Source organism: Lithobates pipiens, unplaced genomic scaffold (assembly GCF_037356315.1).
Source record: "Lithobates pipiens isolate NorthernLeopardFrog02 unplaced genomic scaffold, aLitPip1_a1.2 Scaffold_22, whole genome shotgun sequence".
Classification (NCBI taxonomy): Eukaryota; Metazoa; Chordata; class Amphibia; order Anura; family Ranidae; genus Lithobates; species Lithobates pipiens.
In genome coordinates, this window is record NW_027507784.1 from 19,507,027 (window position 1) to 19,628,357 (window position 121,331).

General features: G+C 47.6%; 1 protein-coding gene across 1 annotated transcript; it reads right to left on the reverse strand.

Annotated features, from left to right (window-relative positions):
- Positions 1-32,122: 32,122 nt before the first annotated feature.
- Positions 32,123-111,579, reverse strand: LOC143923374 (uncharacterized). The gene is made up of 4 exons (XM_077447001.1): positions 111,184-111,579; positions 63,388-63,517; positions 53,826-53,899; positions 32,123-32,584 (listed from the first exon to the last, which is right to left on the reverse strand). Exons 1-4 carry the CDS (start codon positions 111,506-111,508, stop codon positions 32,187-32,189), a joined length of 927 nt encoding a protein of 308 aa, XP_077303127.1. The 5' UTR covers positions 111,509-111,579; the 3' UTR covers positions 32,123-32,186.
- Between the last annotated feature and the right edge of the window lie 9,752 nt (positions 111,580-121,331).

Sequence of the window (121,331 nt, forward strand, 5' to 3'; positions counted from 1 at the left end):
AGGGATGGGGCTGATTTAGTCTTCCCCTAAACCCCTCCCTCCCCCCCCACATCCCCTTCTCTTTCCTTTTTTTTATTCCTCCATTTCTCCCCCCCCCCCAAAAAAAAAATGTTCAAAAACACGGGGTGCAGAGATTCCTGGTATATTTATCTCCTTGGGTAACATTTTTATTTTTATTTTTTGGAAACTCATGAAGATGTTTAGGCCACCTGTATTTTTTACTGTTGGTTCTGATGCCTCAATCCTGCCCACTATCTGCGATACCTCCGATTGTACATATTGGTACTACCGTAGTGCTCTATGGATCCTCTGTACTGATGCCTTGTAATATTGCATGAATTGAATGTCTTTTTCTGTCCCCCTCCCCCATCCCACTCATCAATATAATATCAGAGAAATTCCTTAGATAGGGAGTTGCGAGGACAATTTATTTCCATTAAAGCTGAGCTCCAAGCAAGCAGCTCAACACACAGATGGAATACATATATATTACAGCAATTTTACCTGCCAAAGAATTAGCATTTCTGTCCACCCAGCCCTGATATTTGCACAGCTCTGCCACACAGCACAGCACTGACTGTACACGGCAGGAGATTTGATTTTTCTCTTTTTCAGTTAAAGCCCAAATCTGGGCTCTGTAATCCACACCCCCTCCCCCCCCCCCACCCCCCCAGAGCAGTATGTTATGCTTTTTTTTTATTTTAAATTCAACTGTTTTTTTTTTTTATTATTGGTACATAAAGCAAAATATACACTAGAAACATTATCACAGTAAATGTCAAGAAAGGGTGACAATAAGTTCAGTATGAGGCAAGTGAAGGCATCTCATGTACAAGGGAGATTGCAGTTATGCCGCGTACACACAAGCGAATTGTCCGGCGTACTTAGTCCGGCAAACAATCCGGCGGATAGTCCGGCGGACTTTCTACCAAACTGACTTGGCCACACACGGACACGCAGAAAGTCCAGTGTTTGCTAGTGCGATGACGTACAGCACGTACGATGGGACTAGAAAAAGGAAGTTCAATAGCCAGTAGCCAATAGCTTCCTTTTTTCGTACTTGCTTCTGAGAATGCGTCATTCTTAGTCCGCCGGACTAGCATACTCACAAACGTATTGTCCGCTGAAACCCAAGTCCGGCGGAAAGATTGGAGTGCAAAAATACTTTCTAAGTCCACCGGACTTTACGCTGGAAAAGTCCGCTGAAGCCCACACACGATCGAATTGTCCGGTGAAATGCGTTTCGGCGAACTAAGTACGCTGGACAATTCGGTCGCGTGTACGCAGCATTAGAAACAACAAGGAGTGCACAGTAATGCCGCGTACACATGAGCGGATTTTCTGTCAGAAAACCCATCCAAGTTTTTTCTGACGGAAAATTCACTAGAAAATTCCGCTCAAGCTTGGCTTGCATACACACAGGTCACACAAAAGTTCTCTGAACTTTTGACCGTTGAGAACGCGATGACGTACAATACAAGGACGAGTCGAGAAAATTAAGTTCAATGCTTCTGAGCAAGCGTCGAATTGTTTCCGAGACTGCGTAGGAATTTTGTGCGTCGGAATTGCTACAGACGGAACTTTTTCCGACTGAAAAATAGAGAACCAATCTTTTGCTGGCGGGAATTCGTCCAGCAAAAGTCCAATGGAGCGTACACACGGTCGCATTTTCCGAATAAAAGTTCACATCGGACATTTGCTGGCCGAATTTCCGATCGTGTGTACTCGGCATAAGGGGTAATACAGTAAAGAGCAAAAGAAAAAAAACATTTCACGCGTGGTACAGCAAATATTCATCATCCTCATGATTCCTACTCTGCTGAGAGTTGCCCCGTACACACGATCAGAAATTCTGCCAGCAAAAGTCGGATGTTAGCTTTTGGTCAGAAATTGTGACCGTGTGTACGCTCCATCTGAGTTTTGCTGCCAGAATTCCAGCCAGCAAAATATTGAGAGCAGGTTCTCTATTTTTCGGTCGGTAAAAGTTCCTATCCAAAAAATGCGTTCGTCTGTATGCAATTTGGAAGCGCAAAAAATCACGCATGCTCAGAAACAATTCAACGCATTCTCAGAAGCATTGAGCTTAATTTTCTCGGCTCTTCGTAATGTTGTACGTCACCGGCGTTCTTGATGGTCAAAAGTTCAGAGAGAACTTTTGTGTGACCCGTGTGTATGCAAGCCAAGCTTGAGCGGAATTCCGTCAGCAAAACCATCCAAGTTTTTTTCTGATGGAATTTCTGATCGTGTGTATGGGAGCATTATTGGATAACTGGCGACCGGAATGCATAGACGTGTAGAAAAGTGGCAAATCATCTTAAAGTCTCCGGAGTTTGTAGCCACTTATCCCAGATTTTACCATATTTTGAAGGGCAACCTCTATGTGAGTAGATGAGTTTTTTGTATTTTAAACTATTATTTACTTCCATTAGCCACATCTTGAAATATCTTAATGAATTTGTTGATGTCTGGCTCTGGGTATATGCCAAGTAGGAAAGGTTTAGGGTTTAGTGTAATAGGAGAGCCCATGTTGTCGCGGAGAAACTGAGCGATTTGTTCCCAGAAGCCCTGAATCTTAGGACAGTCATAGATCAGATGATAGAATGTTCCTAATGCCTGATTGCACATGGGACAGTTGGCGGTTTGGTCATGTTGGTACCTTGACACCCTAGTTGGAGTGAGGTATGCCCGGTGGGTGATATATATCTGAGTGAGGAGATCTGAAAGTTTGGGGGATACCAGTTTGCAATGGTCTAGGGCTTCGCTCCATTCCTCATCCTCGATTGCCCCAACATTTTCCTTCCATTTAGCCTTCAGTGGATAAGCCCACCTACTCGCTAAAGTTGTAACATGCTGTAGAATGTGAATATCAATTTCTTGGGGTCTGGGTTACATTACGGCCACAAAGAGGTTCACTTCCAGTGAGTTGGGAATTGTGTTCTAAAAGCATGACGGAGCTGAAGATATCTGAAGAACATTTGGACTGGAAGTCTGTAATCAGCTCTCAGCATATCAAATACCTTCAGGTCGCCATTGGAGATTAGGTGGGATAAGTAGTCTATGCCCCTGGATCTCCACAATTTCCAGAGTCCGGCAAGGAGCAAAACTCCGGCAGGTCAAGATTGTACCAAATAGGAGTATGTTTGTGCAGTGATGGCAATTGTATTTTGGCATTCGTGCAGTTATGGGAATTGCATTTTGGCTGTCGCTATGGTCCATATACGTCGGTAGTGGTGTAGCAGAGATGTCCTATCTTTGGTCAAGTTGAGATTTTGCTTTCGAACTATAATGGTTATGAGGGGGTCTCCAGTTGAGTGGGACCACTTGGGGCATAGGACGGTCAAAAATCGTGCCCTATGCTCTTTTATTTTATACCTGGAGAGATAAAAACAAAGAGGAGAAGTGCCACTAAGTGTAGTAGGACTGATAGTATTTAATAGAACCCCACTAAGGGGCTACTCACAGGATAAGAGTAAAAACAAGTTAATCAGTAGGAGGTCTGGAATGCACGGTGGAGGAAAAGTCAGTGCAACCACCAGGTGAATCGTGATGTGCCCCCCCGAGATGACGAGGAGGAAGCCGGCCAGTGTCTCTCACAGCCTCGGTGGACAGCAGCGTGAAGAACGGTGTGACTTCAGCAGGACTAGGATTCAGTGCAATGCATTTCGGAGCATGCACCGTGCTGTACTGGAGCATACTGGAAAGCCCCCCAGCTTGAGAAAGGAGTGCACATGCTCCAGTACAGCACGATGCATGCTCTGAAATAGGTTACATTGCATTTTGGTCCTGCTGGCGTCACTCCACCTCCACACCATTCGCCAAGCTGTGCTCCATGCTGCTGTCCACAGTGGCTGTGAGAGACACCTCCTCCTCCCCATCCTGGGGACACACACACTATGATTCACCTGGCGGCTACTGCGCCTTTTCCTCCACTTGATGTCCCGGACCTCCTACTTTGATAAGCTTGTTTTTATTCATATCCTTTGAGTAGCACCTTAAATAGGAGTTTATCTAATGCTTTTCCCCGTCTCTGGTAGGTTACAGTGTCATGGAAAACATAGTTGTGAGACTTTTGTTGGTCAAAAGTGGAGCGGTGGAGAAGGTGGCCACCAAAATGATGCATTTTACAATTTTTTTGGTATAGGTTCCATGTTTATGGTATAGGTTCCATGTTTGTGGTATAGGTTCCATGTTTGTGGTATAGGTTCCATGTTTGTGGTATAGATTCCATGGGCACAACTAGCACCCAAAGATCAATTTTTACACACCCCTTTGACAGCTGCATATCATTGCAATTTTTTTCTTGCTTTCATCAAGATTACCTCTATAGGGTTATGGTGTGATGACGCCACCGACATCCAAAGATCAATTTTTCCATACCTGTTACTTCTATCCAAAGTCTGTGGAAGAAACACCAGAATATATAAAAAAAAATCTCTAACCTTGTTCCCAGTGCCCTACATTGTGGTCTCATCATACAGACTGGCTCCACAAGCCATTGCTTACAAAATAAAGAAAGCTTGCAGGGATTTTTTTTTGGCTTTATAAATGCAATTATTGCTGCAGCAGCTTCTATACACAGTATAGATGTGCCACTTTACAGGTAGACTAAGGGGACCCCCAAGGCACTATATTAAAAGGAATCTTTCATTTTTATGCTTTCATTTTAACCACTTCCCACCCGGCCATTGTACATATACGGCCCGGTGGGAGCCGCCTCCTTCTGACTGGATGTTCCGGAACGTCCTTTAGAAGGAGGGGGATCGCGCGCGTGCGTGCTCGCACAGCGGCGCGATCCCGATGCGCTTGTGTCACCCAGACACGCCTCATCTCGGATCGGCAGGAGGGCTCTGTGATTGGCCCTCCTGATCACATGATAGCCGTGTCCAATCATGGCCATCATGTGATGTAAACAAACAGCCGGTTGCTAGGCAATCGGCTCTCCTCTCCTCACACGGAAGTCGTTGCTGAGGAGAGGAGAGCAGATCGCTGCAGCCGGCTGGTGATCAGTGCGTATGAGCTGTTTTTACAGCTTTTTACTCACTGATCACTAGTCTAGTATAAACCTACAGTGTAAACACACATGTCACTACAATACACATGTCACCACACATGTCCTCAAAACACACGTCCCCAAATAAAAAAACACATGTCCCCCACATATGTCCCACTAAAATCACATGTTCCAATGATTATCTGCACACATATGTACATGATCATTTGCGTACATATGTCCGTGATCACACAAACCAATTATTATACACTTAACTGATTTTTTTTTTTAACAAAAACATGTAGCAGAATACATTTTGGCTTAAATTTATGACAAAATTAGATTTTATTGGATTTCTTTTAAAATAGAAAAAAGAAAATATTGTTTTTTTTTCCAAATTTCTGCTATTTTTGCGCTTATATCGCAAAAAATAAAAAAACGGAGTCGTGAATAAATACCACCAAAATAAAGCTCTATTTGTGTGAACAAAATGATAAAAATTTCATTTGGGTACAGTGTAGCATGACCGCGCAATTGTCATTGAAATCGCGTGAGCGATGAAAGCTGAAAATTGGGCTGGGAAGGAAGGGGCCTGTATTGTAGTGGTTAAGCATCAATAAATCACTGCTCATTTAAAAATGTCCCCAGGGCAGTACCCGGACCCCCATAACCATTGTATGCCCAATTATTTGCAAATAAGCCTTAAAAATGGGCACTTTTGATTTTTACAGTTCGGGTTCCATAGACTTCACTGGGGTTCGTTATTCGGTTCAGAACTTTTGCGATGTGCGACAGTCCTGGTGCGAACCGAGCAGGGGGTCGTTAGGCCCATCCCTATTAATGACATGGTTTTTCTGCAGATATCTTATTGGACATTAATACTCCTGAAGGAGTGAACGTTTATTTTTTTTATTTTTTTTCATGAAACGCATTTTTTACTCTCTGTTTTTGGATATACTCTATGTAATTTTAATGCTATTTTAGCTATGTACGTGAATAAACTTGGATGTTTTAAGAATGTATTGCTTTGTTTTTGTTTGGTGCAGCTCTTGTAATGACCCATGGGCAATTTCTGTATATGAGAGTCCTCGCATTTCAAATTCAAATTCACCATCATACTACTAATATAAGAAAAGGCTTTGTAGGACATAGTGGGGGTCATTTACTATAGCGCCAGGAAGTAATGGGGACTATAGCAAACAATAGCACCCATTTTAGCCAAGTAAAAGTTCAACAGGCGAATATATACGCATGAAAAAGAGCGCTATTAGCCGCGAGCAAACGTTATTAAATTTCGAAATCAGAGCTAATTAGCGATTCTGCGTATATGCAAATTTCTATTCTATTTATTATATAGAACTGCACTGTATCCATGATCCATGTATGTGAAAGAAACATTTCTATGTTTGATGTGCTCTACCTCATGTGTATCTATTGATGTATATTGCAATTAGTATTCCTAGTTTTTTTTCCTAACGAATGCAGTTATGAATGATTATTATATAGTAATGTCTGCTATTCTGTAAAGTTACATGTATTAAACATTTAGGTTACCTATTTGTTGTATGTTGTTTTTTATTTTTTTTATTTAGGTGACTATAAAGCGGTAATTATTTATGTTCATTCTTTAATCATACTAGCCTATTATACAGGTACTTAGCGCAATGGCTTAGTGGTCTCCACAGCACTCACGGTACAAGTTCAAATACCAGCCAACCTACCATCCACAAGCAAATTAAAATACAAAGGAGCAAACAAAGAAATGTATACTGCCCGTTAGCTAGTGTGAGGTGTTTGGAATTTCACAGCATAATATTATTGAATACTTACATCCCATTGCATGCGTTTGAAGAGTTAATATAATAGAATCAGCCAAACTAAAGTGCATTGGCCTAATTTGCATTCACCTAAATTCATTCTTTTAGTATCTTTCTGTGGGATTTGAACCCATGAGCCCTTCAGAGAGTTTTTCAAGGTAGAAGTGCTGACCACTAGCCTATTGGGCGTAGCACAATCATACATAAAAAATACATTTACTAGTGTTTGATGTTTCTTCTCCCTGAGCTGTCTTTCCTGCTGACGCCGCCTTCTCCTGCTGATGTTTTTCCGTTCAGCCGGTTATCCACTAATAAAAAAAAAGCCACTCTTCTTCTTTAGCAGTCTTCTATGGCCATCCGATAATGTCACCCGGAGAGTCTGCTCCATGGCTATGTAAGAGACGTCACACAGCAGGTGGCAACACAACGGAGGAAGACCACCACAGAAGAAGAGCGGCTTTTTTTTATTAGCGGGTAACCGGTGGTGCGGAAGAACACAGCAGATGGAGAAGATGGCAGCGGCAGGAGAGATGGCTCTGGGAGAATACAGCTCAGGGAGAAGATGGAGGAGGGAGAGACAGCGTCTGGAGAAGACGGCTCAGGGAAGAAGACAGCTCAGAGCTATTTTACAATAAAGAACTTGTCAAAAACCAGCTATTGATTTTTTTACACAAATTTTTTTTTTTGGTGAACAGGTAGGGGTACGATGTACCCCATACCTATTCACATCGGGGGGCAGGATCTGGGAGCCAGAGAGTGCAGATTCAGACCGACAACCACTGACCAGGGTTGTCGGAAAGAGGCCCTTGAAGAGGCCCTCCTCAACATGGGGACAAGGTGCTTTGGGGCATGTGGCCAGGTACAGTTCAGAAGGGGAGTGTGCTCGCTCATCCCCCCTATCCTGACCTCCAGGCTGCATGCGTGGATAAAGGTCTTGTATGGATTTTGGGGGGCCCCACGTTAATTTTACATTTTGGTGTGGGGTTCCCCTTAAAGTCCATACCAGACACGAAGAGCCTGGTATGTACTGGGGGGACCCTACAACTTTTTTTCCTTGATTTTTGGAATTCCACACCATAATATTATTGAATAAGTACATACCATTGCATGCATTTAAAGAGTTAAAATATGGAATAAACCAAACTGATGTGCATCAGCTAATTATGCTGCTGAGTACAATGCACATTTCCAGGAGGTGATGCTGGTAGTGGGATTTGAACTCATGACTTGAACCCTTGAGAGCAGCAAGGCATACCACTATGCTACAGAGCTGAGCACATACCTGCAGAGTAAATACCTGCAGAGTAAATACATTTACTAATGTTTGATTCTATACAATATTGTTTTGCATGTCAGGCATTAATATTATAGTAACAACCATGCTCATGCTGATGTGGCATTGGCTAATAGGCATTCGCCTCTTTTCAGCATATGCTGCTGAGTCTAATGCAAGCTTTCAATAGGTGATACCATCTGTGTGATTTTCAGCCATTTGAGCACAATTATATTGAGAACATACGTTTACTAGTGTTTAATGGTGGGACTACTTTATATTCTAGGTATAATAGTACTCAGCACTAGTGATGGCCTGAACCTCCGACGGGACGTTTCGCGAACGCGGACCGCGAACGAGGCCGACCGTTCACGAAACCGAACGTTCGCGGCGGGCCCCATTGACTTCAATGGGAGGCGAACGTTTCAAACCTATAGGTCGAATTTGCAGCCACGAGGTAATTATTAGCAGGGAAAACATAGTCCCACCACATGGCCAATGACATAATACATGTATGAGGTGAATTTGGGATTGATAACTACAAGCATTCTTTTTTTATATGGGAAATTGTTCTGACAATTCAGGACTGTGGAGCGCATGAAGGCAATGGAGGAGAGGGAAGGTCAGGGACCAGGGTAGGCAAAGATGAAGGTGCAGGAGATGATCACCAGCAGCGTGACATACAGCAATGACACCTGCACTGTGATAGAGTCATCTGACAGCAGCACCGTGATAGAGGGCACTGACATCAGAAGCGTGACATAAAGCATTAACACCAGCACCGTGACATACAGCATTGACAGCAACACCATGATAGAGAGCACTGACATCAGCACAGTGATATACAGCACTGACAGCAGCACCGTGATAGAGAGTACTGACATCAGAAGCGTGACATTAAGCACTGACATCAGCACCGTGATATACAGCACTGACAGCAGCACCATGATAGAGGGCACTGACATCAGAAGCGTGACATACAGCACTGACAGCAACACCGTGATAGAGAGTACTGACATCAGAAGCGTGACATTAAGCACTGACATCAGCACCGTGATATACAGCACTGACAGCAGCACCGTGATAGAGAGTACTGACATCAGAAGCGTGACATAAAGCATTAACACCAGCACCGTGACATACAGCACTGACAGCAGCACTGTGATAGAGAGTACTGACATCAGAAGCGTGACATTAAGCACTGACATCAGCACCGTGATATACAGCACTGACATCAGAAGCGTGACATACAGCACAGTGATATACAGCACTGACAGCAGCACCGTGATAGAGAGTACTGACATCAGAAGCGTGACATTAAGCACTGACATCAGCACCGTGATATACAGCACTGACAGCAGCACCGTGATAGAGGGCACTGACATCAGAAGCGTGACATACAGCACTGACATCAGCACAGTGATATACAGCACTGACAGCAGCACCGTGATAGAGAGTACTGACATCAGAAGCGTGACATTAAGCACTGACATCAGCACCGTGACATTAAGCACTCACACCAGCACCGTGATATACAGCACTGACAGCAGCACCGTAAGCAGCCCCAGGAGTAAGTCAGCACAGCACAGGGATGGTGTGATCCCCTCATAATAAGAACCCCCAGGAGGAAGTCAGCACAGCACAGGGATGGTGTGATCCCCTCATAATAAGAACCCCCAGGAGGAAGTCAGCACAGCACAGGGATGGTGTGATCCCCTCATAGAAAGCAGGCCCAGGAGAAACTCAGCACAGCACAGGGATGGTGTGATCCCCTCATAATAAGAACCCCCAGGAGGAAGTCAGCACAGGGATATCATAAGCAGCCCCAGTAGAAATATGACACCGCTCAACCTCTTCAAAGAGGAGGGTAGGGGCATATAGTACGGTGTGCTTTTTTGGGACAAGGAAGTGAGCCAAATGAAGAAAGAAGGTCTGTGTGCTTGATTAAAAAAATAGTTTATAGACATATACACGGTCTACTGGTCACATGTGTTGAATTCCTCCGAGATCCATGCCTCATTCATTTTTAGAAATGTGAGGTAGTTAACACTGTCGTGAGCTAGGCGAGTACGCTTATCGGTCACAATCCCCCCTGCTGCGCTGAACGTCCTTTCGGACAGGACACTGGATGAGGGGCAAGCCAATAGTTCGATTGCAAATTGGGCAAGCTCTGGCCAGAGGTCAAGCCTGCCCACCCAGTAGTCCAGGGGTTCATCACTCCTCAGAGCTTCCACATCGGCCGTTAACCCCATGTAGTCGGACACCTGACGGTCTAGGCGTTCCCTGATGCTGGATCCGGATGACACCTGTCGATGGGTCAGCTGAAAGAATGACCTCATATCCGAAGTCACCAACACATCTTCAAACCGGCCTCTTCTTGCAGGCGCTGTTGGATTGGTACCCGCAAATCCTTCTCTGGGAGTGGGAATTGCTCCTCTGCCAGCGCACGCAAAAGCAGAATGCAGCATTTCTCGAAGCAAGGCCTGGAAGTGCTGCATTCTGACAGCCCTCTGCGACGGCGGTAACATTTCTGCCATTTTGTGTTTGTACCGGAGGTCTAAGTACGTTGCCACCCAGTACTGGTCCTTGACCCTTATGCTTTTTATACGGGGTCCCTATTAAAACACTGGAGCATGAAGGCCCCCATTTGCACTAAAGTGGAAGCGGTGTGGTGGCCTGGCTCCTGCTCATCATCCAGGATAATGTCGTCCTCTTCATTCTCCTCTCCCCATCCACGCACAACAGGGATCCCAGAAAGGTTTAAAGCACGCTCTTCTTGCTCCTCCTCATCCGCCCCGGCACCATCCTCCTCTGACTCCTCTTCAGACTCCTGTTGTTGACTTGTCTCAGATAGAGTAGCCTCCCCTGGAAATTCATCCAGCATTGCGACTTCCTCATCTTCCCGCTCCTGCTCCTCCACAGCCTGATCAATGACACGACGCAATGCACGCTCCATAAAGAAGGCATAAGGTACCATGTCACTGATGGCGCCATGGCTGCGACTGACCAGTTTGGTGATCTCCTCAAATGGCCGCAGAAGTCTGCATGCGTCGCGCATGAGCAGCCACTGGCGCGGTGAAAAAAACCCCAGCTCCCCAGAACCGTTTCTTTCGCAGAGTTCATACAGGTAGTCGTTAACTGCACGTTTCTGCTGGAGCAGCCTATCAAGCATATAGAAGGTTGAGTTCCATCGCGTCAGGCAATCGCAAATAAGACGTCTGACAGGCAGATGGTGTCGCCGCTGAATGTCAGCAAGGCGAGCCATGGCCGTGTAAGATCTTCTGAAATGGGCTGAGATTTTCCTTGCCTGCCGCAAGATGTCCTGGACCCCAGGGTATTTGACAAGGAATCGCTGCACGACCAAGTTTAAGACGTGTGCCATGCATGGCACGTGTGTGATTTTGCCCTGTTTCAATGCGCTAAGCAGATTGGCACCGTTGTCACACACCACTTTACCAACTGTCAAATTGAGCGGTGTTAGCCACTGATCTGCCTGTGAACGCAAAGCTGAAAGGAGTGCCGGGCCAGTGTGGCTCTTGGCTTCCAGGCACAACAGACGCAGCACGGAATGGCAACGTCTCACCTGGCATGTGGAATAGGTTCTGGGGAGCTTGGGCGGTGCAGCGGAAGAGACGCTAGCAGCGGAAAAGGAGGAGGCAGCTGAGGAAGAGAGGGAGGAGGATGGAGTAGGAGGAGGAGGAGAAGAAGAGTCAGGCCTGCATGCAATCCGTGGCGGTAAAATCAAATCTACACGGGTGCCACGGGTTACATGCTTGACGGCCGTCAGAAGGTTCACCCAGTGGGCAGTAAAAGTGATATACCTTCCCTGCCCGTGTTTGCTAGACCACGTGTCTGTGGTCAGATGTACCTTGGCACCGACACTGTGTGCCAGAGATACATTCACTTGCCGCTGAACATGGCCATATAGCTCTGGGATGCCCTTCTCTGAGAAATACTTCCTTCCTGGGACCTTCCATTGTGGTGTTCCAATGGCCACAAATTTGCGAAAGGCCCCCGAGTTCACCAGTTTATATGCCAGTAGTTGGCGGGCTATCAGTTCTGACAAGCCAGCTGTCAACCGTTGGGCAAGAGGGTTATCCGGCATCATAATTTTTTTACGCTCGAACATTAGGCCCACGGAAGCCTGCCTTTTTGCAGAAAAACGTGAGCTTGGCGTGATGGAAGGTGGAGTGGAGGACAATTGTGAGGAGAGAGGAGAAGTAGAAGACGAGGCTGGACGGTGAGAGCCTGCAGTGTGGCTTTGTGTGTTCAGTTGCTCCCACTGGGCTCGGTGATGGCTGCTCATGTGCCTTCTTAAGGCGGTCATCCCTAGGTGAGTGTTGGGCTTACCGCGACTAATGCGTTGACTGCAAAGATTGCAGATGGCAACGCTATTGTCAGCAGCGGACATGTTAAAAAAAGCCCACACTGCGGAGCCATGTGGCGGTGTCCTGGGAGCGCCAGATGTGACCGTACATGGTCGATGACTCGCTCCTGATACATTTGCAGTCTGCTTTGTCCCTCCTGTGCAATGTAAGTTATTCCTGCTTCTCCTCCCTATCTGCTGGTCCATATCTCCCTCTGAACTCCCCTCCTCTTCCTCTCTTGTGGGCACCCACGTGACATCACTAGACATGTCATCATCAATGTCACCTTCCCCACCCCTATAAGTAGAGATCTCGGAGTAGGCAGCAACACCGGGGACCAACCTCCTCCTTGGGCTGATCTGGGTACTGTCGTCAGACTGCTGAGCAGCGGTTGTTGCTACCTCCTCTTCCTGATCCAATACCAAGAGTGGCTGCGCATCAGAAATGTCCTCTTGATATGGATCGGAAAATAATTCCTGTGACTCAAGCGGAAGGTATGTGGTGGTGGTGGTGTTGTTGGTGGTAGTGTCTTTGGGGGTGCACATAGCAGAGAGTGAAGAAGAGGGTGCAGATCGAGAGGATGAGGAGGGTGCAGAAGAGTAAGGCTGAGTGAGCCACTCAACCAAGTCTGGTGTGTCCTTTAAAGTAATTGAACGCATCTTCTGCAACTTCCCACTTTGGCTCAAGGCTGTTGCTCCTGCCCTACACCTACCACCCCTGCGGAAGGGCCTGCCTCTTCCTCTGCCTGTCATTTTTTAAATCACCCTGTGACAAAACTCTTAGTCCCTATACCGCTGAAGGACTGCTGCAGTATAGGGCAGCGGTCAGCAGTGGTGCACCTCAACCCTATCTATTGTGGACCGATAGCGGTCCTTACAGAACAGCAGACTGTACCGCACTCAACCCTATGTACTGTAGCACCCTAGACCAAGTTACCAGTCCTTATAAGAACTTTTGTGGACCAAGCAGGTTGTGTGTTAGTGTTTAGCAGACTGTACGTCAGTCCCTATACCAATGAAGGACTGCTGCAGTATAGGGCAGCGGTCAGCAGTAGTGCACCTCAACCCTATCTATTGTGGACCAATAGCGGTCCTTACAGAACAGCAGACTGTACCGCACTCAACCCTATGTACTGTAGCACCCTAGACCAAGTTACCAGTCCTTATAGGAACCTTTGTGGACCAAGCAGGTTGTGTGTTAGTGATTAGCAGACTGTACGTCAGTCCCTATACCAATGAAGGACTGCTGCAGTATAGGGCAGCAGTCAGCAGTAGTGCACCTCAACCCTATCTATTGTGGACCGATAGCGGTCCTTACAGAACAGCAGACTGTACCGCACTCAACCCTATGTACTGTAGCACCCTAGACCAAGTTACCAGTCCTTATAGGAACTTTTGTGGACCAAGCAGGTTGTGTGTTAGTGATTAGCAGACTGTACGTCAGTCCCTATACCAATGAAGGACTGCTGCAGTATAGGGCAGAGGTCAGCAGTGGTGCACCTCAACCCTATCTATTGTGGACCGATAGCGGTCCTTACAGAACAGCAGACTGTACCGCACTCAACCCTATGTACTGTAGCACCCTACACAGACCAAGTTACCAGTCCTGATAAAGAGCTTTGTGGAACAAGTGAGTTGTGAATGATTAGCAGACTGCAGCAGAAGGGCAGCAGTCAAGTATAATATTCTTTCTATATTTGGAAGAAAGAATATTATACGTGTATAAGCCTATTACCATACCACTGATACCAGTCCTGAAAAGAACCTTTGTGGAACTAATAGTAACAGCAAGTCTTTAAACTGACCCTCACTGCCTGACAACACTGCTTCCTTCCTGTCCCTATACAAAGTGGCAAAAAAGAGTAGACTGGATCGATTAGTGGTTACTGGAATAGCTCTTTTGTGGACCTGATAGTAACAGCTAATGATGATGATGATGATGATGATGACGACTAATCTGGCTGTCCCTGTAGCACACACCGTCCTTTCCCTTTCTCTAAACTGACAAAAGACACTCAGGCTGCTGCAAGAATCAGTAGCACAGCAAATCTATACACACCTAACACCTATACCAGTCCTGAAAAGAACTTTTGTGTACCAAATAGCTAGCGATTTATCTCTCCCTGCTTCACACAGCAACCTTTCCCTATAGTGACAGAAGAAAGAATGTAAAATGGCCACCGGATCGGGTGTATTTATAGGTTAGGGGGAATGTCCAAGTGTCCATGTGCTGTCATGTCTCAATTGGCTGTCCTGTACCCCATGATAGACGTGTCATCATAGGTCAAAGTTCTTTTACACATTAAACACGTAAGTCCGCCAGGGCGAATGACGGCAAAAGGCGAGCGAACGAGCGGACCGCGAACGACCGAAATTCGCCGCGAAACGACCGCCGGGCAAACCGTTCGGCCATCACTACTCAGCACAGTGACTTAGGCTCCTTTCACACTTGTGCGACCTGAAAGTTGCGAGATTTTGATGCAACATTAAGCAATGCCTGTGTAATCTTGAGGTCTATGGACGCAGGAGTCGCAGGGAAAGGTTCCAGGGAATGCCTGTGTAAACATGAGGTCTATGGACCTCAACTCGCATCAAAGTCGGACCAAAGTAGTACAGAGACTATGTTGAAGCCGGTGTGACTTGAAGTCACACAGATATGAATGGTACACATTGAAAATCATGGGGTATGACTTGTCATACGACTCTGATGTCCAAAGTTGTCCTAGTGTGAAAGGGGCCTCAGCCCGACATTGTGAGCGATTTCAGAGACATCAGTGCACTTTCCTGCACCAATGTCTAGTGAAATCACATAGGTCCCAACTGTCCCTGATTTGGAAAAAAGTCCCTCTGTCCCTCTTTGCTCCTCATTCGTCCCTCATTTTGTTCTGATCTGTATAGTTGTATATAAAATGCACTTTTTATCTTTCAAAAAGGGTTTTCCAGCGCTAAACCTTTCATCTAATCCTAAATTGCTTTGTTTGTAAATTTCCAAAGCCAAGCTAAAGGAATATTATTGATAAAAAAAAGTTTAGCTAATATTTTTATTTTTATTTGAATAATTCTCCTTTAGGGCCCTTTCACACGGACGTGTACGTGCTCCGCAGGCAGACGACAGGTCCGTCTCTGCACACTGTGCATGGACCGACCTGTCCTAGCGCCACTCTCCTCTATGGGGGATCGAATGAAGGCGGATCGTAGAGTCTGTTTTCATCCGATCTCATACGCAGACGGATGGAAAAATAAGGTTTTTCTCCATCACTTTTTAGCGGATCGGAGCGGGTCAAAAGTCAGCAGGTCGGATGTCAGCAGACATAGAGCTGTGTGGAGCATCCGTTCAGGTACGCCTAAAAAACTGAACGGTCCGCCTGTGTAAAAGGGGCCTTAAGAAGGTGTTTTAGGAGGTGTGTCCTATGCCTACATACGTTTGCTAATAGGTGTCCCTTATACACATCTCAAAAAGTTGGGACTCCCCCTGGAGTCGCCCAAAGTAGTGCAGGAACTTTTGGGAATCGTTGTGGCGTTGCACCAATTCGGACAGTTCCATTGCCATCAATAGGCGCCGATTTGGCCTGCAATTTGACATGTCTATTCAGAGCTATGTGAAGATGGGTGAAGTTGCATAGATATGAATGGGAATCGTGGGGGACAACTTTTCATGTGACTCTGGGGTCCAAAGATGCATGAAAATTCACCCAAGTGTGAAACTGACCTAATGAGATTAAGTGTAGGATATGTACTTACTCAATGTGGGGGGTGGATGTGGTAGTTAGATTTGGTGGTGGTTGGGTTAATTGATTTGTTTGGCATCACCACACATTTGCTCCGTCCCATGTGCCTACATCACTTACCTGCATTTATTCTGCGGATGTAAATCAGTAAGAACTATGCAAATATAAATGAGAGCTCCTTTCTATTAAAATATATATGACTTGTTTCACAGCTGGGTGACTTTTCTAGCAAAGTTGGATCTCCTGAGTTGCATTACAAGTTGTACCCCATGATTCTCAATGATAACCATTCATATCTGTGCTACTTTAAGTCGCACCAACTTCATAGTAGTCCCTACAGTATTTTGGTGTGACTTGAGGCACATCGGGCGCAAAATTACACAGGCATTCCCAGAAGTTGGGGCCAAGTTGCAGCGGCAAAGTGGCAGCAAAATAGTGTGACTTTCAGGTTGTAGAAGTGTAAATGAGATTCAAGGATAACACATTTGAATTTGGCCCTATTGTCACTTGTGCATCCTGAAAGTGAGTCAAATTTGTCCCTGCACTACCTTGGTTTGACTTTGATGCGATTTGAGGTCCACACACCACAAGATTACACAGACATTGCTTCAAGCCATGGCAAAGCTGTGCAATTTTAAGGTGGCAAAAGTGCAAATGGGGCCTCATTCAAAGGTGTTATCAATTAATCTCATTAGGTTACTTTCACACTTGAGTGACTTTTCGTGCAGCTTTGGAACTCAGAGTCACATGAAAAGTTGTCCCCCATGATTTCCATTCATATCTATGCAATTTCACCCATCTTCACACTGCTCTGAATTGACATGTCAAATTGCAGGCCAAATCGGCGCCTATTGACGGCAATGGAACTGTCCGAATTGGTGCGACGCCACAACGATTCCCAAAAGTAGTTCCTGCACTACTTTTGGTGACTTCAGGGGGCAATTTCTTACCTCCCAACTTTTTGAGATGGGTATAAGGGACACCTATTACCAAACGTATGTAGGCATAGGACACACCCCCTAAAAGCCCTTGTACACACGGTTGGAGAATCCGTTGGAATGTGTCCTATCGGACCGTGTCGTCGGATAATCCGACTGTGTGTGGTCTGCATCGGACTGATTACGTCCGAATATCCGTCGGACCCAATTTTCCCACATGTTGGAAATATTTCCCGACCAACTGGGCCGGTCGGATATACTCCGATCATGTGTAGAGAATTTTGATCGGACCAAGTGCCACGCATGCTCAGATCAAATTCCTACATCAAAGCTATTGGCTACTAGCCTGAATGTAGTCCCATCGTAACGAAATTACGTCATCACGTTCTGAAAGATCGGATTTTTGTATGCAACAGTTTCGGACAAGATCCGACTGACAAAATCCGACGGGCAAAATCCGAAGGATTTGGTTGCGGAAATCTCCGACCGTGTGTACAGGGGCAAACACCTTCTTAAAAGAGAATTATTCAAAAAAAATAAAAAATATTAGTTAAACCTCTAAGTGCTTTTTTTTTTTTACCAATAATATTCCTTCAGATTGGCTTTGAAAATTTACAAACAACGCAATTTAGGATTAGATGAAAGGTTTAGCGCTGAGAAACCCTTTTTGAAAGATAAAAAAATTGCATTTTATATACAACTGTCCACAGATCAGAACAAAATGAGGGACAAATGAGGAGGACAGAGGGACAGGGGGACTTTGTTCCAAATCAGGGACAGTTGGGACCTATGTGATGTCACTAGACTACACCAGAAAGTGCACTGATGTCTCTGAAATCGCTCACAAAGTCGGGCTGAGGCCCCTTTCACACTTGTGCGACTTTGGACATCAGAGTCGCATGATAAGTCATACCCCATGATTTTCAATGTGTACCATTCATATCTGTGTGACTTCAAGTCACATCGACTTCAAAGTAGTCCCTGTACTACTTTGGTCCGACTTTGATGCGAGTCAAAAATGAACAGACTTTCAAAATGAACGGGCTTTCCTTAGTGTGTGGGAAAGTCCGTTCATTTCAAAAGTCCGTCCGTAGTCCGGCAGGTTTGTCCGCCGCACCTAGTCCGCCGGAGTATCCGACGGACCAAGTTTTCCAACTTGTTGGTAAAATTTTCAGACAAAATGTTCCGATCGGACATTCTCCGATCATGTGTAGAGGATTCCGATCGGACAAAGTGCCACACAGGCTCAGGTCAAATTCCTACATCAAAGCTATTGGCTACTAGCCTGATGGTAGTCCCATTGTAACGAAATAACGTCATCACGTTCTGAACAATCGGATTTTCTGACAACTTTGTCCGACCGTGTGTATGCAACAGTTTCTGACAAAATCCGACGGATTTGGTTGTCGGAATCTCCGACCGTGTGTACAAGGGCTTACACAATAGTTTAGGCCATGTGAGGTTTATTTCGATGTGAAAGTAGTCCAACAACCTTTTGTCTTCATGGTTGTATATGTGGTTTTTGTTTATCCACTAAAACCAGGTAAATATCGCCTTGTTTTGTGACGGGATACACCATTGTTCCAGCAAGGTCTCTGTCTCAACACAGGTTTGTAAAAGTTTTCAATAGTTGACATAGTAAAAACTTGGAATACATGAGATCATCTATTTTGCTTTAAAGGTCTCCAAGAGGCTAACAGGTCAATGATAGCAAAATAGTGGTTCATCCGTTCTTGAGGCCTAAACAAACCTCACCTCTCTGCCAGTAAATATTAAATGCATTATTATTATTATTTTTTTTCTTAATTCACAACAGTGGGGAGCAGAGCAGACAGCAGTGACTGTCTTTCCACAGCTCTCTTCTCTGCGAGCTCTGAGAACCGATTGATCTGTTGTGTTTGATTGCTCGTTCTCAGCCTTAGAGCTGGCGGGGGACAGATGCAGCATTGGACAGATGCAGCATCCATCTAGATAACTATGAATCTAAAATAAAAAAAAATCCCATACTTCTCTTTTAAATGGTGAAAGAAGGGCCCTATGGCGATGCCCCCTTTAGAAGTTGGGGCCATGACATCCTGCATTCACTGTCTTTTTTCAGATATTTGGGTTTTGTGATGCTGGCAGTCCTTCAATATAAAGACATCCTGGAGGACAACCTTTGGAGAAGAAGAAATCATGTGTGGGGCAGCTCTTGGTTGAAGATGTGTATTGTAACTAGGGTTGCCACCTGTCCAGGATTCACCTGGACAGTTTGGGTTTGGAATCCTGTGTCCGGGTTTCAGTCTGCCTGAAACCCGGACACATTATTTAGGCTGGGCTGTGGCTCCCCAAGTAGCTTAGATAGTAACACAAAAATCTGTTGCCATTCGGGATCTGTGACCCGCTCTCTGAGGGTAGGTTTGGCATCACTGGGGGGCATGATGTTAGTAAGAGCAGTTTGGCCACACCCACTGTTTGCCACAGCGCACTGCATTACCACTCTCCTTGGGGCACCCAAAGGTGTCCCAGGTCTTTTATAATCCTATAGTGTATACTACGAAAAAATGTTGCCCTGTGCTGCTAAAGTGTTCGGGTTTGGCTTGAAGAAAAGGTGGCAACCCTAATTGTAACCTGGGAACTGTTTTTTTTTTTATTTTTTGCACCAAATTTTGCATAAAATTGCATAACATTTTTGCATAAAATACTGATTTTATTTATTTTTTTAAAGTGGTTGTAAAGGGTTTTTTTTTTAACTGCTTAAGCCCCGGACCATTTGGCTGGCCAAAGACCAGACCACTTTTTGCAATTCAACCAGTGACGGCTGGTGAAGTTTTTGGATGGGGGGGCGCTAGACCCCGCCCATCATGACCACGCCCATAATTTTGGCCCCTCCCACTTCTCATAAACCACGCCGCTTATGTAATCCGAAAAAAAAATTGGCGTGGGTTCCCCCTCTGAGAGCATACCAGGCCCTTACGTCTGGTATGGATTAAAAAGGGGAACCCCCTACGCTGAAAACACGGCGTGGGGGTCCCCCCCAGATCCACACCAGACCCTTATCCGAGCACGCTACCCGGCCGGCCAGGAAAGGGGGTGGGGACGAGCGGGCGCCCCCCCTTCTGAGCCGTACCAGGCCGCGTGCCCTCAACATGGGGGGGTGCCTTGGGGGAGGGGGGGCGGGCGGCCCCCCACCCCAAAGCACCTTGTCCCCATGTTGATGAGGACAAGGGCCTCTTCCCGACAACCCTGGCCATTGGTTGTCGGGGTCTGCGGGCGGGGGGCTTATCGGAATCCGGGAGCCCCCTTTAATAAGAGGGCCCCAGATACCGGCCCCCCACCCTATGTGAATGAGTATGGGGTACAATGTACCCCTACCCATTCACCTGTGAAAAAAAGTACAAAAAAAAACACAACACAGGGTTAAAATATTTTATTGCACAGCTCCGGGGGTCTTCCGTCTTCGGGGGTCTTCTCGCCGGACTCCTCCGCTATCTTCTTGTAGCTCTTTTACTAGCGGAGGAGCCCGGCTTTCTTCCTCGCCGCCAGCCTCTTCTTCCGACTTTGGGGGTCTTGTCCCCCTCTTCGGTTCTTCTGCCGGGCCACCGCACCTTCTTATAGCTCTTTTACAGGCGGTGGCCCGGTCTTCTGTCGCCGCCACCCGTTCTTCTTCTTCTTCTCCAGGAGATGTTGACTTGACGATCTCTCCGGCCGGAATGCCAGGGACATGCTGCGCTGCCACTTATATAGGGACAATGGGGCGGTGTCACATGGGTTGGTCACACCATCAGAGAATCTGCCACAAAACTGCTCCATAGGTGGTATCTTACCCCTGCCAAACTCAACTCATTCTACCCATCAACATCCCCACTCTGTTTCAGGGGCTGCCCTACACATGGGACACTACTACATATATTTTGGGATTGCCCCAATCTAAAAAACATCTGGCACAATGCAAGTCTCATGATTAGGGTTGAGCGGACACCTGGATGTTCGGGTTCGACGGGTTCGGCCGAACTTTGAAAAAAAGTTCTGGTTCGGGACCGAACTTGACCCCGAACCCCATTGATGTCAATGGGGACCAGAACTTTTGAGGACTAAAATGGCTCTAAAAAAGTAATGAAAATGGCTAGAGGGCTGCAAATGGTAATAAAATGTTGTTAAAATCATGGCAAGTGCTCTGCAAACAAATGTGGATAGGGAAATAACTTAAAATAACATAAATATATATATATATATATATATATATATATATATATATATATATGCTGGAGGCCCCCTTTCTCAGAAGAAGAAGTACAAGAAGTGATTAAGAACCTCAGATACTCAACGGCACGATGCCACACATATGGTGGGAATGTGCCAGAATACACCCTTTCTGGAAAAAAATTATTCAACTTAATGGATAAGCTAGTGGGAAAATAAAATACTTTAAAATTAAAAAAATAAAAATTATAATCTTGACGTAGGAGGACGAGGTCCATATGGAGTAGAAGGTTGAGGTAGCGGTGGATGTGGCGGTGTAGGTGGAAGCGGCGGTGGAGGAGGACGAGGTAGCCAACTCTGGTTCAAAAATACAACAATGGCTGGGTAAGGCCGGTGATGTGTCGTATTCTGTCCCCCGTCAGATAGTGTCCGCCCTGTACTGCGTTTGCTCAGTATGTAGGACAAGGGGATTTCAAAAATCTCCGAAGACAAATGGCGCTGCGCGGTGAGTCCAGGTTCAAGCCACACCATCCGAGGTTCAAGCCAAGCGAAGCGAGGCTGTGCCCGAAGCGTGGCGAGCGAAGTGTGGTGAGCGAAGCGAGCCTGTGAGAGGCCCTGTTACTATGTACTACCGTATGTCCACTTGGATGGTGGGGCTTGAACCTGCACTCACGGGGCAGGCGCCGTTCATCTTCCGAGATTTTCGGAATCTCCTTGTCCTCGGGCCGGACACTATCCGATGGCCAGACAGTTTTTGTCAGAAGACCGGTATACATGTCTATTCTGCACATGGTACGGACAAGTCCTGTGGGCTGCGCTTGTCTGTGATAACGCTCCCTGCCATGCTAAACACATATTCAGATAATACACTGGCTGCAGGGCAGGCCAGCACCTCCAAGGAGTAAAGGGCAAGCTCAGGCCATGTGCCCAATTTGGAGACCCGGAAGTTGAAGGGGGCAGACCCATCATTCAGTATGTGTAAGCGTGTGCACACATACTGCTCCACCATGCTGGTGAAATGCTGCCTCCTGCTAAGACGTTCCATCTCAGCTGGTGGTGCTGGTTCTTGTGGCATGCTGACAAAGCTTTTCCACATTTCGGCCATGCTAACCCTGCCTTCTGAGGTGCTGGCGGTGCCCCGGCTGCATTGGCGACCTCTTCCTCCTCCTCTGCCTTCGCCTTGTGCTTCCACCGTACCCCCGCTGTCAGGTGGGAATGCCACCAGCAGCACGTCTACCAGCGTGCGCTTGCACTCGCGCATCTTACGATCACGCTCCAGTGAGGGAATTAAGGACGGTACGTTGTCCTTGTAACAGGGATCCAGCAGGGTGGCCACCCAGTAATCAGCACCTGTTAGAATGTGGGCATCTCGGCGGTCATTTCGGAGACACTGTAGCATGTAATCGTTCATGTGTGCCAGGCTGCCCAGAGACAACGAAAAGATGTCCTCTGTGGGAGGTGTATCGCCTGTGTCCTCTGTATCCCCCCAGCCACACACTAGTGATGGCCATGAGCTGGTCTGGGTGCCACCCTGCTGTGAACATGGATCCTCCTCCTCCATCTCCTCCTCCTCATCCTCCACCTCGTCATCCTCCAGAACTGTTTCCTTGCTGCCGGACAATTGTGTACCTGGCGTTTGTTGGTGCAGGAACCCACCCTCATAGCCACTTGTGAATGACTGCCCTGAAAGCCTTGCAAATGATCCCTCTTCCTCCTCCTCCTCCTGTGCCACATCCTCTTCCATCATCACCCAAATCGTTTTTTCAAGGAGGCATAGAACTGGGATAGTAACGCTGAGACCGGCGTCATCGGCACTGACCATGTTGGTGGAGTACTCAAAACAGCGCAGCAAGGCACACAGGTCTCGCATGGAGGCCCAGTTATTGGTGGTGAGACTGGGTGAGAGACAATGTTAAGGAACCGGAGGCACTGTCAGCAACCCAATCTCCTATCGCCTGTACTTGTCCTGGTCTCAACATTCGTACAGCCGCATTAGGCCCGACCAAATAGGCTCTGTCGTCTACTCGCACCTGAGGAAGGTGTTTGACTTGTGCATGTAGCTGGCACAGATCGACCACGACCTCTCCCTGCAACAGGAGCTCCACCAGCAGCACCATGACCGGAGCCACATCCCTTCTTTGACGTTCTCCTCATATTTTCCAAATTTAGGATCTTGCCCTAAATGGGTGTTTTTTCAATAGCAGAATACACCCAGAGTATGTATACGTGTAGCACAATAGAACAAAAATATATAAATTGTGTAACACACACCTCCACATATGCCGAACACTGCAAAGTTTTATTTTTTTGCACTAAATGGGTGTTTTTGCAATAGCAGAATACACCCAGAGTATGTAAACGTGTATCTTAGAGCTGCAGAAATGGCGAAAATGCTATTAAAAAAAATGTTTTTGCCCTAAAACTTTTTTTTAGAATAGCACAATAGAAGAAAAATATATAAATTGTGCAAACCACACCTCCACATATGCAGAAAACACTGCAAGTTTTTTTGTTTTTTTTGCACTAAATGTGTGTTTTTGGGGGGTGTGGCCTGATGGCACATGGAGTAGGACGCATCCCGGTGAGGTCGTGCATTGATCCTGTCTCTAGTGTCATCCTGAGACCCACAGCGGTGATTTATACCCCCAAACCGGCTTGGCAGATACCCCGGACGCTGGCCGACATGTCCCCGCCAAAATCTGGAAAAAACGCTGCTGCGAAACTGGCACAGTACCGCCAACAGGAAGGAGAGGAGCACAGGGAAGATGGCGGCGCTCATAATGCAGGGGTGAGAGATCGGCGAAAGACACAGACAAGCTTCTGGAGGCTATTACTTTCTGCCGCACGTCGCTCACTTCTCAGATAGAGGAAGTGAAGGTAGACATCTCCTTAATTAGGCAGGATCTGCACAAGCTTCGTGATTGGGTCAAATCTACAGAGATCCGCATCAGCGGAGTAGAAGATGCCATTCCACCGCTGCAGACAGGGGCAGACCGCATGCAACAACAAATTCAACAGCTGTTCTCCAAGCAAGATGAAATGGAGAACAGGCTTAGGAGATGCAACCTGTGCCTGATCGGCCTCCCAGAGGGAGCGGAGGGTAAGGACCCTACCACTTTTCTTGAGCAATTGCTGGTTAATACCTACGGTAGGGAGGCCTTCTCTCCCATGCTGGCGGTGGAAAGAGCGCACCGAATGCCGGCTAGACCGCCCCCCCCCAGGGGGCTCCCCCCCGCACGTTTATAGCCAAGATGCTTAATTACAAAGATAGAGACACCGCGCTGAGATTGGCCAGAGAACGGCGTAATATCCCTGTCAGCGACGTTAAAGTCACACTATTTCCCGAATTCTCTACGGAGGTTCAGCGTTGATGCCAGGGATTTATGGAGGCCAAGCGTAAACTTAGAGACAATAACTTAAAGTACGCCATGCTCTTCCCAGCCAGATGATGGAAAAGTGTCATTCTTTGAGGACCCTGCAGAGTTGATTGCCTGGATCGAGCGGAGAACAACCCCTGCCAGAGAGGATTGACTGTGCTGTGAGTACTCTGTGCTTGAACTCCCTAGTGCATGCAATGGCTTGTAGCCCACGTATTTGCTCTGGTGGCCATTTTACTTAAAGACATCTATAATCTTTTTTTCTTTTTTTCTTATTATGGAGGATATCTTTTTCCCTGTTATTTTTAATTTTTTCTGTTTTCCTGTTTTATTGTGGACCTAGTGGTCTGCCTACTCCCCTGCTGTTCTTATTGTGGCTCCAGACAGTCCTCCCACTCCAGATGGCCATTATATTCTGTTGCATACTCTAACTGAACTTGGGACATGTCCACACCTGCCTAGGTGGGTCACTAACTTTGATTTATTACTTATGACTGTGATGCTGGTTGACAGCCATTTGGGGGATGTCGCGATTCCCTTGAGTCACCTCCGTGACCGGAGCCTCCGGACGATAGAAGTCCTACTGAATTCATGTAAGGTGCAGCAAGACTTTGCCCCGAGCACCTCCAAGAACAGTAGTCCTCTTGCATGGAACCGTATAAGGAAAGTACACGTGCTTCATCGTTCTCATGCGTGGGGTGATATTACTGTGATGACTGAGCTCCGGTTAATCCATTGGGTATCCGGCCAGATACCAATACCCAAAAGGTTCCATGTAGCGTTTCTACTGCATATGATTCAGATAACTATTTTTTCTTGGACATTAGGTTATTTTATGTTTGGGGATTGTGCCCGCACCAGTTGGGGTCAGTGCAGGGCAGGGAGGGGGGTGGGTTTCCAGGGTTGTTTGTAACAGTGGTTACTATGATATGGGCACAGACATTCACATACTGCATTTATTTGAACCGGCTGGGCAGGGCTCTGTTACCCGTGTGCGTGGTCGCACTCTCTGTGATTGGCATCCGGGGATTGGCCATTGGCCGTCTTGGACTGGTGTGCAACTGAGTACCACTACGACGCAATTAACCTACTATGGCGTCTATAAAATTCCTTACTTGGAACGTGAGGGTCCTGCGTGAGCCTATCAAAAGGACAGCAGCCTTCGCGTTCCTTAAGAAACAAAGGGCTGACATAATTGCACTGGTGGAAACACATGTGGAGGGTAGGCTTCAGATGGCCCTCCACCGCCCTTGGATTGGCTGGGCCTTCCACTCTTTACACACGTCCCACTCTAGAGGGGTATCATTATTAATAGCAAAATCAGTCCACTTTGAATTAGACGAGGTGTGCTCAGATTCACAGGGCAGATATGTATTCCTGTCCACTAAATTATATGGTGAACCGTTTCTTATTATGGCCTTCTATGTACCCCCCCATTCACCACGACCCTAATTGTGGAAGGTATATAGTTTATGGCCAGATACCCAGAGGCACAGGTGGTATGGATGGGGGACTTCAACACCACACTAAACACAACCATGGATAGACTTAAGCCGCCGCCACTGGCTGAGGGGCAAAATGGGGATACCAAGCGATACAAACTTATCTCCTCTGTTCACCTAGTAGATACCTGGAGGCACCAGTTCCCTTACAAGCGAGCATATTCATGCTTTTCCTCCACTCACAACTCTTTGTCCCGAATTGACTTTATTTTTATTTTCCAACGCCTCACACCGAGACTGCTGGCGGTGTCCTATGGCCCCAGATTGATGTCAGACCATAGCTCTTATTCCATGACAATTAGCATACCCCTAGACAGACTACCTTGGGCCTGGCATCTGAAACCCTTCTGGCTGTCCCTGCTGCCAGAGGACGATATGCTTCCGAAAGAGTGGAGCCAGTTCTTTAATGATAATGACCACACCGCCTCAGTTGCGGCGGTGTGGGACTCATTCAAACTCCATGCCTGAGCGACACTGACATCCCATATAAACAGAATCAAGGCGGACTCTGCAGAAGCCCTGGACAGGGCGGTGACAGAGCTTTCTCATTCAGAATGCACATATGAGACAGACCCCTCTCTGGCGAACGCAAATACACTTAAACTGCAGACGAGAGTGGTAGCTCAACTACAATATACAAAAGCCAAGCAGAAACTGTTTTTAAACAGAAGAGATTTGAACACTGGGAGAAGGCAGGTAAACTTCTTAGTCCATAGTGAGGACAGGCCTCCAATAATTATTACCCTACAGGGTCAGGGCGGCACGCCAGTCTCTGACCCCTGTACGGTGATAGCCAGGCTTAGAGAGTTCTTTAAAGAGCTATACACATCCACGACAACAGATGACATGGCACCTATGGACCAATTCCTTGAAAATATTTCACTCCCCCAACTCTCAGAAGCTCAGAAAGACCTTCTTGAGGCTCCTCTTACCAAGGAGGAAATAGTTACTGCCATTGAGGAATTTGCTAAATCCAAGTCCCCGGGTTCGGACGGTCTTCCCATAGAATTCTATTCCCATTTTTCTGAGACACTAACACCCAGACTACTTGCTCTTTATAATAATCTATTCGACACCCTAACACTACCACCTTCAATGAGGGAGGCCGTCATAGTCCTCATACCCAAGCCAGGTAAAGACCCGGGATACCCTGAGTCATACCGCCCCATCTCCTTATTACAAGTGGATGTTAAAATATTAGCCAAGATTTTATCCATACCAAGTAATACTCTCCTTAATACATGCTGACCAGGTAGGGTTTATGCCAGGCCGCAACACCTCCTTTAATCTCCGGAAACTTTTTATCAATTTACAGGCCACACATGCAAACGTTGGAACTAGAGTTGTGGTAGCTTTAGACACCGCCAAGGCGTTCAACTCAGTAGAGTGTAGGTACCTCTGGAGATGTCTGGAGGGGTACGGCTTCGGACCTAAATATATTAGATGGGTTAGGCTGCTTTACCAGCATCCAATGGCCAGGGTGGTGGCGAATGGGTGGTCCTTGCAACCCTTTGACCACGGTAGAGGCACAAGACAGGGCTGCCCACTCTCCCCACTTCTATATGCACTTGCCGCGGAACCTCTTGCCGTGGCTATCCGCTCAGACCCAGAGATTAAAGGGCTCACACTCGGACCCTTAACTGAAAAGATTAGCCTTTACGCTGACGATACCTTGCTCTATCTGGCGGACTCTGGCGCCTCTCTACACAAAGCGCTTAAGGTGATCGAGATGTTTGGGACTTTCTCCCGCCTGAAAATTAACTGGGGCAAGTCCCAGATATCACCGATCGATAGCTTCCCAAATCCCAAATCTCAGACTGCCATGACACTCCAAAGGGTCGATACTGTTAAATATCTTGGCATAAACATATCCAGGACTCCGGCAGATTACATTGCTCTAAATATCGAACCGATCTTTTCCCTGGTCAGAAAAAAAGATAAACAGGTGGGCTCGGCTGCCCCTTGGGGTGTGGGGATGTATAAATCTGATAAAGATGGTGTTGCTCCCCAAAATACTCTATATTCTCTGGCACACTCCGGTTTATCTACCTTTAAGATATTTTAAGTCCCTTGAAGCCCTTCTCAAACCATTTGTGTGGGGGAATAACAGACATAAGCTTGCCTGGCAGACACTTAAAAACCCGACTGACATGGGCGGAACAGCCCTCCCGGACTTTAATTATTATTATATTGCTTCGCAACTGTCCCAAATCTTTCACGTTGATAAGACGGACAGAGAGCGTTTCCTTACTTTCATATGCCCTCGCTGGGCACAATGCACGGGAGACCCGATTAGTGCCATCTCGAAGGGGCGTGGGGAACACGGGGACAAGGGAACATCGGATGTCGCTACTATATCACTATAGGCGCATATGGGACTTGGCATCCACTAAACTGGGCATTCCATCGCACAATGAATACACACCACTCTGGCACAATAACCATCTACGGTAATATCTCTGTATCCAAAACCCAGAAATATGGGCTTCACGCGGCATATGCTATTTGCATCATCTAATCGCTGATGGGACTCTTAAGACCTTTATTAACCTTAAGGAGGAGTTAACATTACCCAACTAAATGTTCTTCCACTATCTCCAGGTCCGCCACGTGACTCAAGCGCAATTTTCGCAGCCCCTCCCGCAACCCGCTTCTAATCCTCTCATAGCTATAATTAAGGGCACAGACCCCCAGAAACTTACTTCGTGTTTCTACAATATGCTCTCCACCCATCCATTGGCAAAACTGGCATATGCTCTGAAGCCACGATGGGAGAGAGAGGTAGGGGCAATGGAGGATGAGGAGTGGGAGGAGGCTCTGGAAACTTGCAAGACGGTCTCCCCCAGGCTCTCTGATAGACTCACCCAAATTTATATACTCCACGAGCCTATCTTACCCCTCTTAGGGTGGCCAGATTCAAAAGGAACCAGTCTGCTGTGTGTATAGGGTGTGGTCTCGTAACGGGCACATTTTTCCATCTATTATGGGCCTGCCCCAACCTTCAAGGGTTCTGGAAACAGGTAGTGTCCTTTCTACATGATGTCATGGGATCTCCTCTGGGGCTTGACCCAAAGCAGTGTCTGCTTGGAATATTCCTAGATAGGTTATATGCACACATTCCTACTGGAAACTTTGTTTGCTGCTAGGAAAACCATTGCTAGAAAATGGATGAGGCCAGAGCCCCCGCATGTATTAGACTGAAGAGGGAAGTAAACGCGACTCTACCACTACAAGAAATTCCTCTACATTAATAGAGGCTGCCCAGCCAAATACAATAGAATATGGGACCGCTGGCTGCAGGAAGTAGACACCTGCACATAAGGGATGTTTGCCAAAAAGTCAACGGTGCCCCTGTGGGTACACATAGTGTCCTTACCACATGTATCATTACTGAACAATGTTCCCCAATAAGTCCTTACCGACGGAGAAGCTCTGAATATACCATGTAGCTGTATTTTCTATATTGCCTGATTTGAAATGTGAATGAGTGTATTGACACTGTTAAGTTATGTATACTTTTGCCCAATAAAAACCTTTTTTGAAGAAAAAAAAAAAAAATGTGTGTTTTTTCAATAGCAGAATACACCCAGAGTATGTACAGGGTGTATGTCACAGTAACATGTGCACTGAGCTTGCAGATAAAAGTTATATTTTCTCTGGCACTGGGCACTGGGCTCATTTACCCAACCAGGTAAATCTATGTAGATCGCTGAGTTATTAGAATAGATTTCTGAATCTGGACTCCTAGATAATTCTCTCTCCCTCAAAGCACCAACAGGAACCTTACCCTACAATGTCTATCTTTTCTCTCAGTGCAGTGTAAAATCGCTGACTAATTAGAATAGATTTCATAGTTGCCAACTGTCCCGAATTTCCCGGGACATTCCCGGTATTAGGACCCTTGTCCCGATTTAATTTTGTCCTGGGACATGTCCCGGGAAATTCGGTTTGTCCCGGTTTTTCGCCGCTGGCTGCTAGAGGTCCCTTTTAAAGAAGACCAGAAGCTGGTCTACAATAGAGATGCTGCGGCACCGCCCACCCCCACTGCCAGTGTTTGTGAAGTGTATAGAAGGTGGGCGGTGCCGCAGTTCAAACTCTTTCCGCGTGGCAACGACGGCGTCTGAAGGATGTCGGGGGGCCAGTCTGGATGTCAGAGGGGGCCAGTCTGGGTGTCAGAGGGGGCCAGTCTGGGTGTCAGAGGGGGCCAGTCTGGGTGTCAGAGGGGGCCAGTCTGGGTGTCAGAGGGGGCCAGTCTGGGTGTCAGAGGGGGCCAGTCTGGATGTCAGAGGGGGCCAGTCTGGATGTCAGAGGGGGCCAGTCTGGATGTCAGAGGGGGCCAGTCTGGATGTCAGAGGGGGCCAGTCTGGATGTCAGAGGGGGCCAGTCTGGATGTCAGAGGGGGCCAGTCTGGATGTCAGAGGGGGCCAGTCTGGATGTCAGAGGGGGCCAGTCTAGATGTCAGAGGGGGCCAGTCTGGATGTCAGGGGGGGCCAGTCTGGATGTCAGGGGGGGCCAGTCTGGATGCCAGGGTGGGCCAGTCTGGATGCCAGGGTGGGCCAGTCTGGGTGTCAGAGGGGGCCAGTCTGGGTGTCAGAGGGGGACAGTCTGGGTGTCAGAGGGGGCCAGTCTGGGTGTCAGAGGGGGCCAGTCTGGATGTCAGAGGGGCCAGTCTGGTTGGCTGGGGCCTGTCTGGATTTTGGGGGCCTGTCTGGATGTCAGAGGGGCACCAGATGTTAGGAGGACTGATGGGGACACCAGATGTAGGGAGGACTGATGGGGACACCAGATGTAGGGAGGGGCTCTGCTGATGGAGGCACAGATGTGAGGAAGGCTGCTCTGATGGGGTACCTGATGTAAGGAGAAACTCTGCTGGGGGCAGCTGATGGCATCTGGTGGCAGGCAACGTGGCTAGTGACGCGCTCAGGGCTCCCACTGATTCTGCGTTATGGTGAGTTGAATGATTTCATTTATTATTACAATGTAATAATAGAAATAATACCCTTCAATCATCCTGATACCATAACAATCATGGCCCCAGGATGATTGAAGCGCCAACACCAGGTATTTGGAGTATCTTTATTTGCTGATTGTCAAACTCTGGAAAACACACATTGCTATTGTGGTGTAGGATCAGGGGCTGCTGTCCCTCCATCCCCCCTTTCCCTCTCCACCCACCCTTTCCCTCTCCATCCCGCCCTTTCCCTCTCCATCCCGCATTCATCTCAGATTGTAGCCACACCCCTTTGAGCCATGCCCATGTATGCCAAACCCACTATTTTACTTAAACCACGCCCATATTTTGCAGCGCTGCACGTGCCGCATTTTCACCTTTTCCTATGCCACGTTTATAACCATATACCCCGCCCCCTAATTATAATACAACTCCGCCTACTGCCAAAAAAGTGTCCCGATTTTTTTTTATTTATTTTTTTTATGATTTTGGCAACTATACATTGTCTATCTGGGGAAAGCTAGCTAACACAGGCTACCGACCTGTACATGCTCAGTTGTGTCTTTTATGCTGGAGAGAACAGTTACTTGTTCTGAGAGCTAGCCAGGTCACATGATATTGACATCACACATGTGGACGTGTATACAGGCTGAAGTGAAAATCTCCTCCTTCCTGATCTCTCAGCACTGGAGAAACTGTGCAATTTATGATGCAATCGTGGTATACAGATCATCCAAAAGGTATATGATGGTAATATTTTAATTGTAAAATGTAGATTTATAAGCTGTGGGCACTGTTGGGGGGGGGGGGGGGATGAACTATTTTCATATTACTGGGTTTAGGAACACTTTTATACAGAGAATGCATTGAGGTAAGTAAAAAAAAAAAAAAAAAAAAACCCTTTAGTCTTTGCAACCACTTTAATTACAAAAAGTTAACTTTTTCAGGTTGGGCTGTAAAAGCCCAGCAGTCATAACATAAAAAAAAAAAAAAAGGGCTAACTTTACTGTTGTCTTATTTATTTTTTAATTACATTTTTATTTTATTTTTTTTATTTCAAATTCAAAACCATGAAAATATAGACCGTATAAAACTTCGAGGAGGAGAGGGAGGAGGGGAAGGAGGGGAAGGAGGTTTTGCAGATTCCCTTGCTCTACGTTCAGCTTCCATCACTGCTTTCTCCTTTTCTCTATCATGAAAAAATTTGAATAAAATGTTTTTTCTGTCAATCTTCTCAGCAATAGGATCCCTTTTCTCTCCCATTCTGAACTCCACATCTTTAATGAGCTCATAAAAACACTTCAGGATGGTCTCGTGTTTACCGCGAGTTTTCAGGTGATCTTCCGTGGTGTAATTCTCCAGTGAAAACATATTCTCTACCCCCATCTGCCTGAATTTTTCCTTCACGTCTGGCAGATTTCCGTGGAGCTCACGAGTGATGACCACGATGGGCATAAGTCCTTAAAACAGAAAAAAAAAACAAAAACAAAGTGTGAGTTTCTTTTTTGGTATGGGACTAAAGTCAATCTACATTGAGACACCCCCTTCTCTGTGTCATGGAACAAGCATACCCATGGTTGTTTCTTGATCTGTGCACCTGTTATATCAAAAATTTCTTCTAATATTCCGTCCCGGTACGTTTGTATTTTAATACACTCCCACCAGAGATGCAAAAAGGTTCCCAGTGCGGTTCATCCCCTCCAACAAGTTGGGGGGTTGTCCCGCCCATAACCATGCATTCTCTGGGGGTGGGGGGGGTGGGGTCACGTACCACCTGGTGAGCAACTTATTGGACATTTCCGTTGTTTGTGTATCCTTTGCTACTGAGTGCGCCAACCTAATTATCTTGTTCCCATGTTCATCGTTTCTTAAAGTGGTTGTAAACCCTTACAAACCGCTTTGACTTACAGGTAAGCCTAGATTAAGGCTTACCTGTAGGTCCAAGAAATATCTCCTAAACCTATACGGTTTAGAAGATATTTGCCCAAAGACAGGCACCGCCGTCTACGGCGCATGCGATGTAGACAGTGGCGCACTGAGCGTGGCATTTCCAACAACGGAGCTGCCGCGCGTGTCGGCTCCCGTGCGCATGCGCGGGAATGACGTCACCGCGGCTTCGCCGAATGACAGCGGCGGAGCTGCGAGACCTCACCGAAAAGATGGATGCGCTGGACTACAGGGGACAGCGGTGACTTCGCTGGCTCCTGTGTCAGGTAAGTGACACATAATGGGCTACTATGCGATGCGATGCGATGCGATGCGATGCGATGCATAGTAGTCCATTATGCTTTGCCTTTGCAGGGAATGAAAGAGGAAGTAAACTCATCAGGGTTTACTTCCTCTTTAAGGGGCCTATCTCCCTTTCCCAGTTTTCTAGGTAAGAAGGATATTCGTGGTCCGCTTCCCGCATCAATATTTTGTATATTTTCGATATCCTTCTTACTAAACTTAGAGGGGACTTCAATAGCTTCTCTAGGGGTCTCAGTTGGCTTCTTCACAGTGGTTGTGGTAAGGTTTGGGCAAAGTGTTGTATTTGATCTCCATTTATCTAGTGATTTATGTCCCCATTCCCGAGTGATTTCCTCATAAGTGAGTATTCTATTCCCTTCCATCACATCCTGCAGTAATATCTCCTCCTTTTTAGCCCAACTTGTAAAATATAAGTGTTCCTCCTTCCCAGGTAAAAAATAAATAAAAATGTGTGTCTAAAAGTGACATTAATGGTGAATTATGATCCCAGTTGTGTCTTCTACCTACTCTATCCCAAATCTTTAATGTGTTTTTTTGTCAAAATATTTGTGATGGATCCCAAATCTTGGTGTTGTGATGGTATCCATATCATTTTTCCCTATGTCCGTTCTACTTAACCACTTCCCGATCGGCGCACGCCGATGTACGTCGGCAGAATGGCACGGGCAGGCAAATGGGCGTACCTGTACGTCCCTTTAAATTTGCCGCCCTGCCATCGCAGGACCCCTGTAAGTCCGGTCACGGGTCCCGTGGACTCGATCGGCACGGGCATACCCACAATCGTCTCACGGAGCGGCTGAACAGGGAGATGACGTTGTAAACAGCATCTCCCTGTTCTGCCTAGCAACAAGTGACACTGATCTCTGCTCCCTGCGATTGGAGCAGAGATCAGTGTTCACTAAAAGAAAGCCCAACCCCCCCACAGTTAGTAACACACCCCTAGGAACACTTAACCCCTACACTGCCACCCCACTGGTTAACCCCTTCACTGCCAGTGTCATTTACACAGGAATCACTGCATTTGTATAGCAGCGATTGCTGTATAAATGACAATGGTCCCAAAAAAGTGTCAAAATGTCCGATGTGTCCGCCATAATGTCGCAGTCACAATAAAAAAAAAAAAAAAAAAAAAAAAAAAAAAAAAAAAATCGCTGATCGCCGCCATTACTAGTAAAAAAAAAATAATAAATAAATAATATTAATAAAAATGCCATAAAACTATCCCCTATTTTGTAAACGCTATAACTTTTGCGCAAACCAATCAATAATCGCTTATTGCGATTTTTTTACCAAAAATATGTAAACGAATACGTATCGGCCTAAACTGAGGGGAAAATTTTTTTTTATATATTTTTGGGGGATATTTATTATAACAAAAAGTAAAAAAAAATATATTTTTTCTTCAAAATTGTCGCTCTATTTTTGTTTATAGCGCAAAAAATAAAAACCGCAGGGGTGATCAAATACCACCAAAAGAAAGCTCTATTTGTGGGACAAAAAGGACGTCAATTTTGTTTGGGAGCCACGTCGCACGACCGCGCAATTGTCAGTTAAAACAACGCAGTGCCGAATCGTAAAAAGTGGTCTGGTCTTAAGCCAGGGAAATGGTCAGGGGCTTAAGTGGTTAAAGTGGTTGTAAACCCTTACAAACCACTTTGACCTACAGGTAAGCCTAGATTAAGGCACCATAGACAGCGGCACGCAGGCGCACTAAAGCCGTTAGCAGCATATGCCGTTAGTGGCGGCTCCCGTGCGCATTGTACGGGAGTGACATCATCGCTGCATCGGCGCTGTGAGTGGCCGGAGCAGCGATACCTGGAAGAAGATGGACGCGCCGGACTACAGGGGACAGCGGTGATATCGCTGGCTCCTGTGTCAGGTAAGTGACACATAATGGACTACTATGCGATGCGATGCGATGCATAGTAGTCCATTATGCTTTACCTTTGCAGGGAGACAAAGAGGAAGTAAACTCATCAGTGTGCTTTTTACATGGCTTGGTCAGCTCATTCTAATTTTATTCAGTTATTAAATTATATCATTTTATTACCTACTTTGGCATTACTGTGGCAGTAACTCTGTACAGCATTACAGCAGTCGGGGGAGCTGCAGAATATAACTCAGAAATAATAGAAAATAGCGGAATACACAGTCCTTTGTATAGAGCTTCCAGGATTGTGTGTGTAAGTAATATTGTAATAAAAAAAGTTGGGCTGATTTAGAAAACACGGGTACGTTACTTTGTCCAGCTGTGCCCTTCTGCCGACGTATAAGTACAGGAGACGGTCGGTAGGCTTGTGCAATTTGTTTCGTAACGAATTGAAATTCGGATGAATTTTGCATCTTTCAGACATTCGGATGCATCCGAATGTCCGAATAAAAAATAAATGAATAACAACGAATACGAAAGAAATATAACGAATGAATTAGACATGATTCGGTAAGGCTTCATGCACACGAGACGCAGATGCAAACTCTGCTGGACACATGTTTTTAAAAGCTGAAACCGGCGTTTAGAAACGCGCGTTTTGCCGCGATTTTTACCGCGATTTAGCGGCGTTTTACCGCGTTTGCGTCTAGAAGCGTTTAGTTAAGCTAACATCATAGACCCGCCCCAGCTCAAAAAACAGTATTATTAACTATTTCAGCAATTTTGTGAGACCAGAGTGAGTAGAAGCAGCTGTGAGAGCTGCAGTGTACTTGTATTTAGCGTGTCACTTGCCACGGCACCTGCCACAAGTTGGGGATTGTCCACTTGCCACATCACCTGCCACGTCACTTGCCACATCACCTGCCACAAGTTGTGGATTGTCCACTTGCCACGTCACTTGCCACATCACCTGCCACAAGATGTGGATTGTCCACTTGCCACATCACTTGCCATGTCACTTGCCACATCACCTGCCACAAGATGTGGATTGTCCACTTTCCATGTCACCTGCCATGCCACCTGCCACAAGTTGTGAATTGTCCACTTGCCACGTCACCAGCCACATCACCTGCCACAAGTTGTGGATTTCCACTTGCCACATCACCTGCCACGTCACTTGCCACGTCACCTGCCACAAGTTGTGGATTGTCCACCTGCCACAAGTTGTGGATTGTCCACTTGCCACGTCACCTGCCACGTCACTTGCCACAAGTTGTGGATTGTCCACTTGCCACGTCACCTGCCATGTCACTTGCCACAAGTTGTGGATTGTCCACTTGCCACGTCACTTGCCACGTCCCCTGCCACAAGTGGATTGTCCACTTGCCACGTCACTTGCCACGTCCCCTGCCACAAGTGGATTGTCCACTTGCCACATCACTTGCCACGTCACCTGCCACAAGTTATGGATTGTCCACTTGCCACGTCACATGCCAGTCACCTGCCACAAGTTGTGGATTTTCCACTTGCCACGTCACCTGCCAGGTCACTTGCCACGTCACCTGCCAGGTCACTTGCCACAAGCTGGGGATTGTCCACTTGCCACATCACCTGCCACAAGTTGTGGATTTTCCACTTGCCACGTCACTTGCCACATCACCTGCCACGTCACTTGCCACGACATGTGGATTGTCCAATTTCCACGTCACCTGCCATGCCACCTGCCACAAGTTGTGGATTGTCCACTTGCCACGTCACCAGCCACAAGTTGTGGATTGTCCACTTGCCACGCGACTTGCCACATCACCTTCCACGTCACTTGCCACAAGTTGTGGATTGTCTACTTGCCACATCACCTGCCACGTCACCTGCCACAAGTTGTGGATTGTCTACTTGCCACATCACCTGCCACGTCACCTGCCACAAGTTGTGGATTGTCCACTTGCCACGTCACCTGCCACAAGTTGTGGATTGTCCACTTGCCACGTCACCTGCCACAAGTTGTGGATTGTCCACTTGCCACGTCACTTGCCACGTCCCCTGCCACAAGTGGATTGTCCACTTGCCACGTCACTTGCCACGTCCCCTGCCACAAGTGGATTGTCCACTTGCCACATCACTTGCCACGTCACCTGCCACAAGTTATGGATTGTCCACTTGCCACGTCACATGCCAGTCACCTGCCACAAGTTGTGGATTTTCCACTTGCCATGTCACCTGCCAGGTCACTTGCCACGTCACCTGCCAGGTCACTTGCCACAAGTTGTGGATTGTCCACTTGCCACATCACTTGCCACCTGCCACGTCACTTGCTACAAGTTGTGGATTGTCCACTTGCCACATCACTTGCCACCTGCCATGTCACTTGCTACAAGTTGTGTATTGTCCACTTGCCACGTCACTTGCCACAAGTTGTGGATTGTCCACTTGCAATTGCAATTGTTTAAAATATTTTTCCAATGGTTTTTCTTCATTTGCAATCATTTTTGAGATTTTTAATGTAAAAAAAAGGGTCACCTTTAAAAACGCTTATAAACGAAAACGCGGCAAAACGCTGAAACGTGGAAACTTTCGCATCTGAACCCATTTTTTTGCTTCTGGAAAAACGAGGTTAAACGCAACTGCATAAAAATGGCAAAAAACGAGACTGTGTGCATGGATACATAGGATAACATTGAATGAGTTCAGGAGCAGTTGAAAAAAAGTGTCCAACTGCCTCTGAACACACGTTTAACTGCGTCTCGTGTGTAGTGATGGCCGAACGGTTCGCCCGGCGGTCGTTTTGCGGCGAATTTCGGACGTTCGCGGTCCGCTCGTTCGGCGGACTATTGGCGCTGTTCGCCCAGCGGACCTTCATGTTTAATGTGTAAAAGAACTTTGACCTATGATGACACATCCATCATGGGGTACAGGACAGCCAATTGAGACATTACAGCACATGGACACTTGGACATTCCCCCTAACTTATAAATACACCCGATCCGGTGGCCATTTTACATTCTTTCTTCTGTCACTATAGGGAAAGGTTGCTGTGTGGAGTAGGGAGAGATATATCGCTAGCTATTTGGTACACAAAAGTTCTTTTCAGGACTGGTATAGGTGTTAGGTGTATATAGGTTTGCTGTGCTACTGATTGTTGCAGCAGCCCGAGTGTCTTTTGTCAGTTTAGAGAAAGGGACAGGACGGTGCTGCAGGGAGAGTCAGTTTAGTCATCATCATCATCATCATCATCATCATCATTAGCTGTTACTATCAGGTCCACAAAAGAGCTATTCCAGTAACCAGTAATCGTTCCAGTCTCCTCTGTTTTGCCAGTTTGTATAGGGACAGGCAGGAAGCAGTGTGTCAGGCAGTGAGGGTCAGTTTAAAGAGTTGCTGTTACTATTAGTTCCACAAAGGTTCTTTTCAGGACTGGTATCAGTGGTACGGTAATAGGCTTGTACACGTATAATATTCTTTCTTCCAAATATAGAAAGAATATTATACTTGACTTCTGCCCTTCTGCTGCAGTCTGCTAATCATTCACAACTCACTTTTTCCACAAAGCTCTTTATCAGGACTGGTAACTTGGTCTGTGTAGGGTGCTACAGTACATAGGGTTGAGTGAGGTACAGTCTGCTGTTCTGTAAGGACCGCTATCGGTCCACAATAGATAGGGTTGAGGTGCACCACTGCTGACCGCTGCCCTATACTGCAGCAGTCCTTCAGCAGTATAGGGACTGACGTACAGTCTGCTAAACACTAACACACAACCTGCTTGGTCCACAAAAGTCCTTATAAGGACTGGTAACTTGGTCTAGGGTGCTACAGTACATAGGGTTGAGTGAGGTACAGTCTGCTATTCTATAAGGACTGTTATCGGTCCACAATACATAGGGTTGAGGTGCACTACTGCTGACCGCTGCCCTACACTGCAGCAGTCCTTCATTGGTATAGGGACTGAAGTACAGTCTGCTAATCACTTAGGCCGCGTACACACGAGAGGATTGTCCATCCAACTTAGTCCGCTGAACCGTGTTTCAGCGGACAATCCGATCGTGTGTGGGCTTCAGCGGACTTTTTCAGCGGACAGTCTGACGGACTAAGTGTTTCGGAATTTCCGTAATTTTGTCCGTCCAAACTTGGTTTCAGCGGACAGTCTGCTCGTGAGTAGGCAAGTTGGACGGACTAAGTATGGCGCATGCTCAGAAAGGATTTACACGGCCGAAGGTTGCATTGCAGTGTATTGGACGTCGTATTTCTAGTCCCGTCGTACGTGCTGTACACGTCATCGCGCAAGCTTTCAGCGGACTGTCTGTTCGTCGTGTGTGGTCAAGTCCGTTCATTCAAAAGTTGGACGGACTGTCTGTCGGATTGTCTGACGAACTTAGTTGGGCAGACAATCCGCCCGTGTGTATGCGGCCTAATACACAACCTGCTTGGTCCACAAAAGTTCTTATAAGGACTGGTAACTTGGTCTAGGGTGCTACAGTACATAGGGTTGAGTGAGGTACAGTCTGCTATTCTATAAGGACTGTCATCGGTCCACAATACATAGGGTTGAGGTGCACCACTGCTGACCGCTGCCCTATACTGCAGCAGTCCTTCAGCGGTATAGAGACTAAGAGTTTTGTCACAGGGTGATTTAAAAAAATGACAGGCAGAGGAAGAGGCAGGCCCTTCCGCAGGGGTGGTAGGGGTAGGGCAGGAGCAACAGCCTTGAGCCAAAGTGGGAAGTTGCAGAAGGTGCGTTCAATTACTTTAAAGGACGCACCAGACTTGGTTGAGTGGCTCACTCAGCCTTACTCTTCTGCACCCTCCTCATCCTCTCGATCTGCACCCTCTTCTTCACTCTCTGCTATGTGCACCCCCAAAGACACTACCACCAACAACACCACCACATACCTTCCGCTTGAGTCACAGGAATTATTTTCCGATCCATATCAAGAGGACATTTCTGATGCGCAGCCACTCTTGGTATTGGATCAGGAAGAGGAGGTAGCAACAACCGCTACTCAGCAGTCTGTCGACAGTACCCAGATCAGCCCAAGGAGGAGGTTGGTCCCCGGTGTTGCTGCCTACTCCGAGATCTCTACTTATAGCGGTGGGGAAGGTGACGTTGATGACGTGTCTAGTGATGTCACGTGGGTGCCCACAAGAGAGGAAGAAGAGGGGAGTTCAGAGGGAGATATGGACCAGCAGATAGGGAGGAGAAGCAGGACTAACTTACATTGCACAGGAGGGACAAAGCAGACTGCAAATGTATCAGGAGCGAGTCATCGACCATGTACGGTCACATCTGGCGCTCCCAGGACACCGGCACATGGCTCCGCAGTGTGGGCTTTTTTTAACGTGTCCGCTGCTGACAATAGCGTTGCCATCTGCAATCTTTACAGTCAACGCATTAGTCGCGGTAAGCCCAACACTCACCTAGGGACGTCCGCCTTAAGAAGGCACATGAGCAGCCATCACCGAGCCCAGTGGGAGCAACGGAACACACAAAGCCACACTGCAGGCTCTCAGCGTCAAGCCTCGTCTTCTACTTCTCTCTCCCCTCTCTCCCCTCTCTCCTCACAATTGTCCTCCACTCCACCTTCCATCACGCCAAGCTCACGTTTTTCTGCAAAAAGGCTGGCTTCCGTGGGCCTAATGTTCGAGCGTAAAAAAATGATGAAGCCAGATAACCCTCTTGCCCAACGGTTGACGGCTGGCTTGTCAGAACTCATAGCCCGCCAACTACTGCCATATAAACTGGTGGACTCGGAGGCCTTTCGCAAATTTGTGGCCATTGGAACACCACAATGGAAGGTCCCAGGAAGGAAGTATTTCTCGGAGAAGGGCATCCCAGAGCTATATGGCCATGTTCAGCGGCAAGTGAATGTATCTCTGGCACACAGTGTTGGTGCCAAGATACATCTGACCACAGACACGTGGTCTAGCAAACACGGGCAGGGAAGGTATATCACTTTTACTGCCCACTGGGTGAACCTTCTGACGGCCGTCAAGCATGTAAACTGTGGCACCCGCGTAGATTTGGTTTTACCGCCACGGATTGCATGCAGGCCTGACTCTTCTTCTCCTCCTCCTCCACCCCATCCTCCTCCCTCTCCTCCTCAGCTGCCTCCTCCTTTTCTGCTGCTAGCTTCTCTTCCGCTGCACCGCCCAAGCTCCCCAGAACCTATTCCACATGCCAGGTGAGACATTGCCATGCCGTGCTGCGTCTGTTGTGCCTGGAAGCCAAGAGCCACACTGGCCCGGCACTCCTTTTAGCTTTGCGTTCACAGGCAGATCAGTGGCTAACACCGCTCAATTTGACAGTTGGTAAAGTGGTGTGTGACAACGGTGCCAATCTGCTTAGCGCATTGAAACAGGGCAAAATCACACACGTGCCATGCATGGCACACGTCTTAAACTTGGTCGTGCAGCGATTCCTTGTCAAATACCCTGGGGTCCAGGACATCTTGCGGCAGGCAAGGAAAATTTCGGCCCATTTCAGAAGATCTTACACGGCCATGGCTCGCCTTGCTGACATTCAGCGGCGACACAATCTGCCAGTCAGACGTCTTATTTGCGATTGCCCGTCGCAATGGAACTCAACCTTCTATATGCTTGATAGGCTGCTCCAGCAGAAACGTGCAGTTAACGTCTACCTGTATGAATTCTGCGAAAGAAACGATTCTGGGGAGCTGGGTTTTTTTTCACCGCGCCAGTGGCTGCTCATGCGCAACGCATGCAGACTTCTGCGGCCATTTGAGGAGATCACCAAACTGGTCAGTCGCAGCCATGGCGCCATCAGTGACATGGTACCTTATGCCTTCTTTATGGAGCGTGCATTGCGTCGTGTCATTGATCAGGCTGTGGAGGAGCAGGAGCGGGAAGATGAGGAAGTCGCAATGCTGGATGAATTCCCAGGGGGGGCTACTCTATCTGAGACAAGTCAACAACAGGAGTCTGAAGAGGAGTCAGAGGAGGATGGTGCCGGGGCGGATGAGGAGGATCAAGAAGAGCATGCTTTAAACCTTTCTGGGATCCCTGTTGTGCGTGGATGGGGAGAGGAGAATGAAGAGGACGACATTATCCTGGATGATGAGCAGGAGCCAGGCCACCACACCGCTTCCACTTTAGTGCAAATGGGGGCTTTTATGCTCCAGTGTTTTAATAGGGACCCCCGTATAAAAAGCATAAGGGTCAAGGACCAGTACTGGGTGGCAACGTACTTAGACCCCCGGTACAAACACAAAATGGCGGAAATGTTACCACCATTGCAGAGGGCTGTCAGAATGCAGCACTTCCAGGCCTTGCTTCGAGAAATGCTGCATTCTGCTTTTGCGTGCGCTGGCAGAGGAGCAATTCCCACTCCCAGAGAAGGATTTGCGGGTACCAATCCAACAGCGCCTGCAAAAAGAGGCCGGTTTGAAGATGTGTTGGTGACTTCGGATATGAGGTCATTCTTTCAGCTGACCCATCGACAGGTGTCATCCGGATCCAGCATCAGGGAACGCCTAGACCGTCAGGTGTCCGACTACATCGGGTTAACGGCCGATGTGGACGCTCTGAGGAGTGATGAACCCCTGGACTACTGGGTGGGCAAAATCAAAAAAAAAAATCTGCGCTTGGTAAAAAATATTATGATAAAAAAATTACTTAAAAAAACAGCGGCTGAACACAATAACCCAGATACTAGGCACAACAACAAAAATGTGAACAACAGTGCAGCGCTTACTACTAAGTGAATTTACATATAACTAAATATGACTGAATAAATTCTCATGAAAGACCTAGGTATTAGTGAATCCAAAAAATGGACATCAGTGATGAATAATATTTTACAAAAAATGAATTAGTCATATGCCAGAAAAAACATTGCCAAAAAAAATATGTAGAAAAAGTGTATTTACCAAAAAATATTGCTAAAAAAACAACCAACAAAAAATTCCAAAAAGTCCCCTGCATTAAATATGTGAAAGTGACTTTTCAAGGTCCCATACAATTGAACATGTGAAGATGATTATTTGGGGTATAAAATATAAGTGAACAGAAGTAAAGTTGATCCCGTGTAACTCAGGTGAAGGTGCTTGACCACGTAAACTTTTTCACAGCTACAACTCAAGTAAGTAATGCAGGCTTACCAGAACATCTATTAATGTGCACAGATATGAATTCCCAAACAATTCGAACCGGTGGGACCACGAGCCGGTCCCTCAAACGCTCCATAGTCACCAGGGCGACTCGAATCCTCTTTCCGGGCGGGAAGGCAAAAGTCAACCCACACCTTCGGGTGTTTCGTAATCCAAGTCCGTTCCGGTCTGCTCGGAAGGCTCAAGATATCGTATCACCAAATGGATAAAAAGAGAAAGTGCGCCCAATCGTGTGATAAAGTTTCAAACACGTGGAGTTTATTATTCAACCGAATAAATGTTAAAAACTACAAATGACTCGATAGAGTTGCATAAAAGTAGTCGTAACATAAAAAATGAACAATTTTGCTAGCAAAAGTATAAAACGAGCGAGTGTTAATAGCACAACAGGTGAGCGTATCTACCCGACGATCGTTTCGTCACAATCTGACGTCATCAGGGGTACGCCCACACCCTCGTGCTAAAACCTTTTATAGCCTATGGGTAAGGTAGGGAGCCCCGCCATAGGTGCAGACAAAAAACATCCGTTCATGGATCCGATCAATTTAACCACCGAATGACCAGTTTATTCAAACAAGGTCAGAACCCAGATTCCTACCCCTTGGATAGGGTGGAAAGAGTGCTGAAATTAATCGGGTATCTCCCAACCAACATACATATTCCAACAAAGTCTAGGACCAATTTGTTCGAATAAGGTCGGGGCCCAGATTCCCTCCTGTTATTAGCAATAAAAAAAAATAGCAAAAATTTACAAAATGCCTACTAAATGGTACAGACATTCGATCTAGATCGAATCCCCCCATTTCATCCAATGGCCACATACACTAGTAGTAACATTTATCACACAATGTATCCACACAATAATGTCTCAGATATTGGAGACAAATTCAAAAATGAACAAAACTAGTGAATGCGTATAGATTTAAAAAACAACCATCCACAAAATCATAAAAATGTACAGATATAATGTTATGGTAAAGGGCCCAAACAGCATTGACTACCCATCATTACCCATAGTCCACTGGGTGGGCAGGCTTGACCTCTGGCCAGAGCTTGCCCAATTTGCAATCGAACTGTTGGCTTGCCCCTCATCCAGTGTCCTGTCCGAAAGGACGTTCAGCGCAGCAGGGGGGATCGTGACCGATAAGCGTACTCGCCTAGCTCACGACAGTGTTAACTACCTCACATTTCTAAAAATGAATGAGGCATGGATCTCGGAGGAATTCAACACATGTGACCAGTAGACCACGTATATGTCTATAAACAATATTTTTTAATTAAGCACACAGACCTTCTTTCTTCATTTGGCTCACTTCCTTGTCCCAAAAAAGCACACGTACTATTATGCCCCTACCCTCCTCTTTGAAGAGGTTGAGCGGTGTCATATTTCTACTGGGGCTGCTTATGAGGGGATCACACCATCCCTGTGCTGTGCTGACTTCCTCCTGGGGATTCTTATTATGAGGGGATCACACCATCCCTGTGCTGTGCTGAGTTTCTCCTGGGTCTGCTTATTATGAGGGGATCACACCATCCCTGTGCTGTGCTGAGTTTCTCCTGGGCCTGCTTATTATGAGGGGATCACACCATCCCTGTGCTGTGCTGACTTCCTCCTGGGGCTGCTTACGGTGCTGCAGTCAGTGCTGTATATCATGGTGCTGATGTCAGTGCTTAATGTCACGCTTCTGATGTCAGTACTCTCTATCACGGTGCTGCTGTCAGTGCTGTATATCACGGTGCTGCTGTCAGTGCTGTATGTCACGCTTCTGATGTCAGTACTCTCTATCACGGTGCTGATGTCAGTACTCTCTATCACGGTGCTGATGTCAGTGCTGTATATCACGGTGCTGATGTCAGTGCTTAAAGCGGAGGTCCACCCTAAAGTGGACCTTCCGCTCATTGGAACCCTCCCCCCTCCGGTGCCACAATCGGCACCTTTCAGGGGGGAGGGGGGTGCAGTTACCTGGATAATCCAGGTAACTGCACCCACTTCCGGGATAGCTCTCTGCGGAAAGGGGCGTAACTTACGCCCCTTTCCGCAAGTGCCCGCCCCTTCCCCAAGTGCCCCGCTGTCTGCTGGGAAACACACAGATCCCAGAGGCAGCGGGGAGCGTTCTTATTGCGCAGCGCAATTCGCGCATGCGCATTAGGGAACCGGGAAATGAAGCCGAAAGGCTCCATTTCCTGATTCCCATACCCAAGATGGCGGCGGCAGGACCCGACAGACGACCTAGAGATCGGCTTCGGGTGCCGACATCGTGGGCGCGCTGGACAGGTAAGTGTCACTATTTTAAAAGTCAACAGCTGCAGTATTTGTAGCTGCTGGCTTTTAAAAAAAAAAAAAAGCTGAGTCCCGGTGGACTCCCGCTTTAATGTCACGCTTCTGAGGTCAGTACTCTCTATCACGGTGCTGCTGTCAGATGACTCTATCACGGTGCAGGTGTCATTGCTGTATGTCACGCTGCTGGTGATCATCTCCTGCACCCTCTTTGCCTACCCTGGTCCCTGACCTTCCCTCTCCTCCATTGCCTTCATGCGCTCCACAGTCCTGAATTGTCAGAACAATTTCCCATATAAAAAAAGAATGCTTGTAGTTGTCAATCCCAAATTCACCTCATACATGTATTATGTCATTGGCCATGTGGTGGGACTATGTTTGCCCAGCTAATAATTATTTGGTGGCTGCAAATTTGACCTAAAGGTTTGCGAAGTTCGCCTCCCATTGAAGTCAATGGGGCCCGCCGCGAACGTTCGGTTTCGCGAACGGTTGGCCTCGTTCGCGAAACGTCCCGTCGGAAGTTCGTCCATCACTACTCGTGTGCATGAGGCTTAATTCTTTAAAGATCTAATGAAACAAAAGGTCAACTCAAAGTAAATCTTATAGTCCAATCAGCTAATTAATTTTGTGCCGGAGGATGGATTACTGGCAAAGGGCATTCCTGAGAACTGAGTTAGAAGGGTGTTGTATTGTATTTGAGCCGAGGAGAAGAGACGTTGTCATTGTGTGTGTTAAAAGATTCAATAAACAAAACGATTTTCCAAACTACGAATCATTATCACGAATGTCTATACATACATAAATAGCGAATTACAACGAATACGAACGAATGAATTCGACACTCTACGAATAATAACGAATTATCCAAAAACGTATTAACGGAACATAACGAATATAACATTATGTATTTTACAAATGACAACGAACCGAAACAAAATTTTCAGTTGTGTACAAGTCTACCGGTCGGGAATCGGTTAAAAGTTAAATTAAATGTTATAACATTGGTAACCCCCCCCCCCAAAAAAAACACTGTAAAACCAAAACTCCATATTACCCGAACACACACATTTCCTCACATGTACAATTTTTCCAAATATTTACAGTTTTAAAATATAGACTTCAGATATGTGTTTGGAAGAAAATTGTTTTTGTCTTGCAATCCATGTAGGCAAGATTCCATCTTTATATTGAATACATCTATATGGCGAATTCATATTCTACTTAAAGCGGTGGTCCACCCTAAAGTGGCCCTTCCGCTCATTGGAACCCTCCGGCGCCACAATTGGAACCTTTCAGGGGGGGGGGGGGTGCAGGTACCTGTACAGTACAGTTATCTGCACCCACTTCGGCGTAGATTATGCAGAAGCTACGCCCCTTTCCACAGAATCTACGCCCCTTTCCGAAGGTCCCCCGCTGCCTGCTGGGAAACACATGGATCCCAGAGACAGCGGGGACCATCCTTATTGCGCAGCGCGACTCGCGCATGCGCAGTAGGGAACCGGGAAATGAAGCCGAAAGGCTCCACTTCCTGATTCCCATACCCAAGATGGCGGCGGCAGCACCTGAGAGACGATCGAGAGATCGGCTTCGGGTGCCGACATTGCGGACGCGCTGGGCGGGTAAGTGTCATTATTTTAAAAGGCAGCAGCTGCAGTATTTGTAGCTGCTGGCTTTAAAAAAAAAAAAAAAAGCGAACTCCCAGCGGACTCCCGCTTTAATGATATGTTTCTATCATAGAACATTGTTATTCTGCCTCTATATACCCCTGAGAAAGAACATAAAGTTTCTGTTCGAAATGCGTTTGTTTCTCTGTCCTCAAGATCTATTCTGTTGACAGTTTCTGCAGGAAGTTTATATTGACTTATATGGATACATGTGTACATGAAATTTTATGTAGTGCCATGTTTTAATCTTGTATATTTTTTATGTATTTAAGATAGTTGGTTTTTGATATATAGTGTATAGTGTTCAGTGCCTATTATAGGCCCATCATAGAAGGGTTTAGCAAGTACCTGAAATAAAAAAAGCCTAGCAACAGAAAATACTATACCTCCCCAAAAGAAAATAGACCCCGATACGTTAAACCCCAACCAATGTTTTGATGTTGCAGACAGTAAAATAACAAAAGAATTATGCTGACAAAGTTTGAACTTGAAGGATTTTCCTTGAACCCATGGGCAGTGAACCTGAATCTCATCACTAGTTACCAGATTCCAACAAGAAAACTTAGATTATACACTCTTAGCCCTTGTACACACGGTCGGACATTCCGACGGAAAATGTCCGATAGGACCGTGTTGTCGGATAATCCGACCGTGTGTGGGCTCCATCGGACTGTTTCCAACGGAATATCCGACCGACAAACTTTTAGAGCTGGGCTATAAAATTTTCCGACAACATGATCCGATCGGACTTTGTCCGATCGTGTGTAGAGAATTCCGATTGGACAAAGTGCCACGCATGCTCAGATCAAATAATTCCTAGACCAAAGCTATTGGCTACTAGCCTGAACGTAGTCCCGCCATAATAAAATAACGTCACCACGTTTGAACGATCGGATTTTCTTTGTCCGACCGTGTGTATGCAACACCAGTTTCGGACAAATCCGTCAGACAAAATCCATCGGATTTTGTTGTCGGAATGTTCGGTCGTGTGTACAAGGGCTTACGGTAACAGCTAAATGAGGAAAAATAAGCAGGAAATTGTAATTGCTTAAGTACAAACTCTGGCAGATATTTCAAAGATGGCAAGGAATATAGTTAGGTATTTATTATTGTCATTTCAAATGCAACTTGTATAAATATCTGAAGGCGACCTGATTTTAATCTCTGATACTCCTCTGTACAGCAGCAGTCAGACTGAAAGAGGGGGAGGGGCAAAACTTGGGGTAGGTCAGATGTCCAGCACTCACATGTACTGACAAGTAACAAGGTGACTGGAGGAAAGAATAAAAGGACGAATTAATCATTATAGTCAAACAGGCATGTACTGGCCATCGGGACTACAGGGAGTTTCCCGGTGGGCTGATGGCTTAGTGGGCTGGTCAGGTGCAGTCCTGGAGCCGCTCCTCTGACAGTGAGTGATCGCGATTTCACTCCTGCCAGGTGGAGCAGCTGCCGTCACTTGCTGGAGAGAGGATTAGGCTTTCTGCTCCCTCCAGCCTGCAGGGGGAGCTAGACAGCCGACAGACTTTCTTTCCTTCCTCTCTTCCCTTATCACTTATCACATGACTTGAGAGAGGAATGAGATGCTGCCTTTAGAACTGTGAGTACATGTGAGGGGGGGGGGGGGGGGAGCATGGGGACACTCTGATGTAAGGGGGCTGCTGGTGATGAGGACACTCAGATGTAAGGGGACTGCTGATGGGTACACTCAAAATTAAAGTGGGCTGGTCTGGATGAAGTCCAGGGCCAAAATTTTTGTCCCAGTCCAGCCCGGTAGTCAAAGCATAGCAAGTGGTAGATGGTGCAAAGATAGAGTGATCAGAAGATCGAAGGTGACAGCCTGATGGTAATGAGAGCAAAGGACTCACAAAAGCAAGGACAGCAATGGCAGGCTGGCAGGCAGAGGCAATCAGAAGGAAGCACCCGGGAGATGGAGAGTTCTCTGTACAAATCCAAGAACTCAAAAACAAGGAGCGCCACTCTAAGTGCAGTAGCAGAGCTTTGAGAAAGGAGCCATGGGCAGCTCTGAAATGCATTAGCCACGCCCCCAACCCTGTCACCAGCACTGACGTCAGGCCCAGTCACCGATGTGCGGTGTCTCGTGGACACCTGTTCTCTTTAGCGTCCACACAAGATGTATACCACCCGGCCAGACACGCTGTATGCTACCCGGCCAGACCCTACATGGGGCGGATGTCCTTGCCTCCACACGCTTTTGATGTTTTCTACACTGTAAGTTGCCAATTATACTAATAAACAATGGTGTTCTTGAATTAAAGGAGTTGTAAAGTCTCAAGGTTTTTCACTTTAATACATTCTTTGCATTAAAGTGAAAAACCTTCTGGGAGGGCGAGGTTTCCGCATGGCGCTGGTCAGACGTGTTTGAGCAGAGCTCCGTCCCAGCTAAAGCCTGAACACCTCTGGCAATGCCTACCAAAGCCATCAGATCCCACACCAACCCGAGCAAATGATCGGAGAGAGGACCAGCAATCTTGATCACCTCTTCGGGCTCCATAAAGCGGTTCCTGCTCTGGAGAAGTACAGTCCCAGCGCACGGCCTTCACAGGCCAGAACCTTGAGGTCCTGTAGATCCCGCTCCGAGCATGCTACGTCACCTCCCCTGCTTCCTCATATGGATCGGAGCACATGGAGGACCCTGGCTCTCCCACTGGTTTCAAGATGTCATCAATAGTAAGCGGGTTGAAAAGGGAAATGGTGGGGATGTTCCACAGTCTTGAGAAATCAATCAAGAAAGAAATTACTGCAGTACGTTCGGATATAAAAATTTATTAGAGAGAGTGGAGGAAATTGAGAAAAGATAGGACTCCCAAGCAGCGACCATTAAAGAGCTGCAGATTTCTGTGAAGAGACTCGCACTTGCTCACCGCTCCTCTCTATAAATTAGAAGATTTGGAGCACAGAAATCGCAGAAACAATCTGCGCATTCGTGGGTTACCAGAAGCAACTAAAGATCTTAAATACTATTCTGGGGAAATCGGTCACTGACCCCCTATGTTTGACCGGGTTCACAGGGCCCTTCGCTCATGCAATTTAGCCATGAATTTACCCAGGGATGTGGTTTGTTGCCTGCATTACTTCAAGGATCAAAACACGATAATGATCAAATTACGGGGCACTACAAACATTGACTTTGATGGCGCCACTCAACATATTCCCTGATCTCTCCAATGAGATGCTGGAGCGACGCAGAGCACTTAAATCGCTCCTTGATCAATTGAGAGGGGATGGAGCAACTTATAGATAGGGATTTCCTTCCTGCCTCATTGCTACCAAAAATGGCCGTTCCTCCAGCTTGAGGTTCCCGGAAGATCTCCAGGCTTTCTTCCGTTAGATTGGTATCCCCCTGATTGAACTCCCTGGATGGCAAGATATGCTACCGGACTTCTCTACCCCTCCGGATTCCATATGGAGAAGCATTCCACTTAAAAAGAAGCGTACCAACACACCAGGTTCCTCTCAGAAGATTGGGTGAGATGACATCTTCCCCACAACACATTTATCTCACATGCTGTGCATCCAGTGTTGGCAGCCATTTGAAAATTTTCTCTGCTACTATGTTGATACTTTTACATTGATGCCAAGTCCTGAATGCAGTTGTCTTATTCTCCATAGATTTAAGGCACCCTCTATTGTTCTAATTTAATGTTGTTAATAGACTGTTCTTCGTCTTATCCAATGCCAGAGGTTTTTACATGTAGTTCAGATTGTTTATCTCTTTGGCCAGGCGTGAACGAGACACCTGGTTCCCAAACCACGAGTAGTTTTCGATTGACTCGTATAACCTACGCCCCCCTCCTTCTCCTTCTGGGGATGGTAGGAGTGAGTGGCCCTCACAAATTTCTTGGTGACCCCCTAACTGGGGTCGCAAGGACCACTCGTCCCCACCGTTCCCTACGGGAACACCGTGTGATTCAAAAATCTTTCCCATTGCTTTGCCTCTACTACTAAATATGATTTACTTACATGTCTACCCTTCTTCTATACTCTTTTTCTCTTCTCCCTTCTCTCTGCACTTTTCGATCTTTTGCTGGTATAGATGGCACCACATGCTAAAGACACACATTCCAAACTCCCAATGGCTAACCTAAATATCCTCTCATACAATGGTAGAGACCTAAACCATGCCACCAAACATCACCAAGTGCTAAGAGAATTAAAACAAGTCTCTTGTTCTATTGCTTTTTTCCAAGAAACGCACCTTACACATACTACTCTAGTTAGGCTCTTTTCACCTCACCTCACTTGGTATTACAGCCTTTCATATAGGAATAAGGCCAAAGGAGTAGCCATTGGGTTCAGCAAAAATGTGTCCTTTCAACTTGAGGAGACATGTACTGAGCCATTTTAGTCTTCAAAAGTTCGGGTCCCCATTGACTTCAATGGGGTTCAGGTTCAGGGTCAAGTTCGGGTCCCGGACCCAAACTTTTTCCCCGAAGTTGGCTGAACCCATCGAACCTGAACATCCAGGTGTCCGCTCAACTCTACTGGTGACAGTATATAAACATTTCTAACCATTCAGCTCCGGATTTTTTTGTGGTATTAGATAACCTCTGCAGTTTTTATTTTTAGCACTATAAAGATGAAAAAGACCGACAATTTTGAAACAAAAAAACATTTTTTGCTATAATAAATATCCCCAAAACATTTTTTAAAAAACAAATTGAGTTTAGGCCAATATATATTCTACATATTTTAGGTAAAAAAAAAAAAAAATCACAATAAGCGTATATTGATTGGTTTGCGCAAAAGTTATAGCATCTACAAAATAGGGGATATATTTATGACATTTTTTATTATTCTTTTTTTTTTCTTAATGGCGGTGAGCAGCGATTTTTAGCGGGACTGCATGAATGCAGTGGACAGATCAGACACTGTTGAGACTTTTTTGGGACTATTGACATTTATACAGCGATCAGAGCTAAAAAAAGCCACTGATTATTATTATTATTATCGATTTATATAGCGCCAACAGTTTACGCATCGCTTTACAATGTATAGGGGGGACAACACAATTACAGTACAATACAAAAGGCATAGGAGGGCCGGCTCGTAGAGCTTACATTCTAAAGGGAGGGGGTGGTGGTACAAAAAGGTAATAGCAGCAGAGAATGATTACTGTATAAATGTCACTGGCAGGGAAGGGGTTAACACTGGGGGGGGTGATCAAGGGGTTAAATGTGTTCCCTGGGAGGGGTTTCTAACTGTGGGGGGAGGGGACTGACAGGAGGAGGAGAGAGATCGCTGTTCATGATCACTAGGAACAGATGATCTCTCTCTACTCCCCTGACAGAACAGAGATCTGTTTGTTTACATTGATAGATCCCTGTTCTGGGCCTCTGCGGATCGATCGCGGGTGGCCGGTGGATATCGCGGCTGCTGACCACATGCATTGGCTCCTGCTTTGCTCTTAAAGAGGCCGATGTACACCTATGGAGATTTACGCAGCCGTGCCAACCTGGTGCAGTATAATGACGGCGGCTGGTGGGCAAGCAGTTAAAAAGTGAAAAATAATATTTTTTTTATTTTCATTTTCCAAAAAAATTAGAACTTCGAAAAACTTGCCATGCCTCTTACTAACAACCTTCGGGCTGTCTGCTTTCCAAAAAGGGATTCATTTGGGGGGTATTTGCAGGGGTGGACTGACAACTCATGGGGCCCCCCGGGCAATAGGAGATTATGGGGCCCCCAGGCAATCAGAGATTATGGGGCCATACAGTATACACACACACAGTATACAATCACATGTACACACAGTATACAAAGACATGTTTCTATTGGCTGAGAGGGTACTGGAGAGGCGGGGCAGCTATAATCTCAGTATTTTTAGACCAAAATGATGTCGGTAAGGGACATTTCAGAGACAGATGTAAAAAAACAAAAACATATTTTTACATACTGTTCCTGGTTTATACTGAGGCTGGTAACCCTGATGGGGCCCTCTAGTGGACCGGGGCCCTCGGGCAGTGCCCAAGTGGCCAAATGGTCAGTCCGCGCCTGGGTATTTGTACTGTCCTGGCATTTTTGGTCCTCAAGAAATGAAATAGACTGTCAGTACATCAGAATTGACCAATTCTTTAGATATACTGTATATAACATAGTTTGTGGACTCTATAACTTTTCTGCAGACTAAATAATATACACTGATTTAGGTTATTTTTACCAAAAAAAATGCATTTTGACCTAAATTTATGAAGAAAAAATAAAAATCCCCAGTGGCAATCAAATACCACCAAAAGAAAGCTCTATTTGTGTGAACAGAATGATAAAAGTGTCATATGGTTACGGCATTGTACGACCGCGTAATTGTCATTTAAAGTGTGACAGCGCTGAAAGCTGAGAATTGGCCTGGGCAGGAAGGGGGTAAAAGTGTCCGGAATTAGGGCGGTTAAACTGAACATTCATTATTGTGTTGCATTTTTTGCATGTCATTGCTTATGTTAGTTTTTCTTTACAACATACTGCAAACAAATTTCTACTTTTAAAATAAAGGTAATTCTGTACCTGTTATGTTTCTGGCAGTGTTGAGTAGTTCTTTCAGGTCCGATACCTGATAGTTCGAAATGCCAGAGCTGGCACTACAAAATAAAACCATAATACAAAATACAAAAAAAAAAAAATTAAAAAAAATGGAAGAGATTGGTGAAAAACCAACAAATAGTTGATTTGCATTAAATCTTGCAGAATATTTAATCAGTTTTGCTCAAAAGTCAGAGAGTCATACATTATAATAACAATACTTGCCTGGATTCAGAGATTTCATAAACCCAAAAGGATTCAGGAGAGGAAATCAGCAATTCTCCTTCCTACATCATCAGTGATCAATCTATAGCAAGAGACTTGATGTGCCCTCAGTTGTAGGAATTTAATTCCTTGCCAAGAAGAGATTAAAATTGTAAGGCCGCGTACACACGGGCGGACTGTCTGACGGACTTGGTCCGCTGAAACGCGTTTCAGCGGACAATCCGCCCATGTGTGGGCTTCAGCGGACTTTCAGCGGACAGTCTGGCGGACTTAGTCTTTCGGAATTTCCGTAATATTGTCCGTCCAAACTTGGTTTCAGCGGACAGTCCGCTCATGAGTAGGCGAGTTGGACGGACTAAGTATGGCGCATGCTCAGAAAGGATTTACACGGCGGAAGGTTGCATTGCTGTGTATTGGACGTCCTATTTCTAGTCCCGTCGTACGTGCTGTACACGTCATCGCGCAAGCTTTCGGCGGACTGTCTGTTCATCGTGTGTGGTCAAGTCCGTTCATTCGAAAGTAGGACGGACTGTCTGTCAGACTTAGTTGGCCAGACAGTCCGCCCGTGTGTACGCGGCCTAATTCTTTCATTCCCCTTCCCCATTCACACTGATCAGAGTGGCATCCAACAAGGATGTTCTCTTTGACATAATTATTTTCTCAAAAAATTAGCAATTTTGTCAAACTCAAATACTGAGGGATTTAATATTGGATCTTATATTGAAAATCATTACCGTCAATGTGATGAGTTACATAGTTAGTAAGGTTGAATAAAGACACCAGTCCATCCAGTTCAACCCGATTGAGTGTCTACAATTGTCCTTATCCCTGTACATTGTACATCACACACTCAAATTTGAGATTTTATTTTGGGCAATTCCAGCTCAACGACGGCTACAGCGCGGGCCTAAATTGCCAGGAAGGGCGTTCATGTACGTCTTCCTGTGCTCGTGTTGCTCGTGTGTCCCCCGTGGCATGCGGACAATGTGTTCTGTGATCACGGAGTCCTTGGGAATTAGCTAATCACAGATCGGAGTAAGGGGCCGATCCCAGCCTTTTATCACGTGATCAGCTGCCAGCCAATGACAGCCGATCACATGATGTAAACAGAAGCCGGTAATTGGCTTTTTTTTCCCCCTCATGCTGACAGCGTGAAGTGAAAAAAATAAATAAGACGATTACTGGCTTGTGTAAATGGGACATTGGTCGCGCACACTGACAGCCACTGCTGCTCAGCAATGCCCACCACTACCACCTACCAGTGCCACCTACTAATTCCCATCAGTACAGCTAAGTAGTGCCCACCAGTGCCACCTATTAGTGCCCATCAATGCTGCCAATCAGTGCTGCCTATCAGTGCCACCTACCAATGCCTATCAGTGCCACCAATCAGTGCTGCCTATCAGTGCCCTTCAGTGTTGCCCATTAGCACCTCCTATTAGTGCAGCCTCATCAGTGCCTCCTGATGAGTGCCCACCAGTGCTGCCTCATCAGTGCAGCCTATCTGCCTCATCAGTGCAGCCTATCAGTGCAACCTCACCTGTGCACATCTCAAAGCTGAAAACGGACCTGGGTAGGGAGGGGGTATAAGTGCACTGGTAAGTAAGTGGTTAAAAAAGTGTATAAATGTACATACTCACCTAGATGGATGCTATAGCTGTCTACTGCGAGCTCTACACTGAGAACTGAGCAATCAAAGACACTCAGTTCTAGGGTCTGAGCACAGAGTGGTGGTTGTCAGGCACCGCTCGCTGTCCTGCTCCTCCGGCACTCACATATTAAATTCCTGATAGTCAGCATAGACACTGGACAGGAGCACCACAGGGCTGTCAGTATTTATCAGCATTATAGAAGCTTGTGGAATAGAAAGCTGTCAATGTGGAACGGCATTACGGCATTGGTGTGTATCTTTCCTTTCCAGCTTACAGGGCCTGGGTTTGTCAGCTGTCAAAAAGTCTCACCAACATTCGGTGTTCTGCACTGGGATGCCTGTCTCAGGGTGGATAGCGGGAGGCAGGGGGGGGGTAATGCACTTTAGAGGAATCTACCTCCTTTGTCAAAGTGTTTTTCTGATAAAGGAGGAAAGTCCTCTTTATGGAGAGATCGGGGGTCTTTAACCCCAGATCTCTCCTCTACCTTTAGAAGCAGAAGATAAAAAAAAAAAAAAAAAAATTATCCTTTGCCTAAAAAAATAAAAAAAAAAGTTTACTTCAGCCCTAGACCAGAAGTAACATCATGATATTGTTTAGGTCCTTCTAGATCCTAGAGGTGATCAAAGATGATCTCTGTTCACCTCTATGGCCAGCTGCGCAGACCGTCAGATCATTTCCCAGGCTCGTCAGTAAGAGCAGAAAGCCCGAAAAACACAGTTGAGCAGCAGGAGGAGGGGCGGGGGGGGGGGGGGTGTCCCCTCCCGTTGCTTGTAAAAGTGATCCAGCAGCTAATCAACCACATGGATTGCTTTTATGAGAAAAAAAAAAAAACAGCGTTATGGCTGATAGCTTCAGTCATGACCCTGGTAAACCACTCAAAGCCACAATGCATATTTATGTATTGTGGTCAGCAAGTGACTAGAGAAAACCAACTGTTATGCCCCGTACACACGGTCAGACTTTCGGACGGAAAATGTGCAATCGGAGCTCATTGTCGGAAATTCCGACCATGTGTAAGGCTCCATCTGACTTTTTCCATTGGAATTTCCGACACACAAAGTTTGAGAGCTGGATCTAAAATTTTCTGACAACAAAGTCCGTTGTTGGAAATTCTGATCGTGTGTACACAATTCCGATGCACAAAGTTCCACACATGCTCGGAATCAAGCAGAAGAGCTGCACTGGCTATTGAACTTCATTTTTCTCAGCTTGTCGTACGTGTTGTACGTCACCGCATTCTTGAGGTTTGGAATTTCCAACCAACTTTGTGTAACCGTGTGTATGCGAGCCAACATCCGTCGGAAAAAAATCTGATGGATTTTGTTGTTGGAATGTGTGATTGCGTGTACGCGGCATAAGACTGTTAAAATATATGTTTTGGTTTGGTGCATCAGGAATATACTGTACAGTATTTTTCTCATCTATACTGAACATTCAGTTGAGCCTTAAAAAGTTCCAATGAATGAATCCTGGAGGCAACATCATTGTTCCACTTTTTATTTTACAAATATCTATCCTTTAAAGTTGTTCCCCAGTGGAGGACATCTGATATAAGGCTGACAGGTCCCTACACTGCATTGCAGGATGCACTGGGGCAGGTTGACGTTTTGATTTTTTTAAAGCTGAAAATTTGTATACAGAAACCACTCATGATCGGGACACTTCCAGATCATCCTGTAGCAGGACAAGTGAGGCCCGGAACGAACAAAAGAGAAACAAAATAGTGCAGGGCCGGGCATGACTATGTGGAATAGGGAGACAACAAAGGGTTAAAAAGTGTGAGAGGTCTTAAGGGGGAGGAGTTAAGCAATAAAGGAATCTGAGGGGGAGGAGAGTTTATTTAAAGGGGAGGCGGGGACTTCCGGGCACAGTCAGTGAGAGAGACAGAAGGAGGCCGTTTTTTACAGGCTGCTCCTCTGTCTGAACTACACGGAGGCCGCTTTGATCACGGCGCGGTGGCGGGCTGCAGCGACGAGCGGGGGGACTGAGTGGCGGCGGTGCGGTGTGGGAATCGTGCGGAGGAGGCAGCGCCACGGAGGGAGGTTCATTTATGCGCTCGGCGGCCGGTGCACGAGGCATTTCTTGCCCCTGCTTCTCTCCCCCAGCGGCGAGCAGCGCCACTTCGGTGCCCCCCCTCCCCCCCCCCCCTTATTTTACCGGTCCGTGACCCCATAGGCTAGTAGCACACGGGGGTTTAGCCCCCATGAGGAACAAAAAAAAAAAATACAAAAAAAAAAAAAAAATACAAAAAAAAAAAAAAAAAAAAAAAATCCTTGTCACTGGGGGAGCGGGGGGTGGGGCGGTGGGCCGTATGGCGCCCGTTCCCTGGCAGCGGCGCGGGCCGGTGGTAGATTGCGTCCCCCCCCCTTTTAACAGTGCCAGCCAGGGGGGTGGGCCAGCGGGGTGGGTGCTGGTTTTTCCCTGCGCACAGGGCCTGTGGGACGCGAAGCATGGGGGAGGACGGCGGGGCGGCCCACCTGTAGATAGGCACACGTGGGGCTTGTGCTGCGGTGGGCGGATCCACCGAACGGAAGAGGCCCGCTATGCAGCTGGGAATCTACGGCCCCCAGGCATGCTGCACCTGGGAGGCTGCTTCCACCTATGGGCCCAGCTCATGAGGTGAGGTCGGGGGAGGGACGGTCCAGTTTGCAGGAAGAGGAGCAGCCGTGGGATCTCGCATCGTTGGAGTGGCAGGAGCAGCGGCTGTGGGGCCCTACCCGTCAGCTTGGTACGATGGTACATTGTCTCACGTCGAGTTATTGATGCTCTTTGGCAGTGGCTGGGAGTGGGGAATTGGGGGTGCTAGGCTGCGGGCACGTATGGATGCAACGGTTGTCCCCGGGGCGTCGGGCATTTTCGCCTGGCACTTTTGGGACAGTGGGGAAACTGCGCAGTGTTGGGGGGGTTGGTAGGACCTGTTTGTGGGCCCCTGTGGGTAAACCCAGGGGTTGCCAGGGGGATGAGAGTAGACTGGGCGGGGATTCGGATCCAGCACGGTGGGGGTGAGTATGGGGAGTTATTCTGTTGCTGCACCTTGGAGGTTGCGGGTCGTTGTGCCTTGGCTGCCGGCGTTTGCTATGGGACGAGCGCACGGTCCAGGGACAACGGGCACCTTGCTCGGCTCTTGCCGGTTACACTGCGGCCATTGGGGGGGGGGGGGCACATTAGTTTACGGAGGGGGTCTGCTGGGCTGCAGTATGGTACTTCCTTTCAACGGGAAGGGGGTGGTTCGTCGATCTCTCTGGGGGGATGGCGGGATATCGGCCTACGTGGGCGCTTGGGGTTTTAGACGTGGGGCCCCCCACGGCAGTTTTTCTGCAAGGGAGTGGGGGGCTGGGGAGACACCCGCCTCGGTGTTTATATGGGTGCTACGGTGGATTGGGGGGTTACGGCTGTCCTGGGCGGGAGGGCATCTGCTGTGGGGGTTCTTATCCCCTGTCCCGGCCTGTGTCGAGGAGTTGGCGAACAGGGGGGATGGTGACAGTGGGGAGAAGGGGAAGTATGCCGCCTTTTCCAAACTAGGTACCCTGATTGGGGGGGCGGTAGGCTGTTGGCTTCTGGGTGGGTAGAAGGTTTCTTGGGCTGCCGTGTTCCCTGGCGGGGGTGCCGTTTGTGGTGCAGTATTTCCGGTCTGCTCCGAAACAAATCTGGGGGTTTTTTTCTGAGAAAATGGAGAGGGTGGGGCATGGGGGAGGGCCCCGGTTAAGCTATTCAATACAAAAAAAAAATAAAAAAAAATAAATAAAGAATGGAATTAATGTGGTGGAATTTGGTTTGTTCGCATATGGGGGTGGTCCCTGAAGAGGAATCGAGGGAGGTTAGTCTTATGCCCCCATTCTCGTTTCCCAGCTGGGATTCGGTTACTGTGGCGGGGGACCCCTAAGCTGGTTCGGTGTCTGATTCTTCCTTGCAGTTGCTGACAGGTGGGTTAGCGCTATGGAGAGGAACATTCGGGGCTTCGCCTGACGTCGAGGTAGTTTTTGCCTTGTTCTTCGGGGATGCTGGGGCAAGGGACCGGTACAGGAAAGGGGGTCTGGACGGGGGGGTTGCTCTATGCCGTGCAAGCTGTTTTCGTGGGTTAGTCACGGTGGGGGGGGTGGTTTAGAGTATGTTGGGGCCTGTTTCTGTCATCCGCTATTGGATGCCTTTCTGGGCGTGGGGATACCGACCTCGAAAGGGGGGTGCGATTCTCCTGTCTATGTTACGGCACTTTGCAAGTGGGTTCGGGGTGCCATGGGTGGCGGTTATGTAGACTGAGGGCTCGAGGGCAGATGTTAATTTTCTGGGGGCATCTGGGTTGCCCCGGATCCTCGAATGGAGGTGGTTGGGATTGAGATTCGGGGATGTTGGGTCAGCGGGGTTTGTTTGGGGTTATTACAGTCTTTACTGGGCGGGTTTTTACTTTTGCGGGTCGCGTCAGTCCGCGTGCGGGGATTTCTGCCGACGGCTGGCAGTGGCAGCTGCTGGGGTGCAGGCCCAGGCCCGATTTATAAGGTTTTCTAAGGCATACAACGGGGACCGGACTGTTGGGCGCACGTGTTGGAGGAGTATCGGGGGCGATCGGGTTGGGCGGGACCGGGGAGTAAGCTGATATTAATTGGTTTGCAGGGTCCCGGCTATGGAGTTGTGGGGGGGACGTGTAGGACCTTGAAGAGTGGGTGGCAGAGTGACCCTGTGTGCGGTACAGGTTGCCTACCGCATGCCCACGTCCTAACAGATGGCGGTGCGGTTGCGGCACCATTTTCGTTTGGGCATTGCATGCAGTTGACCACTGTTATGGATGCTGCACGCCTCCTGGGAGTGTCCATACTCTGTTGGTTTTCCTGTCTCGGTTTTAGTGGGCCGAGTTCGGGAGCTAGCTCCTTCTGCAGAGCAGGGGGGGTTCCCAGGGGGGGGGGGGGGTGAGTGGTTCGGCCGGGTGGCTTGCAATGGGGTAAGGAGTGAATGGATGGTTTTGTATGGCTTGCTGGGGGCTGTGTTGGTTGGGTCAGAGGTCAGACTGTGGGGTGGGGTATTTCCTTCAGTGCACATGCAGGTGTGGGGGGGCGGTGTCCGCCGTTGGGCGGCAAATGGATGGTTTGGCTGTGTTCATCCGCTCTCGGGGGTCAGATGGACGTCACGGATGGAGGGTTGGGAGCCACACGAGTTTATAGGACTTCGGAGGGGTCATATGCATGCGGACCCTTGGTTGCCATTGGCTTTGCGTTCTTTGGGACATGGGGGCCATTGGGGTTCCATGTGTTCCTTGACTTAAAAAAAAAAAAAAAAAAAAAAAAAATTTTATGCAGCTGTTGTACATAGCTTTTGGCGCCATTTGAGTGGGGGGGGGGGTGTTGGTGGGCCCCTGCAGGCGGCATGAAGGGGGGGGGGGTTTTCCGGCTCTAGATGTGGCTATCGGGGGAGGGTAGTGTGGTTCCGTTTGTGTATGTCTAGGTCAGACCGGAGGGGAAAGGATGAGTGTGCAGGTGTTGACATTGCCTGGTTCCCGGGTTGGCCCTGGGGGGGTGATGATGGAATCTTTGAGTGTGCAGTTTGTAGGGGGGGTGGGCCATTCTAGTTGCGCGACGGGGGGTGCCGGAGTGTCCACGTCCAGTCGTGGTAGTTATCGGAAAAGCCTTAGGGCGGTGGGGGTTGAACTGTATGGGCAACCACAGGGGTGCCTGGGGTGGGGCTACATGAGGTGGCGGTAATGAGGGTGGCACGGTGAGAAGCTAGGTATTTCCGCACTCGAGTTTGCCTACATATTGTTACACATTTGGGAGTGGGCGTGGTACGGGGTTGGAGGTAGCTGTCTAAGAGTTGGCTCTGCTTTAGTTGTGGAATGGGGTTCTACGTTGGTGTTATCCTGGTTTTGTACATTCTGTCCTTTCAGATGAAGTGCAAATCTGCCTTGTCTGGATATTGGGGCATCTCTTTGTCTGTGGGTGCTACATTTGTTTGTCGTGCTGTCCTTTCAGATGCAGTGCACTTACGCCTTGTCTGGAGGTAAGGGGCATCCCTATGTCTGTTGGTGCTACCCTTGTTTGTCGTACCGCTCGTTCAGATGCAGTGCACATACGCCTGGTCTGGTTATGGGGCATCCCTATGTCTGTTGGTGCTACCCCCTTTGTTTGTCGTTCTGTCCTTTCAGATGCAGTGCACATACGCCTGGTCTGGTTGTGGCAGCATCCCTATGTCTGTTGGTGCTACCCCCTTTGTTTGTCGTGCTGTCCTTTCAGATGAAGTGCGCATGCGCCTTGTCTGGATATGGCGGCATCCCTAGGTCTGTTGGTACTACCCCCTTTGTTTGTCGTTCTGTCCTTTCAGATGAAGTGCACATACGCCTTGTCTGGTCGTGGGGACATCCCTGTGTCTTTGTTGATACCCTTGTTTGTTGTTCTGTCCTGTCGGATGAAGTGCGCATACGCCTTGTCTGGCTATTGAGGCATCCCTAGGTTATTGGGGGGCCAGGTGGGCGGAGGATGGATCAGATGGCAGGCGGCTGGGTGTTTCTCGGGAGGAGGCGGTGTGTATCCACTGGATGGGGACCCCTGGGATGGTGTGGAACAGGGTGGTACCGGAGGTGCAACATTAAGCTTGGCTCGGTCGGGCACCTGGACGTTCTGGTTCTCCGGGTGGGAGAGGATGTTTAGGGGTCAGTCTCATCGGGGGGGGTAAGCTCGGCTGTTAAGTCGGACGGTGGCACTCCGCTCAATTTTTCCCTGCCGGGTTCATGGGTGGTCCGGCATTGTTGCCCGGACTACAAGATTTGGGCATTAGCAGTGGGAAAATATAATAAAGCCTGTATGTGGTAAAAGGTTGTGGGTGAGTGGTGTCGTGTACGGGGGTTTGGGCTGTTATACACATGGAGTTGGAGCCTAATGTGGGTATGTTTTCAACGAAGGGATTCATCTCTCAGCTGGGGGTATTGACCGGTGGGCGCTGGGTCTTTAGGAGGAGATTCAGCGGGCCCTGCGGGTGTGGAGGGGCCCTTAAGGGTAAGGGGTCACCCTTGCGGGCTGTGGCGGTGTCTTTGGTCTTTGATGGTGGCAAAATCATACGTGATGGAAGTGGTGGGGGGCTCATCGGTAGTATGTGCCCCTCTGGTTTATTCCAGTGGAACGGTGTCTGCTGGACTACGGTAATGGTTGCACTGCGGGAAGGGGGTTGTCTCCAAACTGATCATTCGGCTGGAGGCCTGTTATGGTGAAAAAGGTCCCGCAGTGTAGTGGTGGAAAGTGTTAAGTTTGGGGTACCATCAGAGACCAATAGACTGGTATTTAAAAGTTGTCGTTACAAAGGTTATATGATAAAATTGGAAAATATTTAATAGTTGGTTAATAATAAAAGGCTGCTATGGCCAATTTTATACTCCAAACTCCTGTGTGGTCTCATTATTTTATGGGGGTAAAAGAAAAGGGGATTGGGGTAGTATGTGTGGTCCAAGGACAGTAAAGAAGGTTGGGGATATCTAGACTACACTAGTCAAGGATGAGGACCTGCACCTTTCTGAAAATGCACTGCAGCTGTGCTGCATTGATGTGAATGGACAGTTGGGCACCATAGAGAATGACTATGAAGTGGATCCCGGAGAGAGCTCGTCTTCATGGGTGAGGTTAGTGTCCTAGATCTGAATGATATATATATACTGTATATGTCACTTTGTACATTGAAGACAGTTGAAGTGTTACCTGTAGACAAACAGGGGCACGATAAAATCAGCAGAACGGTCCTCTCTCTCCGCATTCAGCAGCTTTTCTACAGAGGCACTAAACCCATCATTCTGCCAGACAACTTCAGTATCAAGTGGTAAAAAGTTCCCTGGAACAAGAACAAAACAGAATTGCAGAAAAGTGCTGATAAAAATGTAGCTATATAGCTTCAGCTTGACAGGTGTAGCATATTATGTGATTCTGTAGCTTAACAGGTGCTGGTAATTAATCAACCACCCCACCACAAAAAGATGAAGTCTAGTGGGCTGAGCCAACTCCTAGATATCTTTATCTCTGGAGGACCCTAGCATTGAGATGTCCCAACCCTAATTACAGGCTCTGTTCCTGCTCACCCTGGACATTAAGGCTGAGTTCACACTAGAACACGCAGAGGCTCACAGCAGGAGTCCAGCGCATCTCCATTCATCATTTCTGGTCTGATTTCAGCTCGAATTTTGGGCTGAATTTGGACCTGAAATGGACCAAAAAATGCACAGGACTCCTGTGCAATTCGCACCGGAGCTGCTGTGGAGATGTGTGAACCGGCTCCATAGAGAGCCAGTCACAATCTCCTGTTATATGAATTGGATGCAGGGGAAACCCACATTCAATTTGTATTCGTGTGAACACAGCCTTAGGTTTTCCTGCCCACCTTTTTGGTGTTCCATAGTCAATGTTATGTAGCACCCTCTACCTAGGTAGGTGTGTCATGGATATTTCACTACACTCTTGCGCCAATAAGCGCCCTTCCACCATGATAGTATAATGCAGCCTTTCGATCGTATGACTCCCCTCTGGTTCCCCATTAAAGAGACATCACCAGCATTCTTACGTCCTCATCGCAGCATGGTCAGTCAGCATCTCTGCACTCCTGACCCATGCATCTCCTTTTATTAACACATAAACAGGAAGCACACACCCTGGAGGGTTTGAGTCCAACAGCTTAACCCCTCCTACACAGTTTGTGACCTCACAGGAAATGAAAAACACAGATTGTGAATGACCATATAAGGACATGACTAAATAAAGACGCGATACAGTATGAATTAATTTATACAATAACCAATGAACGATGACTAGTGATGGCCGAACAGTTCGCCCGGCGGTCGTTTCGCGGCGAATTTCGGCTGTTCGCGATTCGACCGATCGGCTGACTATTGCCGCCGTTCGCCCGGTGGACCTCCGTGTTTTTTCTATGAAAAAGAACTTTGACTTGATGACACATCCATCATGGGGTACAGGACAGCCAATTGAGACATTACAGCACATGGACACTTGGACATTCCCCCTAACCTATAAATACACCCGATCCGGCGGCCATTTTACATTCTTTCTTCTGTCACTATAGGGAAAGTTTGCTGTGTGGAGTAGGGAGAGATAAATCACTAGCTATTTGGTACACAAAAGTTCTTTTCAGGACTGGTATAGGTGTTAGGCGTATATAGGTTTGCTGTGCTACTGATTGTTGCAGCAGCCTGAGTGTCTTGTCAGTTTAGAGAAAGGGACAGGACGGTGTGTGCTACAGGGAGAGTCAGTTTAGTCGTCATCATCATCATCATTAGCTGATACTATCAGGTCCACAAAAGAGCTATTCCAGTAACCAGTAATTGTTCCAGTCTCCTCTTTTTTGCCACTTTGTATAGGGACAGGAAGGAAGCAGTGTGTCAGGCAGTGAGGGTCAGTTTAAAGACTTGCTGTTACTATTAGTTCCACAAAGGTTCTTTCCAGGACTGGTATCAGTGGTACGGTAATAGGCTTGTACACGTATAATATTCTTTCTTCCAAATATAGAAAGAATATTATACTTGACTGCTGCCCTTCTGCTGCAGTCTGCTAATCATTCACAACTCACTTGTTCCACAAAGCTCTTTATCAGGACTGGAAACTTGGTCTGTGTAGGGTGCTACAGTACATAGGGTTGAGTGCGGTACAGTCTGCTGTTCTGTAAGGACCGCTATCGGTCCACAATAGATAGGGTTGACGTGCACCACTGCTGACCGCTGCCCTATACTGCAGCAGTCCTTCATTGGTATAGGGACTGACGTACAGTCTGCTATTCAGTCACACACAACCTACTTGGTCCATAAAGGTCCTTATAAGGACTGGTAACTTGGTGAAGGGTGCTACAGTACATAGGGTTGAGTGAGGTACAGTCTGCCGTTCTGTAAGGACTGGTATTGGTCCACAATAGATAGGGTTGACGTGCACCACTGCTGACCGCTGCCCTATACTGCAGCAGTCCTTCATCGGTATAGGGACTAAGAGTTTTTTCACAGGGTGATTTAAAAAAATGACAGGCAGAGGAAAAGGCAGGCCCTTCCGCAGGGGTGGTAGGGGTAGGGCAGGAGCAACAGCCTTGAGCCAAAGTGGGAAGTTGCAGAAGGTGCATTCAATTACTTTAAAGGACGCACCAGACTTGTTTGAGTGGCTCACTCAGCCTTACTCTTCTGCACCCTCCTCATCCTCTCGATCTGCACCCTCTTCTTCACTCTCTGCTATGTGCACCCCCAAAGACACTACCACCAACAACACCACCACCACCACATACCTTCCGCTTGAGTCACAGGAATTATTTTCCGATCCATATCAAGACGACATTTCTGATGCGCAGCCACTCTTGGTATTGGATCAGGAAGAGGAGGTAGCAACAACCGCTACTCAGCAGTCTGACGACAGTACCCAGATCAGCCCAAGGAGGAGGTTGGTCCCCAGTGTTGCTGCCTACTCCGAGATCTCTACTTATAGCGGTGGGGAAGGTGACGTTGATGATGACGTGTCTAGTGATGTCACGTGGGTGCCCACAAGAGAGGAAGAGGAGGGGAGTTCAGAGGGAGATATGGACCAGCAGATAGGGAGGAGAAGCAGGACTAACTTACATTGCACAGGAGGGACAAAGCAGACTGCAAATGTATCAGGAGCGAGTCATCGACCATGTACGGTCACATCTGGCGCTCCCAGGACACCGGCACATGGCTCCGCAGTGTGGGCTTTTTTTAACGTGTCCGCTGCTGACAATAGCGCTGCCATCTGCAATCTTTGCAGTCAACGCATTCGTCGCGGCAAGCCCAACACTCACCTAGGGACGACCGCCTTAAGAAGGCACATGGGCAGCCATCACCGAGCCCAGTGGGAGCAACGGAACACACAAAGCCACACTGCAGGCTCTCACCATCCAGCCTCGTCTTCTACTTCTCCTTCTCCTCTCTCCTCACAATTGTCCTCCACTCCACCTTCCATCACACCAAGCTCACATTTTTCTGCAAAAAGGCAGGCTTCCGTGGGCCTAATGTTTGAGCGTAAAAAAAAAAAAAAATGATGACGCCGGATAACCCTCTTGCCCAACGATTGACGGCTGGCTTGTCAGAACTCATAGCCCGCCAACTACTGCCATATAAACTGGTGGACTTGGAGGCCTTTCGCAAATTTGTGGCCATTGGAACTCCACAATGGAAGGTCCCAGGAAGGAAGTATTTCTCAGAGAAGGGCATCCCAGAGGTATATGGCCATGTTCAGCGGCAAGTGAATGTATCTCTGGCACACAGTGTCGGTGCCAAGATACACCTGACCACAGACACGTGGTCTAGCAAACACGGGCAGGGAAGGTATATCACTTTTACTGCCCACTGGGTGAACCTTCTGACGGCCGCCAAGCATATAACCCGTGGCACCCGCGTAGATTTGGTTTTACCGCCACGGATTGCATGCAGGCCTGACTCTTCTCCTCCTCCTCCTCCTACTCCATCCTCCTCCCTCTCCTCCTCAGCTGCCTCCTCCTTTTCCGCTGCTAGCGTCTCTTCCGCTGCACCGCCCAAGCTCCCCAGAACCTATTCCACATGCCAGGTGAGACGTTGCCATGCTGTGCTGCGTCTGTTGTGCCTGGAAGCCAAGAGCCACACTGGCCCGGCACTCCTTTCAGCTTTGCGTTCACAGGCAGATCAGTGGCTAACACCGCTCAATTTGACAGTTGGTAAAGTGGTGTGTGACAATGGTGCCAATCTGCTTAGCGCATTGAAACAGGGCAAAATCACGCACGTGCCATGCATGGCACACGTCTTAAACATGGTCGTGCAGCGATTCCTTGTCAAATACCCTGGGGTCCAGGACATCTTGCGGCAGGCAAGGAAAATCTTGGCCCATTTCAGAAGATCGTACACGGCCATGGCTCGCCTTGCTGACATTCAGCGGCGACACCATCTGCCGGTCAGACGTCTTATTTGCGATTGCCCAACGCGATGGAACTCAACCTTCTATATGCTTGATAGGCTGCTCCAGCAGAAACGTGCAGTTAACATCTACCTGTATGAACTCTGCGTAAGAAACGGTTCTGGGGAGCTGGGTTTTTTTCACCGCGCCAGTGGCTGCTCATGCGCGACGCATGCAGACTTCTGCGGCCACTTGAGGAGATCACCAAACTGGTCAGTCGCAGCCATGGCGCCATCAGTGACATGGTACTTTATGCCTTCTTTATGGAGCGTGCATTGCGTCGTGTCATTGATCAAGCTGTGGAGGAGCAGGAGCGGGAAGATGAGGAAGTCGCAATGCTGGATGAATTCCCAGGGGGGGCTACTCTGAGACAAGTCAACAACAGGAGTCTGATGAGGAGTCAGAGGAGGATGGTGCCGGGGCGGATGAGGCGGAGCAAGAAGAGCATGCTTTAAACCTTTCTGGGATCCCTGTTGTGTGTGGATGGGGAGAGGAGAATGAAGAGGACGACATTATCCTGGATGATGAGCAGGAGCCAGGCCACCACACCGCTTCCACTTTAGTGCAAATGGGGGCCTTCATACTCCAGTGTTTTAATAGGGACCCCCGTATAAAAAGCATAAGGGTCAAGGACCAGTACTGGGTGGCAACGTACTTAGACCGCTGGTACAAACACAAAATGGCGGAAATGTTACCGCCGTCGCAGAGGGCTGTCAGAATGCAGCATTTCCAGGCCTTGCTTCGAGAAATGTTGCATTCTGCTTTTGCGAGCGCTGGCAGAGGAGCAATTCACACTCCCAGAGAAGGAGTTGCGGATACCAATCCGACAGCGCCTGCAAGAAGAGGCCGGTTTGAAGATGTGTTGGTGACTTCGGATATGAGGTCATTCTTTCAGCCGACCCATCGACAGGTTTCATCCGGATCCAGCATCAGGGAACGCCTAGACCGTCAGGTGTCCGACTACATCGGGTTAACAGCCGATGTGGACGCTCTGAGGAGTGATGAACCCCTGGACTACTGGGTGGGCAGGCTTGACCTCTGGCCAGAGCTTGCCCAATTTGCAATCGAACTGTTGGCTTGCCCCTCATCCAGTGTCCTGTCCGAAAGGACGTTCAGCGCAGCAGGGGGGGGGGGATCGTGACCGATAAGCGTACTCGCCTAGCTCACGACAGTGTTAACTACCTCACATTTCTAAAAATGAATGAGGCATGGATCTCGGAGGAATTCAACACATGTGACCAGTAGACCGTGTATATGTCTATAAACAATTTTTTTTAATCAAGCACACAGACCTTCTTTCTTCATTTGGCTCACTTCCTTGTCCCAAAAAAGCACACCGTACTATATGCCCCTACCCTCCTCTTTGAAGAGGTTGAGCGGTGTCATATTTCTACTGGGGCTGCTTTTGAGGGGATCACACCATCCCTGTGCTGTGCTGAGTTTCTCCTGGGCCTGCTTATTATGAGGGGATCACACCATCCCTGTGCTGTGCTGACTTCCTCCTGGGGGTTCTTATGAGGGGATCACACCATCCCTGTCCTGTGCTGATTTACTCCTGGGCCTGCTTATTATGAGGGGATCACACCATCCCTGTGCTGACTTTCTCCTGGGGGTTCTTATTATGAGGGGATCACACCATCCCTGTGCTGTGCTGACTTCCTCCTGGGGGTTCTTATTATGAGGGGATCACACCATCCCTGTGCTGTGCTGACTTCCTCCTGGGGCTGCTTACGGTGCTGCTGTCAGTGCTGTATATCACGGTGCTGGTGTGAGTGCTTAATGTCACGCTTCTGATGTCAGTGCTCTCTATCACGGTGCTGCTGTCAGTGCTGTATATCACGGTGCTGATGTCAGTGCTTTATGTCACGCTGCTGATGTCAGTGCTCTCTATCATGGTGCTGTTGTCAGATGACTCTATCACGGTGCAGGTGTCATTGCTGTATGTCACGCTGCTGGTGATCATCTCCTGCACCCTCTTCTTTGCCTACCTGGACCTTCCGTCTCCTCCATTGCCTTCATGTGCTCCACAGTCCTGAATTGTCAGAACAATTTCCCATATAAAAAAAGAATGCTTGTAGTTATCGATCCCAAATTCACCTCATACATGTATTATGTCATTGGCCATGTGGTGGGACTATGTTTGCCCAGCTAATAATTATTTTGTGGCTGCAAATTTGACCTAAAGGTTTGCGAAGTTCCCCTCCCATTGAAGTCAGTGGGGCCCGCCGCGAACTTTCCCTTTCGCGAACTATCGGCCGCGTTCGCAAAACGTCCCGTCGGAAGTTCGTCCATCACTAACGATGACTACAATTCCACTAATTATGCATTGTTCCAGAGAACAATGCATACCTGGATTATGCAACCCTTCCTTGTAGATGGAATGTTATTTGGAGGTGCACACTGTGAATCTCAACATGTGCTGATCAGACACAAAAGAGACAATGAGCATACATCCGCCCATAACCGATCTTTGCAGAGCAAACATATCCCCTCAGACAATCATCTGTGCAATGCACAGGGGCCCTTTCCCTGGTGGACATACCTCCACTCTGCAAACACCTCTCTCCAATCCCAGGAAGTTATCCCCTACCTAATGGATCTCAACCAGTGTCAGTCTGACCCAGAATCCTCCGTAGATGCGACTGAGAGGCTCGTATGTCGGATCTGACTGGTTCAGATACTACCTGCGACCCTGAGTGGGAACTGCCGACGAAGAGCATGAACGAAGAACCTGGTGTGCACCTGCAATTGAATGCATGGACTGACGAACACGAGGTGAGCTGAGAAGAGTCGGCCCACTGACATGCATTACCGCGCACTGGAACCGACACAGACCATTGTGGGTGGTCTGGTTATATACCCTCCAGACTCCTCCCATAATTACATACCACCATACTGGCCTTCTTACACACACACACACATATATATATATATATATATATATATATACACACATATACATATACACATATACACACACATACATACAGTCAGTCTAGTATATATAGTGAGGGATACAATTATTTGACCCCCTGCTAAATTTTATGTTTGCCCACTGACAAAGAAATGATCAGTATATATAGAAAGGCCAGTATGGTGGCCTGGAATTATGGGAGGAGCCCGGTGGGGTATATAACCAGCCCGTTCGCCTATCTTCCTCGTCGGTTCCGGTGCACGATATCTGATACGTCAGAGATCAAGGGCCGACTATCCTCGAGACCAAACGTAGTGAGTCGTGTTCGTGAGTTCCCGTGTTGTCCCGATCGTGTTCGTGTTGTCAGTCGTCTTGTCTTTCGTCAGCGTTCGTGTGTTTGCCCGTCCGAGTGTCGCTATACTCAGAGAAATTACCGTTGTCGTACGACGCGTCTGGGCCGGCTGTCGCAGGTAGGGCTTCGGCACCCATTTTTCATTTCATGTGTTACAATGTCACTTAAACGAGATTTCCTGAACTCACGAACCTCTCACTTTTTCATTTCACGAACGTTTTAAAACCGTGGCATTCGTACTCGTTACCTCATGTCACTATCCCTTTCTTTCGAAGGAAGTCGTTATCACCTTTTCGGGACATGTCGATCGTGCCACATCAGGCACTTCGTTTCGTAGGCACGTCATTTCTAAGCCGAACGACTCCCCAATCATTTCTCAATATTCGAATCGAATCGTTTCGAAATCACAGCCGACTGCTCGTTACGTTAAATCAAGCAGTCCGGACAATTTCAATTTCACGTTGTTTTCAAGCCGCAATCCGGTCGGACCGTTCCAAATTCGAACAATTTCTTGCCATTTCAATCATTTCATGCCGTTTGAATTATGTCTGTCATTTCATCTCATTTCAAATCATTTCAGTCTCTTTTATGTCAGATCGAATCATTTCTACCATTTCTAAATCATTTCATCATTTCTGTCACTTACCGCGCTCCGGTGCGAATCCTGTCGCATCTCCGATGCACCGATTCTCTTCGAAGTGCCCCAGGGTTCGGCCTCATTTCTGTACATGCTGCAGAGACTGAGTCACTCGCAGGTTCAAGCACGGTCCCTGATTCTAGTCTTTGTCATGGCATACCATTTCTGTCACTTATTACGCTCCAATTCGAATCCTGTCGCATTCTTTTATGCACCGATTTGTTCTGGTGTGCCCAGCTGTTACGCCTCATTTCAGTACATGCTCCAGAGACGGATTCTTTGTTGTATCCATCAGTCCAGTCGTTGAATCTTGTCTCTGTCATGGCATATCATTTCTGTCACTTATCACGCTCCGATTCAAATCCTGTTGCATTTATTTATGCACCGATTCGTTCCGGTGTGCCCAGCTGTCACGCCTCATTTCAGTACATGCTCCAAAGACAGGATTCATCTGTTTGGTTCATGGGCTCGTCCTCTGATTCTTGTCTTTGTCATGGGTTTTCATTTCATTTCACCTATCACGTTCCGGTACGAATAGTCACATCTGTGTACCAAATTCGTCTCGGCATGCCCCAGGAACGGCCTCATTTCAGTACATGCTCCAGAATCCGTTTTGTGCTCGGTCGCAAGATTGTGGCATGGCGATCCGGATCTCTGTCATGGCAGATTCATTCATTTCACGGTCACATACCGCTTCCCGGTTTGAGTCCAGTTGATTCTTCAATGTTTGGATTCCTAGCGGGGGGCCTTGATCATCAGCCTCATTTCACTATTAAATTGCTTCAAAATTGTATGCTTGCTTCAGAGTTCAGTTTGGGGTCAGTTGCATCTGCGACGCGACCGAATCATATCTCTGTCATGATAGGCATGTTATTCAAAAGAGCAACATTTCATTTGTTTGTTTCATTTCATTTATGTCATTTCATCTCATTTTTAAATCTCACCTCCACTATTTAGCTAGCCATCTGTTCAGGTATAGGAATCTCAAACAAACTTCCAATTCCAGACGCCTACTGACTGGAGCGTCATGGATACTGAGCTATTCTGCCGCCACTTCGCGTGGCTACGGTCTCCTCTCTGTGCGATTTGCCAGTCGGCTACTCATACCGCGACTTGGTGCGCTAGCTCAGTGGCAGCCCCGCCCTTAGACGGTCCATCTACCTCAGGTACTGCTCAGGGCCCACAGGCGCCGGCACGCCTGCCGCAGACGGATACATTTGGGGCGCCCGGTCAAGACCATGGGAGGTGCAGCAATCTGCAACAATTATAATAGCGGGTCATGCAATTTTAGTCAGTGCAGGCTGCTCCACGTATGCACGCAGTGTCATAGAGCTCATCCCAGGCTTATGTGTGAGGTCAAACAGATTAAGAAATCTTGAATAAGCCGGGTCAACGTTTCGTGGCTCAGTGTCTACCTTACCAATCATCCTACCCCCTCACTATCCACCTACCTTGTTCAGGGCTTCACTCAAGGCTTTCATACTGGACTTATTTCTCTCCTTCACCTCACGCATGAATGCCAGAACCTGCGGTCAGCAGCTATGGATGAACAAGCCATTGACCAACTACTACAGTCAGAGTTAGACCAGGACTTCATCATAGGCCCTTTCACACAGCCCCATTTAACACCTGGCGAGTCAGCCCTATTGGGATTGTCAAGGGCAAGTCCTCTAATAAACTCAGATTGGTGTACGATTTGTCAGCGCCTCATTCCTCTTCTGTCCCCAGTCTTAATTCCCTTATCCCCTCTGAGGAGTTCTCCCTTAAGTACGCATCCGTAGACACGGCCATCCAGGCCATTCTCAAAACAGGCACAGGAACCTGGCTCTCCAAAGCCGACATCTCGGACGCCTTCAAGCTCCTTCCCATCCATCCATCTCTCTGGTGCTGGCATGGCATCAAATGGAGGGAGCTGTACTATTTTGCCACCAAACTAACATTCGGGTACAAGAGCAGCCCCTGGCTCTTCGACACTTTCGCACAGACTCTCGCATGGATCTTGCTGCACGTAGCCCAGTGTCAGGGAGTCATACACTATCTGGATGACTTCCTGCTGATCGAGCCTCCCGGCTTTCCTCCAGGAGATCTGGATGAGTTAAGGGTGGTCTTCAATAACCTCAACGTCCCCATTGCCGAGCACAAGGTGGATGGTCCATCGCAGACCATCACCTTTCTCGGGGTCAGCCTAGACACCAACACTATGCAGGCCAGCCTCCCCCCAGATAAACTGACCCGCATCAGGACGGTCCTGAGGGACTTCACCCGTGCCAGAACTTGCACCAAGAGACAGCTACAGTCCCTACTCGGCATGTTAAATTTCGCCATGCGCATCATCCCTCAGGGTCGCGCATTTGTTTCACGCCTATTGGTCTTACTGTCCCTCTCACAGGACCCGGAGCAAGTCCTCAGCCTGGATCCTGCGGCGATAGCAGACCTTGCTATGTGGGAGGAATTCCTATCGTCTTGGAATGGCGTGTCCCTGTTCATTCCCTCCGTGTCCTCCGACGCAGCGGCCTCCACGGGCTTTGCGGTAATTTTTGGCCACCTCTGGCTCGCAGTTCCCTGGCCTCCCCAGATACTGGCAATCCCTGGCTTCACCGAGACGTCCTCCCTGTTCAAGTTATACCCCATCGTAGCCGCAGCACACACATGCGGCCGCAGTTGGTCGGGTCAAACGGTGACCTTTTCAACAGATAATCTGGCCACTGCGGAGATCATTAATAAAGGCAGGTCCAAGTCTCTAGAGATTATGTCCTTCCTACGGCGACTGGTCCAGCTCTCGTTATTATTTCAGTTCAACGTCCATTGTTCCTTTATCCCCGGTAAATTCAATCAGGCAGCGGACGCCCTCTCCCGCTTTAACTTTGTTTCATTTTTCGATCAGGTGCCCGCAGCCGGACCAACATCAGCAGCTATCCCGGACTGGTCTCAACTGACCCTGGATTAGCCCCACACCTATTAGCAGCAACCCAACTCATCGATCTCTCCCTCTCACGCAATACCCGCAAGGCCTATCAATCGGCCTGGAGGGCCTTTAACCGCTTCATGACGTATCACAGCACAGAGACCTCCCGGGTCAAGCAAGTCCTGGCCTTCATTTCCTACTGCCACTCGGAGTTGGCGTTATCCTTTAATACGATCCGGCTATACCTGGCCGGGGTACAACATTTCACATCCCTCCAGGACCCTACCGAACCCTCCTTCTTCACTTACCACGCCGTTCGGGCTGTCATGCGCGGCGTTCAGAAGCGCCAGCCAATGGCCTGCACCAAACGGCTGCCTATCACAGGAGACGTTTTAGGAACATGTCAGATATTCTGGCCACTTCACCTTTCGGTCTCCGCATTAGTATCGTCTTACAAGCAGCCATACACCTGGCCTTCTATGGCTTCTTACGGCCAGGCGAGTTTACCTGTAATAGCCCCACAGCACGCATGCTGTGCAAGCACCACTTGGTCAGGTACGAAGACCATTTAGTCTTACACATAGCAGTCTCCAAGACGCAGCAGCTTGGCTCAGGTACGGACATACTCTTCTATAAGACCAACAACCGCTGGTGCCCGGTCGCCATTCTCACCCGCTTGTTGACCCTTCTGGCCGATCAACCAGGAACTGGCCCGCTTCTGCCATTTCTCACTAAACCTCTGAACGCTGCCCGGTTTATGGAACATGTCAGGATACTCCTGGGCATCCTTCACCTCAATCCTGCTCACTACTCCGGACATTCATTTCGTATCGGAGCAGCTTCGACTGCCTCCCGCCAAGGGGTCCCGGTCCATGTTATCAAGAAGTTGGGTAGATGGAAGTCCACCTGTTTCGCCCGTTACATACCCAATCCGCAAGTAGAGATGGCCCAGGCCTTTGTCAAGCTCACCCAGTAACAAACTCGAAACAATAAAATGCAACCCCTACCTGAATGTTTTTGCCCCCTTATTTTGGTATACCGTACGTTAGACCAGGGCACACTTTCAGGTCCATTTCAAGTAAGCAAGTTTATGTTAACCTTGTTTGTCATCCTTATCCGTATCGGTCAGAGGGCTCTGGACCATAAATATAAATATATATATATATATATATATATTTTTTTTTTTTAGATGAACCCAACACCCCCCCCCCAGTTCGGTTCACAGCAGAACATCAGAACATGTGAACAGGCAAAAAATTTGTTCGAACATGCAAACACCGTTAAAGTCTATGGGACACGGACGTGAAAAAAAGTGCTAATTTTAAAGGCTTATATGCAAGTTACTGTCATAAAAAGTGTTTGGGGACCTGGGTCCTGCCTCAGGGGACATGTATCAATGCAAAAAAAAGTTTTAAAAACTGATGTTTCTTCGGGAGCAGTGATTTTAATATTTCTTAAATTGAAACAATAAAAATGAAATATTTCTTTAAATATCGTGCCTGGGGGTTGTCCTTAGTATGCCTATAAAATAGTGCATCTTTCCCATTTTTATAACAGTGCCACAGCAAAATTACATTTCTAAAAGAAAAAATTTAACTTAAAACTGCTTGCGGCTGCAATGTATTATCGGATCCTGGCAATATAGAAAAAAAATACCAAAAATGTCCATACCAGGCCCTTCAGGCCTTTGGTGGAGGTGGTGCCACAACTCTGTAAGCCCTCACAGTTACTCTTGTTGAGCGCAGGAACGGGCCCTGCTGTTAAATATTAGATCAAATATTGTAGTTACATGCCCCTGTTGAACAGGAGGGACAGTCAGTTTAATCACTAGCTATTACTAATAGGTCCACAAAGGTCCTTTTAAGGACTGGTATAGGTGTACAGTATATAGGGTTGTACACATAATATACTATCTTCCAAATATAGAAAGAATATTATACTTGACTGCTGCCCTATTCTGCAGCAGTCCTTTATCAGTGTAGGGACTGAGGTACAGTCTGCAAATCACTAGCTACTTGGTCCACAAAGGTCCTTGTAAGGACTGGTATAGGTGTACAATATATAGGGTGCTGGTGCACTGCTGCAGATTACTGCTCTATTCTGCAGCAATTCTTTATCAGTGTAGCATGCTTTAAACCTTTCTGGGATCCCTGTTGTGTGTGGATGGGGAAAGGAGAACGAGGAGGATGACATTATCCTGGATGATGAGTAGGAGCCTGGCCACCACACCACTTCCAGTTTAGTGCAAATGGGGACCTTCATGCTCCAGTGTTTTAACAGGGACCCCCCTATAAAAAGCATAAGAGTCCATGACCAGTACTGGGAGGCAACGTACTTAGACCCCCGGTACAAACACAAAATGGCAGAAATGTTACCACTGTCACAGAGGGCTGTCAGAATGCAGCACTTCCAGGCCTTGTTTCGAGAAATGCTGCATTCTACTTTTGCGTGCGCTGGCAGAGGAGCCATTCCCACTCCCAGAGAAAGAGTTGCGGGTACCAATCCAACAGTGCCTGCAAGAAGAGGGCGGCTTGAAGATGTGTTGGTGACTTCTGATATGAGGTCATTCTTTCAGCTGACCCATCTACAGGTGTCATCCAGATCCAGCATCAGGGAACGCCTAGACCGTCAGGTGTCCGACTACATCGGGTTAACGGCCGATGTGGACGCCCTGAGGAGTGATGAACCCCTGGACTACTGGGTGGGCAGGCTTGACCTCTGGCCATAGCTTGCCCAATTTGCAATAGAACTATTGGCTTTCCCCTCGTCCAGTGTCCTGTCCGAAAGGACGTTCAGCGCAGCAGGGGGGGGGATCGTGACCGATAAGCGCACTCGCCTAGCTCACAACAGTGTTAACTACATCACATTTCTAAAAATGAATGAGACATGGATCTTGGAGGAATTCAACACATGTGACCAGTAGACCATGTATATATCTCTATAAATGATTTATTTAATCAAGCACACAGACCTTTTTTCTACATTTGGCTCACTTCCTTGTACAAAAAAAGCACACCGTACTATATGCCCGTACCCTCCTGTTTGAAGAGGTTGAGCGGTGTCATATTTTTGGGGCCCAGCAGTGAGTTGCTGGTATCAGTGCTGCTGTCAGTGCTCTATATCACGGTGCTGGTGTGGTTCTCAGTGCTCTCTATGACAGTGCTGGTGTCAGTGCTCTCTATCACGGTGCTGGTGTGGTTCTCAGTGCTCTCTATCACAGTGCTGGTGTCAGTGCTCTCTATCACGGTGCTGGTGTGGTTCTCAGTGCTCTCTATCACAGTGCTGGTGTCAGTGCTCTCTATCACGGTGCTGGTGTGGTTCTCAGTGCTCTCTATCACGGCGCTGGTGTCAGTGCTCTCTATCACGGCGCTGGTGTCAGTGCTCTATATCACGGCGCTGGTGTCAGTGCTCTATATCACGGCGCTGGTGTCAGTGCTCTATATCACGGCGCTGGTGTCAGTGCTCTATATCACGGCGCTGGTGTCAGTGCTCTATATCACGGCGCTGGTGTCAGTGCTCTATATCACGGCGCTGGTGTCAGTGCTCTATATCACGGCACTGGTGCACAACTAGTAATTATTTTGTGGCTGGAAATATGACCTGTAGGTTTTTAAAGTTCGCCTGCCATTGAAGTCAATGGGGCCCACCGCAAACTTTGCGGTTTGCGAACTTTCGGCCGCGTTCGTGAAACGTCCCGTCGGAAGTTCGTCCATCTCTATCCAGCAGCACTGAATGTGCACTCAGAAAGCACGCTGGATGCAGGACAGGCCAGTAGCTCAATTGCATATTGAGCAAGTTCTGGCCAGTGGTCCATCCTCAAGACCAGTAATCCAGTGGATGCTCTGTTGGAAAGGTCTCCAAGTCTGCTCTTGCCCCTAGACATTCCTGCACCATGTAATGCAAACACTGGAGATGGTTGCTTGATCCGATCAGACCTTGGTGCCGAGGACTAAAAAACAGTTTAAAGGCATCGGTCAGCCGGCCACCTTCTCCATCGCTCTTCCCCTGACTGAATGAAGCCTCAGCAACACACTGTCCAGCACCAGGAAATTGTAACCTCCCATGGTCTAGAAATGCATTGCACAAACCTTTCTTCAAGGCCTCCTGATGAGGTTTAATTCTCTGCTCCCTCTGCAAAGGCAAGATGAGTTCTGCAACCTTACCCTTTTAATGTGGATCAAGAAGGGTTGCCTGGCAGTAATGATACCTCTCCTTGATACCACAAATCCTAGGGTCCTTTCGCAAGCTTTGCAGAACCAGGGAGGCCATGCAGCGTAAGTTTGCAGAGGCATTTGATTCTGAATCCTCTGGGTCACTAAGGATCACATGACCTCTTCCCAGCCACGTACAACTCCTTGGGTTTCTGGGGACTGAAAACCATCCCTTAAAGACTGCTGCTGAGTGTTATCCTCTACATCCATGCTGACACAATCCTCATTCTTCTCTTCTTGCTGTGTGTTTGGGGGGCCCGCAGGAATGTTATCTACATAAAGAGAGCCTTGAGAGATAAGGAAGTCCTCCTCTTCCTCCCTCTGTTCTGCCTCGAGTGCCCTTTCCATGATTCCACAAAGCGTGTGCTCCAACAGGAAGACTAGAGGCACAGTCTCAATGATGCATGCATTGGTGCTGCTCACCATCCTTGGAGACAGGACAGTGCATGCATTCTTGATCAGTAGCCACTGGCATGGCGAGAAGAAGCCAAGCTACCCTGACCCTGTCCTGGTGCCATACTCGCACAGGTACTCATTGATGGCCCTCTGCTGTATTTGTGAAGCTGCTGCAGCATTGCAAATGTTTAGTTCCACCTGCTGGGCATGTCACAAATGAGGCGGTTGGTGGACAGTTTGCATTCCCTTTGAATTTCAGCCAGCCGAGCACTGCATTGTATGACTGGCGGAAATCACCAGACTTTTCTGGCCTGCCTCAGGGGATCCTGCAAGCCTGGGTACCTGCTCAACAACAACTGCACCAAATTCAGGATGTGTGCCAAACATGGAACATGGGTCAAGTGTCCCTGTCGGAGGGCGGATAGAAGGTTGGTGCAATTGTAGCATACAACCATTTCTGGCTGAAGCTGGCATGGCATCAACCACCTCTGAGCCTGTCCCTGCAGAGCTGACAGAATCTCTGTCCCAGTGTGGCTCCTTTCCCCTAGGTAGACCAACTCAAGCACAGCATGGCATCTTTTAGCCTGGCTGCTTGCGTAGCCCATTGAACGCTTACAGAGCACAAATCTGCAGAAGAGGCCATAGAGGAAGAAGAAAAGAAGGTGAGAGCTGTGTCAGAATCCTCACTAGCATTTTGGAGGTGTAGTGGTGGAACAAGCTCCTACAACACTGAATCCTGTCCTGCATCCTTCCCAGCTGCCAGCAGAGTTACCTAGTGCGCTGTGAAGGAAAGGTAATGTCCCTGCCCATGTCAGCTGGACCATGAGTTAGTGGTAATATGAACCTTACTGCTGACCGCTCTTTCCAACCAGGCCAAAACATTGCCGGAAGAGAGCCGGAATGACCTTCCGTGAAAAGAAATGTTGTTTTGGAACCTGACACTAAGGTACATCACATTCCACAAATTCACGGAAGGGGGCAGAGTCTACTAGCTGAAAAGGCAGCAGCTGCAGTGCTAGCAATTTGGCCAAGCTAGTATTTAGACGCCGAGCATGTGGATGGCTGGGACTGAATTTATTTTTATGGTTCAGCAACTGGGGTAGCGAAATTTGCCTGCTAAAAAAAAAAATCAGATGGTGGTGTACTGCTAGCAGATTGGCTGCAAGTACTTGGGACACCTATTACTATACCTTCATTCCTCAGTGCAGGTTTTTGAGAGGACTGGAGGTATAGTAGGGTTGGAGATCCCAGATGAGGAGCAGGGAGAGGTCCGCCTATATTTTACTTTATTTGATGTGGGTCTTTCAAGTGTTGTTGCCAATGGACTGCATGGCAGGTCGTCATATGTCTGGTCAAGCATGCTGTGCCCAAGCAGCTACTGTTCTGGCCATGTTTGATCCGCTTCAGACATAGGTTGCAAACAGCAATGGTGCGATCTTCTGCACACATGTCAAAAAAAGCCCACAGTAAGGAACTTTTAAAAGTCAGCGGGGAGTCAGCAGCACCCTGCAGGTGCAGAACACTGTGGTGTGATGCAATAGGGTGGCTTCCCTTAAGCTGCCCACCTAGAGGACATCCTGCCTCGTTGGAGTTGTGCCTCCTCCTCTCAGGCACCCAAGTATAGTCAGTGACCTCATCATCCCCTCCCTCCCTCCCTCATCCCTGGAGCAAACTTGGCAGTATGCTGCAGCTGGGGGAACATGGCTTGCAGCTTCCTGTCCTTCTTGGGCACCCCCTCTCTCTAGGCTCACGTTACTCCCTTCTTCAACCTGGGAACCAACATCGGAGCCTTCAAATCGCTGCACATCCTCCAGCAGCATGTACCCGACATTGTGGTCGAATAATTCTAGAGACTCCTTCGTGCATGATGGTGGGGCTACAGAAGGAGTGACTGTGGACAAGAAGCTGGTGGAATAGGCTGCTTTGTCAGCTGCATTTCAAGGCAAACTGCTCTGAGCCTGGGTGACAAAGAATGAGGAGGATCAGGACAGCTTTGTTATCCACTCCACCAACTCTTCTGCATGTTCTGGTTCAATATCATGGCCAGCAGCAAAACAAAAAGGGCAAGCATGCCCCACGGCCACCTGCACAATATGCACCATGACCACCACTGTGGACTGTAGACACAGAGGCTGCTTGCCCTCTTTTTGTGGCCTGTGAGCATCTGCCTCTCCTTGGTGGTCTTCCGGACATGATGTAATTTTTGTTTTGCAAAACCACACTACACTGTATTAGATAATGTGTACACCACCAGAAGTGTAGTAGAAACTGTACACATTGTATTGTTACTGTAGAAATTATGTTTGAACACCCACTTAAAACACACTGCTCTGTGCCCTGGACCAATGAACCCCACGATATTAAATGTAAAGTGCAAGAACCTAATATGCACTTTAAAAGCAGCTACTTAAATATAATGTAAAAAATTATGAAAACAATATAAAAAAGTCCTTAAAAATATTGTGGCAGCGCTTCTTGTTAAATCTAATTGATCAGACAAACTTTCATAAATAGTCCATAAATGAGAAAAAGATAGCGGAGGAGATCTATTAAAGTCTTTGTTGTGTTCTCTGAAGGAAACTTCCACCATGCACTCCACCACGTGTGGTAAACTTGCCCTATGGGAATGCACTCACCGTAAAAATAAATTCGGTCCCAGCCATCCACATGCTCAGCGTCATGGAATGCACACGTAAAGCACACACGAGATTTACAGGAAGTGACGTGTGCACTTCAGGTGTGCGTTCCAAGGGCCGAGGAACAAGGAAGCCGACTGCTGCTGTACACAGCGGATGCTCTTTCACTCTTCCGGCGACCATGAAAAGACACAGGCACACTGCACTTTATTTCTTGCTTAATTTAGTATCTGGTATGCTTAACTTGTATAAAGGGGGTGTTTTAGGATCAATGTGGCCACTTTATTCTTCCCCCATGGTTCACTGGAGCCCCTGTTAAAGTGATTGTAAACCCTTACAACACACTTTGACCTACAGGTAAGCCTAGATTAAGGCTAACCTGTAGGTCCAAGAAAGATCTCCTAAACCTACACGGTTTAGGAGATATTTGTTGAAAGACTTGCGCCACCGTCAACGGCGATATGCATGCGCGGGATCGATGTCATCGCGGCTTCGCCGAATTACAGCGACGGAGCAGCGAGACCCACCGAGAAGATGGATGCGCTGGACTACAGGGGACAGCGGTGATTTCGCTGGTTCCTGTGTCAGGTAAGTGACACATAATGGACTACTATGCGATGCGATGCAATACGATGCGATGCAATACGATGCGATGCATAGTAGTCCATTATGCTTTACCTTTGCAGGGAATGAAAGAGGAAGTAAACTCATCAGGGTTTACTTCCTCTTTAAGTGAGACTGATATCTGGTGGAAGTGTAGAGTGGGGTGGTGGAGAAGCACATTTACAATTAAATTGCTGTATATCTGGTAAGTGCATTTCCATAGGGCAAGTTTACCGCATGTGGTGGAGTGTATGGTGGAAGTTTCCTTCAGAGAACACAGCAAAGACTTTAATAGATCTCCTCCGCTAACTTTTTTCTCATTTATGGACTATTTATGAAAGCTTGTCTGATCAATTAGATTGGACAAGAAGCGCTGCTGCAATATTTTTAAGGACTTTTTAGGACTTTTTTTTTTATATTGTATTCATAATTGTATTGATACTGTGTACACCGCCTGCACTGTATTAGACACTAGTACATTAGACACATTAGTACACCACCAGAAGTGTACCGTAGTAGAAACTTCACATACTGTATTAGATACTGTGTACATTGCCTGCACTCTATTAGAAATTGTACTACGGCTGCACTGTTTTGTGTACACCACCAGAAGTGTAGTAGAAACTGTACACACTGTATTAGATACTGTGTACACCGCCTGCATTTTTTTTTTAGAAACTGTACTACAGCTGCACCGTATTGTGTACTGTGTACACCACCAGAAGTGTAGTAGAAACTGTACACACTAGTGATGGCCGAACGGTTCGCCCAGTGGTCGTTTTGCGGCGAATTTCGGCTGTTCACGATTCGCCCGATCGGCGGACTATTGCCGCCGTTCGCCCGGCGGACCTCCGTGTTTACTGTGTAAAAGAACTTTGACCTATGATGACACATCCATCATGGGGTACAGGACAGCCAATTGAGACATTACAGCACATGGACACTTGGACATTCCCCCTTGCTTATAAATACACCCGATCCGGCGGCCATTTTACATTCTCTCTTCTGTCACTATAGGGAGAGGTTGCTGTGTGGAGCAGGGAGAGATTGCAGTGACCCAAATCGCTAGCTATTTGGTACACAAAAGTTCTTTTCAGGACTGGTATAGGTGTTAGGTGTATATAGGTTTGCTGTGCTACTAATTGTTGCAGCAGCCTGAGTGTCTTTTGTCAGTTTAGAGAAAGGGACAGGACGGTTTGTCTGCTATAGGGACAGTCAGTTTAGTCATTAGCTGTTAGTATCAGGTCCACAAAAGTGCTATTCCAGTTATTGTTCCAGTAGCCTCTGTTTTGTCAGTTTATATAGGGACAGGCAGGAAGCAGTGTGTGAGGCAGTGAGGGTCAGTTTAATCAGTAGCTGCTACTATATTAGGTCCACAATGGTTCTTTTCAGGACTGGTATCAGTGGTATGGTAATAGGCTTGTACACGTATAATATTCTTTCTTCCAAATCCAGAAAGAATATTATACTTGACTGCTGCCCTTCTGCTGCAGTCTGCTAATCATTCACAACCTACTTGTTCCACAAAGGTCCTTTATAAGGACTGGTAATAACCTGGTGTAGGGTGCTATAGTACATAGGATTGAGTGAGGTACAGTCTGCTATTCTATAAGGACTGGTATAGGTCCACAATACATAGGGTTGAGGTGCACTACTACTGACCGCTTCCCTATACTGCAGCAGTCCATCGGTATAGGGACTGACGTACAGTCTGCTAATCAGTCACAACCTGCTTGTTCCACAAAAGGTCCTTATAAGGACTGGTAACTTGGTCTGTCTAGGGTTCTACAGTACATAGGGTTGAGTGAGGTACAGTCTGCCATTCTATAAGGACTGGTATTGGTCCACAATACATAGGGTTGAGGAGCACTACTGCTGACCGCTGCCCTATACTGCAGCAGTCCTTCATCGGTATAGGGACTGAGAGTTTTGTCACAGGGTCATTTAAAAAATGACAGGCAGAGGAAGAGGCAGGCCCTTCCGCAGGGGTGGTAGGGGTAGGGCAGGAGCAACAGGCTTGAGCAAAAGTGGGAAGTTGCAGAAGGTGCGTTCAATTACTTTAAAGGACACACCAGACTTGGTTGAGTGGCTCGCTCAGCCTTACTCTTCTGCACCCTCCTCATCCTCTCCATCTGCACCCTCTTCTTCACTCTCTGCTATGTGCACCCCCAAAGACACTACCACCAACAACACCACCACCACATACCTTCCGCTTGAGTCACAGGAATTATTTTCCGATCCATATCAAGACGACATTTCTGATGCGCAGCCACTCTTGATATTGGATCAGGAAGAGGAGGTAGCAACAACCGCTACTCAGCAGTCTGACGACAGTACCCAGATCAGCCCAAGGGGGAGGTTGGTCCCCGGTGTTGCTGCCTACTCCGAGATCTCTACTTATAGAGGTGGGGAAGGTGACGTCGATGATGACGTGTCTAGTGATGTCACGTGGGTGCCCACAAGAGAGGAAGAGGAGGGGAGTTCAGAGGGAGATATGGACCAGCAGATAGGGAGGAGAAGCAGGACTAACTTGCATTGCACAGGAGGGACAAAGCAGACTGAAAATGTATCAGGAGCGAGTCATTGACCATGTACGGTCACATCTGGTGCTCCCAGGACACCGACACATGGCTCCGCAGTGTGGGCTTTTTTTAACGTGTCCGCTACTGACAATAGCGTTGCCATCTGCAATCTTTGCAGTCAACGCATTAGTCGGGGTAAGCCCAACACTCACCTAGGGACGACCACCTTAAGAAGGCACATGAGCAGCCGTCACCGAGCCGAGTGGGAGCAACGGAACACACAAAGCCACACTCCAGGCTCTCACAGTCCAGCCTCGTCTTCTACTTCTCCTTCTCCTCTCTCCTCACAATTGTCCTCCACTCCACCTTCCATCACGCCAAGCTCACATTTTTCTGCAAAAAGGCAGGCTTCCATGGGCCTAATGTTTGAGCGTAAAAAAATGATGACGCCGGATAACCCTCTTGCCCAACGGTTGACGGCCGGCTTGTCAGAACTGATAGCCCGCCAACTACTGCTATATAAACTGGTGGACTCGGAGGCCTTTCGAAAATTTGTGGCCATTGGAACACCACAATGGAAGGTCCCAGGAAGGAAGTATTTCTCAGAGAAGGGCATCCCAGAGCTATATGGCCATGTTCAGCGGCAAGTGAATGTATCTCTGACACACAGTGTCGGTGCCAAGATACATCTGACCATAGACACGTGGTCTAGCAAACATGGGCAGGGAAGGTATATCACTTTTACTGCCCACTGGGTGAACCTTCTGACGGCCGTCAAGCATGTAACCCGTGGCACCCGTGTAGATTTGGTTTTACCGCCACGGATTGCATGCAGGCCTGACTCTTCTTCTCCTCCTCCTCCTACTCCATCCTCCTCCCTCTCCTCCTCGCCTGATTCCTCCTTTTCCGCTGCTAGCGTCTCTTCCGCTGCGCCGCCTAAGCTCCCCAGAACCTATTCGGCATGCCAGGTGAGACGTTGCCATGCCATGCTGCGTCTGTTGTGCCTGGAAGCCAAGAGCCACACTGGCCCGGCACTCCTTTCAGCTTTGCGTTCACAGGCAGATCAGTGGCTAACACCGCTCAATTTGACAGTTGGTAAAGTGGTGTGTGACAACGATTCGTTGTCAAATACCCTGGGGTCCAAGACATCTTGCGGCAGGCAAGGAAAATCTCAGCCCATTTCAGAAGATCTTACACGGCCATGGCTCGCCTTGCTGACATTCATCGGCGACACAATCTGCCGGTCAGGCGTCTTATTTGCGATTGCCCGACGTGATGGAACTCAACCTTCGAAAAGCTTGATAGGCTGCTCCAGCAGAAACGTGAAGTTAAGGTCTACCTGTATGAACTGTGCGGCAGAACAGGTTCTGGGGAGCTGGGTTTTTTTTCACCGCGCTAGTGGCTGCTCATGCGCGACACATGCAGACTTCTGCGCCCATTTGAGGAGATCACCAAACTGGTCAGTCGCAGCCATGGCGCCATTAGTGACATGGTACCTTATGCCTTCTTTATGGAGCGTGCATTGCGTCGTGTCATTGATCAAGCTGTGGAGGAGCAGGAGCGGGAAGATGAGGAAGTCGCAATGCTGGATGAATTCCCAGGGGGGGCTACTCTATCTGAGACAAGTGAACAACAGGAGTCTGAAGAGGAGTCAGAGGAGGATGGTGCCGGAGCGGATGAGGAGGAGCAAGAAGAGCATGATTTAAACCTTTCTGGGACCCCTGTTGTTGTGCGTGGATGGGGAGAGGAAAATGAAGAGGACGACATTATCCTGGATGATGAGCAGGAGCCAGGCCACCACACCGCTTCCAGTTTAGTGCAAATGGGGGCCTTCATGCTCCGGTGTTTTAATAGGGACCCCCGTATCAAAAGTATAAGGGTCAAGGACCAGTACTGGGTGGCAACGTACTTAGACCCCCAGTACAAACACAAAGTGGCGGAAATGTTACCGCCGTCACAGAGGGCTGGCAGAATGGAGCACTTCCAGGCCTTGCTTCGAGAAATGATGCATTCTGCCTTTGCGTGCGCTGGCAGAGGAGCAATTCCCACTCCCAGAGAAGGAGTTGCGGGTACCAAGCCAACAGCGCCTGCAAGAAGAGGCCGGTTTGAAGATGTGTTGGTGACTTCGGATATGAGGTCATTCTTTCAGCCGACCCATCGACATGTGTCATCCGGATCCAGCATCAGGGAACGCCTAGACCGCCAGGTGTCCGACTACATCGGGTTAACGGCCGATGTGGACGCTCTGAGGAGTGATGAACCCCTGGACTACTGGGTGGGCAGGCTTGACCTCTGGCCAGAGCTTGCCCAATTTGCAATGAAACTGTTGGCCTGCCCCTCATCCAGTGTCCTGTCCGAAAGGACGTTCAGCGCAGCAGGGGGGATCGTGACCGATAAGCGTACTCGCCTAGCTCACGACAGTGTTAACTACCTCACATTTCTAAAAATGAATGAGGCATGGATCTCGGAGGAATTCAACACATGTGACCAGTAGACCATGTATATGTCTATAAACAATTTTTTTAATCGAGCACACAGACCTTCTTTCTTCATTTGGCTCACTTCCTTGTCCAAAAAAAGCACACCGTACTATATGCCCATACCCTCCTCTTTGAAGAGGTTGAGTGGTGTCATATTTCTACTGGGGCTGCTTATTATGAGGGGCTGCCACCATCCCGGTGCTGTGCTGACATCCTCCTGGGGCTGTACCTCTGCTGTGCATATTATGAGGGGCTCCCACCATCCCTGTGCTATGCTCATTATGAGGGGCTCCCACCATCCCTGTGCTGACTTCCTCCTGGGGCTGCTTATTATGAGGGGCTCCCACCATCCCTGTGCTGTGCTGACTTCCTCCTGGGGCTGCTTATTATGAGGGGCTCCCACCATCCCTGTGCTATGCTGACATCCTCCTGGGGCTGCTTTTTATGAGGGGCTCCCACCATCCCTGTGCTATGCTCATTATGAGGGGCTCCCACTATCCCTGTGCTATGCTCATTATGAGGGGCTCCCACCATCCCTGTGCTATGCTGACTTCCTCCTAGGGCTGCTTACGGTGCAGGTGTCAGTGATGTATATCACGGTGCCGCAGTCAGTGCTCTCTATCACGGTGCTGGTGTTAGTGCTTTATTTCACGCTGCTGATGTCAGTGCTCTCTATCACGGTGCTGTTGTCAGATGACTATCACGGTGCAGGTGTCATTGCTGTATGTCACGCTGCTGGTGCTCATCTCCTGCACCCTCTTTGCCTACCCTGACCTTCTCTCTCCTCCATTGCCTTCATGCGCTCCACAGTCCTGAATTGTCACAACAATTTCCCATATAAAAAAAAAAGAATGCTTGTAGTTGTCGATCCCAGATTCACCTCATACATGTGTTATGTCATTGGCCATGTGGTGGGACTATGTTTGCACAGCTATTAATTATTTTGTGGCTGCAAATTTGACCTGTAGGTTTGCGAAGTTCGCCTCCCATTGAAGTCAATGGGGCCCGCCGTGAATGTTCCGGTTCGCGAACTATCGGCCGCGTTCGCGGTCTGCATTCGTGAAACGTCCCGTCGGAAGTTCGTCCATCACTAGTACACACTGTATTAGATACTGTGTACACCGCCTGCACTGTATTATCAACTATACTACGGCTCCACTGTATTATATACACAACCAGAAGTGTAGTAGAAACTTTATACAATGTATTAGATACTGTGAACACCGCCTACACTGTATTAGAAAATGTATATCAGCTGCACCGTATTGTGTACTGTGTAGTAGAAACTGTACACACTGTATAAGATAGTGTGTACACCACCAGAAAAGTAGTAGAAACTGTACAACGGCTTTGCAGTGGTTTTTTTACTGTGTTCACCACCAGAAGTGTAGTAGAAATATTACACCACCGAATGCACTGTAGATATAGGCTACATTGGATGCAGAGTATATATATATATATATATATATATATATATATATATATATATATATTGTAACATTTGGGGGTTATTTTAGCTTACGGGTAGAGCACACCTGTGAGCAGAGTCCATGCCAGTTATATAATTTAAGGGCTTGTTGGCCCACTTTAAGGTAAAACAAAATAAGTCAAACAGGAGGGTTTCAGCTTTCCACAGCAACAGCGTAGTCATTAAACAAAAAGTACCAAGCCACCTGGCTCTGCTCAGCAATACCGCCGTTCAGGCTTACACTTCAGCCCTCTTATCCCTATAACAGGGATGTCGTACAACTACTGTACCTCTTTTTCTGTTCTTCGCTGCTCAGCCCACAGCTTTGGGCCCTCTAGCTATACCATGCAGACATGCACGCTTCTCCCTTACTCACCTAGACTCCTCGGGAGGGTGGAGCCCAGAACCATGGTCTTGGCTCTGTTTTAAACCCAGGACCCACCTGTGCAATCATCCAGAAAGACTTCTGGCTGTTCCCAAAACCCGGTCCCAGGATTGGAGATTCTTCTGTTGGTGAGGTCCCATACTACCACAATATATATATAAATATAAATATAAATATAGACTGATCATTTCTTTGTCAGTGGGCAAACATAAAATTTAGCAGGGGGTCAAATCATTTTATCCCTCACTATATATACTAGACTGACTGTGTATATATATATATATGTATGTAAGAAGGCCAGTATGGTGGTATGTAATTATGGGAGGAGTCCGGAGGGTATTTAACCAGACCACCCACAACGGTCTGTGTCGGTTCCAGTGCGCGGTAATGCATGTCAGGGGGCCGACTCTTCTCAGCTCACCTTGTGTTCGCCAGTCCGTGCATTCAATCGCAGGTGCACGCCAGGTTCTTCGTTCATGCTCTTCGTCGGCAGCTCCCACTCACGGTCGCAGGTAGTATCCGAACCAGTCAGATCTGACATACGAGCCTCTCAGTCGCATCTACGGAGGATTCGAGTCTAGTCACAGCATCGACGCAACGATTCGAGTCCTTACCAAACACAAACTCTTAACAACCGAGCCGAATCCTGTTGCATCACCGACTCAAATGAGTCAAATCTTTCGCAGACTATTCCATAGCTATAGCCCGGTTCAAACTAATCACATCGACAGTACGAATTCAGCAGTACTTACGTTTCACTTTCTCATTCTATCCATGCATGATCATACACAATTCTCTCCACCAATTTGCTCAGTGTTGCGCACGGTCATTCCTACATAATCACATTTCCTCTATAACCTTTTCTTTTGCCTTTCAACAAGGCTGCGTTCTTGCGATCGCTGAAAGTCTTTCTGCATTTGGCTCAAAACTGCCAATCTACTCCATTAGCAACACGGCTGCTCACCTCATTCCTACACACTTATAACTCCGCAAAACGTTGCTTTCACCTTTCAAATAAAGCTGCTTCCTTGCAATTGCTGCAAGCATCGCTGCAATGGCTCAATATGGCCACTCATCTCCAGTAGCAACATGGCTGCTCACCTCATCCCTACACACTAAGCCCTTGTACACATGGTCAGAGATTCCGACAACCAAATCCGTCGGATTATGTCCGACGGATCTTGTCCGAAACTGTTGCATACACGCGGTCGGACAAAGTTGTCGGAAAATCCAATCTTTCAGAACGTGATGACGTAATTTCGTTACGACGGGACTACGTTCAGGCTAGTAGCCAATAGCTTTGATGTAGGAATTTGATCTGAGCATGCGTGGCACTTTGTCCGATCGGAATTCTCTACACATGATCGGAGTATGTCCGATCGGAGCATTTTATCGGAAAATATTTCCGGCAAGTTGGAATATTTGGTCCGACGGATATTCCGACGGAAACAGTCCGATGCATACCACACACAGTCAGAATATCCGACAAAACGCTCCGATCGGACACATTCCGTCGGAATCTCCGACCGTGTGTACAAGGGCTTATAATTCAATTTATAATTCAAATAAGGCCGCTTCCTTGCAATCGCTGCAAGCATTTCAGCAAGTGGTTCAAACTGCCACTCATCGCCTCCAGTAGGAACACGGCTGCTCATCATTTTCTCTGTCGCTTTCCCCTTTTTTAGGCCAGTTAGTCCACCCTGCACCAGGTTTGGACAGTATGTCCCAAAAAAATAAATAATTAAATAAAAAACATCGTCGAGGGCTTGCATCTTCACCAGGGGGCCAGCTCTGCCCCAAACAGCTCTTTGCAATCCTCCCTGTGAAAAATGGAATTTTCATGTCGCCTTACTACAGGCTCCCGGTCAACTCAGTTCTCGACCCCAACCAGTCGACTTCACAACTAGGGCATAAAGTCAGGTGTTTAGTTCTATGGGATTCCCCCTTTCTCTTAAACACTCTTTCACTACATATTTTTACTTCACATACAGAATTTGACCTGCTCCTGAGGCGTTAGCAACTGTCACATACTTCTGTGCACTTCACTCTGTTTTTGAAGCACAAGCCTTCAATATGCAGACAAGGTCGCCTAATCTCCATACTTGCTGGCAGTGCAAGCATTAGTAGACCGATAACACGTCAATAAACTACAGATCGCAACATTCCTACTTAGTATACCAGACTTCAGCTACCCACCCCAGTCCACCCTGGGGGGCTCTGGTTCGTTAGTCTGTGCCGAGCACAGATGGACACCCGAGCTATCGGTTACCTAGCCAGTCACCTCCTGGCTCACCTCGGTTGTCACGCATTCTTTTGAGTTTTCTAAAGTCACACTCAACAGCGCTCTAGCGCAAACCAACTGTCGCTATGGCTGTCGTTCCTTCTTGTTTTCCTTCCACCTTTCATCTTATCTACCCAAACGCATCTATACCCTCCTACCTTCCCAACTTACCTCAAACATACGCATCCCCCCCTTGCTTTTAGCTGATGCCATGTCGCAGGCAGACAGCGAGGTCTTCGCCTCAGCCCTGCCATCACCCTTTGCGGGCTCAGCAAGCAGCAGCTTACAGTCACACAAGAGCTTGGACCATTAAAAAAATAATAATAATAATAACAACAACAACAACATAGAAATAAGTAAATAAAAAAAAACAAAAAACAAGCTCATAGCAGAACTGCGTCGCAGGAGTAATTCCTACCCTGCCGCAGCTAGGAAACAGAGCTTTTAGGCTGCTGTTTCTACAGCCAGTGGCTGCACTACCAGGCGCCACTTCAGTCTATCTTCTTGGTGACTACTCAGCTGCACTCCTGGGTGACTACACTGTCAACAGCAGTCACTGAAGTCCAAGCAGAGTGACAGCCCTGGAGGTAAGCCCAGCCGTACCACTACCAGCTCCAGTCACCACCGTCATTCCCGCACCTTCACTTACAGGTACGCCCGACATCTGCACCACTGTCTTCCCTGCACACCTTGTCCTAGCAGGGCATCAAGATAGACATCTTGGACGACAATGACGTTAACTTAGCATCCCTCCTCATAGCAGTACACAACTTGCCCGAGAGCAGGTCATATACGTGGGGAGACATCTCCGTCATCCTGAAGGCCAGAGACCCTTGTCTTAATCACAAGCTCACTGTCACTGTCACAGAGTTTGTGCTAGCCTTGTGGAAAGTCAGAGATCTGCTATGCAGGGCAACCCCAACAGGAGGGAAGAATTGGACCCGCATCTGCATGCAGCAGTGGATCTAGGTCACAAGTACGCAGGGTGCTAATTCTATGACTGTCACTGCTAAGGCAGCAGCCAGACTCGGGGTGATCCGTTATCTCCCGCCTCTTAGTGTTTCTCTCCCAGGTACAAGACCTTGTCTAAATCCTTAAATTAGATGTGCCAGCAACAACGGATCTGCCCATGTGATACAAATTTCTCACGTACTAGAATGGCATGCCAATGTTCTTTCCATCAGAATCTCCCTCTTTCACATTAGGTAGTCATGGATGCCACAGTCTCCACAGGTCCTTGCGTCAATTTTTGGCCATCTTTGGCTTACAGGGCCATGGCCGTCAGAAATCCTCTTGATTCCCGGGTTCAGTTAGACCTTCTCTTTGTTCGAACTCTACCCCATTGTCGCAGCAGCTCAAGTCTGGTGCAGCAACTGGGCAGGACAAACAATGACGTTGCCACAGACAACCAAGCCACAGCCAATAGTACAAATAAAGCAGGCACAAGTCGCTGGCCATCATGGCCTTCCGGAGCAGACTGGTGCAACTATCCCCACAGCACCAATCTAATGTCTTCCATGGCTACATCCCAGGCAATGCAATACTCTGTCCGTTGCACCGCCTGTTTTAACGTTGCGTCATTCTTTTTGCAGGAACCTGGAACCAACCCGACCATGTCTCTTATCTCACATTGGTCATAGCTAACCTCGGATTCAAATAACACCTTCACGATGCTACCTACCTTATTAACATATCATTATCTAACAACACCCTGGCTTCTTATGTCCCAGTGAACTCAGTCACCGTCCCAGTTGTAAGCTGTTACGTAGTTGCCACCTCACACGCCATCAGACTTACTTCGTCTTGCACCTCAGGTTGTCCAAAACACAACAGTCTGGTCCGGGGTAGTGATGGCCGAACGGTTCGCCCGGCGGTCGTTTCGCGGCGAATTTCCGACTTTCGCCGTCCGCGGGTTCGAACGCCTTTTTCCGTCGTTCGCCCCGGCGGACTTACGTGTTTAATGTATACAAGAACTTTAACCTTTCGTGACACGTTTATCATGTGTTACAGGACAACCAATTGAGACATGACAGCTCATGGACACTTGGACATTCCCCCTAACCTATAAATACACCCGATCCGGTGGCCATTTTACATTCTTTCTTCTGTCACTGTAGGGAAAGGATCCTGTGTGGAGTAGGGACAGAGAAAACGCTAGCTATTTGGTACACAAAAGTTCTTTTCAGGACTGGTATAGGTGTTAGGTCAGCAGCCTGAGTTTCTTTTGTCAGTTTAGATAAAGGGACAGAGCGCTGTATGCTGCTATTTTAGGGACAGCTCAGCCAGATTAGTCTTTCTTCATCATCATCATCATCATCATCATTAGCTGTTACTATCAGGTCCACAAAAGAGCTGTTCCAGCTAATCGTTCCAGCCTACTCTTTTTTGCCAATTTGTATAGGGACAGGCAGGAAGCAGTGTGTCAGGCAGTGAGGATAATTTTAAAGACTTGCTGTTACTATTAGTTCCACAAAGGTTCTTTTCAGGACTGGTATCAGTGGTACGGTAATAGGCTTGTACACGTATAATATTCTTTCTTCCAAATATAGAAAGAATATTATACTTGACTGCTGCCCTTCTGCTGCAGTCTGCTAATCATTCACAACTCACTTGTTCCACAAAGCTCTTTATCAGGACTGGTAACTTGGTCTGTCTAGGGTGCTACGGTACATAGGCTTGGGTGCGGTACAGTCTGCTGTTCTGTAAGGACCGCTATCGGTCCACAATACATAGGGTTGCCGTGCACTACTGCTGACCGCTGCCCTATACTGCAGCAGTCCTTCATTGGTATAGGGACTGACGTACAGTCTGCTAATCACTAACACACAACCTGCTTGGTCCACAAAAGTTCTTATAAGGACTGGTAACTTGGTATAGGGTGCTACGGTACATAGGCCTGAGTGCGTTACAGTCTGCTGTTCTGTAAGGACCGCTATCGGTCCACAATACATAGGGTTGCCGTGCACTACTGCTGACCGCTGCCCTATACTGCAGCAGTCCTTCAGCGGTATAGGGACTGACGCACAGTCTGCTAAACACTAACACACAACCTGCTTGGTCCACAAAAGTTTTTATAAGGACTGGTAACTTGGTATAGGGTGCTACGGTACATAGGCCTGAGTGCAGTACAGTCTGCTGTTCTGTAAGGACCGCTATCGGTCCACAATACATAGGGTTGCCGTGCACTACTGCTGACCGCTGCCCTATACTGCAGCAGTCCTTCATTGGTATAGGGACTGACGTACAGTCTGCTAATCACTAACACACAACCTGCTTGGTCCACAAAAGTTCTTATAAGGACTGGTAACTTGGTATAGGGTGCTACGGTACATAGGCCTGAGTGCGTTACAGTCTGCTGTTCTGTAAGGACCGCTATCGGTCCACAATACATAGGGTTGACGTGCACCACTGCTGACCGCTGCCCTATACTGCAGCAGTCCTTCAGCGGTATAGGGACTGACGTACAGTCTGCTAAACACTAATACACAACCTGCTTGGTCCACAAAAGTTCTTATAAGGACTGGTAACTTGGTATAGGGTGCTACGGTACATAGGCTTGAGTGCGGTACAGTCTGCTGTTCTGTAAGGACCGCTATCGGTCCACAATAGATAGGGTTGACGTGCACCACTGCTGACCGCTGCCCTATACTGCAGCAGTCCTTCAGCGGTATAGGGACTGACGCACAGTCTGCTAAACACTAACACACAACCTGCTTGGTCCACAAAAGTTTTTATAAGGACTGGTAACTTGGTATAGGGTGCTACGGTACATAGGCCTGAGTGCGTTACAGTCTGCTGTTCTGTAAGGACCGCTATCGGTCCACAATACATAGGGTTGCCGTGCACTACTGCTGACCGCTGCCCTATACTGCAGCAGTCCTTCATTGGTATAGGGACTGACGTACAGTCTGCTAATCACTAACACACAACCTGCTTGGTCCACAAAAGTTCTTATAAGGACTGGTAACTTGGTATAGGGTGCTACGGTACATAGGCCTGAGTGCGTTACAGTCTGCTGTTCTGTAAGGACCGCTATCGGTCCACAATACATAGGGTTGACGTGCACCACTGCTGACCGCTGCCCTATACTGCAGCAGTCCTTCAGCGGTATAGGGACTGACGTACAGTCTGCTAAACACTAATACACAACCTGCTTGGTCCACAAAAGTTCTTATAAGGACTGGTAACTTGGTATAGGGTGCTACGGTACATAGGCTTGAGTGCGGTACAGTCTGCTGTTCTGTAAGGACCGCTATCGGTCCACAATAGATAGGGTTGACGTGCACCACTGCTGACCGCTGCCCTATACTGCAGCAGTCCTTCAGCGGTATAGGGACTGACGTACAGTCTGCTAAACACTAATACACAACCTGCTTGGTCCACAAAAGTTCTTATAAGGACTGGTAACTTGGTATAGGGTGCTACGGTACATAGGCTTGAGTGCGGTACAGTCTGCTGTTCTGTAAGGACCGCTATCGGTCCACAATAGATAGGGTTGACGTGCACCACTGCTGACCGCTGCCCTATACTGCAGCAGTCCTTCAGCGGTATAGGGACTGACGCACAGTCTGCTAAACACTAACACACAACCTGCTTGGTCCACAAAAGTTTTTATAAGGACTGGTAACTTGGTATAGGGTGCTACGGTACATAGGCCTGAGTGCGTTACAGTCTGCTGTTCTGTAAGGACCGCTATCGGTCCACAATACATAGGGTTGACGTGCACCACTGCTGACCGCTGCCCTATACTGCAGCAGTCCTTCAGCGGTATAGGGACTGACGTACAGTCTGCTAAACACTAATACACAACCTGCTTGGTCCACAAAAGTTCTTATAAGGACTGGTAACTTGGTATAGGGTGCTACGGTACATAGGCTTGAGTGCGGTACAGTCTGCTGTTCTGTAAGGACCGCTATCGGTCCACAATACATAGGGTTGCCGTGCACTACTGCTGACCGCTGCCCTATACTGCAGCAGTCCTTCATTGGTATAGGGACTGACGTACAGTCTGCTAATCACTAACACACAACCTGCTTGTTCCACAAAAGTTCTTATAAGGACTGGTAACTTGGTATAGGGTGCTACGGTACATAGGCTTGAGTGCGGTACAGTCTGCTGTTCTGTAAGGACCGCTATCGGTCCACAATAGATAGGGTTGACGTGCACCACTGCTGACCGCTGCCCTATACTGCAGCAGTCCTTCAGCGGTATAGGGACTGACGTACAGTCTGCTAAACACTAATACACAACCTGCTTGGTCCACAAAAGTTCTTATAAGGACTGGTAACTTGGTATAGGGTGCTACGGTACATAGGCTTGAGTGCGGTACAGTCTGCTGTTCTGTAAGGACCGCTATCGGTCCACAATAGATAGGGTTGACGTGCACCACTGCTGACCGCTGCCCTATACTGCAGCAGTCCTTCAGCGGTATAGGGACTGACGTACAGTCTGCTAAACACTAATACACAACCTGCTTGGTCCACAAAAGTTCTTATAAGGACTGGTAACTTGGTATAGGGTGCTACGGTACATAGGCTTGAGTGCGGTACAGTCTGCTGTTCTGTAAGGACCGCTATCGGTCCACAATACATAGGGTTGCCGTGCACTACTGCTGACCGCTGCCCTATACTGCAGCAGTCCTTCATTGGTATAGGGACTGACGTACAGTCTGCTAATCACTAACACACAACCTGCTTGTTCCACAAAAGTTCTTATAAGGACTGGTAACTTGGTATAGGGTGCTACGGTACATAGGCTTGAGTGCGGTACAGTCTGCTGTTCTGTAAGGACCGCTATCGGTCCACAATAGATAGGGTTGACGTGCACCACTGCTGACCGCTGCCCTATACTGCAGCAGTCCTTCAGCGGTATAGGGACTGACGTACAGTCTGCTAAACACTAATACACAACCTGCTTGGTCCACAAAAGTTCTTATAAGGACTGGTAACTTGGTATAGGGTGCTACGGTACATAGGCTTGAGTGCGGTACAGTCTGCTGTTCTGTAAGGACCGCTATCGGTCCACAATAGATAGGGTTGACGTGCACCACTGCTGACCGCTGCCCTATACTGCAGCAGTCCTTCAGCGGTATAGGGACTGACGTACAGTCTGCTAAACACTAATACACAACCTGCTTGGTCCACAAAAGTTCTTATAAGGACTGGTAACTTGGTATAGGGTGCTACGGTACATAGGCTTGAGTGCGGTACAGTCTGCTGTTCTGTAAGGACCGCTATAGGTCCACAATAGATAGGGTTGACGTGCACCACTGCTGACCGCTCACCTATACTGCAGCAGTCCTTCAGCGGTATAGGGACTAAGAGTTTTGTCACAGGGTCATTTAAAAAATGACATGCAGAGGAAGAGGCAGGCCCTTCCGCAGGGGTGGTAGGGGTAGGGCAGGAGCAACAGGCTTGAGCCAAAGTGGGAAGTTGCAGAAGGTGCGTTCAATTACTTTAAAGGATGCACCAGACTTGGTTGAGTGGCTCGCTCAGCCTTACTCTTCTGCACCCTCCTCATCCTCTCGATCTGCACCCTCTTCTTCACTCTCTGCTATGTGCACCCCCAAAGACACTACCACCAACAACACGACCACCACCACCACCACCACATACCTTCCGCTTGAGTCACTGGAATTATTTTCCGATCCATATCAAGAGGACATTTCTGATGCGCAGCCACTCTTGGTATTGGATCAGGAAGAGGAGGTAGCAACAAGCGCTACTCAGCAGTCTGACGCCAGTACCCAGATCAGCCCAAGGAGGAGGTTGGTCCCCGGTGTTGCTGCCTACTCTACTTATAGCGGTGGGGAAGGTGACGTTGATGATGACGTGTCTAGTGATGTCACGTGGGTGCCCACAAGAGAGGAAGAGGAGGGGAGTTCAGAGGGAGATATGGACCAGCAGATAGGGAGGAGAAGCAGCAATGACTTACATTGCACAGCAGGGACAAAGCAGACTGCAAATGTATCAGGAGCGAGTCATCGACCATGTACGGTCACATCTGGCGCTCCCAGGACACCGGCACATGGCTCCGCAGTGTGGGCTTTTTTTAACGTGTCCGCTGCTGACAATAGCGTTGCCATCTGCAATCTTTGCAGTCAACGCGTTAGTCGCGGTAAGCCCAATACTCACCTAGGGACGACCGCCTTAAGAAGGCACATGAGCAGCCATCACCGAGCCCAGTGGGAGCAACGGAACACACAAAGCCACACTGCAGGCTCTCACCGTCCAGCCTCGTCTTCTACTTCTCCTTCTCCTCTCTCCTCACAATTGTCCTCCACTCCACCTTCCATCACGCCAAGCTCACATTTTTCTGCAAAAAGGCAGGCTTCCGTGGGCCTAATGTTTGAGCGTAAAAAAATGATGACGCCGGATAACCCTCTTGCCCAACGGTTGGCGGCTGGCTTGTCAGAACTCATAGCCCGCCAACTACTGCCATATAAACTGGTGGACTCGGAGGCCTTTCGCAAATTTGTGGCCATTGGAACACCACAATGGAAGGTCCCAGGAAGGAAGTATTTCTCAGAGAAGGGCATCCCAGAGCTATATGGCCATGTTCAGCGGCAAGTGAATGTATCTCTGGCACACAGTGTCGGTGCCAAGATACATCTGACCACAGACACGTGGTCTAGCAAACACGGGCAGGGAAGGTATATCAGTTTTACTGCCCACTGGGTGAACCTTCTGACGGCCGTCAAGCATGTAACCCGTGGCACCCGTGTAGATTTGGTTTTACCGCCACGGATTGCATGCAGGCCTGACTCTTCTTCTCCTCCTCCTACTCCATCCTCCTCCCTCTCCTCCTCAGCTGCCTCCTCCTTTTCCGCTGCTAGCGTCTCTTCCACTGCACCGCCCAAGCTCCCCAGAACCTATTCCACATGCCAGGTGAGACGTTGCCATGCCGTGCTGCGTCTGTTGTGCCTGGAAGCAAAGAGCCACACTGGCCCGGCACTCCTTTCAGCTTTGCGTTCACAGGCAGATGAGTGGCTAACACCGCTCAATTTGACAGTTGGTAAAGTGGTGTGTGACAACGGTGCCAATCTGCTTAGCGCATTGAAACAGGGCAAAATCACGCACGTGCCGTGCATGGCACACGTCTTAAACTTGGTCGTGCAGCGATTCCTTGTCAAATACCCTGGGGTCCAGGACATCTTGCGGCAGGCAAGGAAAATCTCGGCCCATTTCAGAAGATCTTACACGGCCATGGCTCGCCTTGCTGACATTCAGCGGCGACACCATCTGCCGGTCAGACGTCTTATTTGCGATTGCCCGACGCGATGGAACTCAACCTTCTATATGCTTGATAGGCTGCTCCAGCAGAAACGTGCAGTTAACGTCTACCTGTATGAACTCTGCGAAAGAAACGGTTCTGGGGAGCTGGGTTTTTTTTCACCGCGCCAGTGGCTGCTCATGCGCGACACATGCAGACTTCTGCGGCCATTTGAGGAGATCACCAAACTGGTCAGTCGCAGCCATGGCGCCATCAGTGACATGGTACCTTATGCCTTCTTTCTGGAGCGTGCATTGCGTCGTGTCATTGATCAGGCTGTGGAGGAGCAGGAGCGGGAAGATGAGGAAGTCGCAATGCTGGATGAATTCCCAGGGGGGGCTACTCTATCTGAGACAAGTCAACAACAGGAGTCTGATGAGGAGTCAGAGGAGGATGGTGCCGGGGCGGATGAGCAGGAGCAAGAAGAGCATGCTTTAAACCTTTCTGGGATCCCTGTTGTGCGAGGATGGGGAGAGGAGAATGAAGAGGACGACATTATCCTGGATGATGAGCAGGAGCCAGGCCACCACACCGCTTCCACTTTAGTGCAAATGGGGGCCTTCATGCTCCAGTGTTTTAATAGGGACCCCCGTATAAAAAGCATGAGGGTCAAGGACCAGTACTGGGTGGCAACGTACTTAGACCCCCGGTACAAACACAAAATGGCGGAAATGTTACCGCCGTCGCAGAGGGCTGTCAGAATGCAGCACTTCCAGGCCTTGCTTCGAGAAATGCTGCATTCTGCTTTTGCGTGCGCTGGCAGAGGAGCAATTCCCACTCCCAGAGAAGGATTTGCGGGTACCAATCCAACAGCGCCTGCAAGAAGAGGCCGGTTTGAAGATGTGTTGGTGACTTCGGATATGAGGTCATTCTTTCAGCCGACCCATCGACAGGTGTCATCCGGATCCAGCATCAGGGAACGCCTAGACCGTCAGGTGTCCGACTACATTGGGTTAACGGCCGATGTGGACGCTCTGAGGAGTGATGAACCCCTAGACTACTGGGTGGGCAGGCTTGACCTCTGGCCAGAGCTTGCCCAATTTGCAATCGAACTGTTGGCTTGCCCCTCATCCAGTGTCCTGTCCGAAAGGACGTTCAGCGCAGCAGGGGGGATTGTGACCGATAAGCGTACTCGCCTAGCTCACCACAGTGTTAACTACCTCACATTTCTAAAAATGAATGAGGCATGGATCTCGGAGGAATTCAACACATGTGATCAGTAGACCATGTATATGTCTATAAACAATTTTTGGAATCAAGCACACAGACCTTCTTAATTCATTTGGCTCACTTCCCTGACCCAAAAAAGCACACCGTACTATATGCCCCTACCCTCCTCTTTGAAGAGGTTGAGCGGTGTCATATTTCTACTGGGGCTGCTTATTATGAGGGGTTCCCACCATCCCTGTGCTGTGCTGACTTCCTCCTGGGTGTTCTTATTATGAGGGGCTCCCACCATCCCTGTGCTGTGCTGACTTCCTCCTGGGGGTTCTTATTATGAGGGGATCACACCATCCCTGTGCTGTGCTGACTTCCTCCTGGGGCTGCTTACGGTGCTGCTGTCAGCGCTGTATGTCACGGAGCTGCTGTCAGCGCTGTATGTCACGGAGCTGCTGTCAGCGCTGTATGTCACGGAGCTGCTGTCAGCGCTGTATGTCACGGAGCTGCTGTCAGCGCTGTATGTCACGGAGCTGCTGTCAGCGCTGTATGTCACGGAGCTGCTGTCAGCGCTGTATGTCACGGAGCTGCTGTCAGCGCTGTATGTCACGGAGCTGCTGTCAGCGCTGTATGTCACGGAGCTGCTGTCAGCGCTGTATGTCACGGAGCTGCTGTCAGCGCTGTATGTCACGGAGCTGCTGTCAGCGCTGTATGTCACGGTGCTGATGTCAGTGCTCTGTATTACGGTGCTGCTGTCAGTGCTCTGTATCTCCTGCACCCTCTTGTTTGCCTACCCTGGTCCCTGACCTTCCCTCTCCTCCATTGCCTTCATTAGCTCCATAGTCCTGAATTGTCAGAACAATTTCCCAAATAAAAAAAAAATGCTTGTAGTTATCGATCCCAAATTCACCTCATACATGTATTATGCTATTGTCCAGGTGGTGGGACTACGTGCTACCCCCTAATAATTACCCCGTGGCCGCAAATTCGACCTAAAGGTTTGCGAAATTCGCCTCCCATTGAAGTCAATGGAGCCCGCGGCGAACGGTCGTTTTCGCGAACGTTTGTGTCCGTTCGCGTTTCGCGTTCGCGAAACGTCCCGTCGGAAGTTCGTCCATCACTAGTCCGGGGTTGATATCAAACTTTCCGAACTCTCAACGCCCGGCACCCTGCGTAAATTCTAGATCAGTTATTAGCTCATCTGTCCGATCCCTTGCAGGACAGCCCATTACTACCGTTCCCGATTAGCCCCCTAAGCAGCAACCAGTTAATTAGTCACGTCAGGATCCTTTTGAGCAACTTAGGCCTTGACCCCGGTTGTTTTCCTAGACAATCTTTAGCATTGGAGCAGCCTCAGCAGCCTCACGAAACGGGGTCCCAGACCACGTGATCAAAAAGGTGGGCAGATGGAAATCCACCTGCTTCGCTCGATACATCCCCAATCCACAAGTGGAGGTGTCACAAGCCTTCAGCAACCTTGCCCTGTAGTGTCTTATTGTACATAAATTAATAATTACCTCCCTAATCAAGTCTTTTGCGCTCTTCTCTTGGCATATCGCCCAGCAGACCAGGGCTCACTGCCCAGTTCACCAGGGCTTACCTTACAGCTGGCCAGGGCAAACTTCAGGTCTGTTTTATGTTGTTAGTCTTGTGACATGTTTATGTGTTCTTTCATATCTCTTAGAGCACAGGACTCCGACCATAAATAAAAAGGCCAGTATGGTGGTGTGTAATTATGGGAGGAGTCCGGTGGGTATTTAACCAGACCACCCACAACGGTCTGTGTCGGTTCCAGTGCGCGGTACCCACCCACCCATTTCCCGGTATTTTAATCAGAATGGCCTCTGATTTGGGATGAGGAAATCTGGACTTTTGGCAAGTATGTAAAGGGAGCTTCCAAATTCCGATAAGCCAACCACCCACAGACCCCGACAACCACAGCCCAGGGTTGTCAGGAAGAGGCCCTTGCCTCTGACCCAAAGCACCCAACCCATGTTGAGGGCTTGTGGCCTAACATGGTTCAGGAGGTTTGCTTATCCCCTTTAATAGCCGGGTGCCATAAATTGTAACTGCGAGCCATCTTAAATGGGATTTTACGTGTTCTTTTTTCTTGAGAAATTTCATTTTTGCTGCAGCATGTTTTATACATGCTACAGATGCGTCCTTTAACAGGCATACTAAGGGGACCCCCCCCCAGCACTATATGTCAACACATTTTTCATTTTTAATGTTGCACTTTAAGCATAATTAAAATCGCTGCTCCTAAAAAAAAACAATTGTTATATATATATATATAAAAAATAAATATACCTATACATGTTCCCCAGGGCAGTACCCAGACCCATATACCCTTGTGGGCCAATTGGCCAATTACTTGTATATAAGCCTTCAAAATGAGTGCTTAATTTTTCTTGTTCAGCTCCCATAGACTTCAATGGGTTTCACTGTTTGTGTTAGAACATTTCCCCTGTTCGGGGGTTCTGCTGCGAACCGGGGGGGGGGGGGGGGTGGTGTTTGGCACATCACTATTTACATATTTACAGCATAGATAACTGTTTAGCAAAAAAAGGTTCAACCTCTCATTCAAGTGGAAGTCTTGGAATAAACAGTCAGAACTTCAATGTGCAGTTCTTTGTAGCTTCTTTACTACCCCCATGTATACACACATCAATAATGTCCTTTTAAATGCAGTTATCCTTAAAATATGCTCTACAATTCTATGCAATGACAAGAAATGTGATCTTCAATACACCACGTGAATCCTCCACCAGTTCTATTAGCAACCCACCTTCATATGTGGACCTATATACCCATAAGTCTAAAGTGCTTTTGCCCTTTAAGTTGGGACCAACATAGGTAATGACTGTCTTCCCTTAAGGGATACGCCTTAAGGCTCCATGTACAATAGTGTTTCTTTTAACCACTTAAAGTGGGGTGCCCCTAAAAAAAGAAAAAAAAAAAATTAAAAGTCAGCAGCTACAAATACTGCAGCTGCTGAATTTTAATAATCGGACACTTACCTGTCCCAGGGTCCAGCGATGCGGGGGAATAAATCCCTCCCTCGTTCCCTGCTCTGCTCGCGGCGCTGCAATTTGTACTGTGAAGCCACAGCCGGGCACCTACCACCAAATTGCAGCATCATGTGTCACCTCCAAATTGCAGCAGCATGCGTCCCACCAAATTGCAGCAGCATGTGTCACCACTAAATTGCAGCAGAATACGTCCCACCAAGTTGCAGCAGCTTGCGTCCCACCAAGTTGCAGCAGCTTGCGTCCCACCAAGTTGCAGCAGCATGCGTCCCACCAAGTTGCAGCAGCATCTGTCACCATCAATTGCAACAGCATGCATCCCACCAAGTTGCAGCAGCAGCATGCGTCCCACTAAGTTGCAGCAGCTTGTGTCCCACCAAATTGCAGCAGCATGTGTCACCACCAAGTTGCAGCAGCATGCGTCCCACCAAATTGCAGCAGCATGCGTCCCACCAAGTTGCAGCAGCATGCGTCCCACCAAATTGCAGCAGCATGCGTCCCACCAAGTTGCAGCAGCATGCGTCCCACCAAATTGCAGCAGCATGTGTCACCATCAATTGCAGCGGCATGCGTCCCACCAAATTGCAGCAGCATGTGTCACCATCAATTGCAGCGGCATGCGTCCCACCAAGTTGCAGCAGCATGCGTCCCAACACCAAGTTGCAGAAGCATGTGTCCCAACAAGTTGCAGCAGCATGTGACCCCCTTACTTACCTTGCAGTGTGTTGTCCTCTTCAGCGATGTCTCCTGTAGAGAGGTCTGTCCTCTCATACTTCCTGGGGCCCAGGCGCCCCCTATGGCCAGGCCGCCCCTGGTTTTAGGAGTGTTTTAGGCTGGGCTGACACTTATGCGAATCCGATGCAGGTCCACACACACACACACACACACACACACACACACACACACACACACACTTTTCATATCAGGAGATTATGACTGGCTCTCTATGGAGTCGGTTCACACATCTCCGGATCGGCTCCGGTGCAAATTGCACAGAGGTCCTGTGCGTCTTCTGGTCCATTTCAGGTCCAAATTCAGCCAACAATTTGGGCTGAAATCGAAAACGGTGAATGGAGATGCACCGGACTCCTGTTGTGAGCCGATGCGTGTTCTAGTGTGATTCCAGCCTAAAAGCATTTAAGAGTGTTAGCATTTTATTAGCATTTTTGCAGTTCCTTAACCACTTTAAGACTGGGCCTCTTTTTTAGATGTGGTTTTTACAAGTTAAAAACATTTTTTTTTTTTTTTTAACTACTGAATTACTTGGAACCCCCAAACATTATACATTTTTTTTCTAACACCCTAGAGAATAAAATAGCGGTCATTGCAATACTTTCTGTCACACCTTATTTGCGCAGCGGTCCTACAAGCGCACTTTTTTAATTAAAAAATAATACAAGAGTAAAATTAGCCCATTTTTTTCGTGGAATGGCGACAAACTTTTACCCTTAAAAATCTCCATAGGCGACATTTAAAAAATTCTACAGGTTGCATGTTTTGAGTTACAGAGGAGGTCTAGGGCTAGAATTATTGCTCTCACTCTACCGATCACAGCGATACCTCACATGTGGTTTGAACACCGTTTTCATATGCGGGCGTTACTCACGTATGCGTTCGCTTCTGCACACGAGCTCGGCGGGACAGGGCACGTTTAACATTTTTAAATTTTTTTTTATTATTTATTTTACCTTTTATTTTTACACTGTTTAATATATATATATATATATATATATATATATATATATATATATATATATATATATATATATATATATATATATATTTTTTTAAACAGTGTAAAAATAAAAGGTAAAATAAATAATAAAAAAAAATTTAAAAATGTTAAACGTGCCCTGTCCCGCCGAGCTCGTGTGCAGAAGCGAACGCATACGTGAGTAACGCCCGCATATGAAAAATTAAATAAATACATATATCACAAAAGAGATCAAAGTGATAAAAAAGTGACTTGAAGTGATGATGCATCTATGTGCCAAAATAAATGTACTGTGACAAGTACTGTGCACTTGCACTTTCATATATGGACATTTGAAACTCCCATCTTTATTTAAATATGTATTTCTCTACTGCTTTTAAGCTTTACCTGTATTGATGTGATATATTATGAGACGATTGTCACAGTACATTTATTTTGGCACATAGATGCATCATCACTTCAAGTCACTTTTTTATCACTTCGATCTCTTTTGTGATATATGTATTTATTTAATTTTGCATTTTTTTTTTGGATGTTATACTATGCCTTCTAAATTTGTTTGAAGTTTAATTTTATATTCATTCAAGTTACAATATTATTGGTATTAATTAATTCCCATTGGGTAGCCTACTGTAGATATTTCCCTGTACAGGGCACCACTTACTCTACTTATCTTCTCTTTTTGTGGGTTCAGACATGTCCCTCAGTGGGTGCAGCAGTACGCTAGTTTACAACCTTCTGTTTTGGCACAGGAACATTTCTCCATACCGCAAGGACCTATTAAATATGAGATCTGGGGTCATTTTGAAAAAAATGTCCCTTTAAGACGTATGGGTGAAAGTGATGTTTTGGGCCATCTTCCCCTCACTCGTCTCCATACCCAGCCACGGACAGGTCTCGATCGCCTCCGCCGCTACGGACGGCTGCGGTAAGCGGCGGAGGACATTGGATCGTGCCGGGTGGGCCCCTCGCACCACCGATAAAAGTGATCTTGTAAAAGTGATCTTGCGGCGAATCTGCCGCAGAGACCACTTTTATTGTGTTTAGCCGACCGCTGGCTGCTGCCATAACATCGATATCCACCATCAAAGTACATCAGCGAGCGGAGGTCGGCAAGTGGTTAAAAAAAAAACAAAAAACAAACAAACAAACAAAAAAAAACGCTATTAGTAGTGTTTAACAGCGCTCTGTAGCATTTAGGAGCGTTTCTGCGGGTAAAACGCTCCAAAAAAACTACAAAAACGATATATTTTTTTTGTTCCTAGACGCTGAAGCTTAACCACTTAACAACCGACCCATAGCCGAATGAAGGCTACAGGGCGGTTGTTTAACTCTGGGAGGCGGTCATATGACGTCCTCCCAGAATTCCTCTCTCGCACGCCCCCTGGGGCGCGCACTCGAGAGCATCCGTGACCTGGACCCGGCGCATCACGGATCACGGTAAACGGCCGCTCATCGCGGCCGTTTAACACATGATCGCTCAGTAAAATGACGGAGTGATCACTTGTAAACAAACCGGCTTCATAACTTCCTCCCTCCCCCTCTCTGTACCGATCGGGCTGCATCTGCAGTGCCCACATCGCTGCTCACCAAAATTTAACCCCTCAATTCCCTGCCAATACTCTGCAATTCCCAGCAATACTCTGCAATGCCAGCTAATACTCTGCCATTCCCAGCAATACTCTGCAATGCCAGCTAATACTCTGCAATACCCAGCAATACCCGCCAATACTCTGAAGTACCCGCCAATACTCTGAAGTACCCGCCAATACTCTACAGTACCCGCCAATACTCTACAGTACCCGCCAATACTCTACAGTACCCGCCAATACTCTGCAATACCCTGCCAATACCCAGCCATACTCGGAGATACCCAGCCATACTCGGAGATACCCAGCCATACTCAGTAAAACCCAGCCATACTCGGTGATACCCTGCAATACTCGGTGATACCCTGCAATACCCAGCCATAGACATCCCCCCCCTCCCGCCGCCCTCCGGTGCTTCTACCGACTCGCCAATACGATCAAAGCCAGAATCTTTTTATTTTTTTATTTCAGGCTTCCCAGCTTAGAGGTGAGATGGGGGGTCTTATTGACCCCATGTCTCACTGTAAAGAGGACCTGTCATGCCATATTCCTATTACAGGGGATGTTTACATTCCTTGTAATAGGAATAAAAGTGATCAAAAAATTTATATTTGGGGGAAAAAAATGTCAAACTAAACTAAATAAAGTAAAATGAACAATCATAAAAAATTTTTTTTTAAAGTGCCCCGGTCCCCATGTGCTCGCATGCAGAAGCGAACGCATACGGTGTTCAAACCACACATGTGAGGTATCGCTGCGAACGTTAGAGCGAGAGCAATAATTCTAGCCCTAGACCTCCTCTGTAACTCAAAACATATAACCAGTAAAAAAAAAAATTAATGCGTCGCCTATGGGGATTTTTAAGTAGCGACGTTTGGCGCCATTCCACAAGCGTGTGCAATTTTGAAGAGTGACATATTAGGTATCTGTTTACTGGGCGTAACTTCATCTTTCACATTATGTAAAAATTGGGCTAACTTTACTGTGTTTTTTTTTTTTTTTTTTAAGCACAAAACTTTTTTTTTTCCAAAAAAAAGCATTTGAAAAATTGCTGTGCAAATACCGTGCGAGATAAAAAGTTGCAACGACCACCATTATATTCTCCAGGGTGTTTGCTAAAAAAACATATATAATGTTTTGGGATTCTATGTAATTTTCTAGCAAATAAATGATGATTTTTACATGTAGGAGAGAAATGTCAGAATTGTCCTGGGTGCTCCAGAACGCCTGTCGGCGCTCCCTGCATGTTAGGCCTCTGTATGTGGCCACGCTGTGTAAAAGTCTCACACATGTGGAATCGCCGTACTCAGGAGTAATAGCAGAATGTGTTTTGGGGTGTAATTTGTGGTATGCATATGCTGTGTGTGAGAAATAAACTAATAATATGACAATTTTGTGAAAAAAAAAAAAAAGTAAAACAAAATCTTGATTTTGCAAAGAATTGTGGGAAAAAATGACAACTTCAAAAAACTCATTATGCCTCTTACTAAATACCTTGGAATGTCTTCTTTCCAAAAAGGGGTCATTTGGGGGGTATTTGTACTTTTCTGGCATGTTAGGGTCTCAAGAATTGAAATAGGCCGTCAGTACTTCAGGTGTGATCAATTTTCAGATATTGGCACCATAGCTTGTGGACTCTATAACTTTCACAAAGACCAAATAATATCCACCAATTTGTACTTATTTTTACCAAAGATATGTAGTAGTATAAATTTTGGACAAAATTTCTGAAGAAAAAATTACTAATCTGCTAAATTTTATAACAGAAACAAAGAAAAATTCATTTTTTTTACAGAATTTTTGGTCTTTTTTCTTTTATAGCACAAAAAATAAAAAAAACAGCAGTGATTAAATACCACCAAAAGAAAGCTCTATTTGTGTGAAAAAAAGGACAAAAATTTCATATAGGTCCAGTGTTGCATGACTGAGTAATTGTCATTCAAAATGTGAGAGCACCGAAAGCTGAAAATTGGTCTGGTTATTAAGGGTGTTTAAGGGCCCAGTGGTCAAGTGGTTAATAATAGAGCTTGCAGTCAGTAGTGTTAGGAGATAGTGCGTGCTGTCTGCGTGCTCTGTACCCAGTACATACCGCTATAATATAGGGCAGGCCCCTACTTTCAAACATCCAACTTACAAACATCTCCTACTTGCAAACGCAAGGAGACAGCAGCAAGTGAGATGAAAAAAGACGGACGACAAAACAAATTATACAGGGGTGATAACCCTTCCCTATGTTTTCCAAAAAGCTTAAAAATAGTTTTTTTGACTGGAGCTACACTTTAAAAATGTACCAGTTGAAAATTACAAACAGATTCAACTTAACACAACAAACCTACACAGTCCCTGTCTTGTTTGCACCGCCTGTATACTGCTGTTCTGAGTATATAGGGCCCGGGGGCCACACGCATTTTCTTTTTTTAATATGGGTACAGGGTTCCCCTTAATATGCGTACAAGACCCAAATAGGCTGGTAATGGGCAGAGGGGGCTACCCATGCCATTTTTCTCAATGATTTTCAACCATATTGCAGGAACCAGATATACCGTATATACTCGAGTATAGGCCGACCCGAGTATAAGCCGAGGCCCCCAATTTACCCCCAAAAAACTGGGAAACCTATTGACTCGTGTATAAGCCGAGGGTGAGATATGCCTGTCCATCCCTGTGTGTGTGTCCATCCATCCATCCATCCCTGTGTGTGTGTCCATCCATCCATCCATCCCTGTGTGTGTGTGTGTCCATCCATCCATCCATCCCTGTGTGTGTGTGTGTGTCCATCCATCCATCCATCCCTGTGTGTGTGTCCGTCCATCCATCCATCCATCCATCCCTGTGTGTGTGTCCATCCATGTGTGTGTGTGTGTGTGTGTGTGTGTGTGTGTGTGTGTGTGTGTGTGTGTGTGTGTGTGTGTGTGGCCTTGTGTGTCCAGCCTACCTGTGTCCCCAGCCTCCGTCCGGTCCCGAGCCTCCGTCCGGTCCCGTCCGGTCCGGTCCCGTCCCGTCCCGAGACTCCGTCCGGTCCGGTCCCGTCCCGTCCCGAGACTCCGTCCGGTCCCGTCCCGTCCCGTCCCGAGCCGAGCCAAGCCGAGCCGAGCCTCCGTCCGGTCCCGTCCCAGGATCACCGCTCTTCGTCGGCGCCCATTTTCCTGTTCAAATGCCGCGCCTCCCTGTCTGTGATAGGCGGAACACAATTTCCCAGCAGTCTGTGTTCCGCCTATCACGGCCATCCTTTCATCCTCGTCCGTAGTACGAGGATGAGCGGATGTCCGTGATAGGCGGAACACAGGCTGCTGGGAAATTCAGTGTTCCGCCTATCACAGGCGAAGGCGGAGCCGGAGGCGCGGCTTTTGAATTAGAATAGAATGGCCGCTGTCTGTCTGCTCGACACGCTGATCGAGCAGGCAGACAGCGATGACTCGAGTATAAGCCGAGGGGGGCACTTTCAGCCTCAAAAAAGAGGCTGAAAATCTCGGCTTATACTCGAGTATATACGGTAACATTAAAACCGCAAGCAGTTTTAAATGGTGTTATTTCCGTTTTAATGTCATTTTGTGCAGGGACTGTTCTAAACACGGGAAACACGTGGCACTTCACAGGCATACTACAGACACCCCCCAGGCACCATATTTAAAGGAATATTTCACCTTTTTTTTTTCACTTTAATCGTCATTAAAATCAGTGCTCCCGCCAAAACGGCCGTTTTTAAAACTTTTTTTTGCAGTGACCCATGTCCCCTGAGGCAGGAGGCAGGTCCCCAAACCCTTTTTAGGACACTATCTTGCATATTAGCGTTAAAATTAGCACTTTCCATTTCGAACGTTCGAGTCCCATAGACTTCAATGGGGTTCTAACGTTCGTACCGAACGCGGGGGTCGTTCGCAAGTTCTGGTGCAAACCGAACCGGGGGGTGTTCGGCTCATCCCTAGTATACATAGTGAACTGACCACAATAATCTGAAAGTTGTTGTCAAAGATTAAAGTACATATATTACAAAGAATAGAGGGACCTCTCCTGTACTTACCAAGCTGAGTGTATATCTCTCCGGTCTCATCCTTATTCATTTTGCCACATCCCCGGTTATCGACCAGCGTAATGGTTTTGGTGAGCTCATATGAACTTCTTTTCAGTGTCTTTCCCCCGGCACTGCTCCCAGCTGAAGCAGTATCGGCGTAGGTTATGTATCGACCATCATCTATAACGTACTTACAGGAGTTGATGAAGGAGGATTTTCCATGACCGGCAAAACCAAATAGCTGCAGGAGGACCCGGTTGTAGCCCTGATTACCAAGTTTACAGTTATCAAGGCTGAAATTCTGGATATAGTTTCTCATACTATCACTATCCATAGCTGATCTACAGGGATCTCCTCCGTCTTATCTTTATACTCTCCAACACACCAACTGCCCAAGAAGAGGGAAGTTCTGCTTATATAATGCAGAAAATGAAAGTGAAAGGATGTTGGTAGCTGATGATTAAAATTGCTTCCTCTGCTTGTTTACATGGCACACATACCTCCCAACGTTTGAACTTGAGAATAAAGGACAGTTTAGGGAGTGTTGTTGAAAATTTTATGAAGATGTATTTTAATGTATTGTCTCCCAGTGTTAGCATTCCTGCAGCCCGCTCTAAAGAGCTGACTGGGGCAGACTGATGCTGGTTGAGATCCATTAGGTAGTGGAAAACTTCCTGGGATTGGAGAGATGTCTTTTCAGAGCGGGGGGGTATGTCCACCAGCGAAAGGGCCCCTGTGCATCGCACAGACGATTGTCTGAGGGGATATGTTTGCTCTGCAAGGATCGGTTATGGGTGGATGTGCGCTCATTGTCTGCTGTTTCTGATCAGCACATGTCAAGATTTGCAGCTTGCATCTGCTAGTAGCCTTCCATCTACAAGGAAGGGTATCATAATCCAGGTATGCATTGTTCTCTGGAACAATGTATATTAAGGATTCCTATCAGCAGAATTGTAGTTGCCATTCATTGGTTATTATAAATTCATTTATTCTGTGTCATGTCTTTATTTCATGGTTTCGTGGTTAGTAAGGTTGAACAAAGACACCAGTCCATCCAGTTCAACCTGAATGAATGTCTACCCCTATCCCTGTACATTGCACACTCACGTTGGTCCCTACCCTCAAGAAGCCCACAATCCAAGGTCCCCATTCATATACTAGGGCCAAGTTTGGACAGAAGCCAATTAACCTACCTGCATGTCTTTGGAGTGTTGGAGGAAACCGAGTACCCGGAGGAGACCCACGCAGGCACAGGGAGAACACGCAAACTTCAGGCAGGTAGTGTCGTGGGTTGGGATTCGAAGCAGCGACCCTTTTTACTGCTAGGTGAGAGTGCTCATCACTACACCACTGTGCTGTCCTTATATAGTCATTCACATCCTGTGTTGTTTATTTTCCTGTGAGGTCACAAACTGTGTAGGAGGGGTTTAGCTGTTAGAGGCAAACCCTCCAGGGTGTGGCTTCCTGTTTATTTGTAAATAAAAGAGCCAGGCTCACTGCTCCCAGGGGGAGTGATTCTGATGGAGCTGAGAATGTAAGAAGGATGGTCATGTCTGTTTATTTGGATGAGTGGGTTGATAGGTAAGGTATTATATAATTAAGACAAATGTGTTTATAATTAGAGACAGGAGATATGGCTGTGTGCATAGCATACAGCCAAATTTCCCGGACAGGAGGCAGCAACCTGCAGTGCGCTACGTGCACCATGGCCAAAAGTGTGTGTGGCCAAGTTGTTAATAGTGAGAGTGGCTTAAGGGACATCGGTGAACAAAACCCAGGCTTTCTTGTACCCATAAAATATGCTTTGACACATATGAACTCCAGTATAATCACATTGGCTTCAACTGCCTGCCTGACAAAGGTGCGCTAGTGTGGGCACCCAGGGCACATGGAATTTTGTTCGAAAGTTGTTGGCTCCAACTTGCATACACACGGTCACACAAATGTTGGCCAACAATTACGAACGTAGTGACGTACTAGATGTACTACGTGGTTTTTCAGCTCTTTTGTGCCACCCTTTGGGCTTCTTCTGCTAATTTCGTGTTAGCAGAAGTTTCATGATTGTTGATTCACGCTTTTCTTTTTGCATTATTATTATTATTATTGATATCGCTTGACTTTGTTTGCAATAACTTCATCAGTATCACCAGCAAAGCAGCTTCATCATTATCCTATTAAAGAAGAAGAGAATTGTGCGCTGCATTTGGAGATTTCCTAATTTGCCACATCACAAGTGTAAATTCTCCATTACGAATGCTAGTTTACAAGACTGGCCGCTTCTATGCATGCGTGGACTTTTGTGTGACGGACTTGTGTACACATGCGATTGGAAAGTCTGACAAAAATTTGAGAACCTGCTAGCCAACATTTGTTGGCGGAAAAGCCGACAACAAATGTCTGATGGAGCGTACACACAGTCGGACTTTCCGCCAACAGGCTCACATCCAACATTTGTTGTCGGAAAATCCGATCGTGTGTACGGGGCATAAGACCGAATTTTAATGGTTCAGTGTCAGGCAAAATGGTCGGCCTGTTCACTTCATTAAAATCTGGCCCTCTTTGAAGAAAGTTTGGACACCCCTGCATTAGACCCACTCAGAATAGAGGCACAGAGAAACACACAGGGATTTTTTCAGAACAACAAGGCTCCATTCACACTGAAGCTCAAAAAAGCTTTTTCTGGAAGCCAGACTGCTGGCAGAAAACGCTGGTTGAAAAACTCGCTTTTAACAGCGTTTTGTACTAGCGTTTATGAGCGTTTATTAGTGTTAGCGTTTATGGGCGTTTTCAATAAAAATACACAGCGGACACTCCTAAAATCACACAGTACATTCCAAACTCCCACAATGCATTGAAAAAATAGAATGCCGAACACTAATTAACGCGCGTTTATGAGCGTTTATAAGCTTTGATGAGCGTTTATCAGCGTTTGTCGTTTTTTGGCGGTGAAAAACGGCACTTTGAACGCGAATTTCTGGCGTTCAGAAAAAAGCCCATAAACTCCACTGCTCATTAAAGCTGAAAAACGTCCATGTGTGCATGGACACATAGGCTAACATAGAGTGGAGTTTATGGGCTTTTACAAAAAATGCCCAAACTCCAATAAACTGCAGTTTATCAGCTCCAGTGTGCATGGAGCCCAAAAAGGTAGGAATCTGAAACAACGTTTGATATAATCCTTGCAATGTACATCGATCACCCAGAGGGGAATGTTTTTTTCTCAACAAAAGTTTGCTTTTGGGCCATTCAGAAAGTGCCGCACGCTTCGGCCATCACGCAGTAGGGAACCAATTTCCCTTAGGGCCAGTTCACACCATAGAAACGTAGTCCGGATGCGTTCCAGATACTTTTCTGCATGCGTGTTTTTGATGCAGTTCAGTGCTTCCCCCCTCCCCCTCTTTTTTTCTTAACCTTAAATAAGGACATGTGTGTTCCAGTGCGTTCAGGTGTGTCTAGTGCGTTTGTGATGTGTTTTACAGTGTTCCCGTGTGATAGCAGCCCAGTTTAAGTAATATGGCTTAACTTAAACAAGATGGAGATTGTAAGGTTTTTTACTTGCAAGGAGTAGAGCACTTCAGATAACGCCTCAAACCCCCCCCCCCCCCCCCCTTCTTTTCCTGTAAATGCAGATGCCACAGATTGCTGTTTGTCAGACAGATAAGAGAGTTATCTGCTCACAGTAATTGCGAAACTTAGTGAACTTTTTTGATAATGAAAGCAAGCAATATATTTAGTAAACCGCAAAATGCTGTGTGCAAAACTAGTCAGTTTTAGTTAATTAAGTTAATATCTTAATCGTTGGTTAAAAAAACCAGGAGTCTCTGCCTGGTTACGTAATTGTCATACAAAAGCTGTTATAGATACAGTATTTGTGGTCAGAGTCTTCACTTGGAAATGTGATACCCTAACTACCAAGGCCTGAGGTGTGCCTTGGCCTAGCTGGTCAGTACACCTGAAAGAGAGGGCATAACCTGAATGTATGAATATGAAGAAAAGTACGATGTGTATGAGAAAATGTGAAATTTGGGGGAAACTGGTGGGAGGGAACCCTGAACACGAGCCGATGTAGAATCAGGAGGGATATGTACCCCTCAGACTCCTCCCACAAATGCAGGCTAGCCTACGGCCAGCCTTCTTACTTGTGGACAAAAGCTGTTATAGATACAGTATTTGTGGTCAGAGTCTTCACTTGGAAAGGCGATACCCTAACTACCAAGGCCTGAGATGTGCCTTGGCCTAGTTGGTCAGTACACTTGAAAGAGAGGGCAAAAAGACACGAAAGTAGGTGTGATGAAAAGCTACATGAAAGATGGGTAACAAACTGTCTAACAGGGTAGAGCACGCCCAGATGGCTTCAGTACCCGGATCTGGTGTAACAGCTATGACAGGATAAACACCAACATCCCATGAATTGATACTATGGAGGGACCCCCTGCTTGAAACCTGCAACTGCCCAGAACCCAGATGAATATCCCGTAATTGATCGGATTAAGCCCGATTTCCAAGAAAACCCACACCTGGGAACCAACTGCTTGTGCCTGAGGACACGTGAGGGGAAAGGAGCAAGGGCTGACCCGAGGATACCATGTGAAATATTGTCAGAGAGTAACTAACTACAGTATATCCCGTGAGCAGCAGGCAGCGGGGCACTTGCGGGAAGGGGCGGGCACTTGCGGAAAGGGGCGTAAGTTACACCCCCCTCCCCCCTGAAAGGTGCCGATTGTGGCACCGGAGGGGGGGAGGGTTTCGATGAGCGGAAGGTCCACTTTAGGGTGGACCTCCGCTTTAACGTTTCGGTCTGGAGTGCTGGATATCTGATGGATATGTTTGATGGTGTTGGCGGATAAGGCCAATGTGCTGTGGCAATAAGCACTGTTTAAACATGGAGAACCTTACCCGACACCCAGAACCTGGTCCCACCCTATATAACTTGAGTCGAGCTTCTACTTTTGACCTGACCACCAAGTTGAGTCCTGAAAAAAGGAAGGAGGGCCGGACACCATTCTGGGGAATAAGTGTCAAGGCATGATTCAGCATACCCAACGTGACTGAGCCCCCCTATTTGAAACAGGCTGGGGGCCAGACAACAGATGACTGGTCTGATGTACCTGAGCAATACTCCGGGCAACATCGTAACCAAGAGATTGCGCCAAGAATGCAACCCAGAATGAGATGACGTTTGGCCCGAACCTACCACTTTATGGGCCGTCAAGGGGACATTGGCCCAGCACCCATCATGAGAGAGACTATAGATCCATGGGCTGTAACCAGGGTCTCCATCTAACAGGACATGTCCTAAATGAATTAACCGCTGACCCTCTACAGGTACCCAAGACCCAAAGGAGTGCTAGGCAAGGTTTGGAAGCACGGACAGCTTCCGACCCAAAGGTGTCCGACCCAGTGGAGCAATGACCTCCGCACCATCGACTTATTCCATCAGACCTGCCCATTGATAACAGTTTGGATGTCACTACACCCCCTTCCACCCCCCCTCCCCAACTGTGCAAGTGCTGCATGACAAATCCACAGATAAGTACCTTGACAAAACATGTTTCCAGAGGAAATAGAGCAGCCAAAATGTGACAAACGATATTGGAAACTTGTCACTGGGCACCCTGGGGGCCCCAACCCCCTACCTTCAGAATGAAGGTAAAGAACCAGACCATATACCCCTAGGAAATTACCGCCTCCAGTAACTTGATTGGCAACGAAAGCATGACATTCTGCTGACGCCAAGATACTATGACCACAGAATCTGACGAGATAATGATGAGGCCCGCATGCAAGCCTGGCAAATGTGGTAAGTGAGCCTGAGTAACCTGCAGCGCAGAGATGGGTAGTAAAACTGAAACACTCAGTGCTAGTGTACCCACAGACCATGTGGGTAGTCGTACAGGTGTAATGAAGTGAACATGCATCATATGCAGGGCTCGAGTCCCGCGGGAACGTGTGGGAACGGCGCTCCATGCATTTTTTTCACAGCAGGAACGCCGTTCCCTTTGCAGGACTAGAGCCGAATGAAATGTATGCAGAATAGCGCAGGAAGCGCCGGTCTGTAATAAGTTCTCTCTCATGTCACTCAGCGCTGTTCGCTCCTCTGCGGCCCCTCCTCTCTTCTCGTCTATCCCCATTGGCTTGTGACATCATCTGGGATAGACGAGAAGAGAGGAGGGGTCGCCGGGGAGCGAGCAGAGCTGCGTGATATGAGAGAGAACTTATTACATCTCATTCGGCTCGGGCGGATCTAGTCCTGCAAAGGGAACGGCGTTCCTGCTATGAAAAAAAAAAAGGGGGGGGGGATGGGTGCTGGCGAAGGAGATAGTCACACTCCCCTCCTCTCACTAGAAAAACACTGATTATCAGGGGGTGCCCCTGGGGACATGTGGGCCCCATACAAAAGTAATGCCCCCTTGATGGCGGCCCTGTTTGTGCTTTGTAAAGGCACCTGTGTAAGTTTTGGGTAAAGATTGTTGTGAGATGGAGAGTAAAAAGTGAAAGTGACAGAGAAAAATATATTTTATCAAAACATCAAAACATTCCACATTCTAGTATTCTTAAAAACGAAATATTTTATGTAGAAGCAACAATGTTGCAAAGGAAAATGTATTTCAGAGAAAAATACATTTCATCTCAACATTAAAAGTTTTTTTTTTTTTTGTGAAAGTTACAGTTCCATTAGAATTAATGGCTAAAACTTGCACTGGATTACAATAGCGCAGATTTTCACTTCCAAAAAATGCTCTGTAATTAGCTCTCATTCTGGTATTTACTATAGCGCCGGGTCAGGCCTCATGCACATGAGACGCTGTTAAAACGCGTGTTCAGAGGCAGTTGGACACTTTTTTCAACTGCCCCTGAACTCATTCAATGTTATCCTATGTGTCCTTGTACAGTGTATCGTTTTTTGCTGTTTTTATGCAGTTGCGTTTAAAGAGGAAGTAAACCCTGATGAGTTTACTTCCTCTTTCATTCCCTGCAAAGGTAAAGCATAATGGACTACTATGCATCGCATCGCATCGCATAGTAGTCCATTATGTGTCACTTACCTGACACAGGAGCCAGCAAAGTCACCGCTGTCCCCTGTAGTCCGGCACATCCATCTTCTCAGTGGGTCTCGCTGCTCCGCAGCTGTCATTCGGGGAAGCCGCGATGAAGTCACTCCTGCGCAAGGGAGCCGCCACGCGCGGCATATCGCCGTTGACGAGTGCCACGCTCAGTGCGCCTGCATGCCGCTGTCTACGGCGCATGCGCCGTAGACAGCGGTGCCTGTCTTTCAGCAAATATCTCCTAAACCGTGTAGGTTTAGGAGATATTTCTTGGACCTACAGGTAAGCCTTAATCTAGGCTTACCTGTAGGTCAAAGTGTGTTGTAAGGGTTTACAACCACTTTAACCTTGTTTTTCCAGAACAAAAAAATGGGTTCAGACGCAAAAATGTCCATGTTTCAGACGCAAAACGCGGCTAAACGCAGCTAAACGCAGCACCCGCGTTTAGCCGCGTTTGCGTTTTTAAAGGAACCCAATTTTTTGGACCTGAAAACTCAGAAATATGATGGAAAACAATAGAAAACAATAAAAAAAAAGTTAAAAAAAAATGTTGTAATTACTTTATATAATTCATAGAGCGTATTTACTTTGTGATGCAATCCCATAAAATCTCTAGTATTTCCAGTAGCTTGGACAATGAGAAATGCCTCCACTTCTTTGCCTCAAACCCTCGTCCAATTTCTAATCTAATCAGTGACTCCACCTAGTCTGGCCAAAGCATAGTATTGTCTTTTTTTTTCACATAGAAAAACCTGCATACCAATGTCTAGTCAGCCCCAACCCCCCACCATGTTTGCATGTTGAACACCCATCCTTCATGAAAGTGAAACTTTTTTCCACAAGCCACCCCCCTTCCCCCAAGCTAGGCTTGTCCACACCTTGGATTGTGATTAGCAAGTTGATCATCTTGGAAGACACATCTCTGAAAATGACTTCTGATGTAACCGAAAACCAATTAATTGAAGTAATTCAGAATCACATGCAATTATAGGGACAAATCCCATATGGCAGAAATAGTTAAAAAAAACATGCATTGAGAGCTCGGGGAGGGTCTACATGATGTTATCTTTATAAACGCTTATAAACGCAAACGCGGCAAAACGGGCGTTTCTAAACGCGCGTTTCAGCTTTTTTTGAGCAGAGTTTTCACCGGCATCTCGTGTGCATGAAGCCTAAAAAAGACACTGTAGCTAAAATGAGATCTATTTGCAGGTCTGAGCATGCTCAGTTGTGTTGGCACCTATTTGTACAAAAACTGAGAATTTATCTCTTCTCAGACTTTTAGGCTGGGTTCACACCGCTGCGGGGGGAGAACCGGATGTGATTCGCACAGCAAATCACATCCGATCTCCGTAGCGCTGCGAGTTCAGCCATACAGATAGTATGGCTGAACTCGCAGCGGTCCCGCAGCAAACTCGCACGGGACCCTTTTTTGGGTCCGCAACGGAATCGGATCGCATGGGGGTTCACACCATGCGATCCGATTCCTGTGCGAGTCGGCAGATCGCACTGCGATATGCCGACGGATCTGGGGGTGTCATTAACATAACATTGACACCCCCAGCCGTCCGCATAGGGCAGTGTGAACTGCCGGCGGGAGTAATGCGATGCGGGAAAACGCCGCGGATTCGCGGCGTTCCCGCATCGCAGCAATGTGAACCTAGCCTTAAAGATATATCAGTGTAGAAATCAGTTTTTCACGCAGATTATCTTTAAATAATATACTGCAGGGGGCGTGGCCGGACCTCGCAGGAAGATGGACACATAACAGGTTAGCTCCCGCTGTGTTAACTGCCACTTTGCTGCTGAGAGACTTTTCTTTGCTTACCCGGTCCAGCTGACATGGGGACAGCATCACGGACATCCTCCACCTCTCGTTCCCGCTCACCAAGAAGTAATCAAAGCGGCACAAACAGCAATTTTCCTGACCCTTTCTGGACACAGGGCTCTAACATGGCAGTTTCCCGCCAAATTTCCTCACAGAACCCCCAGTTACCTCAGCAGAGAATACCTGGAATGCAGCCAGATTATCACCCCGCTGACTCAGATATTTCAGTGGCCTCTGCTTCTGCCCTAGCTGCTACAGACCCAAGTCTTTTAGACCTCAGAACAGTAGCAGCAGATATAAAGGATACTCTGTCAGCTGCCATTGCAAACCTGCGTCTAGACATCTGTGCCATTGCTGACAGGGTTCTTGTGGTAGAAAACACAGCTGCCCAGCATCATACAATTCTGCGCAGTATGTCCCATAAAATAGATGCTCACACACTACAGCTTAGAGACATACAAAGACACACAGAAGATTTGGATAACAGAGGAAGAAGACATAATCTGCGTGTCAGAGGTTTACCAGAGGCTGTGGATTCTGATCATTTACTGTCTGCCATTACTACTATATTCAATGACCTGCTAGACAGACCAGTGCACACAAACATAGCAATGGAAAGAATTCACAGGGCCCTCAAACCTAAAGGCAGAGAGAATGATCCCCCCAGGGATGTGGTGTGCTGTTTGGTTGAATAAAAACTTAAAGAAGACATTCTTCACAAAGCGAGAAACAGGATTCACATTATGTTTGAGGGAGCTGAGATTCATATATACCAAGACCTTTCTGGCATTACTCTGAAGAACCGAAGAGACCTAAAACCCCTATTAGACACACTGCGTGCCAAAAATATTCCGTACAGGTGGAAATTCCCCTTTGGGCTCTCAGCTACATTTCAAGGTCGCACGGCTCTGCTGAGAGTGCCTGAGGACCTACCATCCTTCTGCAACACCATGGGCATTCCTCTAACAGAAGTCCCAAATTGGTACGCTGAATTCCGACAATCTGCGACTAAAAAAGAACAACATGAAGAGCCTATGGAGGCACAGGAGACCCGACACCGTCGTCGCAGATCTCCATCAGACGACAGGTCTTCAATGTCTACAAGAAGACAGCACAACGGTACAAGCTCACCTGAATCACCGCGACCTAGAAGGGCCAGAAGGGACCACGGGTCACAGCGCAACCGTGTTTACCAACGCTAACAATCAAGCCTGGAGAGTATACTGGTTTAATCCATGGTTGTTTATAATCTCCTAGTTCAATGGGTTTATTGCATAGTACAA

Bases quoted from the DNA above. Each gene is read 5' to 3' on its own strand.
- LOC143923374 (XM_077447001.1), bottom strand. From the start codon at position 111,508: ATGGATAGTGATAGTATGAGAAACTATATCCAGAATTTCAGCCTTGAT. The intron at 63,518-111,183 runs GTAAGTACAGGA...TTCTTGTTCCAG, and splicing joins AGAGATATACACTCAGCTTG to GGAACTTTTTACCACTTGAT. The intron at 32,585-53,825 runs GTACAGAATTAC...TTCTGTTTTAAG, and splicing joins CACTGCCAGAAACATAACAG to GACTTATGCCCATCGTGGTC.